The 144,179-nt window shown below is 40.7% G+C and overlaps 3 protein-coding genes across 5 annotated transcripts in view; 2 read left to right on the forward strand and 1 right to left on the reverse strand.

The window, feature by feature from the left end:
- The window catches only part of sbf1 (SET binding factor 1), a 131,243-nt gene extending 76,232 nt beyond the window's left edge, over nt 1–55,011 (forward strand). The window contains exons 13-42 of the mRNA XM_055160034.1: nt 554–682; nt 3,601–3,699; nt 3,845–4,043; nt 7,572–7,684; nt 9,792–9,941; nt 11,197–11,265; nt 11,373–11,528; nt 14,239–14,501; nt 14,606–14,778; nt 14,853–14,926; nt 20,754–20,946; nt 21,721–21,848; nt 23,746–23,921; nt 26,686–26,822; nt 28,384–28,591; nt 31,012–31,208; nt 31,466–31,603; nt 32,498–32,593; nt 34,868–34,942; nt 38,698–38,870; nt 40,326–40,502; nt 41,810–41,911; nt 42,014–42,199; nt 43,728–43,845; nt 45,294–45,424; nt 46,525–46,869; nt 48,186–48,385; nt 49,653–49,740; nt 49,862–49,993; nt 52,280–55,011. Of these exons, the coding sequence (XP_055016009.1) occupies nt 554–682; nt 3,601–3,699; nt 3,845–4,043; nt 7,572–7,684; nt 9,792–9,941; nt 11,197–11,265; nt 11,373–11,528; nt 14,239–14,501; nt 14,606–14,778; nt 14,853–14,926; nt 20,754–20,946; nt 21,721–21,848; nt 23,746–23,921; nt 26,686–26,822; nt 28,384–28,591; nt 31,012–31,208; nt 31,466–31,603; nt 32,498–32,593; nt 34,868–34,942; nt 38,698–38,870; nt 40,326–40,502; nt 41,810–41,911; nt 42,014–42,199; nt 43,728–43,845; nt 45,294–45,424; nt 46,525–46,869; nt 48,186–48,385; nt 49,653–49,740; nt 49,862–49,993; nt 52,280–52,378 (4,524 nt within the window). The 3' untranslated portion in view covers nt 52,379–55,011. The remainder of the gene's footprint in view (nt 1–553; nt 683–3,600; nt 3,700–3,844; nt 4,044–7,571; nt 7,685–9,791; nt 9,942–11,196; nt 11,266–11,372; nt 11,529–14,238; nt 14,502–14,605; nt 14,779–14,852; nt 14,927–20,753; nt 20,947–21,720; nt 21,849–23,745; nt 23,922–26,685; nt 26,823–28,383; nt 28,592–31,011; nt 31,209–31,465; nt 31,604–32,497; nt 32,594–34,867; nt 34,943–38,697; nt 38,871–40,325; nt 40,503–41,809; nt 41,912–42,013; nt 42,200–43,727; nt 43,846–45,293; nt 45,425–46,524; nt 46,870–48,185; nt 48,386–49,652; nt 49,741–49,861; nt 49,994–52,279) is intronic.
- Nucleotides 55,012–63,573: 8,562 nt separating this feature from the next.
- LOC110172368 (serine/threonine-protein phosphatase 6 regulatory subunit 2-like) lies at nt 63,574–121,361 on the reverse strand. Of its 3 annotated transcripts, none has more exons than XM_055159979.1 (23): nt 120,983–121,361; nt 111,458–111,621; nt 109,579–109,833; nt 104,595–104,781; nt 102,363–102,500; nt 101,237–101,302; nt 100,915–101,024; nt 99,592–99,705; nt 98,962–99,088; nt 96,668–96,820; nt 93,462–93,680; nt 92,452–92,516; nt 89,453–89,568; nt 87,696–87,781; nt 85,113–85,193; nt 82,421–82,518; nt 82,256–82,313; nt 80,366–80,493; nt 78,808–78,914; nt 75,158–75,293; nt 71,598–71,810; nt 69,548–69,628; nt 63,574–66,851 (listed from the first exon to the last, which is right to left on the reverse strand). In XM_055159979.1, exons 3-23 carry the CDS (start codon nt 109,803–109,805, stop codon nt 66,800–66,802), a joined length of 2,562 nt encoding a protein of 853 aa, XP_055015954.1. In that variant the 5' UTR covers nt 109,806–109,833; nt 111,458–111,621; nt 120,983–121,361; the 3' UTR covers nt 63,574–66,799. The 3 variants fall into 3 exon arrangements, with proteins under 3 accessions (XP_055015954.1, XP_055015955.1, XP_055015956.1); XM_055159980.1 differs by having other exon boundaries at nt 111,458–111,667; XM_055159981.1 differs by lacking the exons at nt 109,579–109,833; nt 111,458–111,621; nt 120,983–121,361 and adding an exon at nt 109,497–109,516.
- Nucleotides 121,362–131,734: 10,373 nt separating this feature from the next.
- The window catches only part of LOC110172370 (Cbl proto-oncogene-like 1, E3 ubiquitin protein ligase), a 14,986-nt gene continuing 2,541 nt past the window's right edge, over nt 131,735–144,179 (forward strand). Inside the window, exons 1-6 of the mRNA XM_055159983.1 lie at nt 131,735–131,783; nt 133,428–133,592; nt 136,569–136,669; nt 137,887–137,970; nt 138,042–138,115; nt 140,702–144,179. The exon at nt 140,702–144,179 is cut by the window's right edge and continues 2,541 nt beyond it. Coding sequence (XP_055015958.1) covers nt 131,771–131,783; nt 133,428–133,592; nt 136,569–136,669; nt 137,887–137,970; nt 138,042–138,115; nt 140,702–141,704 — 1,440 coding nt within the window. The 5' untranslated portion in view covers nt 131,735–131,770 and the 3' untranslated portion in view covers nt 141,705–144,179. The remainder of the gene's footprint in view (nt 131,784–133,427; nt 133,593–136,568; nt 136,670–137,886; nt 137,971–138,041; nt 138,116–140,701) is intronic.

Genomic DNA, 144,179 nt, shown 5'->3' on the forward strand with positions numbered 1-144,179 from the left:
AAACTGAACTTAAGAGCTTTTGGTTCGACTGGAACATTTGGTGCGCACCAACTACTGTCGGTGTGAAAGCTGCACTATGTAACGTTTTGGTTTGGGGTCAGTCACTTGCTTGTTTCTTTGGATATGTCACACGTCTACCTGGAATATTCCACAGTGTGACATTAAACGGCTCTAACTTACTTTTATTCAATCACAGGTGATTTTATAGCTCAAAAATACCTACAAAAACAGACGTTCTGACTGTGAGCGGGGTCGCCTCTCCACAGATCTGACCTGTAACTTGGTCTGGTTTGGTCTCTATGAAGATCGAAAGGTTTAATACCATAGATAAAAGCGTTTGACAGACCCTCCACTAGAAAAGTTACACAGTGCACCTTTATGTAATAATGTGACTTACCCTGCATTTGTCTCATCCTCAGTTTATGTTCAGGTCTCATGTGAAGCTCAGAACCTCCAGAATTCCCTCTGTGAGCTGCAGAGGCCGCACTAGCACTGACTCTGATATTGTGTGTTCCTCGTGTGATAAAGTGTTCTGTCCGTGTCTGATTTTCAGGCTGCGTTCTTGGGTAAAAGAGCTCTGTCTGAGGACGACTTCCTGATGAAGGTTCTGGATGGAATGGCCTTCGCCGGGTTTGTGTCTGAGCGAGGACCTCCCTACAGAACCACGGACCTGTTCGACGATGTGAGAAGAATTAATATACATGTGTTACTGTGTAAAGGGATGCACCGATACAGCTTTTTCAGTTCAGATACTATTTTCGATACTATGGCTTTACATATCTGTCTATTATCGATATGAACCGATACCACTGCAGAGACAGAAAACAACATTTATTTCTATAAAACTACAATGAAATAAGAAAAAACTGTTGCAAATGTGTTATATATATAAGTGTCTTTTATCTTTTAAAGGAACAGTTTGGAATTTTGGACATAGGGCCTCATTTCCTAGTGAGCCTGAATAATAAGAGAATAATTTTAGAAGTAAAACCAACCTTGCATTTGAAGGATTTATGTCTGAGCAGCAGTGATTTGTACTTCCTGATAGAAAACTCAGCAGCGGCGGACTGACCTTACCTAGCACAAGGGCGTCAAACTCAAATTCACAGAGGCCAAAATTAAAAACTGGGACTAAGTCATGGGCCAAACTAAATATTTATTGAAAAACTTCAGCAACATCTGCGTGTTTTTTCTTCTTTTGAGATATGTAATGTTAAATCTTTTCTTATTAAAATAAATGTTTCATAATAGTTTTGCTTAAACATTGAATCCAGAACAAGCAGAATATAAAATAATAACAACACTGTCAATAAATAATGTCTCTAATACATATGATCTTGCGGGCCAAATACAATTGTATCACGGGCCAAATTTGGCCCCCGGGCCTGAGTTTGACATGTCTGACCGAGCACCTGTCTTACTGGCAAAGTAAAAATCTGCTGCTGCTGAGAAAATAGTCCCTCAACATGTGTCGATTCACGTGATACAAAAGTTAGTTTTATTTCAAACATTATTCTATCAACACAGACGTTCACATGGACAGTCTGGTGTAATAATAGATTTGCTTCGGGTGTTTTGTGGAGTGAGTAAGACAGTTTTTAGTGGCAGGATAAACTATGACCATTGACATGCACTAGTCTAACACCAGTGACCTCTGCAAATACAAGGACTGGACGGAATATTTAAAAAAGTGTCTCCACACGTCTCCAACACTCTGGATCACGAGGAAATGAGGTCCTGTGTACAAAATTCTGGACTGTCCCTTTAAGTAACTACAGCGTAGGGCCCAACCAATATATCGGTTGGCCAATTGTTTAAATATGACGTAAAGAGGCAAAATAACAATAAATGTCGCCTAAACAAACCCAACTTAAAATCTAATACAGACAGACCTAAGTTTTATAATCAGCTGAAGATTTACAGTGAATTTTAATGTCACTAAATATATCGGCAGCTGCAAAGCCTGTTATATCGGTGTCATATCGGCTCCAAAAAAAAAAAATCCATATGTGCAGAGCTTTGCATAAGTGAAAATTCAAACATTGTGAGACTTTCTGGGCGAATTACAACTAGTAAAAAGTCTGATTTACAAAGACTACTATCTAATTTATATGCCAAATGAAGATATGACTGAATCGATATTTGGAAGACGATATCTAGTCCAGCAAGTTTTTCAATTTTGGTGCCGACATCAGATCCCAGTATCGGATTGGTGCATCCCTTGTGTTACATCATCTCTCATGTTGTGTGTGACCTGGAGCCTGACCTGGAGAACCGAGTCGTTAGAGTGTAGTGTCGATGTACAGCAAAGGTGGGACTTGCAAGTCGTGACTTGGACTCAAGTCGTGACTTGAGTCACTATTTTTAGGACTTGAGACTTGACTTGATAAAATAGACAAAGACTTGGGAGTCGACTTGGACTTGAGGCCTGTGACTTGAGAAGAATTTATGCTTCTTCTAAAAAAATATATGTTTTTAGAAAATACTTTTCTCTTTACTTTTGATAAATGTGGTGCTTAATTTTATAGGAACATGTCCCTCCACTTCTGTTACTTTGTACTTTGTACTTTGTAACTGAAGTACTGTGATGTGGTATCCTCAAATGTACTACAGTAATATACAGTACAACACAGGAATATACAGTACAACACAGTAATATACAGTACAACACAGTACAACACAGTAATATACAGTACAACACAGTAATATACAGTACAACACAGTAATACAGAGGGAACTACATGACAAATAACTGTTATTTAGCAGTTTTAAATCTGAATTCTTTCTATTCTAACGTAATGATTCACACTAAGATCTTGTCAAGACATTTAAAAAGAAAAAAATTACATTTCTACAGCTTTTCTATAAATACTCATATATAAATGTACCATGACTTTAGTTTAAAATTCATATAAATTGCAAAAATCTAAGCTATATTTGGTACTTTTTTGGTTTAAAGACTTGAAACGACTTGAAGCTCAAAGCAGACGACTTGGACTTGACTTGGACTTGAGCTCAAAGACTTGAGACTCGCAAAACAATGACTTGGTCCTACCTCTGATGTACTGTACAAGACATGAGGCATTTTCACTCAAAATAGTATCAAGTCCCTGGTCCTTATTCAGTAAGAGGGAGTCATGAACTGTACATCAGCTAATTGCGACGCTCTTATCTTGGAGTCAGTCTGCTTTCTCTAAATCAGATTTATCGGACTTAAAGCTGCGGCGCCGCGCTCCAGTTTCACTTCACTGTCAGAAAAAAACTGCGCAAGTTCCCGAAAATGAACTCATGTGGATATTAACTCTGTAATAATGATTTTGTGAGAGCTAGAGATGAGTTACACAGTTAAATACACACTTCCTCCCTCCGCAGTGTGAGAATAAGTTGCCCTAGTTTGCATGTTCTCCCTGTGCCTGTCCTCCCCTCCTCTAAAAACACAGACAGTAGGGACACATCCAGGGCCAGGACTCGACTGAAAAACAGATTCTTAATTTCCCTGAAGAGGAGATGAAAAATAGTGGGACTGTCCTGGCTAAATAAAGATCAATAAATCGGACAAAAATAGGACTTAAAATGATTTATTTATATTTGTTTGTGCAGCTCATGGCCAATCAGGTGGAGAGGATTCGACAGGCGGAGGGCGACCCCCACAGAACCATGAACCACATCAAGGAACTGGCAGAACATCTCTTTAAAAACGTAAGTCCGGTCTCATCGTGCTCTCCTACGCACTCTGAAACTTACCTGAAGAATTATAGCGTTGTATGAGCAGTTTTATTTTATTATTTTATTTTACCTTCTGTCTTCCTTATATGGTCTTCCTCTTCTTCCTCGTCCTCTGCAGGAGAACCCGTACCCCACCGTGTCAATGCACAAACTGCAGCGTCCGTCAGAAAACGCCCAGACTCCGCACTCCCCGTTCCCGCCGCTGGACGACGTGGCCGTTCAGCTCTTCGTGGACCACGCTGCTGCTAAACTCAAGACGGCGCCCCCTGTGGTGAAGGCCGAGGTCAAGGCCATGGTGCCCTCCGGACCTCCTCTGGGTGAGACACATGAACACACGACGACAAATGAAAGGGATTTCTGGATGCAGCCTCATTCATCATTCACCAGTTTCTTTTTGTGGAAACTGTCTGACCTCGCTGCATTAGAATTCGTTCACTCAACTGGTATATATATTAAGCTTTTTTTTCCCTAAATCAGTAGGAAGAAGAAGGACAATAACGTCTTTCCCCTTGATAAAATTCACCAAACATTCTCTTTGTTCCGGCTTTAAATTCTCGAGGATCTCAGGAATCGTTGCCAACACAGAATGTCTGTCTTCGTCTATGTCCATCTCGACACTTTGTTTACTGTTTTACTGTTGTGCTGAAACACAAAAGGGACACAGACAGACGCCGACGAGTTTAACGTCATGGTTTCAAAGCTCCTCGCTGACTGGCCGGTGTGCCGTCTACAACTTTCAGGGTTCTTGCAAACCGTCTAGTGTTTTCTGATTCCTGACCTAGTCGCTGGAGAGAAATGAAATTGGGCGGAGGCACGAGGTGGCGCCAGCCTGACTACCAGTGAGTGTCTCTATGTCAACTGGAAGCAACTACAAGCAGCAACACCCTCCAGTTATTTTAATAGATCCATGGTTCGCGGTAGTAAGCCTGACATAATCTAGGAAAAATGAGAAAATGTCCCAGTTTTCTTCATCTCCATGTCATTGTAGCGTTCCGTTATGTTCAGCAAATCAACAATCACAACCGTACCTCAGTTTTTATTATTTCTCCACTGACGCACAACTCCGAGTGCACTGGGTACATGGAAATAGAAGAGACGAGGACAATCCGTGTATCATTCGTTCATTCGTTTTTCAATATAAAACCAAAAATAAGAAAACGAAAAAACAACAGTTTTCTTTGTTATTTGTCTCCAAAACCAAAATGAAAAAACGGATAACGATTCGTTTTTTTCAGTTTACGTGACTTCCGTGACTGCGATGCTGAACTTTTGCACCGCATATGGACTGAACCGGGACTGATCCAGGTCCGAGACCAGAGCGGGACTGAGACCGGGACCAGAGCGGGACTGAGACCGGTACCAGACCGAGACCAGAGCGGGACTGAGACCGGGACCAGACCGAGACCAGAGCGGGACTGAGACCGGGACCAGACCGGGACCAGGGCGGACTACGAGCTTTGACTCCGAGCCTCCACGGGGTCCGAGCCTCAGCTTCGAGCTCCGGCCCTGCCGTGGGCTCTGAGCCTCCGGTCCGGTCTGGTCCCGGTCTGGTCCTGGTCTTGTCTCGGTCTAGGGCGTGACGTGACGTAGGTTTACGTGCGCAAATCGTAGTTGCAGGTGGGATTTATAAAGCAAAGATTGCGTGGTTTGGTGCGTGCGGTGGGTTTTCTAAATATGGAGTTTGCGTGGCGCACGCCTTGTCGTAGCTACAGGCGTACGCACGAACTTACGACAACTCCTGCGCAGTTTTTATAAATGAGGCCCCTGGTCCTCCGCACTCAAGAACCGCTGCTGGTTCCGAGGTGGTGCAAAGCATCCGACTGACGCATTCACACCAATGAAAATGAATCGAACTAAGAGCTTTTGGTTCAAATGGACCAGGTCCGGGACCAAACCGGGACCACAGCGCTACTGAGACCGGGACCGGGACCAGACCGGGACCAGAGCGGGCCTGAGACTGGTCCCGGTCTCTGGTCCCGGTCTCAGTCCCGCTCTGGTCTCGGTCTCAGTCCCGCTCTGGTCTCGGACCTGGATCCGTCCTGATTCAGTCCGTATGCGGTGCAAAAGTTCGGCATCGCAGTCACGGAAGTCACGTAAACGGGAAACGGCCGTTATCCGTTTTTTCCATTCTTCATTTAAACACAAAATCGAAAACTGAAAAAACGAATCGTTATCCGTTTTTTCATTTTGGTTTTGGAGACAAATAACGAAGAAAACTGTTGTTTTTTTCGTTTTCTTATTTTTGGTTTTATATTGAAAAACGAATGAACGAATGATACACAGATTGAGGACGACAAATTCAATTCTATTCTAGTCACTGGAGAGAAATGAAATTGAGCGGAGGCACTTGGTGGCACCAGCCTGACTAACAGTGTGCAGCCTGTGCTCTAAACCTGGATAAAGACGACACCTCTGTGAAGTCGCCCCATCAAACGCAAACCTACACAAAAACTATGTCAATCGTTCGTCCTTCGTTTGTGCTGCAAAAAGTTCCATTTGTGCTGCTTTAGTTTTGAAGATATTAACAATTCTTTTATCAGTCAAATTGGGGTCAGCAGCCTCCAGGAAGATTCAAAATGCTCTAAAACGGCCCAAAATGGTGTCAATCATTTGTTCTTCGTTTCTGAGATTACTGTTCTTAAAATATTAGCAGTTTTATTTTCAGCCGTTGATGTCATCCAGTAGCCAGGCTGGCCCCACCTAGTGCCTCCAGTTTCATTTCTCTCCAGTGACTAGGTTAGGAATCAGAATACCCGGAAGTTGTAGACTGCACACCAGCCAATCATCTGTGAGCTTTGAAGTCATGACGTCAAACTCACGCGTCTGTCTGGGTCTCTTTTGTGGAACAGAACAACAGTAAACAAAGCGTCGAGATGGACGTAGACGAAGACAGACATTCTGTGTTGTCAACGATTCACAAGATCGAGGATTTAAAGCTGGAACAAAGAGAATGTTTGGTGAATTTTATTAAGGGAAAAGACGTTATTGCAGGTTTGGTGCATTACATACATCACGACCAAACAGCAGCGACTGGTTAAATAAAAAAAGTACCCTCCTACAGTCGAGCGAACGAATCCTAATGCTGCGAGGTCACACAGTTTCCAGGAAGTGAAACCGGCTGGTGAATCAGGCTAGTCATCCAGCCCCTCAAAATGTTAAATAGCCTCAAAACAGGCAGAGAATTATAGAAAATGTTTGTATTTTGTTTGTCAAGTATATTTCTAAAATTTATATTTTTGTGGAAATTATATGACATCATTTCCACTCCGCTGACGACAGCGGCTTTAGCAAAACTCTACAAAACTAGTGAAGAGAAACGATCTCAGGCTGTGGAAAAGTCTGTATGAGTCTGTAGTAATTTGCTTTTGATTCAAATATTTTATATTGTAATAGATACTTTTCCAAAGCCTAAGATTCTTTATCATTTTATCGTTGGTTATCATTTTAGCACAAACTATAGACATAGTTTTTGTGTGTGTGTGTTTGATGGGGGCCAACTTCATGGAGGTAAAAAGGATACATACGGATTTGTCTCATTCTCAGTTTATGTTCAGGCCTCATGTGAAGCTCAGAACCTCCAGAATTCCCTCGCTGAGCTGCAGAGGCTGCACTAGCACTGACTCAGGACTGGTGCAGGTGCTGGGGTTTAGGGAGAGGCCGTTCAGAGAGAGAGGCATATTTTAGGTTTAAACACAACGTTGAACCAGCAACTCAAATAAGAGAGTCACGTGAGACTCATTCTGCTTCTGATCGGAGAATCGTCTGGAACCAAAACACCAAATTCTATCAAACATCATGGCCTCTTTTCTCGATAGTTAAAGTGAAAGTGTGTTTCTGTTTACCAGGCGACACGGTGGACCGGAACAGTCACGTGATGGCGAACAGCGCCCGCAGACTGGAGGTGGTCAGAAACTGCATCACCTACATCTTCGAGAACAAGATGCTGGAGGCCAAGAAGGTAAAAGTCCCACACACACAGAATAACCAACGCGTGAAACGACTATTATTTAAGTTTTTTTAATGAGAAGTGGTTTGTTTTTTTTTGTCCCAAGTCGTCGTAGATGATCATTTGACATTCTTATTTTTACTTGTGTCTTATTTCTGTCTTTTTCCGTACTGCTTTTCTTTTTTTGCCTGCCGTGCTGAGGGCTCTGACACACAGCCCTTGTACAGTCACTGGACATTTTTTCCATATTTTAGTCTAATATTGCTGTTGGGTTGTGTCTATAGCTGATGCTGAGAGCTTTGATAGACAGACCATAGTATAATCCCAACATTTGTTCCACATATTTCTCATCTCAACTCCACTTTATTTCTAGAGGACTTTAAAAACAACACAGTCGACCAAAGTGCTGGACACAAATTAGAAAGGACACAAAACAAACAGTGACAAATAAAGACAATAAAGAGTAAAGAAAATGGTCAACCGTCAGACTCAGAGTTAAAAGCCAATTTTAACTTAGTCTAAAATGTCTAATTTTACTGTTCTTTTATCTGTATTTGATCCTGAGAGCTCTGAAATGCAGATAGAATATAATACTGGACATTAATACCTTTTACATGTAGAGTTGGGTGGTAATACTTTATTACGATATCCCGCAGTATCAGAAAGTAGCAATGGTATCAGTTTTATTACCAAGAGTGAAAAAACGCATAGTACACTCAGATGGCCGATGTACAAAAGCTTATTTATTTTCAAAATAACATTTTGGCAAAAAAAAAAGCCTTCATCAGATATTTTTCTTGCTTTGGACCACAGAACAGTGCCACACTTTCTCGCTGTGGTATAATAAATAATAAATAAGCTTTTGGACATGGGCCATCTGAGTGTGCTATGCATTTTTTCACTCTTGTCTGGCTGCTCCTTGCATTTGCACCTATACAAGAATTTTGGTGTGTGTTTTCAGTTTCTTTGGATCAGTTTCATTACCGTCATAAAAAAAATCTGCAGCACATAAAGACCTAATATAATATTATAATTTATTGATACCTAAATTTGTTTGCTTGTGTGGTTGTATTTTCAGTTTAATCCGTCACGATTTAAAACTAATAGTGTCTAAAATGTTTCTTTTCACTGTGTGGGGAGACGACGTTCGATTAGTTTCGTTCCGTTGTCACGTGACGCTCATAAGGGACAAGATGGCAAGTCAGGCCGCGAGCGAGTGGGTCCCGAAAAATCAAAAAAAATACTAGTACTTCTGCAATTTAGTAGCATTTTGGCTTCAGGCCGAATGAAAAGGGAGGCAGGGAAATAAACCAACTGATCGTACCCATTGTGACCAGTGCATTTGCTATTTATTGTTCTTTTATTGTTAGTGTTTTTATTATTACTGTATTTTTCGGATTATAAGGCGCAATATCAATAACGTTGGATTCTCTCATCTATTTTCATACTTAAGATACATTAAACAAAAAAAACGGTCAACACTTGAGACTAGGGATGGGCATTCGATGAAATTTTCTTAATCGATCGTCGGAAGAATTAACGATCGATTATCGATTAATCATTAACGTTTTTATATTAAAATGATCATCATTATTATTACTATCTGCACTAATCTGCATAAATAAATTCAACTTTACGACATATAAACCGTAACGACTCTAGAGCCACATCAGCCCGTTTGACATTATAATGTGTTTAATTCAGTTTTGTTCAAATCTCACAGAAACAAAACTTAAAACCACATCACTAATTTACATAAACTAAGTGAAGATAAAACTCCAGCTCTTGTGTCGCTGATGTGGTTCAACTTGTGTTGGATTAAAAGACATGACTCAGGTGAATACAGGTCAGTGTGACCAGATATAGCCCAAAATGTGAAAACAGGAAAATACCGCCGTGTAATCCATTTATTTCAACAAAGTAACTGTAATCCAATTACCTCTCACTGAAACAGTAACTGTAACTGAATACAGTTACTCATAATTTGTACTCTGATTACATAACTCTGGTACATGTAATCTGTTCCTCCCCAACACTGTCTGTTGTTATAATATATGATGTCATAATGAGTGGACATGTGTAGCGTGTTAGTCTGATGTCAGTGTTGTGTTGTGTGCAGCTGATGCCTGCCGTGCTGCGAGCGCTCAAAGGCCGAGCTGCTCGTGTGTGTCTCACTCAGGAGTTAAACCAACACGTCCTTCAGAACAGAGCTGTTCTAGACGACCAGCAGTTTGATTACATCGTCCGCATGATGAACTGCACTCTACAGGTGAGCGCTGGGGTCACGATACTAACATCACAAACTCCAGGAATAACTTGGTCCTTGATACTTGATACTGATTCTGATACCGATACCACAATGATAATATAAAACCACTTTCTTTAGACAATAAAAGGTGATATTCAGTATTCAGTGGTAGAACTTTCTTTTTTATTCCCATGTGTCCTTATATCTGTGTAATCCCTCAGTGGTCCAGGTCTAAACCAGGTCTAAACCAGGTCTAAACCAGGTCTAAACCAGGTCTAAACCAGGTCTAAACCAGGTCTAAACCAGGACTAAACCAGGTCTAAACCAAGACTAAACCAGGTCTAAACCAGGACTAAACCAGGTCTAAACCAGGACTAAACCAGGACTAAACCAGGACTAAACCAGATCTAAACCAGGTCTAAACCAGGTGTAAACCAGGTCTAAACCAGATCTAAACCAGGTCTAAACCAGGTCTAAACCAGGTCTAAATCAGATCTAAACCAGGTCTAAACCAGGTCTAAACCAGGTCTAAACCAGGACTAAACCAGATCTAAACCAGGACTAAACCAGATCTAAACCAGGTGTAAACCAGGTGTAAACCAGGTCTATACCAGGTCTAAACCAGGTCTAAATCAGATCTAAACCAGGACTAAACCAGGTCTAAACCAAGACTAAACCAGATCTAAACCAGGACTAAACCAGGTCTAAACCAGGACTAAACCAGATCTAAACCAGGACTAAACCAGATCTAAACCAGGTGTAAACCAGGTGTAAACCAGGTCTAAACCAAGTCTAAACCAAGTCTAAACCAGGTCTAAACCAGGTCTAAATCAGATCTAAACCAGGACTAAACCAGGTCTAAACCAGGACTAAACCAGGTCTAAACCAGGTCTAAACCAGGACTAAACCAGGTCTAAACCAGGTCTAAACCAGGTCTAAACCAGGTCTAAACCAGATCTAAATCATGTCTACACCAGGTCTAAACCAGGTCAAACAACAAATGTAGTTTTAATGTTTCCCTAAATGTTTCCCTTCTCTCCAGAAAAACTTGTAAATGAAAATCCACTGCTCCCTTTGGTGAAATTCATCCACGAAGAAGCAGCAGAGTCTTTCTAACAAGGACACATTATATTTCTGTACTTTAAGTCTGAATCTTTGTCGCACCTAACAAGAAATACAGTGTTTTACTTTAATGTGACCAAAGCAAATAATCAAATCTAACGGCGCGACATTTGTTTTATTGTTGAAATGTCTAAATGTTTCTCTCTTTCTCCAGGACTGCTCTCACATGGACGAACACGGCATCGCTGCTGCTCTGCTCCCTCTGGTCACGGCCTTCTGCAGAGTACGTTCACTTCACTGGTTTCATATCAGCCTGACTCGGTCCCATATCAATTTGACTTAGTTCCAGACTAAATATATATCTGTGTGTGTTTGTTTTTCCTTTTACAGAAGCTGGGCGCAGGGATCACACAGTTCGCCTACAGCTGCGTCCAGGAGCACACGGTCTGGACCAACATGCAGTTCTGGGAGGCCATGTTCTACAGCGACGTTCAGAACCACATCCGGGCTCTGTACCTGGAGAGCGAAGAGGAGCAGGGCAACCACGTGAGAATAAATGTGTTTACCGTAATTTCCGGACTATCGAGCGCACCTGAATATAAGCCGCAGGTGTCCACGTCTTCAAGAACGTTTTCAAGTTTGGTCCGTCTGCTTTTATCGCCTCTGAACGTTTTTGTCGTCTTTTTGCGTTGAGTCAGATCGTCGCTGCCGTCGCCAAAATCTCACTGACGTCGAGCTCACGTGCAGCAGCTCTGTTTCCTTCTTCCACAGTCAAGTCTTTTGAACCATATCGCTTTTGTTTCTGGTTCTGATATTGTCATATTTTAGTTTTTGGTTCTTCCTGTGGATCAATCCTGCCCATCGCCTTCACCTTTCACTGTTTTTCAATTCTGTTTGGAAGAAAAACAGTTTGAACGGAGGTTTGAGTCACACACATCTGATTCCCTTTTGCATTTATGGAGTTCGCAAACTTCCGAAGCCCATTTCTCGTGTCGTTTTCCGCTGTTAGGATCCAACAACCACACAATTACGAATATTGTTATATTTCCCAAAACTGAAATATAACAATATCAGAACCAGAAACAAAAGTGATATGGTTCAAAAGACTTGAAAAGATCGACTTTGACAATAGACACATCCCACTGGGAAAACAAACATGGTGGTTTGATGCTCACTTTTTCAGAGTATTCTTCCCAGTATGCACTGTGCGATGGCGAAGTCCAAAATTCGGGATGCATGTGTATTGCCTTTAACTTAAAGGTTGTATAGAGGAATTTTTTAAGGGAAGAGAAATACAGCGACAGTCCTTGTGCGCATTCAGAATTACTGTTGAAGTTTCCTGTCTAGAAGTAATTCTAGACCAGCCATCGCTGGACGAGATCTCCAAGAATCACCTCAGTTTGGCTTTGCTCCTTTTCTCCTTCTCTTCTTCTTTCAGCGACCTCAAAAACAGACTTTCTTTTGCGGCGAACCGGTCGTGGATTCTCGTCCGCCGTCACGACAAACTTTGTGCGAAATGCGAGGAAGCGACAGTTAGAAAAAGCCTCTAAGAACCGCTGCGTAAACCACGTAATCCCCGCGCTGCGACGAGTCAGTTATACTAGGGAGTTTGATTGACAACCTAACAGCCGATAGAAAATGAGGGAGCCTCGTTTTCTATTGGCTGATGTTTATCTGGCCTCACTATGTCCACAGTTGATAGATTTTCGTTCTTTTTTTTTGGTCATCATAATTACAAAGCTGCTGCGTCTCTGTAATGGTATTTTAATCTTTCACTGACAGTTTGAAACAAAAAAAAATCCTCCATACAACCTTTAAAAGCTTCATCATCTGCATTTCTTCGTGTGTTTTCCATGAGGAGGGTGTGTGTATGAAGCACAAAATAACTGGCGCGTCACCTCGTCTTTCCCCCACGCTCTCCTGCAGAAAGAGTCTCTGTTCTGTCTGTATCATGTCAGTGTCTTGGAGGATTCCAGCAGATTTCAGACTCTCAGGGGGCGGGGACAGGTGTGTGGATCAGGTGTGAGTGGATGTGCGGCTACTGAAGTTTGAGACATTTCTTCTCGTCATTTATACACTCACCTGCATTTAACACACACGGGTCATTAAGACGAATCACACTAATAGCATCAGAACTTATTTCATCACACAGCGATAAACTGTTTTAGTGCGGACGACATCGCGAGCTAACACTGCCACTTCATGCGAACCACACAGACAGCGGAGCTTTCTGCACTCAGGCTGCGCACATCCACTATTAATATGCACTAATAATCCGTCCATATATTCACCGCATCGTTTTATAAGACACAGGGTTAAAAGTGTGAGAAAAAAATAGCAGTTTATTGTCCAGAAATTACGCTAATTATCCCAAAAGTAGTAGTTTATCTGGTCATTTTGCAGCACTACAAACAAAACCTAGACTACAACCCCGTGGATCATGACCAAAAGGGTTTAGGTGAAGTCAAAAGTTCTTATAATGCCTCAGCCCATTAAACAATGACAGAATTCCAAGTTGTTTTTTGTAGTAGTGAGAATAAATCTGTTATATAGTACCTAAACATTACTCAAAGTGGTGAGGGTCTGATTTTTTTGAGCCGAAATCCATGTCTGATATTTAGTTTAATGCCTCCACTAAAGCTAAACCAAAGGTTGGAGGATCGATTCCCGCTCTGAAGAGTTCTGTCGTTCTCTAGGCAACACACTTTGACACCTCCCTCGTCTAGTGTGAAGGTGGTGCCTGAGTGTTGCTGGTGGTCAGAGGAGCCGATGGCAGCCCCTCGCTTCAGTTAGTCTGCCCCCGAATGAACGAATAATGACTATAGTGTCGCACTTTGAGCACAGACTGTATATCCACCTGTAAATAGACACAGATACACTCTCGCCGGCGTGTCCCAAACAGGAAGAGAACATGGCCGCGCTTCTGGCTCCATCGACTCACAAACACAACTTAACACATCAAAATGACAAAAAGACAATTCTCCCCAATTACTGTGTGACATTTTTGCGGTAAATCTGTGAATCCATCCAACTCACTCTGCGCCAAATCAGCCCGAGTTTGTGTTTTGGAGTCCTGATTTGATTGGAGGTTCCATTGCACTTTCTCGAGGTGGAGGTCGGTTTTCCCCGAGTCCCGAGCGCAGTAGAATGCAGCGTTAGATGCGGGTTACAAATCTGTATCCTAATAATTTCCCTTTTGGATCAATAGAGTTTGTCTGAGTCTATCCCGTGTTTCCCTCGTGTGTGTCTGCGTCAGGAGCAGGAGGGCGAGGACGGCAGGCGGGAGCTGAGCGCGCTGGAGCTGGCGTCGGAGCAGAACCGTCTGTGGCCGACTCTGAGTAAAGAGCTTCAGACTGAGCGCGTGCAGAAGGAGGAGAGCACCGTGTTCAGTCAGGCCATCCACTACGCCAACCGCATGAGCTACCTCCTCCTGCCCCTGGACACCAGCAAGAACCGACTACTGCGGAGCTCCGGCCTCGGCGACGTGGAGAGCGTCAGCAACAGCTACGTCACAAACAGGTACAGACTCATGCTGTCAGATACGTCAATAACAAACACTTTCTTCACTAAACTGATACTAGAAAACGAAATGTCTTCTCTGACGGTAAATCTGTCCTGCTCAGTATCGCGGGCAGCATGGCGGAGAGCTACGACACGGAGAGCGGCTTTGAGGACGCAGAGAGCTCAGACGTGGCCAACTCTGTGGTCAGGTTCATCAACAGATTTGTGGACAAAGTCTGCAACGAGAGCGGAGTCACCAACGAGCACCTGAAGGCCCTGCACGCCATGATCCCAGGTTCTAACGGCTAGTTTACATTATTCTGTTTATTTTAGTTTAAAATCTTAACATTTGTGTTTGTGTCTCCTCAGACATTGTTCAGATGCACATAGAGACTCTGGACGCCGTGCACAGGGAGAGCAAGCGCCTGCCCCCCATCCAAAAGGTAAACAAGTCTGTCTTCTACCTCCCCGCAGAGCCAAGACTCCTGCGTGTCGTCCAGTTTCGCCCCAGACCTGACCCCAGACCTGACCCCAGACCTGACCCCAGAGCTGGTTTTACCCCCCGTATGGCCCCGTGGCTCAGACACCTGATAGACTCTGCCAGTTCAAACCCTGCCAGCTCGGGCCCTACCAGTTCAGATCCTACCAGCTCAGATCCTGGCAGCTCAGATCCTGGCAGCTCAGACCTTGGAGGTATGTGGGGCCCGAGCTCCAGAGCACGGTCCAGTTTGAGGTGGAGCCTGTGGTGCCTTCAGGCTGAAGGGTGCAGTGAGCGCACAGGGCCCTGAGGCTCAGTCTGTATTATATAATTATATATAATTGTTCTATTTCATCCCTCCTGACCACCAGAGGCGGAGCAGAACTATTACCTTCAGACTCTCTGGTGGTCAGCCAGGATTCATAGAACTGTGGTTACACTGGTAACTTCTGATTTATATAAGTAAAAGGATTTGGGAGGTTTTGTTCTGTACTTGGTGCAGATTCCCCTTTATCTTGAGGTTATTGATTATTATTTAATTAAATTGGCTGAAAAAGGAGGAAAACGGGAGCTAGTGCTTCTGCACTGCGGAGTGAAGCAGTTTGGCCTAAAGTAAAAACCAAGAGTCACCCTGAAGACAGAGTGAGACTGGTGAAGGTGAAGAGCTTTGAAAACATGGAGGATGTGGTGTAGTGGGACAGAACACAGCCCTGGACACTCTGAGCTGAGCTGAGCTTGTTCCTCGTTCAAAACACTTCCTCTCCACTTCCTGTTAGAGTCTACTTCCTGTCGGTCTACTTCCTGTCCTGGTGTCCTGTGTGTTTGAGTGCCGTGTGCAGCTGTTTCAGTGAAGTGTGCAGCTCATTTGTGTTTGGCTGAAATGTTACGTAATATCCTGAAATAACTCACAGGTAGTCATTCATTTTGTGTCAGGTGCTTATCCTTCAGGAAGTCAAACACTTCAGGAAGTGATGTCAAAAGAGAATAAAAGAGGATAAACAGGGAAGAGTAAAGAACACACCACTTTGTCACTTGGTGCTCTGATAGAACGTGTTCATGTGACCACAGCACATTCTAGAGTTTAAACTCAGCTGGAGGATGAATAAACAGAAAGTGATGTCATTCTTCAGCCCCAAAGATGTGAGGGAGTTTTAAAGAGGACTTTAAATCTTAACAATAATATGACGAGTTTGTGGAGCTGATCCCAACAAATAACGAGAAGGAGAAACATTTGTGGATCAGAAGTTTGGAGATTTCTTTCTTTAACAGTGAATCTCCCGTGGAGTTTTAGCAGCGCCTTCCCTCATAAACCAAATTCTAGAATGTAAATGCAACTTATGAATCCAATGTTCACGTGTCGATCCCCGGTTCATCGTCGTTTGTTGCTCCCGGTCAGTGCGTCCGTGTGTCGTTAAAAAATAATAAATCTACACTGTGGTCAGGGAGGAAACGCCGCTTTGGGCTGAGTTCTGATTGGCTGTGCACCCGCTTCCCCTGCATTTACTAACGAAGAGTTTGAGAGAAAAGGAGAATTTAAAGATTTTATGTCACTCAAAACTGACTCCTGTGAGCTTTAAGTCATGTTCTAATGTTGTCCCCTCCTCAAAAACAGAACTGGACTCGTGTTTTGTTTCATTCACACACGTTTGAGTAATTCTGTATTATTAGTCAAAGCTCAGAATGCTCTGTTCCACCTTGTGATGTCATGTAGTTGTATTTTTTCAAGTGAGCAGCTCCTTTTACTTTTAGTTCAGTGGAAACTTGTAACTCCAGGGCTGAAATGATTCAAAAGATTCTACTGACGCAAACACAGTTCACACTTTCACACTTCAAGAAGTTGCCGACACGTTATACGCTGGCTTCTTCACTTTTTATTCCGCCTTTAGACGAGTGTTTTTGGGAGGAAATCTGTGTGCATGCGGTGTATGTATGTGATGTAAGCACGTACACAACCTGAGCACATGTGACCAGAGTTTTGTGTCTTGGGCAGTGTAGACTGAAACATTACAGCGGAGTGTATTCAACTTTTACACTCTGGAAGATGGTTTCAGATTTTTGTGGTTTTAATTTTAATTCCCAAAAACGCTTTCACCGTCTAAACGAAAGGCACTTCCGATAAAATATTTTGACGTTTTTATTGTAGTGTTTTGATGTGTAAACAGATCCTTTGTTAAACCACTTCTTGTGCGAAGTTAATATGAAACACCCATTTAAATCTAGTCTGATTCATCAGCCGGTTTTACTTCGTTTCACAGCATTAGGATTCGTTCACTCGACAGTAGGCAGGTACTTTTTTTATTTAACCAATCGCTGCTGTTTGGTCATGACGTATGTAATGCGTCGCTAATGGGGATAACTAGAATATTAAGCTTTTCCTAAATCCTGTAGGAAGAAGGACAATAACGTCTTTCCCCTTGATCAAATTCACCAAACATTCTCTTTGTTCCGGCTTTATATCCTCGATCTCGGGAATCGTTGTCAACACTGAATGTCTGACTCTTGGCTGATTGTCTGGTGCCTGAACTTGCACTTCCAGGGTTCTTGTGTATTCTGAATCCTGATCTAGTCGCTGGAGAGAAATTGCACCAACCTGACTAATTTAAATCATCGAAACAGTGAAAATATTAAATGTGTCGCATAAACAGGTTTCCTTTCACTAAACAAGCAACAAAACTGTAGCTGTAACAAAATAATTTAGTAAAATAAACCAAAAAAATACTCTTGACGATATATCGATATAGCAGCCCGTGATATCGATACTGTATCGTCACATTAAACGATACGATACATCGATATTTCAACACACCCCTATTGACATGACATCACAAGGTGGAACAGTGTGTTTTTGTCTGAGAGAAGGACTCAGTTTAAATCTGCAAGGTTTGTGTGTTAAACATTTGTGAATGAAACAAAACACAACTCCATTAGAACATAGATCAGAAAATAGAGCAGTGTAAGGCCTTTAAATGCCGACTCCCTCCTCACATGATCTGAAAATCCGGTGTCCCAGTGTGGCCAAGATAATAAAGTTTAAATAATTGTATTACAGATTGAGCTGATTTGATTTTGTGCTGTTAAAAAGTCTCTTACAGTCAAATCAGTCCAGTGTTAGTCAACAGTTTTTCAGTCACTCTTCACTTTTAGTTGAAAATCAAACTCCTGAACAGGACCCTGAACGCTCCGACTGATCACAGGAAAATGAAAATGTGCTCTTTAAATCCAGTTTGTATTTTGTCTTGAGTTTCAGACCGTCTAAAAACTCGGGCTGTCAGGCTGTGTTTGTTAATGTAACATACATACAGTCTCCCACTGACATCACTTGTGCTTTGCTTTTTATTTGCTGTTTTTTTAAAGATGTGCTGTGTAACTTTTTGGTCGAGGGTCCATCACCTGTTTGTTTCTGGTCCATGCACCATTGGAAAACAGTTTATTATTTCATTTTTTTCTTTTTTCTGTCAAACAAAGAAACAGATTTCGACCTCTCTTTCCAATATTTAATTTAAAGTTTATTTCAAATAACACCAATCAGAAAACAGTCTCAGTGTCTATTTCAGGGCCTGTTTACACGAGAATGTTTGCGGGTAAAAACGACAAAATATTTTATGGGGAAGTGCCGTTTGTTTAGACCAGGGGTGTCCAAACTTTTTTCATCAAGGGCCACATATCTAAACACAAATGAAGCAGAGGACTGATTGAGGGCCATAATATACAATCAGTACAGTGAATAATTGAAATATGTGCATGTTTAACACGTTAGAATGAGCTTTATTATCTTTATTCATGCTAAAATCCTTAAAACCACACACTAAATATTAAATATTGGCTTTATCAAGGTAGATATTCAAAAACTTGCAGTTAAAAGTTATTTTTTAATTGACGCAAGGTAATTTGGGCCAATTCACCTGGAAGCCTGAGGGCCAAGAAAAATTTGTCTGAGGGCCGCATTTGGCCCACGGGACATAGTTTGGACATGTCTGGTTTAGACGGTGATGGCGTTTTTGGGGCTTAAAAACAAAAAAATCTGAAACCACCTCCAGAGTGTAAAAGTTGAACACACTCCGCCGTAGTGTTTCCATCTACACTGCCCAAGACGCAAAACTCTGGTCAGATCTGCTCAGGTCACGTACGCGTTTATGTCACATGAAACCTGGCATCACACACAATCAAACTCCACACACTTTTGCGTCACCGTATTCACGCAGATTTCCTCCTGAAAACACTCGTCTAAACGCAGAATAAAAAGTGAAGACGTGAAGCCACTTTTGCGTCTTCTGTTCAGACCCTCATCAGATAAACGTCGGCTGAATTTTGATATTTTATTCTCTCTGGTTTATTTGCCCCGGAAGTTCTGCTGCTAGAAGGACTTACCTGAAAAATCGTTGCAGTTTTGTGGACAAATATGTCTTTTATAGCGATTTGTTTACTTTCGTGTCTCAGAAAGTCACTGTTGAACTCCATGACGAGAAACAGGAAGCAGCGATAAACTCTCCTTTGTTCAGTTGAGACTAAATTCACACACGACGCCGAGCAGCAGAACTTCATATAAACCAGAGAGAACAAAATATCAACACGCACCAAGACTGTTTTTTAAAATAAACTTTAAATTAAATATTGTAAATAAAGGTCGAAATCTGTTTTTTTGTTTGACGCTAAAACAGAAAAATTAAATAACAAACTGTTTTCCCATTTTATTGTTTTTCGTTTTTAATTGAAATTCAAAAAAACAAATGGCGCACGGACCGTTTCTATGGAGACGTCATCGCTCTGCCTGGAATGTTCCACAGTGTGACATTAAACAGCTCTACGTTACATTTATTCAGTTACAGGTGATTTTAAAGCTCAAAAACACCTAGAAAAACAAACGTTCTGACTGTGAGTGGGGATCGCCTCGCCACAGATCTGACCTGTAATAGAGCTCTGCAATCCCACGGGACCTGACGCAAACCAGGACTAAAACCAGGACTAAAACCAGGACTAAAACAAGGACTAAAAACAGGACTAAAACAGGACTAAAAACAGGACTAAAACTAGGACTAAAACCAGGACTAAAACAGGACTTAAACCAGGTCTAAACCAGGACTAAAACCAGGACTAAAACCAGGACTAAAACAGGACTAAAACCAGGTCTAAACCAGGACTAAAAACAGGACTAAAAACAGGACTAAAAACAGGACTAAAACAGAACTAAAACAGGACTAAACCAGGACTAAAACCATGACTAAAACAGGACTAAAATAGGACTAAAACAGGATTTAGACAAGACTAAAACCAGGACTGAAACCTCGACTAAACCAGGACTAAAACAGGACTAAAAACAGGACTAAAACAGGATTTAGACAGGACCTAACCATGCCGCCGGACCGCCCACCGCGCCTCCTCCCATACGCAGCCCAGTTCCTTTCGCGTCTCCGTGTTTGACAGAGTTTAAGAAAGCAAACGTTCCCGTCCTGCGGGCGGGAGCGGGACAAAATATCGCATATGCAGGCGACTGGAGCGGGACTGAAATTTAGAATTCTTTGCGGGAGTGGGACTGCACAGTGGAAAATTCTGCCCTGCGCAGACCTCGAACCTGTAACTTGGTCTGGTTTAGTCTCCCTGAAGATCGAAAGGTTTAATGCCACACTGTGAAACATTCCAGACAAAGCAATAACATTTCCATGGAGAAAAGCGTTTGCCGGACGATCCACCCTCCACCAGAAATGTTCCACAGTGCAGCTTTAACTCATTTATTCAACAGTCGTTTGTGATGATTTGGATGTTTCAGGTTTTTTGTTTTTCGTTTGGTGTTTTAGCCGAAGTTGCTGCGTCCGACGCTGCTGCCCGGGGAGGAGCTGGTGATGGAGGGCATGAGGGTGCATCTGGTGCCCGACGGGCGAGAGGAGGCCACGGGGACGATGGGAGGACCTCCCCTGCTGCCGGCAGAGGGCGCAATCTTCCTCACCACGTACAGGCTGATCTTCAGAGGAACACCTACTGATCCTCTGGGTACGACACACCAGAGCTGGACCAGGACTGGGCCAGGACTGGACCAGGGAGAAAACCAGTACTGGACCAGAACTGGATCAGGGCTGGACCAGGACTGAACCAGGACTGGACCAGGACGAAAACCAGGGTGAAAACAGGGCTAAAACCAGGACTGGATCAGGGCTAAAACCAGGACTAAAACCAGGACTGGACCAGGGATAAAACAATAACTGAACCAGGACTGGACCAGGGCGAAAACCAAGATTGGACCATGGATAAATCCAGGACTGGATCAGGACTGGATCAGGGATAAACCAGGACTGAACCAGGGCGAAAACCAGGACTGGACCAGGGCTGGACCAGGGATAAAACCAGGACTGAACCAGGACTGAACCAGGACTGGACCAGGGCGAAAACCAAGATTGGACCATGGATAAAACCAGGACTGGACCAGGACTGAACCAAGACTAGACTAGGGTGAAAACCAGGAATGGACCAGGGCGAAAACGAGGGCTGGACCAGGGTTAAAACCAGGACTGGACCGGGGATAAAACAGGACTGAACTTGAACTGGACCAAGACTGAACCAGGGCTAAAACTAGGGCTGGACCAGAGCGAAAACCAGGACTGGACCAGGGATAAAACCAGGACTGAATCAGAACTGGACCAGGACTTGTTTTATATCTTATTCTTTGTTCTTGTATACAGTGGGGTGGTGGTGATGTTTAGTCCTGGTTTAGTCCTGGTTTAGTCCTGGTTTAGTCCTGGTTTAATCTGACTCTGTGTGTTTGTGCAGTGGGGGAGCAGGTGGTGACTCGTTCTTTCCCCGTCGCGTCGCTCACTAAAGAGAAGAGGATCTCTGTGTCTTTGCCCATGGACCAGTTTGTGCAGGAGGGACTGCAGCTGCGCTCCTGCACGTTTCAGGTAAACAAAATGTTAGATGTTTAGATGTTTTTGAGGGGAAATTCACACCTTTTCTGAATGCAATTAGAGGAAGGATTTTTATTTTTAAGGCTTCAACAAAATCAAATTTATGTTTGGAATATTTTAAAAACATAATTCACAATCAGTTCAATCTCAGCGCAGCCGCGGGGTCTTAAAAGTCTTAAAAAGGTCTTCATTTTCATGTTCCTAAATTAAGGCCTTAAAAAGTCTTAAATTATATTGTCCAAGTCTTATACTTTTCACAAAGATCTTAAATTTCATTTGCCTATTTTTTTGTAAATTCAATCAGGCTGCAGTGTGACGTTAAACGGGGGGAGGAAAAAAAACAACATGAAATCTCATAACATGAATGAACGTTTAATTTGGAGTTTGTGCAAGCAATACTTTATTTATCCTGTTAGAATGTTATAAATGATTTTTGACCATTTTACAAGTAATGCATACGACTATAAATGAGTTCTAAATGAGATTTTAGAATAAAAGTATTTTTTATTATTTAAAGCAGTGAGTAATGGTCATTATTAGAACTGGATCTGGTGTTTTTCACCCACATCATGGGTGTGATGTTGGTCTTAATTTTCATTTAAGTGGTCTTAAAACGGTCTTAAAAATGTCCTAAATTTGGAGTAGTCAAACTTACCCTGATTCATTCACTTCGTAGAAACCATCTGACCTTGCAGGATTAGAACTCATTCACTCGACAGTAGGCGAGTACTTTTTTTTTAACTTAAGATGTCGCTGCTATTTGACGTATGTAATGCTCCGCTAACAGGTTTAACTGGTATATTAAGCTTTGCCCAAATCCTGTAGGAAGAAGGACAATAACGTCTTTCCCCTTGATAAAATTCACCAAACATTCTCTTTGTTCCGGCTTTAAATCCTCGATCTCAGGAATCGTTGACAACACAGAATGTCTGGCTCTTCGCTGATTGGTTGTTCCCGAACTCACACTTTCGGGGTTTTTGTGAACCGTCTAGTGTTTTCTGATTCCTGATCTAGTCTCTGGAGAGAAATGAAATTGAGCAGAGGCACTAGGTGGCACCAGCCTGACTAAGTTAAACCTGGGGATACCCTGAAACTAGAAAAACTAATCGCCATGGAGATTAGCAAATTATTGGAGCATAAAAAGAAATGGAATTGGCACAAGTATTAGTGATATAGTATTTGTTATTGTTTATTTCTTGTATTCTTTATTTTAATAGAGTTTGAGCCATTTGTTGAGTTGCTTATGCCTTTTTAGTTTTTAATTTGTATTTTTTTATTATATTTTTTGTTATTATTATTATCATTATTTTTACTACTACTACTAATTCTATTTTTATGTATTAAGTATGAGTGTGTTCTGATGTGATGTGTGGGTGTTTGGTTCAGTGCGAAGTCTAACCTCCTTGGGTTTGTCAATAATAAATAAATTAACGGAAAAAAAAACATTATATCTGAGTTATATCTTGATAAAAGTTACACAGTCTATCTTTAAATCTACACAATACTGGGTTATCCTATGTGACCTGAACCAGCTGGCCTTGACCTTGAACTGTTTTCGCTCACCCTCTCTTCTCCTCTTCCTCTCTTCTCTCTCTCTTCCTCTCTTCTCCTCTTCCTCTCTCCTCTCTTCTCCTCTTCCTCTCTTCTCCTCTTCCTCTCTTCTCCTCTCTCTCTCTTCTCTCTCTTCTCTCTCTCCTCTCTCTTCTCTCTTCCTCTCCTCTCTTCTCTCTTCTCCTCTTCTCTCTCTCCTCTCCTCTCTCCTCTCCTCTTCCTCTCTCTCTCCTCTTCCTCTCCTCTCCTCTTCCTCTCTTCTCCTCTTCTCTCTCCTCTTCCTCTCTTCTCCTCTTCCTCTCTTCTCCTCTTCCTCTCTTCTCCTCTTCATCTCTTGTAGCTGCTGAAGATCGCGTTCGATGAGGAGGTGGCCTCGGACTTGGCTGAAGTGTTCAGGAAGCACATGCACAAGCTGCGTTACCCTCCTCACGTCCAGGGCACCTTCGCCTTCACCGTGGGTCAGAGCGGGAAGCTGGTGGTGGAGCACAAAGCCAAGGACAAGAACCAGTCCCTCAAGTAAGACTCACAAAAACAAAAGGAAAAAAAGGAAAACAGGAACCAAAACTCATCTGTTTAGAACCACTTTTAACGTCTAACCTGCTTTTTATGACAGATTTATTATATTTAGTCTCTTTACCTTGTTGTTGTCCTCCAAAGTAATTCAAAGTGATTTACAGACAGTGTTGGGAAGTTTACTTTTAAAATGTAATCCCCTACAGATTACAGATTACATACACCAAAATGTAGTTTGTAACATAATCCATTAAATTACTTAAAGAGTAATGTAATCTGAATTTGGATTACTTGATATTGTCATGTTTTTAGAACTACAGAATTAACAAACATCCTGAAAATTCATGTTTGTTTTCTTCAAATTAGACCTGGTTTAGTCCTGGTTTAGTCCTGGTTTAGACCTGGTTTAGTCCTGGTTTACCTGGGTTTAGTCCTGGGTTTAGTCCTGGTTTAGTCCTGTTTTAGTCTTAGTCCTGGTTTAGACCTGGTTTAGTCCTGGTTTAGACCTGGTTTAGTCCTGGTTTAGTCCTGTTTAGTCCTGTTTAGTCCTGTTTAGTCCTGGTTTTAGTTCTGGTTTAGTCCTGATTTTAGTCCTGGTTTAGTCCTGGTTTAGTCCTGGTTTAGACCTGGTTTTACTCCTGGTTTAGTCCTGGTTTTAGACCTGGTTTTACTCCTGGTTTAGTACTGGTTTTAGTACTGGTTTTAGTCCTGGTTTTAGTCCTGGTTTTAGTCCTGGTTTTAGTTCTGGTTTAGACCTGGTTTAGACCTGGTTTTAGTCCTGGTTTAGTCCTGGTTTTAGTCCTGGTTTAGACCTGGTTTTAGTCCTGGTTTTAGTCCTGGTTTTAGTCCTGGTTTAGTCCTGGTTTAGTCCTGGTTTAGACCTGGTTTAGACCAGGTTTAGTCCTGGTTTTAGTCCTGGTTTAGCCCAAAATGTGAAAACAGGAAAATACTTCTGTGTAATCCATTTATTTCAACAAAGTAACTGTAATCCAATTACCACTCACTGAAACAGTAACTGTAACTGAATACAATTACTCATAATTTGTACTCTGATTACTTAACTCCGGTACATGTAATCTGTTACTCCCCAACACTGTTTACAGAATAAGAAACACATTAAAAACACAATACAATCAAATCAAAACATAAACAATTGTCATAAAATTAAAAAGAGAGAGATTAAATTAAATTAAAGGCACATTTCGGCCTCATACATGTGAAACATCTGATTCAGGTCCTTTAATAGTCTAGTTCTAGTTATATTTTGAGAGTATTTTTGTGCTCTCCCGCCCACAGACGCCCGCAGACGCTCACACTCTTTCACACTCTTTCACACTCTTTCTTCTGTTTAATGGAGGAATGTGGTTTTGCATTATTCATCAGTGGAAACAGTGAGCGGGCTTCTGTTCTGTGTTAATCTGTCGCTCGCGGCAACACAAAACATGAGTGCATTATTCACGGTCACTCAAAAAGCACCAGCCCGCGCTCTGGTCAAATGTAACGCAAAATGAGGTTAAAATGGTTCAAATGATCTATAAGTGGGTTAAAATGGGTTAAAATGAGGTTCAAATAGGTTAAAATTTGGTTAAAATTAGGTTTAAATGGGTTAAAATTAGGTTTAAAATGATGTTCAAATATGTTTAAATAAGGTTCCAGTGGGTTAAAATTGGTTAAAGTTAGGTTCAATTGAGGTTTAAACGGGTTCAAATTAGGTTAAAATTGGTTAAAATTAAGTTAAAATGGGTTAAAATGATGTTCAAATGGGTTAAAATTAGGTTCAAATGGGTTCAAATTAGGTTCAAATGGGGTTCAAATGGATTAAAATTAAGTTAAAATTGGTTAAAATTAGGTTAAAACTAGGTTAAAATTGGTTAAAATTAGATTAAAATGGGGTTCAAATGGTTTAAAATTAGATTAAAATGAGGTTCAAATGGGTTAAAATTAGGTTCAAATGATGTTCAAATTGGTTAAAATGAGGTTCAAACGGGTTCAGATTAGGTTAAAATTGATTAAAATGAGGTTCAAATGGGTTTAAATTATGTCCAAATGGGTTAAAATTAGGTTAAAATTTAGTTTAAATTGGTTCAAATTATGTTGAAATGGGTTAAAATTTGTTAAAATTAGGTTCAAATGGGTTCAAATTAGGTTAAAATTGCTCAAAATTCGGTTCAGATGGGTTAAAATGTGGTTAAAGTTAGGTTAAAACTAGGTTAAAATTGTTTAAAATTAGGTAAAAATTTGTTTAAATGAGGTACAAATTGTTTAAAATTACGTTAAAATTAGTTAAAATTAGGTTAAAATTAGTTAAAATGATGTTCAGATTCGTTAAAATTAGGTTAAAATTGGTTCAAATGAGGTCAAAATTGTTTAAACTTAGGTTACAATTGGTCAAAATTAGGCTAAAATAGTTTAAAATAAAACATTCATATTTATTTGCCACTGCTTCTTCATCGTCTTAAATCTTGTTGACGCACCAGTGCAGCTTTTTCATTTCCCGTAGCGACGTTTATACTAAAAAATCTGTTCATTCTCAGTTGGTATTTTGCAGTGACGTAACGTTGGGGGGGGTTATACATGTTTGTCTATGTAGTGGCATGTTCAGCAGTTACCATGGAGACAGAGCGCACGCATTCACCGTCACGGTCAAAAGTTTTAAGATTCTCTGACAACGCAAGAAAAAATACAAAAAGGATTCAAGCCGTTATTTTTTGTTCATGTAAAATCCGTTAAAGACATTTTCTGTAATATTTTTGACGTGTGTTTGCAGAACTTTGTCCAAAAACCTGGTGAAAAGTGCCAAGCGGACGATCGGGCGACAGTACGTGACCAGGAAGAAGTACGCCCCTCCCACCTGGGAAAACCGCGGCAGCTTCCAGTCCGAGCTCGACGAGGACGAGATCTCAGGTAACGGGGGCGGCCAGCAGGGGGCGCAGGAACACAACACCAAATCTCTGACATTGACGTTAGAAAACAGACGAGCAAGAAATGTAATAAAAGGAGAAATTTAGTGTGGGACAGTTTGGGTTTTTCTCCAAGAGTTCTGATGGACGTGATCAACGGGTGGATGAAGTCACACAGACCTGTAGTGGCAAAAACTGTTGTTGTGTCCTTAAGCAAGACACTTCACCCACATTGCCCATAGTGTGAGAGTTGTGTGTGTGTTGGTGGCAGTTTGAGGGGCAGATTGGTCTGTCACGATATGGTGGGGAGGCTCACGATTAGAGATGTAACAGAATCTAAATCTCTCGGTTCGATATTTTCACGATTTACATCTCACCGTACGATATTTATTGCGATATTTTGTGGCTAATATGTTTCTTTTTCCTCTTAAAATGCCTTGACAAGACTTAATCCGAAGAACTAAGACTAAAAAGTGTTAGAACTGTTATTTCTGCTTGTCGTCTGCACTGAAATGGAGCAAAGGATCATGGTCTATGTAGTTTCCTTTGTTTTGTTTTTTTACCTATTGCTGCATCATAACTCTTCATTTAATCATAGACTTGTAATTCGATATATTGTGTGTGAACTTTGACGATACGATATCACGATATTTCAGTTATTGTTACATCCCTAGAAACTATGAACCGAAATTTTTTGTGTTCTTAATAAAGATTGAATTGAAATTGAATTGAAATGTTCTATTTAAATCCACTGCATTATTATTATTAATGACGATATCGCAGATTTGTAAATGCTGTAGGATTAGGACAGACATGTCAAACTCAGGCCCGGGGGACAAATTTGGCCGGTGAAATAATTATATTTGACCCACAAGATAATTTCAAACATGTATTAGAGCTGCCCACCGGCTACAGATAGAGTATACAGACATGATTTATTTAAAATGTGGTTATTTTCTGTTCTGCTTGTTCTGGATTCAAAGTTTTGGCAAATTATTAAATATTTATTTTAATAAGAAAAGGTTTAACATTACATATCTCGAAAGAAGAGAAAGATGATAGATGATGTTGAAATCTTTCAAGAAATATTTAGTTTGGCCCACGACTTTGTCACAGTTTTTAAATTTTGGCCTCTGTGAATTTGAATTTGACTCTCCTGGATTAGGGTGACAAGATTTTCAAAATAAAAAATTGGGACACCCCTGGTTTGTGGTGGTCGGTAATGATAAAATAGTGAAATGAGTGCGTAATTAAGGAAAATTGTTCTGCACTCGGCACTAATGAGTCAGTACAGTCACATTTTTTTTGTGTTTTGGTCATTTTTAAGCAGCTTTTCTTTATTTTACTTTAACGAATGACAATTTTTGCCTCTCTTTACTGTTGGCAGGGATCAAATTGGTCAAAAATAGGAACATTTGGGACATTTCTTGTATAAAACTGGGACAAATCACTGGTTTTGGATAAATCTGCTGCGACAGGGGACACAGGCTCACAACTGGGACTGTCCCGGGTCAAAACAGTTGCGTTAGTGATGTTTTAATCCCTCTCTCTGTGTCTCTCTTTAGTCTCCGAGGAGGTGGAGCCGACCGCCATGACCCTCTCCTCCACCATCCGCTCCTCGGACAGACAGACCATGAGCAACGCCGTGGAGCGGGCCTGCTGCAGAGACTACCAGAGGCTCGGACTGGGCACGCTCAGCAACAGCCTCACGCGCTCCAAAAACGAACCCTTCAGGATCAGCACGGTCAACCGCATGTACACCGTCTGCAGGAGGTCAGGCTCCGCGGCTGCACACAGAACACAGACACACACACAGATAAAACTTGTGTACGACGTGATAAACGGTCACATGGTCTGCAGTGATGCGTCGCTCTGTCAGACTCTTGTGGTGACGAAGGAGCTCCAAGTCTAAAGTCCAAATGCAAAACTCTCCACCCTGGTCCTGGTTTTGATTGATTAATTTATTTCGGTCCGACATTATTCCACAGACCGTCATATTTAACACACACAGACTGAAAAGGTGTCGGCTGAATCTTGAGCTCATTCTGCCTTTACCCTTTATTCCTTTGCCATAACATCGTCTTGAAACCAGTTCATCTTCATAAATACAGCGAGAGGAAACAAACAAATCAGTAACAGAACAACAAAGAACTACAGCACAAACTAAAGCCCCGTCCACACTAGTTCGTATTCGAGTTGTTTTCGTTGTGGGTGCAGTGTTCGTTCACATTAATCTGATTGAAAAAGGCTCCAGAGACGGAACGATCTGGTGCCTCCAGCTCCCACGAATTCATCCGAGTACAGATCTGATCCGGCACCGTGTGGACGCCTGAAAACACTGATACTCTGATGTAGGTCTGTGCGCCGCCAAGTAATTCACCGACAAAACACTAAGAGGCTAGACAATATGCAGTGTTGGGAAGTTTACTTTTAAAATGTAATCCCCTACAGATTACAGATTACATACACCAAAATGTAGTTTGTAACGTAATCCATTAAATTACTTAAAGTGAGTAACGTAATCTGAATACTTTGGATTACTTGGTATTGTCATGCTTTTTAAAACTACATGAATGTAACTACCACATCCTGAAAATTCTTGTTTGTTCAGTCTTTACTTAACCATGTTATAAATATTATTGATACAGAAATGTTTTCTATATGAGATCACAATTATGTCCACCTACTGTTGGGTGTCATGTTGTATTTGTTTAGTTCTAGTTTAGTCCTGGTTTAGTCCTGGTTTTAGTCCTGGTTTTAATTCTGGTTTTAGTCCTGGTTTAGTCCTGGTTTAGTCTTGGTTTAGTCCTGGTTTAGTCCTGGTTTTAGTCCTGGTTTAGTCCTGGTTTTAGACCTGGTTTAGACCTGGTTTAGCCCAAAATGTGAAAACAGGAAAATACCGCTGTGTAATCCATTTATTTCAACAAAGTAACTGTAATCCAATTACCACTCACTGAAACAGTAACTGTAACTGAATACAGTTACTCATAATTTGTACTCTGATTATGTAACTCCGGTACATGTAATCTGTTACTCCCCAACACTGAGTATATGTCCATTCATATAAACATGTGTCTGTGCGTACGACCTGCAGAGTGGAAGTTTGCTGTGTGCAGTTTTAGTTTTCCAGCCCTTTAACAGATTTACAAAATGTCATAAAATTTGTTCTGATTTTCTTTTTGATAAACGTGGTCGTACCGCTGAGTTCATATTGGCCATTTCAGATTTTAAACATATTCTGTAATGATTTTGACAAGAGATTGTGGTTTACTTTGAACATGATTTTCAAAGTATAAAGGTCGACTAAATCGTAAAATTTTCAGAGTTTGAAGGTTTATAAACAGGGTAGCTGCGGCATCTTAAAGGTCTTAAAAAGGTCTTAAATTTCAGGTTCCTAAATTAAGGCCTTAAAAAGTCTTGAGTCTTATTTTTTTCACTAAGGTCTTCAATTTCATTAGTCTATTTTTTTGTTTACTCAGCCGGGCTGCAGTGTGATGTTAAACGGAGGAAGGAAAAACACAACGTGAATCACCTAAGACCAATGAAAAAACAGTCGGTGCCTATTTAAATTTTGATATTTTCTTCTCTTTGGCTAATTTTCTCTGGAAGTTTTGCTGTTAGAAGAACTTACCTGAAAAATCTTTGAAGTTTTGTGGACAAACATGTCCTTTTCATTTATAGCGACACATTGACTTTCACATCTTAGAAAGTCACTGTTGAACTCCATGACAAGAAATAAATAAAGCAACGAAGTGATAAACTTTGTTCAGTTGATGCTGAATTCACACACGGCTCTGAGCAGCAGAACGTCCGGAGCAAATAAACCAGAGAAAATAAAATATCAAAATTAAAACAGGCACTGAGAGTTTTTTTGATTGGTGTTATTTGAAATAAACTTTAAATTAAATATTGGAAAAAGAAGTCGAAATCTGTTTTGTTGTTTGACACTAAAACTGAAAAATTAAATAATAAACTCTTTTCCCAATTTATTGTATTTTGTTCTTAATTGGAATTCAAAAGAACAAATGCACGGACCGTAAATGAGAAAAGAAGAAGAAAGAAAGAAAGAAAAGAAGTCTATTTTGCGTAACACGTCCCTTTAACTTCATTGCATCTGTATGAACCATTACATTTGTATCGCCGCAGTTCTTTTCGTTCGTTCTCATGAGTATCTTGACCGCGTGTGTCCTCAGTTACCCCGGGCTGCTGATCGTGCCTCAGTCCATCCCGGACCAGAGCCTCCAGAGGATCTCCAGATGTTACAGACAGTCCCGTTTCCCCGTGGTCTGCTGGAGGAACACTCGCACTAAAGCCGTGTTACTGCGCTCCGCCGGGCTCCACGCCAAAGGGGTCGTGGGCTTCTTCAAGTCGCCCAACGCTCCAGCCGCAGGTAACGGCAGCTCACACTCACACACGAGGAATTCAAATGAAACCAAAATAAAGATGTACAGGAGGGACGACAATTCTATTTGGGTCAGAAGGTCTTTCCAGAGTAGAAAATATTCCAAGCTCCTGCTCAAATTAAATGAGAATTGTCAGTTATGGTCACCTCCTGTTTACGTTTTCGCTGTTTCTGTAGTAAATGTGAAAGTTCTTCTCACATGTGACGGTCTCTGTGTGTGTGTGTGTGTGTGTGTGTGTGTACAGTCCCGTCTCAGGCCGACTCCACCAGTCTGGAGCAGGAGAAGTACCTCCAGGCCATCATCAGCTCCATGCCCTCGTACAGCGAGAACAACGGGAGAAATACGCTGAGCGGGTTCACCTCTGCACAAATGAACTCCTCAGGTACAAGAAAACGTCTGAGCCTCTCCTCTTCATCCTCTGATCCTTTCTTCTGAATCCTCTGACCCTCCCTTTTGTTCCTCTGCTCCTCTGACTCTCTCCTCTGCTTCATTTGATCTTCTCCTCTGTTCCTCTGTTCCATCTGACCTTCTCCTCTTCATCTTCTGACCTTCTCCTCTTCATCCTCTGACCCTCTCCTCTGCTTCATCTGATCCTCTCCTCTGTACCTCTGCTCCATCTGACCCACTCCTCTTCATCCTCTGAGCCTCTCCTCTGCTCCTCTTCATCCTCTGACCTTCTCCTCTACATCCTTTGTTCCTCTGCTCCATCTGATCCTCTCCTTTTCATCCTCTGACTCTCTCTTCTGAATATTTTGCTCCATCTGACCCTCTCCTCGGACTCCTCTTCATCCTTTGACCCTCTCCTCTACATCCTCTGCTCCATCCGGTCTTCTCCTGTGCTCCTCTGCTCATCTGCCCCTCTCCTCTTCATCCTCTGACCCTCTCCTCTGAATCCTCTGCTCCTCTGACCATCTCTTTTGTTCCTCTGCTCCTCTGACCCGCTCCTCTTCATCCTCTGACCCTCTCCTCTGCTCAATCTGACGCTCTCGTCTTCATCCTCTGTTCCTCTGACCCTCTCCTCTGCTCCTCTCCTCAATCTGACCCTCTCCTCTGCATCACCTGATCCTCTCCTCTGTTCTTCTGTTCCATCTGGCCTTCATCCTTTGACTCTCACCTCTGCTCCTCTTCATCCTCTGTCCCTCTCCTCTTCATCCTCTGCTCCTTCTGACCCTCCTTTGACCCTTACACTCTCTGTCGCTCCTCTTCTCTGTAGATTCTCTCTCTCGTCTCTCGGCTCCAGCTCAGATCTTTGTATAAACTCGTATTCCTGTTGCAGATTTGTCGGACAGATTACGGCCGGCGAAGCTCGGAGCTTTGTTCAAACAGGTGGCGGGAGGTAAAGAGGACGCCCCCGGAACCTTCAGTCGAGGAGGTGAGGGTCCATGGTCATGTGATTGGGGTCATGTGATCGGGGTCATGTGATGCAGCATGAGTGACCAGAGCATTGTGAAGTTACAGCATTTCACCACCAGGGCTACACGAGCGCTTGGAATGATTTTTATTTTATTTTTAGTTTGTAATTGAAATATATTTATTGTGGTACGGGTGGGTGATCTGTCAATAAAACATTTGCACATTTAAAGATGCACTATGTAACTTTTCTGGTGTGGAGTCTGTGGAGCTGTCGTTGCTTTACCTGTAACATTTCACAACATTTATTCAATTTTAAACCTTTTATTGCTAAAATTCTTTAAAAGCCCGGAGTGGACTGGCCTCTCCACAGATCTGACCCGACCTGCTTGTCTCCATGTAAAAAAAAAAAAAAAGAAAGTTAAATACAACACTGTGAAACTGTGACTTATTCCTGGTAAAGCAAAATCTTCTCCTTTAAAGGGACACACTTTTCTATTTCTGGATTTATGTTCTAATGTTGTTTCTTCATCACAAACAGACCTGGAGTTGTGTTTTGATTCATTCACACATGTGAAAAGAGAAATTAAATTTGTCAACTGGACAAATGTTTTTTTTAGGTTGAAGACGTTTCTCAGCTCATCCAAGCTGCTTCTTCAGTTCTGGTCAGACGCTGGTGGACACTTCCTTATATCTGTCCAAAGGGAGGAGCTAACTACACTGAAACTACTCTGAAACTAACACACACTTGTTTACAGTTTCTGTTTGTTAGCAAGTACCGTATTTTCCGGACTATTGAGCGCACCTGAATATAAGCCGCAGGTGTCATTTATGCACTCACCTGATTTAAAGCATACGGGTCATTAAGACGTATCCCCGCCACTAATGTTCATTTAACATCAGAACTTATTTTATCACACAGAGATAAACTGTTTTAGTGCTGATAACAACACGAGCAAACGCTGCACCTTCATGTTAACTCTAGATCCATGTGTAACTGCACAGACAGCGGCGTTTTCTTCACTCAGGCTGCGTGTATCCACTGTGTTTCCAAACCATAGACCGTTTATATGAATGGACAATGTGCCAAACAAATAATCCGTCCATATATTCGCTGCATCTTTGTTTAAGCCACAGGGTTCAAAGTGTGAGAACAAAGTAGTGGCTTATAGTCTGGAAATTACAGTAGGTCTGTTAGTTTCAGGGTTGTTAAGGAAGTGTCCACCAGCGTCTGACCAGAACTGAAGAAGCAGCTTGGATGAACTGAGAAACGTTTTTGATCTAAATAAACATTTGCCCGGGGAAGTGCTCCACTGTGTTTTTAAACTCCACACACCTTCACTAGAATCACTCCACTGAACAAAAGGAGCAGTTAAAAAACTACCACCTCATGACGTCACAAGGTGGAACGGAGCATTTTGAGCTTTGGAGATGTGGACAGACCAATAATTAGAACAGGATATCAATAAGAAGTTGCTGATATGACACATACCTCAATACATACGATACGATACATATTTCGATAAAGTGCCCTTTTGTTTCAATACAATATATTTCAAATCAATTCGATATGGTTCAATAAAAAATAAAGTCTAAATCACAGCTGTGATACTAAAAGTCTTTGTTAACCCACCTCTTGTGTAAAGTTCATATGAAACGCAAACATTTTAATCATCAAAGTGAAAATGTCAAATGTGTCACATAAACGAGTTTCCTTTTTCTAAACAAACAACAAAACTGTAGCTGTAACAAAATAATTTACTAAAATATACCAAAAAATACTCTTGGTGATATATCGATACAACAGCCCACAATATCAATACTGTATCATCACCTTAAACGATACGATATATTAATATTTTGATATTTTTACACACCCATACTAATAAAAAAGTGTTACTCAAACGTGTGTGAATGAAACAAAACACAACTCCAGGTCTGTTTTTGAGGCAGTAACAACATTCTAACTCGACTTAAAGCTCACAAGAGTCCATTTTGCGCAGTATAAGATCAGGGGGCAGACCCGGCACTAGAAAAGTTACATAATGAATCTTTAAATCAATGCAAAAAAAAATGTGTTTTGGAAATCACCGGTGTGTTTGACGTTGCATAGGGCTGGGTTATTTAACAAACCGACTTTTTTAGCCTCATTTGTCGTTGGTTCTAATAATATTTTCATACTTAGTCTTAATAATAATTGTAAATGTTGTAGTTAAAAACTGTGACCCAGCCCTTTGTGTGCGTGTGTCCTGCTCCGTCTGGTGCTGTGGTTAACGGTCTCTCTGTGTGACCTCAGCTCTGGGTCAAAGGGCGAAGGTCATCTCTCTGTCTCAGCCCAAAGTGTCGACAAAAGGCAAGAGCAGTCCGCGAGGTACAGTCCGACCCGCCCTCCTCCTGTCTTTAACCAATCAGACGCCTCTCTCCACAGTCAGCCCCCCCCCATCCTCTTCCTGTCTCTAACCAATCAGACGCCTCTCTCTACAGCGGCGTGCGGACTAATGGCCTGTTCCTGCTTCCTGCATGGACTGTCCGCTCTGTTTGTGTCCGTGGTTGATTCTTGTCTGTGGTAGTTTTAGATGTTGTGATGTTAAATGTTAAAGAGGGAGTATTGTGCTAAAACAAAAAAAAAACATTCTGGAGTTTTCTACCATGTCATAACGTTGTTCTTTCACCAAAAACATGCCTGAAGACGTTATTTTAGTGTAATTTAGAGTCTCTCCTGTGTCCTATTCAAACCCTCCTTACGTTTGGCTGTAAGATTCTGTACGAGGCTCCGCCCACAAGCCGACGTCACCTAAATCTTTCATGAATAAACAGAAGCATGTTACAAAACAATACACTACAACTTCACAAACCTGACACGATGAGCAGTAGTTCAGGGTGACCAGACGTACCCGGGACAGTCCAAGTTTTGTAGCCAGGCTGGCGCCACCTAGTGCCTCCGCTTAATTTAATTTCCCTCGATTGACTAGGTCAGGAATCAAAATACACTAGACCAAACATGTCCAAGCTATGTCCCCTTTCGGCTACAGTCGGCTTTTTCTTGGTCAATTGGGTCATTCGCGTGAATCTAAATGAAAATGAAATTCTTCTCCTTCGAGTTTAAATAGAAATAATAAATCCGAATTGAGGTTTACATGGAAAACACGTTAAATCATCTTTATTTAATTCCGCTCAATGTCTGGGGGTGGGGAACGTATTTATGTCGACCGGAAGAAAACACACACTTCAACTGCTCCCGGCTTTTCTGTCATCTCGGTTTGTCGTTAAGCTTGGAGATACGTTCATACAAACTGGGGAACAGCGTCCAAACCAGAGTCCTGAACCAGCGGGAGCAGCTCCGATTCAGGTCAGGGAGCGGTGTTAGGTGCGCTTTCCCCGGGAAGAGCCAAATGTGCGAGGACGGACCGCTCAGGACGACATATAACCAACTAAACGGGTTTCGCGCTTCTGTCTGGATGTTTTGCACCAGCTCAGTACCATCCGCACAGATCCCATAGGGACCGTTGGACTGAACCAGGACTAAACCAGGACTAAAACAGAACTGAACAGGACTAAACAGACTAAACCAGGACTAAACAGAGCTGAACCAGGACTGACTACTGAACCAGGACTAAACCAGGACTAAAACAGAACTGAACCAAGACTAAACCAGGACTAAACAAGACTAAACCAGAGCTGAACCAGGACTAAACTAGACTAAACCAGAGCTGAACCAGGACTAAACTAGGACTAAACCAGATCTAAACCAGGACCAAACCAGGACAAATCTTGGACTAGAACTTGGAAGCGCCTTGCAGACAGGCTGTCTCTTTTCACAATTTTATTTATACCAACATCCCAACCCGAGTGTGTCCCAGTTTAGAATTTTGAAAATCTGGTCACCCTACAATAGTTTCATTATCGGGATACATGCCGATTTTAATGTTACAGCGCTCTGAAGGGGGGGTGATTTAGCGCAGAGAGCAAAGAGAGGGGAAAACTCAGTGTCAAAAAATGAACCAAAAACTTTTTAAACATTTTCAATGTGGTGTTTTTGGTGAATTCAGCAAAACAATAAAAGGTACAACATGGTGATCTAAATCTGTGATGTTACAGTTCAAACCCCGTCGAAGTAAAATACTCCCTCTTTATCACAGTTTTTCAGAGCCCGTGTCTAGTGCATGGCTTTAGGTTTTAAATGTCGGTGATCTTTTCCAAACGGCCGCTTCTTCTACAGTCAGTGCTTCTGCTCTGTTACAACTGGAGTTTGTAACACAACAACTCGGCTGCTGTACCGTAAACGTTCTCATCTGTGACTGGACAAGAATTAGAGCATAACTGTTTTGTAGAATTATTTTTTACCAAGGAACTAGACCAGGACTAAATCAGGACTAGGCTGTGTTAAACTCAGGGTTTCCACGGTCATGGAAATCCTGGAAAAGTCATGGAATTTTAGTATCTCTTTCACGCAACTCCAGCGTTCTGTTAAGTTCTCATTATTCTATTAGGGTTCATTTCCAATGTCTGCACCTTTTGTTTAAAAGAGACGACAATAAATGACAGGATTTTGAATGTTAAAAAACTCAAATCCCAAACCATAAGGTGAGTGGAAAGAGTTAACATTTCATATTTAGCCCTAAAAGTCTGATCAATTCTACACATGGGTCTAGTCAAGTGGTAACGGAGGGAAACAGGGTCAGATTTTTGACATTCAAATGTCTCTTATTCAGAAACTAGAGGAACTATTGAAATAAGTAAAGTATCAGAATGTAGGAAAGAGTTACACTCCAACAGGGTCAAGTTAAACCTGTGATATTCTTTCAAGTTGTTGACAAAAAATTTAAAAACTCATGTCGGTAACGGAGGGAATGAAATATGCAGCACTTTTTGGTCAATAAATCCAAACAGTGATAACTCTTGGTTCTCACTTACATATCCTTAACAAACTGGTTTGAATATTTGCTTCATATAGTTTTCTACCATATGGTACAAGATTAGGTTGAAAAACCTCTTACTTTTTGACTCATGAGATTTTTTATTAAGAAAGTTCATGGTAACGGAGGGAAAAGTAACGGAGGGAAAATTGTACAAACAAGTAGAAGGTGCAGGATTTTACATCATTTGTCACTTTTTTCCTTCTGAATACTTTAATATTACTTCAAAATGAAAGGAAACTATTTCTATAAAATATGTCAGTCCTTCCAAGCAAATTTTTATCATTTTAAATACATTTTTTTAAAAAAAAAATCCATGTACCTTCATCAACAGTTCAAAGATGGAATAACACAAGATATGATGAAATACATCCATTTATTTACATGATTTTGGGGTCTTTGAAATTTGGGAAATAATTTTTGTTCCATGTTTCATACATGGTCTGTTTAAAACATATGGAACTTTAGAACCAAAAATGGTACAGAAAAAAGGTCAACAGTTTCATAAACTAGAGTACATATGTATCTGTTCAATACATTTTTATATCAGATGAATTAACTTGAATTTTTGGCCTTGTTTGTTTACTTCTGCTTGACCGGGTTCTATGGTAAGAATCAGGACTAAATAAGGACTAGAACAGAACCAAACCAAATAACTACATTAGAACTAAACCAGGATTAAACCCAGGAAGACTGCTGAAGGTAACACCACTTACCTTAGCAACACTGTCAATCAAACCTGCCTAAGAAAGCGTTTATATCTTACTTCAGAGACAAAATAATGAAATAAAAACACCAGGATCATGTAGAGCGGGTTAATACAAACATTTTCAGACTAAAATGAGGCGTTTGACAGCAGCAGTTATAGAGAGAGGTCTTTTTTTATTAAATAAACACAAGGTTGCGCATGTTTTAGTGAACTTCAATCTGTATTTGGTGCAGTCCAGTCCAGTCTCTGTCTCTGTCTCTGTCTCTGTCTCTGTCTCTGTCTCTGTCTCTGTCTCTGTCTCTGTCTCTGTCTCTGTCTCTGTCTCTGTCTCTGTCTCTGTCTGTCTCTGTCTCTGTCTCTGTCTCTGTCTCTGTCTCTGTCTCTGTCTCTGTGTCTCTGTCTCTGTCTCTGTCTCTGTCTCTGTCTCTGTCTCTGTCTCCGTCACATCTCCGTCTCTCCGTCAGTATCTGTGGCTTTAACCCTCGTCTCTGTGTCTTCCAGGTAAATGGGGCAGTATCCGGGGCAGTGGGCGACTCAGCGCGTATAACCCGGACGTGGGCACTCGTCTGGCGGGCAAAGAGTCTCCGCAGCCCAACGGAGCTCTGACCGAAGCGCTGTTCCTCCGCCAGCAGAGGGCGTTCCTCTACATCATCGGGGACAAGGCTCAGCTCAAGGTCTGTGCACTTCAGAATAATAATAATAAAAGTAATAATAACACACCGGACTTTTCACTACACGCTAAAGGCTTTTTTTTTTTACATTCATTCACTCCACACTTGATTGGCAATTGTGTTGTATTTCAAACTTTTATCAATAGAAAGTAAAAGATTCCAGACAAAAGTAAGGTAGAAGATAAAGATTAAAAGATTTAAAACCACAATGGTGATTAAAAAAACAAAAACATTAAAGCTATAGAAAAATATAAATCATTAACCCTTCCATCCTTTATATAACTGTGCAGAACTTTCCAAAAATAAGATAGAAACTAGAAAAGCTGAGAACTGTGGCTTCCTGATCATATTTCCGGCTTTATCCTACGTCACACACATGCTGCGAGATGATGTAGGGAAAACGAGTGTCCAGTAGGTTGCTTTACACCAAACACATGCGCTCCAACCATTTTGATCAGCCCAAACTTTGCCAAAGAGTGTAGAGAGTCAAAATGAATCCATGTGTCATTCATTCATTCGTTTTTCAAAATAAAACAAAAAATAAGAAAATGAAAAAACAACTGTTTTCTTCATTATTTGGCTCCAAAACCAAAATGAAAAAACAGATAATGATTAGTTTTTTCAGTTTATGTGACTTGAAAAGTCTAACTTTTTCCCTTTCCACACAGTAGATTTTTTAAAGCATATATATATACATACATATATATACATACATATATATATATACATACATACATACATACATACATACATATACATACATACATTACATACATACATATACATACATATACATACATATATATACATACATACATACATATATATATATATATATATATATATACATACATATATATATATATATATATATATATATATATATATATATATATATATATATACATATATATATATATATATATATATATATATATATATATATATATATATATACATATACATATATGTATATATATATGGTAAATGGTAAATGGTCACATTTTTCTATAGCGCTTTTCCACCTTCAAGGCACTCAAAGCGCTTTACAACAAGGAACCACTCACCCATTCACACACACATTCACACACCAGTGTACGCAGACACTGTGGGCAAGGTGGGTTAAGTGTCTTGCCCAAGGACACAACGGCAGCATTCATCTGTGGGAGCTGGAATCACACCAGCCAACCTGTGGGTCAGTGGATCTGACCACTCACACACACACACACACACACACACACACACACACACACACACACACACACACACACACACTAAAATCATTACTTTGCTTTTGTGGTTTCAATAATTATATTTTCTCATGTTCACTTTCTATCTCCTGTGTGTGTGTGTGTGTGTGTGTGTGTGTGTGTGTGTGTGTGTGTGTGTGTGTGTGTGTGTGTGTGTGTGTGTGTGTGTGTGTGTGTGTCTGTTTGTGTGTGTGTTTGTCGTCATCAGGGGGGTAAGCAGGACTCGTTCCAGCAGTGGGAGGTGGTGCCCATCGAGGTGTGTGACGTTCGACAGGTGAAGAACAGTTTTAAGAAGCTGATGAAGGCCTGTGTGCCGAGCTCCTCCTCCACAGACCCAAACATGAGCTTCCTGCGCAGCCTGGAGGACTCCGAGTGGATGAGTCTGGTACTGCACCTTTACTCACTCTGTCATAACTAGGACTGGGCTAAAATAACAAATATTAATCACATTAATGTTGTGAGTTCATGTGATTAATCATGATTAATCACATGTTATACGCAAAAACAATTAATGAATTCAAAAGTAGCATATAGTGACTTTTACTGGAAATGTAAACAAAAGTGCCACATCTGTTGTGCAAACAAAAAATATTATTATTTAACCAGGAAAAAGTCTCATTGAAATTAAAAATCTCTTTTTCCAGAGCGTCCTGGCCAAGAGGCCACAAAACTACAGTTACAAAACATATAAAAACATACATACAAAACATTCAGTATAACAGAACAATCAACACAAATTCAAAGACTGTTAAAACAATTACACCCTGAGGAGTCCAGATCTCTGTTTTTAAAATCTGTTCGAAAGATTTTAAGGAGACCAGCTCCTTTCTTTTCTTTTCATTTCTTTCTACGGGAGCAGGACACTAGTCTGTAAAGTCCATGTTTATTCTTCTTCCTTTGGAGAATCTCACTCAAAAAAGAATCAGTTTCATTTCAGTTTGTCAATTCCTAGAGTTTGACTTAATGAACTGAACTGAAAAGTAAAGTTCATGTGATCAGCAGCAGGAAAATAAAATGTTCAGTGTAAATCTCAACTGAAAAAATCAAATACAAAACTGAAATGTAATTCCACTGCCAGAGCTTTAATGTTTCCTGTTTAATATAAAAATGAAAATCTCAGTCAAAAACAGCAAAAAACAGAAACAAAACACACAACCAGGAAACACTTTAGTGCAGTTTGTCAGTTCCTAGAAGCTCTTGGTCCCTACACGCTGTTATGTGTGTGTGAAGCGACGGCTCGGACACGTTGTGTCTCTTGTGGTCGGCCCAAGGCTTGTTCCACTTGTTTCAGTGAATAATTTGCATCATCAGAGTGTGTTGCATTTCGGTGATAGTTCAGGCTCATGAAACTCCGGTGACAGTGTTACGCTGTGTCGACTGCACCGTCTGGAAGAACTTTAAAATGAAAATAGTCATGTAAAAGTTCTTTACCCTTCTCCATGTTTGTTTATCCCACTTTATTTCTCTCTGTTTTCTGTGACGCCGCAGCAGAAACACTCTAGACTCACTCACGATGGACTTTTTCAAAATAAAACCCAGTGAGCAACAGACGTTTACAGTAAAAGAAATAATAAAAACTGCTTTAAGGGGAAAAAAATAATTGTCAGCGATAACGAATTAAATAGTTAAAGCAAAAATAACGGCTCTAATCATAACTTCTCTCATAACCGTGGTGTCTGTGTCCGTGTGCAGCTGCACAGGGTCCTGCAGGTGTCTGTGCTGGTGGTGGAGCTTTTAGACGCTGGTTCCTCTGTGATGGTGAGCCTGGAGGACGGCTGGGACGTGACCACGCAGGTACAGACACACACACACACACACACACACACACACACACACACACACTGACACTGAACGCCCTCTCCCGGCCTCCGCTGCATTACCGCGTCTCTCCTGCAGGTGGTGTCGCTGGTGCAGCTGCTCTCGGACCCGTATTACCGCACTCTGGACGGGTTCCGGCTGCTGGTGGAGAAGGACTGGCTGTCGTTCGGACATCGCTTCAGTCACAGAGGAGCTCAGACTCTGGCGTCTCAGAGCAGCGGCTTCACTCCGGTGTTTCTGCAGTTCCTCGACTGTGTGCATCAGGTCAGAGCCACGAAGTCTTCACAGGACTTTTTCCATATTTATTTTTTTTTTTTTTTTTCATTTTTTAAGTGGTATGAAAAAGACAAATACAATATAATATGTTTGATGTTTGTTTGGTGCACACACATGAATATTTATTACAACCAATTGCAAGAAAAACAAAATGAAGCATCAAACAAAAATCTGGTCTTATAGTTTTGATAAATTCAGTTCACCGTTTCTATTTGTTCTTAAATTTGTCTTGTTGCAGTTTTACACTAAGAGTAATTCTCTCCATCTTAAAAATATCATAAGCATAAGTCTCACACTATTCATCCGGTGTTGGTATTTGTGAATTAAGCCATTTTCTGGTTATAATTTTACTCCAGCTGCACTCAAAATCTGGAACAGGTATTTAACTTTATTTTCTGGCTCCACCAGTATTTAGGAAGGAGTTTTACAGACAGAGAACAGTTTCTCTGATAAACACTCAGGAGTCCTCTCACTGATTTGGGCTTTTATTGAAGAGCTGATTATAAAACTGTAACATAAAAAAATAAATGCGTATTACAATTATTTTTCACGTTTAAATGAACATAGAATAAGAAAAGCCACATAAAACAATGTAGAGCAGCTTAATATGAGAAAATGTTTTTGTTTACATCCAGCTTTTCCACGTGTGCAGTGGCTTGTCAGTAAAAGTCAGTGGATCATCTCATCTCATTTGTGTTGACAGTTGTGTTGCTTTTGTCATGAGAAAACTCGTCTTATTTTGAAGTAGGTTTTGTATTTAATAGTTTTGACATGACTTCATCATCTTACTCTAAGTCACTGAATGTTGAGGTCAAAAAACGTTACTTTGAAGAGTTAAAATTCGCCGATAACTGTTGATGTTGATGTTGACTTGTTGATACAGACGCTTTTTGCCAAAATGCCTGCCACCCCGGACGTGACATCATTGTGTTTTCTTGTATATAATTCAATATATGCATAACAAGAGCTTAACATTAGCTGGATATTAGTGGAAATTCTTGTATTTTAATGTAAATTTCAACTGTAAAACAAATTAAAGTGCCCCACATGAGTCCACAGAGTGAGTTAACATCTTAAAACATTACAATAATTACAGACAGATATTTTCATGGGCCAAATGACAGTTTACAAGGTTTAACTTTCTGACAAGTGACTGAACTGTTGCAAAGTCTGGAACAATATGGCAGCTCTGAGTGGACAAAACAGATCAACTCATAACAGAAACATTTATTTTATTTATGTATTTATTTATTTATTTAATGAGACAGGGACAGTGCACAATTTACATGAACCTGAACAGGAGAGATGTTTTGTTCCAGGTTGTAGCACCAGAGCTCATTTCCACCTGTCGTCTTTGAGCAGGTTCATTGATTAATTGTGTTTAATCGACCTTGACTATCAGCTGTTCTGGTTATCAACATGTTTCTCCGCTGGGAGCAGAACACTTTATGTTAAATAAAAAAATGTATTTCCATTTTAAAGATTTTAAACCCTGTTGCCGTCCGTCCCTCCTCAGATCCACCTGCAGTTCCCCATGGAGTTTGAGTTCAGTCAGTATTACCTCAAGTTTCTGGCCTATCACTACGTCTCCAACCGCTTCAGGACGTTTCTGCTGGACTCAGACTACGAGCTGGGCGCACCTGTACCTGACCGCACCTGGCACCTGTAACCTGCACCTGTCATACGCACCTGTCATACACACCTGTCAAAAACACCTGTCATACACACCTGCTGTCATCGCACCTGTCACCTGCACCTGTCAACACCTGCACCTGTCATACACACCTGTCAACACCTGCACCTGTCAAACACACCTGTCAACGCACCTGCACCTGTCAAACACACCTGTGTCATCACCTGTCAAACGCACCTGTCATACACACCTGTCAAACACACCTGTCAAACACACCTGTCACCTGTCAAACGCACCTGCACCTGTCATACGCACCTGTCACACCTGTCAAACACCTGTCAACACCTGTCAACGCACCTGCACCTGTCACAAAACACCTGTCAACGCACCTGTCATACACACCTGTCATACACCTGTCAAACACCTGTCAAACGCACCTGTCATACACACCTGTCATACGCACCTGTCAAACGCACCTGTCACACCTGTCATACGCACCTGTCAAACGCACCTGTCAAACACACCTGCACCTGTCAAACGCACCTGTCATACGCACCTGTCATACACCTGTCAAACGCACCTGTCATAAACACCTGTCAAATGCACCTGTCATACACACCTGTCAAACACACCTGTCACATGACACACCTGTCAACACTGTCAAAACACACCTGTCAAATGTACAACGAAACACCTACACCTGTTCATACGTCACAAACCTGTACACCTGCATACACACTGTCAAACACACCTGTCAACAAGCCACGCACCTGTCAAAACACGCTGTCAAACTGCACACTCAAACACCTGTTGCACCTGTCAACAACACCTGTCCTGAAAAACACCACACTGTCATACATGCAACACCTGTCACACCTGTCATACCCTGTCCTGTCAACCTGCACCTGACCTGTCAAAACACCTGTCCACGCACCTGTCATACACCTGTCACACCTGTCAAACGCACCTGTCAACACACCTGTCAACACCTGTCAAAACACTGTCAACTCACCTGTCAAACACACTGTCTGTCAAAACACTGTCTGTACGCACCTGTTACATGCACACTGTCAAACCACACCTGTCATCACACACCTGTCACAGTCAAAACAAAGGATTAAGCTGGAATTTTGGTCTTAAAGTTTGTTTTATTGTAAGATTTAATAAACAAATTCCACTTTTTTCCCATTTTTGGTCAAGAAATGATTATTTGACAAAGGCAAATTTAAGAAAACGCCTTTATTTTGTTTAAATAATGTTTAAAGTGTCAGAAAATGTCATTAGTATTAGTTTTAGAACACTCTGCTTTCTGTACCTTTTCAATCTATTTTTCTACTATTGGTGTAAAACTATAATTTATTTTACATCAAGTCTTATCCCAGCAAATAAAAGTCTGTCCTGGTGAACGGTCAAGTCAGATGTTTGTGTTTTGTGCTGTGTTTTTCGCAGGAGTGTTGTACGAGGAGAAGGGAGACCGGCGGCCTCCTCAGGTCTGTAAGTCGGTGTGGGATTACATCGACCGACTCAACAAGAAAACTCCAGTCTTCTACAACTACATGTTCGCACCAGAGGACGACGAGGTGAAAACTGAAATATACTGAAATATACTGAAATATACTGAAACATACTGCTGCTGCAAGTGTCGATAGAGCGGAGGAGGAGAGGAGAGAAGCAGAGGAGAAGGTCAGAAGATCAGAGGAGACAGTCAGAGAAACAGGAACAGAGGAGAGGGTCAGAGGAGCAGAGGAGAGGAGAAGTTTAGAAGCACATAGGAGAGGTTTGAAGAGCAGAGGAGAAGGTCAGAGGAGGAGAGGCCAGAAAAACAGGAGCAGAGGAGAAGGTCAGAGGAGAGGAGAGGGTCAGGTGAGCAGAAGCAGAGGAGAGGAGGAGAAGATCAGAAGATCAGAGGAGAGGTTAGAAGATCAGAGGAGAAGTTAGAAGAGCAGAGGAGAAGTTAGAAGAGCAGAGGAGAAGTTCAGAGGAGGAAAGGAGCAGAGGAGAAGGTCAGAGCGTCAGAAGAGCAGAGGAGAGGAACAGAATATCAGAGGGGAAGGTCAGAGGAACAGAGGAGAAGAGGAACAGAGGAGATCAGAGGGTCAGAGGAGGGGGTGGGGGAACAGAGGAGATGGTCAGAAGATCATAGGAACAGAAGACAGGGTTAGAGGAACAGAGGAGAGGAGAAGATCAGAAGAACAGAGGAGAAGGTCAGAAGAACAGAGGAGAAGGTCAGAAGAACAGAGTAGAGGGGCAGAGGAGCAGAGGGTCAGAGGAGAGGGTCAGAAAAGCAGAGGAGAAGGTGAGAAGAGCAGAGGAGAAGGTCAGAGGAGCAGAGGAGAAGGTCAAAGATCAGGAGAGGAAGGTAAGAGGAGAGGAGAGGAGGAGAGGAGAGGGTCAGAAGATCAAAGGAGAAGGTCAGAGGAGAGGAGCAGAGGGTCACAGGAGGAGAGGAGATTGTCAGAGGAACAGAGGAGAGGTTAGAAGAGCAGAGGGTCAGAGGAGAAGAGGAGATGTTATTTCTCACTGAAGCTTTTTGTTCACAATGGACAATAAAACCAGTTCTGATTTATTTTTATGGTGTGGAAAGACCAAGCACAGCTTCATCTCCACGGAGACCAAAAGGTGTGAGAAAGGTTCCGTAGTGCGCCTTTAACTGTTGCTCTTGTATCTGTTCCTCGGTCAGGTTCTGCGTCCGTACACGTTCATCTCTAACCTGAAGGTGTGGGACTTCTACACGGAGGAGACTCTGTCCGAGGGGCCGCCGTACGACTGGGAGCTCCGCCCGCAGAGACCAGACAAAGTCCAGGACGAGAACCCGGACAAGACCGAGTCCGGACCCAAGTCCCTGCGGCGCGTGGTCTGGCCCTGCTACGACAGTCTGAGCAAAGTCCTGCCAGACTCCATCAGCAAACTGCTCCAGGACCTGCAGAGTCTGGAGACGGAGCTCGGAGTGAACCCCGAGAAGTGGAAGGACACGTGGGACAAACTGAAGGCGGCGCAGAGACAAGACGGAAAACTGGAGAGCAAGGTGAGGAAGGAGAGGAGGAGAGAGGGAAGAGGGAAGACTGGAGAGGAAAGTGAGGAAGGACGGAGGAGAAAAGAGAAGAAAGAGAAGAGGGAAAACTGGAGAGCAAGGTGAGGAAAGAGGGAGGAGAAAAGACTGGAGAGCAAGGTGAGGAAGGACGGAGAGGGGGAAGAGAGGAGGGAAGACTGGAGAGGAAAGTGAGGAAGGAAGGAGAGAGAGAAGAGAGAGAGAAGAGACTGAGGAAAGAAAAGAGAAGAAAGGAGGGACAACTGGAGAGCAAGGTGAGGAGAGAGAGAGGGAAGAGAGGAGGGAAGACTGGAGGGCAAGGTGAGGAGAGAGGGAGGAGGAAAGAGAGGAGGGAAGAGGAAGACCTTAGAGCAAGGTGAGGAGAGAGGAGGGAAGAATGGAGAGCAAGGAGAGAGGGGGAGGAGAGTAGAGGGAAGACTGGAGAGAAAGTTGAAGAGGGAGAAAGGAAAAAGAGGAGGGAAAACTGGAGAGCAAGGTGAGGAGAGAGAGAGGAGGAAAGAAAGAGAAAACAGGAGCAAGAGGCAGGATAATATAATGGATCTGTACACTGTATTTGACCCTCGTTGTGTCTTTTGACACTTCACCCACTTTGACTTTGTATAAACATCGTTGTGAGAGATGGAATGATTGGCAACCTCACTTGTGCCAGTCTGCCCCGGGGCGGCTGTGGCTACAGTTGTATTTTACCAAGTAGAGTGAATGAATAATGTAAAAAAAAATCTAGTAAACTTTTTTCATCAAGGGCCACATTTCTAAACACAAATGAAGCAGAGGGACGATCGAGGGCCGTAGACTGGTGCTCAGTGCAGTGAATAACTGAAATATGTGCAGGTTTAACACGTTAGAATGAACCATCATCTTTATTCAGGCTAAGATCATTAAAACCAAACACTAAATATTAAATATCGGCTTTATCAAGGTAGATTTTCAAAAAACTTGAAGTAAAAAGTTCATTTTTAATTGATGCAAGGTCATTTTAGGCCAGTTCACCTGGAAGCCTGAGGGCCAAGAAAAATTTGTCTGAGGGCCGCATTTGGCCCACGGACCATAGTTTGGACATGCCTGATCTAGATACAAGAGGCTAAAACTGAGAGATAATTATAAATCGTTTTCATGTGTTTATTAAAAGCAGTATAAGAAAATAAAAAGTACATACAATACTTTTGAATGTAAAGTGTCCAAGGATAGAATGAGTGGACATTTAACTTGCCCCAGGGCAGCTACGACCACAGAAGCGCAGATATTTCCCCTGATATTTGTGTGTCACGTGTCTGTTGTGTCTCTGTCCTCAGCCGTCCTTCTCCAGCTCTCTGCTCATGTCGTCCAACCTGGGCCACCAGAGGCGCTGTCAGACGGTTTACCTGCAGGACAGCCCCTCCTCCCTCACGCTGGGCTTAGACTGCGAAGCCTCCGCCACCTCCACCCCCACCCAAGGGCGACAGAGCACCAGCGCCCTCTACAGCCAGTTCCAGAGCAGCGAGAGCGAGAACAGGTGACCAGAAAACAAACAAACAAACTCAAAATCTGTGGAGAATAAAGACGAGCTGCTCTGATGAGGCGTCTGCTCTGTCCTGTTTGCTCACATCAAAACTACAAAGGAGTTTTAATTATTTACTTATTTTTTGAACTTTTATTACCACAAATCAGTTCACATCAGCAGTGTCCTGAGACCGGCCTTCACACAATTTACACTTCACACTTTTTTCCCTCTTCCCCCTTTCAAGAAGAAGAAAAGAAAAAAAAATAGTAAAAATGTATATATATAAAAAAAAGGGATGTTAGGGCATAAGTGTCTTATTTTAAAAAGTGAATATTAGGCCCCACCTCTTTTCAAAAGTCGGCACCTCGAGCTGTAGTCGAGCCGTTAAAATCTGTGTGTCATTCGCTCATTTGTTTTTCAATATAAAAACAAAAATAAGAAAATGAAAAAACAACTAGTTTCTTCATTATTTGGCTCCAAAACCAAAAAGGAAAAAAACTGTTTCAGTTTCAGTTTTCGATTTTGTGTTTAAATGAAAAATGGAAAAAACGGATAACGGCCGTGTCACTGAAGTGAAGCACATCTCCACTCACCACTCTTGGCTCCGTCTCCACATCCACACGTTCCTTTCAACGGACTGAACCACAAAACACCACGACCAAAAACCTCGTCCTTCTCCTTCTCAATCTCCTCCTTAAAACAAGTAAGTTGTTCATGTTCTGGCTCCGGTACGAGAGGAACTTTAAAATCTCCAGGTGCTCGATGCTGCGTCCATGTTTGGACAACTTCTGTAAACACAGAGACGCTCGCTGCGGTTGACGTCGTCGTGTCTCCAGTGTCACATGTGGGACACTTTTGGACCGTTTAATGTTCACACTGGAGTCACATACAAGTCACATTTAACTGGAAATGTAAATTACCTCATAAAAACATCGGATTTCACAAACAAAATTGGAATTGAGCGTTAAGCCCTGCAGTCTGAACGTAGCCTAAGACTACATTTCGTAATAAAAGTTTTCAGCGGGGTTCTAAAGAATTTTATTTTGACCTTCAAACTCCTTCCAAATTTGACTTTCCCTCCTCTGTGACAACCAGAACAAACACTCCTCCAGGTATCATCATCCAGAGTCACATTCATTTCCATTTCCCACTGTTGTTTTATATGATTTGTGTTACCAGACGGAAAACACGGTACTTCAAATAACTGACTGACTGTGATCAAGCCTCTCTCCGCCCAGCGCTACGACTTTTAATTTTACTACAATATTTTTCTTCTCAGGAGTTTTGAAGGAATCCTGTTTAAGAAAGGAGCTCTGCTGAAGCCGTGGAGACCGCGATGGTTCGTCCTGGACAAAACAAAACACCAGGTCAGACTCTAAAACGACTTCAGAATCACGTCATTTAAACGAGTGATGTCATATAAAGTCATATAAGAGTGATGGGACAGTGTACGTGTTTACTGTAGTACTTATACTGTGTGTGTTTCAGCTGCGTTACTACGAGGCGCGTCAGGATAAGGAGTGTAAAGGCGTGATCGATCTCGCCGAGGTGGAGACGGTTGTCGTGGCGACGCCGACGATGGGAGCGCCCAAAAACGTGGAGGAGAAAGCCTTTTTCGACGTGAGTGTCTGAGGGGGTCGTGGAAAGTGTCTCACTGTGTCTTTATTCATTCACTTCAAACTCTGTGGTGGTAAAGTACGACTGAAGCCACAGCTGCCCCGGGACAGACTGATGGAGTGAGGCTGAAATAGAAATATAAGTCACACCAGCCAAAAATGTGAAATGAAGAAGAAAAACTCATATATAAGTGGCACCTGAATATAAGTCAGAGAACAACAGACGTTTATCTCAGTGTGATTAAATAAGTTCTGATGTTAAATGAACATTAGTGAGTTTGATTCGTCTTAATGACCCGTGTGTGTAAATGACGAGAACAAACGTCTCAAACTTCAGTAGCCGCACATCCGCTCAGACCTGATCCACACACCTGTCCCCGCCCCCTGAGACTCTGAAATCTGCTGAAATCCTCCAAGACACTGACTCACAGGACTAGAGCGCCCTCTTGTGGCTGTCAGTGTTTCAGGAAACACCAAACCATGAAAAAAAGTGCGACTTATTATCTGAAAAATACAGTAATACATTTTAATGTTTAACTCTCCTCAGATCTAAATTCTACAGGTTTTTAAACTTTTTAGTAAAAATTAAGCAAGACTTTTAAATTTCCAGGGCTGGAATTTCTTTTAGTTTGCTTTTCTCTTACAGAAGTTTCAGAACTGAATTTGAGCTTTACACAAAACTGTGTGTGTAGATCAGGAGTCAAACTCAAACTGACAGAGGCCAAAATTAAAAACTGGGACTAAGTCATGAGCCAAATATTTATCGATAAATTTCAACAAGATCTGCATGTTTTCTCTTCTTTTGAGATTTGTAATGTTAAATTACATATTTATTACTTATAAAAATTATTATTATAATTATAAATTAATAAAAAATTATAATAACATTTTACATAAATAATGTCTCTATAGTCGATCTGTGTGCGGCGAACAGCTCTAATACTGATTTATATGATCTCACAGCCAAATATAATTATATCGTGGGCCAAATTTGACATGTCTGATTTAAAGTAAAACCTCAAAATCTAAATTCTGCAGAAATGGTGAGTGTCTATAACAACAGGCAGGTAAGGTCCACTTTGTCTCTGTAGGTAAATTTGTCCTCTTGGTTCAGTCAAGTGGTTAACGGAGGGAAACAGGGGCAGATTTTTGACATTCAAATGTCTCTTATTCAGAAACTAGAGGAACTATTGAAATAAGTAAAGTATCAGAATGTAGGAAAGAGTTACACTCCAACAGGGTCAAGTTAAACCTGTGATATTCTTTCAAGTTGTTGACAAAAAATTTAAAAACTCATGTCGGTAACGGAGGGAATGAAATATGCAGCACTTTTTTGGCAATAAATCCAAACAGTGATAACTCTTGGTTCTCACTTACATATCCTTAACAAACTGGTTTGAATATTTGCTTCATATAGTTTTCTACCATATGGTACAAGATTAGGTTGAAAAACCTCTTACTTTTTGACTCATGAGATTTTTTTATTAAGAAAGGTCATGGTAACGGAGGGAAAAGTAACGGAGGGAAAATTGTACAAACAAGTAGAAGGTGCAGGATTTTACATCATTTGTCACTTTTTTCTTCTGAAAACTTTAATATTACTTCAAAATGAAAGGAAACTATTTCTTTAAAATATGTCAGTCTTTCCAAGCAAATTTTTATCATTTTAAATACTTTTTTTTTTTTTTAAATCCTGTCCCTTCATCAACAGTTCAAAGATGGAATAACACAAGATATGATGAAATACATCCATTTATTTACATGATTTTCAGGTCTTTGAAATTTGGGAAATAATTTTTGTTCCATGTTTCATACATGGTCTGTTTAAAACATATGGAACTTTAGAACCAAAAATGGTACAGAAAAAAGGTCAACAGTTTGATAAACTAGAGTACATATGTATCTGTTCAATACATTTTTATATCAGATGCATGAACTTGAGTTTTTGGCCTTGTTGTTTACTTCTGCTGGACCGGGCCTCTCTGCATTTGACCCGTCCTTCAGTGTCTCTGGGTTAAACCTGTCAGGAGCAGTGGGACCATCTCCAGATCTTGGTCTAGTTTGGTGTCCAGACCAAGACCAGAACCAAGATCTGGAGATGGAGGATTTGACCTTTGTACTTGTTTTTTCTCCATTGAAATCCCTTTATTTTCTTCAATCTTTGGCTCCAGTTACCCTAATTCCACAATCTAGGACACATTTTAAAGAGCCCGTGTCTCTCTCGTCTTCATCATGTTTTAAAATAATCCGTACAGTTGATCTAATGTGTTTCTGATGTTGTGTTTTCCAGTTGAAGACGACGCGGCGCGTGTATAACTTCTGTGCACAGGACTCTTTCCTGGCGTCTCAGTGGATCGAGGCCATTCAGAACTGTCTCTCTGACGCGTGAAAAACAAAAGGACTTCACCCACGAAGCCGAAATACGAGACCGACAGACTCTGAGAAGCTTCGAGCCACGAGCGACGCCGCGACTCTTCAGTGTTTCAGACAAAAGACGAGGGAAAGTCGACAAAAAGAAACGTTTAATATGGACCACGCAGGGTTTGTCCAGATCCTCCAGCTGACACCGAGAAAACGAGGGAGGAATGACGGATAGACGCCGAAACGGAGGAGGACGAGGAGGAGGACGAGGACGAGGAGGAGGAGGAGAGATGTTGATGGACCAAACACGATGCCTCTGAACTGCCTGTGTGCGTTTTTGAAATGAGGAGGTGCGAAACCAGGACCAAGATCGAGCGCTGCGATTGGTTTAGAAAAGGTGAAAGTGTTTGGTTTGGAGGAGACGGGAGCAAAGGTCAAATGTGAATCAAAACCAGGACTAAACCGGGACTAAACCAGGACTAGATTACGTTCAGTTTGTTGTAAAGAAGACCTATTCTTGGACTAAACCAGGACTAAAGCAGGAGTAAACCAGAAGTGTGTCTCAAAGAAAATATCAGGCTTAATTTCGGATTAAATTGGGTCCAAACCAGGTCTAAACCAGGTCTAAACCAGGTCTAGATTTCTTTACAGTGCAAGTGTATCTCAAAGATGATGTCAGACTTTACCTTGGACTAAACCAGGTCTAAACCGAGGACTAAACCTGGACTAAAGCAGTGGAAGTGAGTCTGAAAGAAGTTAACAGACCTAACCTCAAACTAAACCAGGACTAAACCTGGACTAAACCAGAAGTGTGTCTCAAAGAAAACCTCAGACTTAACCAGGTCCAAACTAGGTCCAAACCAGGTCTAAACCAGGTCTAAACCAGGTGTAGATTTCTTTCAGTCCAAGTTTATCTCAAAGAAGATACTGGACCTTGGCCTAAACCAGGTCTAAAGTAGGTCCAAACTAGGTCCAAACCAGGTCTAAACTCGGTCCAAAACTGGACTAAATCAGTGCAAGTGAATCTGAAATAAGATACCAGACCTAAACCTCAAACTAAACCAGGACTAAACCTGGACTAAACCAGGATCTTCTCACTGCAAGACTCTTGAATAAACCCGGACTCCATCAGGACTCGGACTCCTGCAGATCTTGAGCCTTTTCATGGACCAAAAATAACTTTGAACAGTTTAAATTTTCTGTGTATTTTCATGTTTGACGTGAGGCTCCCGTCTGCTCCTCCAAACCTGTTTCACGTGGAGCTCAACAGCGCCCCCTGTGCCCAAACCTAACACCCCCTCGCTCACTTTCCCCACAGACTTTTACAAAGATTCACATTTCTAAAGTTTAAAACACTGACAGTTTCTCAAATACTGACAATTTATAACGTTTACATTGTAGATTTTTTAAAAGTCATCACTTTTATTCTGCTCAAATTACCTCAAAGCTGAAATATTTTTTTCGATTACAAATAATGACATTCAGACATAATTTTTAATCGCAATTAATTTAAAAATTACTTAAACCTTTTTACAGGCAAGTTTTCACAACAAAATTTACCACAAAAATGCAGAAGTTTTTCACTTTTAAACCTGATTTTGAAATTAAAATTCACAGAAATTTTGTATTTTTTTGCCATTTTTAATTTAATAAAAATTGCAGTATTATATATTATCAAGACGTTTATTACATCTTAAAGCTTCACTGCGTAACTTTTCTGGTGGAGGGTCTGCCGGCCGCTCGTCTCCATGGAGATGACTCATCCAGCTTTGCCTGAAATGTTCCACAGTGTGACCCCCGAACCCGCGTGTCCCGCATGTGTTTATGATCACGAACACGCACACGGGGGTCGCCTCTCCGCAGATCTGAACCGTAACCTGCTCGCCTGCTCGTCATAGCAACAGTCCTCCGTCAGAAAAGTTCCACAGTGCAGCTTTAATATGAATCTGGTCTCTGTTCTAATGTGGTTTCCTCGTCACAAACAGAACCGGAGTTGTGTTTTTTTTGTTTCGTTCTCACACGTTTAACTCACAAACCTGCAGATTCAGACCGAGAAAACACTCTGTTCCACCTCGTGATGTCATCTGGTGATACAGGGAGTAGGGTCGGGTATTAAGAAGTTGTCGATACGATACATGAGTGAAAAATCCCCAGGAAGAATCCACGGCAAAAAGGGAAATGATACAGTATCGATATCGTGGGCTGCTGTATCGATATATCGCCAAGAGGATTTGTAGGTTTATTTTACGAAATTATTTTGTGTAAGAGCTACAAATGTGTTGACACCTTCACCGTTTTGAGTTTTTCATCTTAACTTTGCACAAACTTTAATATTTTAAAAGTTTAATAAGACTTTTAGTATCAGAGCCATGATTTAGTCTTTGTTTTTTACTGAACCGTATCGAATCGTATTGAATGGAAAGCTCAGTGTATTGAAAAGTATCGTATCGTATCGTGGTCAGAGAAGTTTCCACCAGCGTCTGACCAGAACTGAAGAAGCAGCTTGGACGACCTGAGAAACGTTTCCAACCAAATAAATTTTTGTCCAGTCGAGAAATTGAATATTCCCTTTCCCATGATCCGATACAGACGTCGATACACAGGCCACGATACGATACCTTTCAATACACTGAGCTTTCGATTCAATATGATTCGATACTGTTCAGTAAAAAACAAAGACTAAATCGTGGCTCTGATTACTAAAAGTCTTTGTTAAACTTTTAAACCAGGAGAGTCAAACTCAGAGGCCAAAATTTAAAACTGGGTCAAAGTCGTGGGTCAAACTAAATATTTATTAAAAAGTTTCAACATCATCTGCATGTTTTCTCTTCTTTCGAGATCTGTAATGTTAAACCTTTTCTTACTAAAATAAATGTTTAATAATAGTTTTGCTTAAACATTGAATCCAGAACAAACAAAATACAAAATAACAAAATTTTAAATAAATAATGTTTCTATAGTCGATCTGTAGTTGGCAGCTCTAATACATTTATTTGTTCTATATGATTTCACGGCCAAATATAATTATATCACAGGCCAAATTTTGCCCTTGGGCCTGAGTTTGACACGTCTGATTTAAAATATTAAAGTTTGTGCAAATTTAAGATGAAAAACACCAATTTTACTCAAAACTGTGAAAATGTCGACACATTTGTAGCTTTTACACAAATTAATTTAGTCAAATATATGCGATATCGATAGAGCAGCCCACGATATCGATACTGTATCATTAAATTAAACGATCTGATATTTCGATATTTCAATATTTTTGCACAGCCCTAACAGGAAGTGCTCCACTGTGTTTTTAAACTCCACACACCTTCAACTAGAATCATTTGGATCATTTTAGAGCTGGAATTGACGATCTCGACTGAACTAAATTAAGGTAAAAGGAGCACTTCATGACATCACAGAGTGGAACAGAGCGTTTTGAGCTTTGGAGATGTAGACAGACTAAAAATAAAGCAGGAATTAACTCAAACATGAATGAAACAAAACACAAGTCCAGGTCTGTTTGTGACGAGGAAACAACATTATAAAGTTCATTCTGCGTAAGGTTGGACGTTTACTGAAAAGTCTGTGGGGAAAGTGAACGTTTTTTGTTGTGCTGTTGAGCCTCACGTCGTTCACACGTCGCCGTCGTCGTTCTGAACCAGCGCGAGCGTTTGTTGAATCGTGCGGTGGGAGAGGGAGGCGTCCTGTATGAAGGATCTACACTGTGAACTGAACAAACGGGAGTTTACACAGAGGAACATTCACCACTAAAGAACTGAAGGGAAACGCAAAGGGCCCCAGCCAGACTTTTACTTTTAGAGGTTTTTTAGAAGGACATTTGTATGTGGAAGAGCTCCAGAAGTACACAGGGTTTACTGTGCAGATTCACAATTCAGAATTTTAAATCTGGAATGTTGAGGGGATTTTCTGGAACCAAGATTTGTCAAGATTTGGGAGTAAAATAAAACAAACAGGACTAAACCAGGACTAGATTTCCTTTCAGTGTCACCTGTTCTGAACCAGGACTTAAAGCCTAAGCCAATTTCAAATTCATTTTATTAAGTCACTAGCCCTTCAGCCTAAACCAGATCTAAACCAGGTCTAAACCAGGTCTAAACCAGGTCTAAACCAGGTCTAAACCAGGTAAACCAGGTCTATTTTCTTTCAGTCCAAGTATGTGTTCATAGACGGCACCAGGTACTAAACCCAAGTTAGTTTTAAACCAAGTCTCTAACCTCCTCTGATTTACCATCTTGATCCAATAGACCTAACCAGGACTAAACCAGGACTAAACCAGGACTAAACCAGGACTAAACCAGGACTAAACCAGGTCTAAACCAGGACTAAACCAGGTCTAAACCAGGACTAAACCAGGTCTAAACCAGGTCTAAACCAGGACTAAACCAGGTCTAGTGTCCTGTCGGTGCAGTTGTAAGTTTCGTAGAAGACCGTAGAGACTAAACCAGTTCTGAACCAGGACTAAAAGAGGTCTAAGTCCATTTAAGTCTAATGCTTTTATTTACTGTGCATGTTCTGAAGAAGCAAAGCCATTAATTCTGACAAAACTGACTGAACCAGGTCTAAACCAGGTCTGATCCAGGTCTTAACCAGGGCTAAACCAGGTCCAGTTTTTTTTTAGTCCAAGTATGTGTTCATCAACAACAGCAGGAACTAAACCAGGACTAAACTTGGCTCAAGGAAGTTTTAAACCAAGTCTATAAACACCCCTTAATACTGACCTGACTGGGACTGAACCAGGACTCACCCAAGACCTAAACCAGGTCTAAACCAGGTCTAAACCAGGTCTAAACCAGGTCTAAACTTCTGCTCCCACCACATACAAAAGTCCTTCTTGAACCTGAGCTGTCACTTTGAGAGAAGAGGAACGTGGACAGGTGCATTGTGGGAGAGTTTTCAGTGTTTAATGTATTTTTTGCGACTAAAAACTGGACTTGAGCTGATTTATTTTTTTGTTTTTGTTTTTTAAAGCAGGGGAAAAATGTGTTACAGAGATTTACAACAGAAACGTTTGACTCACTCCAGAGGTTTTTGAATGTGACCCAAGCCACGCCTTCTCTAAAACTTCAAAATCTCTTCGTTTTTTTATTCAACCGAACCGTTTGAATCTGTCCGGAGCCGGAATATTCACGTTTGCAGTCGGGTTTTTATCATTTTTAAAAGTTTTATACGACGCAAAACGGAAAAGTCGTGTTCTAATGTTGTTTACTCGTCACAAACAAATCTGGAGTTGTGTTTTGTTTCATTCACACGTTTGAGTAAGTCTTTATTTTTCGTCGTCTACGTCTCCGAAGCTCTAAACGCTCCACTTTGTGACGTCATGTGGTGATACAGGAAGTGCTCCACTGCGTTTTTAAGCTCCACACACCTTCACTAGAATCATCTGGAGAATTTCAGAGCTGGAATCGGCGATAGACTCCAGGAAAACGTTCGGAAACACGAGATGGCGACTTCGGGCGGGTTCTGTTCAAGACAAGGTTTTAAAAACTGTCGCTCGGGCTTAATGGCGCGTGATTCTGGATTCGCCTTCAGCCCGGCGAGGTTCTTCCAGTGGCTCTGGGATGACGGAGCATGTGATCTCTGTGACCAATCAGAGCGAGAGGAGCCAGAGCGATTATAAAGAGTTTTTTTTTTTTTAAGACAACTGAGGGATTTTGAGTTGAGGAAAAGTTTATGATGTAAAAATAGGTAAAAATCGCAACAAAATCCGACATTTTTGAAAGTTGTAGGTCCCTATCAGGCAAACACGAGCAGTTTGTGATTACTTTTCCACTCTTTTTCCACTGAAGTACTGTAAGATTAGCCTGATTCATCAGACATTTGACCTCACAGCATTAGGATTCGTTCACTCGACAGTAGGCGGGTACTTTTTTTATTTAACTAATCGCTGCTGTTTGGTCGTGACGTATGTAATGTGTCGCTAACGGGATTAACTGGTATATTAAGCTTTTCTCAAATCCTGTAGGAAGAAGGACAATAACGTCTTTCCCCTTGATAAAATTCACCAAACATTCTCTTTGTTTTGGTTTTAAATCCTCGATCTCGTGAATCGTTGTCAACACAGAATGTCTGTCTCTTCACTGATTGGCTGGTGCCTGAACTCGAACTTCTGGGGTTCTTGCAAACCGTCTAGTGTTTTCTGATTCCTGATCTAGTCGCTGGAGAGAAATGAAATTAAGCAGAGGCACTAGGTGGCGCCACTCAGACTAGTCTGAGTGTCACTGTGTCAACTGGAGACATCTACAAGCAGCAACATCTCCAGTTATTTTAATAGATCCATGGTTCGAGGTAGTCAGGCTGGCGCCACCTAGTGCCTCCGCTCAATTCATTTTTCTCCAGCGACTAGATCAGGAATCAGAAAACACTAGACGGTTTGCAAGAACCCCAGAAGTTCGAGTTCAGGCACCAGCCAATCAGTGAAGAGACAAACATTCTGTGTTGACAACAATTCCTGAGATCGAGGATTTAAAACCAGAACAAAGAGAATGTTTGGTGAATTTTATCAAGGGGAAAGACGTTATTGTCCTTCTTCCTACGGGATTTGGAGCATTACATACATCACGACCAAACAACAGTGACTGGTTAAATAATAAAATTCCCTGCCTACCGTCAAGTGAACAAACCCTTGTGCTGCGAGGTCAGACGGTTTCTACGAAGTGAAACCGGCTCATGAATCATTGTAGGTTCGCGGTAGTAAGTCTTGACAAAATGTAGGAAAAATGAGAAAACGTCGCAGTTTTCTTCATCTCCATGCTGTCGTAGCTTTCCGTTATGTTCGGCTCATCGACAATTCCAACCGTACCTCAGTTTTCTTCATTTCCACACTGACGCACGACTCCGACGCGATTAGAAAAGACGAGGACCACGAATTCCAGATGATTCCGAAAAGCACAAACGTCTGAAGTCTTCATTTACTTCGTCGGGTTCGATCGGAGTTCCAGAGTCGGGAACTACACCGGAAGTCGTCATCGCAAGTTTCCAAACGTCTGTTCACTTTAAAACTACCACTTCATGACATCACAAGTTGGACCAGATCATTTAGAGCTTTGGGGATGTAAACAGATGAAGAATAAAGAGTTACTCAAACGTGTGAATGAAACAAAACTCAACTCCAGGTCTGTTTTTTGACGAGGAAACGGCGTCAAAACCCGACTTAAACCTCTCACGAGTCAGTTCTGCGTCATATCGAACCTTTAAACAAACGGATCTCGCCCCCAAACGTCTAAACTCCAGCTCCGACACGTTTCATCTCCGACCCAAACCACTCGCTTTCACTGCTCCTGCGACAGTTGTAAAATAGTTTTACGGTTTTTCAATTTTTGTAATTTAGTTTTGTTATTAACCTTTATTGTACATACCCCACAGATTTGTATTGTAGTAGTAATTTATTTAACTGTCTCAAAAAAGTTTCCCTTAAGCACCACTTTTATTTTTTGAAAACGTAGTCATTCGATGTGCCATTTTCTGTTTTATTTTCTGTATTAATGTGACTAATAATTTTTTAAAACCTGTAAATTTTTTGTAAAAGCGCTGGTCCTTACTTATTGTAGCAAACATTTCTGAAAAGTGGGTCGGTTTTGAATTAGTTTTGATTTTTTTTTTTTTTTTTTTTCCTCTTTTGTTCGCTGCAGTCCCCAAATTTTCATTCACAATTCAAATTTTTGTTTACAATTTTTCAAAGTGTGGCTGTAGTGGTGATATTTTTAAAGATTTGAGAAAGTTTTGGTATTATTTTATTTAGTGATTCAAGAAAATGCAACAATAGATTTTTAAATGTATATATAAAAATATGAATAATTATTAAAAATTTAAATTCTGGAACATTTTAATAAATTGGTAAAATTCCCCAAATGCTGTAGAAATTCAACACTTCAGAATTTGATTTTAAACAATAAAAAATAAATAAAAATCTTGCATATTTTAATGGTTGTGAGTACAATTTTGGAAGACTTTGAAAATTTATTTTAAAATTTCCAAACTAATTACCCTATTTTTTATTAGAAAATATTAAAAAGTGCTTAATAAAATTTTATTTATTTAGTTTTTTTTCCATTTAGGTGAAAATTTTAAATCTTACCTAATTTTGTGGGGGGGAAAAAAGAGAAAATTGTTATGGGTTAATTGTTGGAACTTTTAGAAAATTTTAACAATTTTTCAAATAAATTACATTCATACAATTTTAATTCTTTGTCAATCTTGGAAGCTTTTAACTGTTTTATTGAAAAAAATATATAAAAATCATATTGCAACATTTTTCATTTACATGAAAAATATGATGGGTTCAGAAAACTTGAGAATTTTAACTACAACTTATCAGACATTAAAAATTACTAAGAGTTTTAAGAATTTTAAACCAAATTCATAATCATTTGCTAAAAAAAAAAGTACTTTAATTTTTTTTTTTTTTTTTAAGAAATAGAAACTTATATTGGATTTTTTTCCCACTGGGTGAAATTTTAAACTTCTTTCTTAAACTACTTTCAAAATTTCAACAACTGCTAAAATATTTTCTTCAAATTTAAACCAAAACCTTCTAAAGTCTTAAATTGTCGCCCCTGGAGTCGTAGCCGCCCTCCCGCCGCCTCTCGCTCTTCGGCTGCAGTTGAACCAGTTTCATGTTTTTGGTCATTTCTGTTTCTCGTCTCAGTTACATTAACCACGTCACCGTCAGTTTATTTATTGTTTTGTTTTTTTAGAAATGACTTTTTCTGAGCCGGTTTCTGTCAGTCATGTTCAGATAGTTTTTAGCCTCCAATAAAAAAAAAGGGTTAAAACATATTTTGAGTTTGGCTCTTTTTTTTTTTTTTAACTAAAACTTCTTAAAAAAAAAGTTTTGTTTATTTTTTTTAGGCTTTATTTAATTGTTGAAGAGAATCTGTTTCCAATGTGGAGATTGTTGCATAAAATTATAAGATTCAAGAGTTTTAGAGAACTTTAGACATTTTTTAAATTATAATTAAAAAATTATAAAATGAAAAAACAATTTTCTTCATTATTTGTCTCCAAAACCAAAATAAAAAACGGATGACAATTAATTTTTTCAGTTTTTGATTTAGAGTTTAAATGAAAAAGGGAAAAAAACAGATAACAGACGTTTACGGACTTAAACTGCGATGCCGGACTTTAGGGCGAGGAGGTGCGCCCACGTAGACTGATTACGACTGAGACCAGGACCAGAACTGATCCCAGAACTGATCCGAGGACTAAAACAGGACTGAACCAGATCCCGGTCACAGTCCCAATCAGGTCCTGGTCTGGTCCCAGTCCCAATCTCAATCCTGGTCTCAATCCTGATTCAGTCCTGGTTCAGTCCTGCATCGCAGTTTAAGTCATGTTAACGTTATCTGTTTTTTTCCATTTAAACACAAAATTGAAAACTGAAAAAACAAATTATGTTTTATCATTTTGGTTTTGGAGACAAATAATGAAGAAAATAGTTGTATAGTTGTCTAATTTTTAAATTTTTTTGTTTTCATCTTGGTTTTATTTTGAAAAACGAATGAAGGAATGACACACATTTATTTGCTTTGGTCACGGTCCATCTCTCTGAAATCCATGAAGTGCCAAGATCGTTTTTAAATTTAATCTGAACAAAGTTTTTATCCGTTTTTACCCAATGTTCCCTCATTTTCTGACCCCGAGCTGTAATTTGAGGCTCGAGTGCTCAGATCATTTCTATATTTTAGTTTTGAACAATTTATAAAATCAAAAAAGACTATTATTGATTATTATCATTTTCAAACCCAAAAACTCAAATGAAAATCTGTTACAAACATGTTGTCTAAGCAGCTCTTCAGTTCAAAATAAGTCTTCTGTGTACCGTGTATGAAGTGTTTTATTGTTTTATTCTTGATGATCAGGAAGTGTGTTGTTTACGGTGACGTCAAAACTCTGCTCTGGTCTGTGAAAGTTGTGAAACGTGCTTAAAGGGCCCATCTCTAACAATGATCATGCAAAATCCACTTTTCAGATCTTTCTACCCTCTCAGTGATGTGTGGGTCTTGTATTTGTCACCCAAGTGGTTTTTAGATTGATTTGTCATTTTTTTAACAAATTGCTGTGTATTTATGAACTAAAGCTGCTATGACAATGACGCGGCAGATTCATCTATGACGCACCCGCCCCCCTCCACCCACTCACACACCGTCCAGGTCTCCTGTTCTGCGTTATTTATCTTTATTTTTCGCTTCAGACACACTTTTTGTAACCATGTCCTCATGGAGAAAGTGCGTATTTGGCTGCAATGGCAAGTCCAAATTATTTGTCAGGCCGACAGAAGAAGCAAGGCGTGATAAGTGTATTTCTGGGAACACAGACAAAAAGGTCCCCAAGAATATTTTTGTTTGCGAGCAACACTTCACCGAAGACGCTTTCAGAACTACAGGTATTTTAAAACTGGATTTACAACGAAGCAGAAGCGACACTTTGGAAAAGGATGCTGTTCCCACGATACCAGGGTCCAGCGATGACGATCCTAGATCTGTAAGTTTACTGCGAGTAAACCGCTGAAGAGAAGTAAAAGCAAACTGCAGCGTTTATTTTTGAAGATCACATATGCACTTGCATGTCATATATACATGTCATGTCCCTTGTTCTACCTGTTTTAGTTTGACAAACATTAGTCCTATGATATCACACTGATACTAACAACAGACTTAGGGCTTCATTTTATTCTAGTGAGTCGTCTTCAAAGCTTCTGCACGAAAACAAAATGTCGATTACACCTCAATCATTATGACCTCTGATGTTTAGTGTCGCCTGTACAGATTCTGACCACCTCATTTGATCGAACATTATTACAGGATTCAAGTTTGCCCAATTATTTCTTCTGTCTCCCCCTCCCTCCCTGAGATGGAGGAGGAAGGGCGGCTCACTCGTCGCCTACATCACATTTGGAGGGCGGAGCCTGTGCTTTCTCAGGACGAGCGGGGGGAGGAGCGATAGTCGGACTTTCATAGTTCCTGGTCTGTGACTGACTCCGAGAAATCAGGAAGATTTCAGAACTATTGTGTCATGGATGTTCCAAAACCCAAAGAGTGATTTTGTAGAGATGGACCCTTCAGAAACTCATCGTGGTGAAGACTTAGGACACTCTGAAAGCAGAAGATCAGTTTTACACATTTTAAAACTGTAAAAATCAGGTATGTCACGTTTAAATAAAATAAATTACCCCCCAAATATTTCCAAACAAAAGACACTGAGACACCATCGTTCATTATTTGGTATTAATGTGGTCAACCAGACACTTTTTAATTTGCAATATTTTTTTTTTTTGAAACAATGATCACAACCTGATCGCTGCCGTTTTGATTCGTTAAGTACAAGAACTCCGTCGCCCAGGCAACAACCGCCGCGCTTCCTGTAAAAACCCTTCCGCTTCCTGCCTTATTTTGCGCCTGTTCAAAATAAGAGTTTTTAAAATAAAAGAGGAAAATAAAAACAAAACAAAAAAAAAAAAAAAAAAGGTCTGACTGAAAACCACTGTTGCCCTGCGCTGAGTTTTAAGTGCTTGGTGGAGAGAAGAGACAAGAGAAGACCAAAAAATAAAAAATAAAAACTGAAATTAAAAGTTGTGTAATAATGTTGTTATATAGGTAGATAAGTTTGGTTTTGATTTAAAAATAAAATTGGGAAATAGCCATAAAAGATACAATCAGGAGGTCTCAGCTCTCACTATCTCTACATCTAAACATGCACTAAACTAAAAAGTCATTTGCTTTTTTTTTTTTTTTTAAATTCTAATTTAAAGATTCACCGTGTAACTTTTCCGTCGGAGGGCACTGAACGCCTCTCGTTACTCGTCGAGCTCTGCGGAGAGGCGAGTCCGCTCACACACACAGAGAGAGAGAATGTGTGATTTATTTATTTTTAAGGCATTTTACAAAATAACAAAATAACCGAGTAAAGGCAAAAGAAACGAGTTTAACGGCGAACTCACAGACCGCGTAACGAAGCGGACGGACGGAGCGAGACGGCGACCGCGGTGGCCGGATATACAGTCAAACGAAGCTCACCCAGGGCAGAAGTTACAGGAGAATCCGTGTGTCGTTTGTTCAGTCGTTTTTCAAAATAAAAGCAAAAATAAGAAAATGAAAAAACAGATAATTATTCGTTTTTTTTCAGTTTTTGATTTTGTGTTTAAATGAAAAATGGGAAAAAAAAAAACACGGATAAAGGATGTTTCCCGTTTACGTGACTTAAACTGTGACGCCGGACTGAACCAGGACTGAACCAGGACTGAACCAGGACTGAACCAGGACTGAACCAGATCCGGGACCAGACCGGAATCAAACCAGGACTCAGACCGGAACTGAGACCGGGTCCAGACAGGGACTGAGACCGGGACCAAACCAGGACCAGACCAGGACTGAGGCCAGGAACAGGGCCAGGACTGAGACCAGGACCAGACCAGGACTGAGGCCAGGACTGAAAACAATTTAGTCCTGGTTCAGTCCTGGTTCAGTCCTGGTTCAGTCCTGGCGTCACAGTTTAAGTCACGTAAACGGGAAACTTCCTTTATCTGTTTTTTTTCCATTTTTCATTTAAACACAAAATCAAAAAACTGAAAAAAAATGAATCATTATCTGTTTTTTATTTTGGTTTTGGAGACAAATAATGAAGAAAACTGTTGCTTTTTCTTATTTTTGGTTTTATTTTGAAAAACAAATGAACGAATGACGAATGACACAGATTTAGGAACCGATTTGGAGCCGAGTTACAGATTTGAAATTCAAGTATCACAGCGACTGAAGAACCAATCAGGAGCGAGACTGTTGAAGGTAACGCCCCTTAGTTCCTTCCGCCCTCTTATTAATAGTGGTGTGCAAAAATATTAAAATACTGATATATCGTATCGTTTAATGTGATGATACAGTATCGATATATCGCCAAGAGTATTTTTAAGTATATTTGACTAAATTATTTTGTGCAAGAGCTACAGTTGTGTTGACATTTTCATCGATTTGAGCAAAATTGGTGTTTTTATCTTAACTTTGTACAAACTTAGTGGTTTAACAAAGACTTTTAGCATCAGAGCCACGATGTAGTCTTTGTTTTTCACTGAACCGCATTGAATCGAAAGCTCACTAACAAAAAACATCGTAATCGTTTCGCAGCCTGTGTATCGAGGTTTGTATCGTATCGACAACTTCTTAATGATACCAGCTCTACTTATAAACGCTGTCAATCAAATCTGCTCGACCTCGCGGAAAGAAGTCGCCTGATTGGTTTGTTATTAACGTTCAGATCTTGATTTACGGACAAAATATCGAAAAGAAAACAACCCAGGATCACGTAGAGCGGGTTAAAACGAACATTTTAATCCCAAAACGGACCGGCTACAGCGAGAGGAGCCGCGGTTTTTCAATAAAACGTGAACTGGAGCCAGAGCCGATGGAGCCGGAATCGCGCCCGGGCTCGTTTCCCGTTCGGAACTCGACGTTTACCGTGTCCGGCGCCGCGTCCGTCCGTATCAACAGTCTGCGGCCGCACCGGCAGAGCGGTATCCACGGAAACGACCCTCCATCTCCTAGAAAAGTTCCACAGCGCGTCTTTAAACCAGCCTTGATTAGTTTGAGAGAGGAAAAAAAAAAAACAAAAAAAAAAAACTAAATTTAATCTTTTAAATAAAATGGCTGATCGTCATTATTGCACATTGAGCAGTTAATACTATTTTTGTTTTTTCCTCACGATAAAAATAAAAACGCCCCCATCTTCCTCCCCAGAAAGCACTTGACGGAAATTTCAAAATAAAACAGCATGGATGAATTCATGAGGACTTTTTTTTTTTCCAAAATAAAACATGGATAATGGTATTAAAACGGTAGACAGCCCAGCAGATATGAATTGTGCTAGAAATTCAACAAGTGCATACATTATTTTAACTACAGAAGAAGTTTCTCAAATCTAACCTGTGCTCTTCCATCGATTTGTAAAACTGTTATTACATATTTTTAAATTTTTTTTCCTTGGACGATAAAAAAATAGTAAATGTTGCCACCATCTTGGATTCTGTCGCGTCGTTTTTGCTACATCGAAAAAAACGCACCAAAAGTTTTTTAAAATGTGCAACGTCTCGAGAAAAAAGAAGAAGTCTGTGGAAAAAGAGAGGTCCTCCGTTTTGTCTCGCCGGTTTGAGAAGAAGCAGGAGAAGGAGAAGAGATGTCCGCCATTTTGTGATTTTTTGTGATTTTTTTTCAGCGTAAAAGTCGCATCCCCCGTCGCTCGGAGACGCCGGGGACGGACTTCGGCAGTGCCCGGTTCCATGTGGTGGTGGTGGGGGGGGGAGGATTTGTCGAATTTTTAAGCAGAAATTTGAGGTGATTTTTTGATGATTTGTGTTTAACTTTGTGGAGGATGGATTCTGGAGGTCGAGGAGCAGCCCAAGTTTTAGTTTTTTGTTGTTTTTTTTTCTTTTTGGACGATATTTGTTTTTGGATCAAACCGGACCGTTGACGGAGACCTCCACCGGGACAGCTGCAGGCTCCTCTCTGAACAAACACACACAAAGAGGGAAATGAGATAGAAAAACTTAACTCCCTTTGCCAATTTCTTAATACATGCATCACTAATTTCGAACTTCCGATCATTGCACAATCCACACTGGGAAGGATCCTCAGAAAAAGTGAGCATCAAACCTCCATGTTTGTTTTCCCAGTGGGATGTGTCTGTTGTCAAAGTCGATCTTTTCAAGTCTTTTGAACCATATCACTTTTGTTTCTGGTTCTGATATTGTCATATTTTAGTTTTGGGATTCGGACATCGTAATTGTGTGGTTGTTGGATCCTAACAGCGGAAAACGACTCGAGGAATGGGCTTCGGAAGTTTGTAAACTCCATAAATGCAAAAGAGAATCAGATCTGTGTGACTGCAAACTAGGGATGGGCATTCGATTAAATTTTCTTAATCGATCGGCGGGAGAAATAATGATCGATTTTTATATTAAAATGATCAACATTATTATTACTATCTGCACTAATCTGCATAAATAAATTCAACTTTACGACAAATAAACCGTAACGACTCTAGAGCCACATCAGCTGTTTGACATTATAATGTGTTTAATTCAGTTTTGTTCAAATCTCACAGAAACAAAACTTAAAACCACATCACTAATTTACATAAACTAAGTGAAGATAAAACTCCAGCTCTTGTGTCGCTGATGTGGTTCAACTTGTGTTGTCAGATTAAAAAGACATGACTCAGGTGAATACAGGTCAGTGTGACCAGATTTGTGTTTGTCAAAACCAGGACAGCGTACGGGGGGAGGGGGGCGGGGCCTCGTCATCCACATTGAGCGACTCTCACCTGGAAAAACTTTTTCCCACTGGACACAGAAACATATGTGCTGCTTTATACACTGTGCACATGGACTCACACTTGTCCCGAACACAACAGAAAGTGTGGAATTTCTTGTACAAATCATCGTTAAATCCACATTTGTGCTTCGGTTCGTTACAGACTGACCCACTGTTTGTGTCTCGCTCCTTCTGATGCAGAGACACATGTACACACCTGTTTGGTCACGACACACACACAAACATACATTCGGTTTGTTGATTAAAATGAACGTAATCGATGAAATTCTTAATGATCAATTATCGATTAATCGACTAATCATGCCCATCCCTACTGCAAACCTCCGTTCAAACTGTTTCTCTTCCCAATGGAATTGAAAAATAGTGAAAGGTGAAGGTGATGGGCAGGATTGATCCACAGGAAGAACCAAAAAGGAAACATTTGTCTGACTAAGAAATCATCCTGAGTTTACAGAGAACATTTTGTATGTGGAGCGACAACAAAACAAAATCCCGTTTGTTAATGTAGAGGAGCAGAAGACAAACAGACTGAGCTGCACTTTCTTGTTCTTGTGGTTTTACAGCAACATCACGTCTTGGTCTCTTTGCAGTGGAAGGTGTTTCTTGGTGAACAGTTGGAGCCTTTCACTTTGGCGTTGACTTTTTAAATTCGTAACTGAGGTTGAGTGAGGGATCGAGATGTTGCTCCACAAAATGTTCTCTGTAAACTCGGGATGATTTCTTAGTCAGACAAATGTTTCCTTTTTGGTTCTTCCTGTGGATCAATCCTGCCCATCACCTTCACCTTTCACTATTTTTCAATTCCATTGGGAAGAGAAACAGTTTGAACAGAGGTTTGAGTCACACACATCTGATTCACTTTTGCATTTATGGAGTTCGCAAACTTCCGAAGCCCGTTTCTCGAGTCGTTTTCCGCTGTTAGGATCCAACAACCACACAATTACGATGTCTGAATCCCAAAACTAAAATATGACAATATCAGACCCAGAAACAATGCTCTTTAATGTTTTTTTTTTAATCGATTTTGGAAACCTCGGCTTTGATTTATCACCATTTATTCCTTGGTTTCAGTTTCTTGTTTATAGTTGCCATTTTGTGGACTTCTGACCAATGAAAAAATGATAAAAACAGGTTCAGAGTTTTTCAAATCGAGAGCAGTTTGAGCGCCATTGGGAAGTCATTTTCAGTCTGGAGGATGTGACCAGAGAAGCTAGAATTTTGACCAAATGAGGAAAAAAATCTGTCCCGGGCCCTCCACCTGACTCCACCTGACTCCACCTGACTCCACCTGACTCCACCTGACTCCACCTGACTCCACCTGACTCCACCTGACCCACCTGACACCACCTGACTGACACCACTGACACCACCTGACTCCCTGACTCTGACTCCACTCCCTGACATGACTCCACCTGACTCCAGACTCCACCTGACTCCACCTGACTCCACCTGACTCCACTGACCACCTGACCACCTGACCCACCTGACACCACCTGACTCCACCTGACTCCACCTGACTCACCTGACTCCACCTGACTCCACCTGACTCCACCTGACTCCACCTGACTCCACTGACTCCACCTGACTCCACCTGACCTGACCTGACTCCACCTGACTCCACTGACTCCTGACTCCACCTGACTCCACCTGACTCCACCTGACTCCACCTGACTCCACCTGACTCCACCTGACTCCACCTGACTCCACCTGACTCCACCTGACTCCACCTGACTCCACCTGACTCCACCTGACTCCACCTGACTCCACCTGACTCACCTGACTCCATTCTGACTCCATTCTGACTCCATTCTGACTCCATTCTGACTCCATTCTGACTCCAATTTTATTTTGACAGGTTTGTTACTCACTTCCTGCCGGCCTGTGCCTCTGATTTGGCGGGCGTCTCCTCAGATAAAGACAGTTTCTCCAGCGAGTCGGAGATCTCCTCACTGCAAAAACACGATTGAGTTATTGACACGTAAAGCAGATTTAATAAAACACTGTTAACACTTTATTTTAGGATACACTTAAAAACTTTCTGAGCTGCTAATTTTCATATTAAACATTTTTAATTAATGACTTCTTCTGCTGATAATTAAATTCCTATTCCTAACTCAAGAGAAAGCTGTATTTATTTATTAAGAGTTCAGTTCAGTTCAGTTTTATATTTTCTATAAAGGTCCTATATTATGCAAAATTGACTCCTGTGAGGTTTAACTCTTTCCCCCACGAAAACGACATTTGACGAGCTCCTTGTTTCCTTAATGACGTTTTTTAAAACCTCCGCTGTTTCACTAAAGACGTGATTTGACGACCATTAAATCAGGAAATGTTTTGGACGATTTTTTCCGAAGTTAATCGAAGTAGTGACGATTGTAACTTCCGGGGAAAAAAAACACAAAACAAAACACGAGCGACGGAAAGACTGCGGTGCACAGAAGGGGTGTGCAAAAATATCAGAATATCGATATATCGTATCGTTTAATGTAATGATACAGTATCGATATAGTGGGCTACTGTATCGATATTTCACCATGAGTATTTTAGAGTAAATTATTTTGTTACAGAGCTACAGTTTTGTTGCTTGTGGAGTGAAAGGAAACTCATTTATACGACACATTTGATATTTTTACTGTTTTGATGATTAAAATGTTTGTGTTTCATATGAATTTTGCACAAGAAGTGGTTTAACAAAGACTTTTAGTATCACAGCCATGATTTAGCTTTTATTTTTTATTGAACTGTATCGAATCAATTTGAAATATATCATATCGAATCGAAAGTGCACTGTATCCAGATATGTATCGTATCGTGGCCTGTGTATCGAGGTATGTATCATATCGGCAACTTCTTAATGATACCCAGTCCTAGTGCACAGTTTTAGAAATAATGAGGAGCGGACGTATTTTATGGATAAGTTTAGAGAAAGTGACTTTTATGGATTTCAAAGTGATGATGAAGGTGATTATAAAGTGGAAAACAGCGACAGCGACGGACTTACAGAGAGTGAAACTTATGAAGGTGAGAATGCGGCTGATGTGTCTGTGTGGAGTCCTGCGATGTCCCAACAAACTATCCGGGCTTTATACTTTATTATGAACCAAAACTGCCCCAAAATCTGGATGTTGCTCAGGCCAGTCCTTAAAAATATTTCAGTCTTTTTTCCCCAAGATGAGATTTATGAGAGAATCACTACAGAAACAAACGCTTATGTGGAGCTCTGCACACGAGAAAGTCGCCAAGATGACAAATACTGGACACCGACTGACGGGGAAGAGTTTTATTATTATATTATTATATTATAATAAACTAAATAAGTTGAATAAGTTAAATGGAAAAAACAAATTAGGTGCACACAGGTGAACAACAGGTAAAAACAGGTGAACACTTGGCTCTACTGTATCTGGTGATATGAAATCTGTTTAAATACTTTGACAAATATATTTTAAATTAAATATAGCACTCAGAACATGCAGATATCAGATGCTAAATGTAGTTTTTCAATTTTGCACCTGACCAGGTAAACTCTCATTTTCAGTGAGCTGTTATAAACCTGTAAATGAGTCGAATCACATTTAAACATCCAGAAATGAAGAGTTCAGAGTCTAAAGTTTCCAGAGATACAAATATGTCTGTGTTTCAATTAAGTTGATGAGTGTGAAAATCATTTATAATCACTCGTGGAAGTCTGTTTATTTTATGCAGTTATGTTAGCCCTAGTAACATATGTGTGGGTTGTTCCTAGTCGGCGTCCAAGGGGGAAAGAGTTAAGACATGTTATAATGTTGTTACCTCCTCAAAAACAAACCTGGATGTGCAGAAATTATTTATTTTAATAGGAAAGTGTAAAAGTCTATTTAAAAGCGTGATAAACACAAACCTCACGCGTCCTTAAGCGCAGCGGCTTGTCCCTCTCACCTGCTCTGTGTTGTGCCGTCCTGTGGGCTGGTCTGGGCGTTGCTTTGGACAGGGGGGTTCTCCTGTGACTTTGACCCGGCGGGGGAGCTCTGTTCTGGGGCAGAGGCGGGCGCCGGGGTCCCCTGTTCCTCCGGAGCTCCAGAGGAAGGCTGCTCTGGTTTGGCTTCAGTCTGAGCGCCGACCGGAGAGCTGCACCGCGGCTCCCTGTCGACACTGGAGAGAAGAGAGGACAGAGGAGAGAACACAGGGTTTATTTACACACTGTGGCGTCAGTGATCTCTGTACATTTAATTATACCGTATTTTCCGGGTTATTAGATGCGCTCTTAAGCCTCTAAACGCATCAAAAAAGGACCGCGCGAGCCACAATCCAGAGCGCCCCATACATGAATCCACTCAGGTGTTTCCCAGCACGACTTCAGTAAACTACAAAGCTGCACGCAAACACACGGAGCAGACAGCGACCGCACAGCGAAACACACCCACAGACACACTCATCACTCCACGCCGACGAGGAACGGAACGGAGGAACGAAACGAAAAAGCGAGTGCAATGTGCCGCTTCTAGACACGACTGAACAACTGAGTCACTGCGAACACGCCGACAATCCGTTGGTCTCAGACAGCACCTCCCTACACGCCACAACTGAACAAAGCCCAGAGTCACCGTGAACACCACAAACAAACAAAACCACTCACCCATCACACTGTTGTGTTTACTTTAAAGTCCCACGTGGTTTATTTGTGAAAAAAAGTTCGAAAATAGACCATTTAATGACAGTGCGCCTTATAATCCAGAGCGTCTAATAGTGTGGAAAATATGGTACTTTAATTAAATACAGTAAACCAGTGAACATTCAAACAAACAGTGGGCTTTCCGAGTACCATCAGGCCTAAACTGGTGCCTAATTAGGTGGAAATTGGACAACGTCATTCCTGCAGCACCAACAAGAAACTACTCAAAAAAGGAACCTAAAACTGGGAAAAAAAAAAAAATAAATTCTGAATCAAATACCAACAAAAAGACTTCATGTACCACAGTTTAAGAAACACTGATTTCATTTCAAAAGGTCAGCTAATCGGTTTGGGTTTTAACGGTTTTAATGGAGAAGCCTACAGCCAATCCTCTGTCAGTAAAAACATCGAGACTGTCTTAGTAAAATAAAAATACACGCACAAAATATGAAGCATCACTGTTTTTATAAATCTACAGTACAGGTCAAAAGTTTTAGAACACCCTCATTTTTCCGGTTATTTATTGCAAGTTCAAGTCGTGCAAGTCCAATGAAGAGTTAGAAATGGTACAAAGGTAAAAACTGAACAGACAGAGGTTAAAAAAAAAAAAGATAAAAGACACAAAACACAAGTCCAAGCTCTGACAAAACGACCTCAGGAAAAAAGAACAAGTTGGTAAAACTTGAAAACCTGGAGTGTCCAGCAGCAGCAGCAGCGTCCAGACTTAAACCCCTTAAATCGAGCTGCTTTGGGACGAACTGGACAGAAGAGTGAAGCGACCGACAAGTGCCACACGTTTATGGAAACTTCTGCAACAGCCTTGGGAAGAACTTTCTGAACAATATTTGATTTCTGATTACTCTGACGAATCGAAACTTTAGAATACATTTGGGTCGACAGTAAACGGTAAAAATCTGGAAAAAGTGCGGTGTTCTAAAACGTTTGACCGGTAGTTTACCTCTGTTCCATCTGATTAAAGCAAATTTAGGTTTAAGCCAAATTGAAACACTCTGGCCTTTATGGACCCTCGGCCACAGTTTGAGGGACGAGGACACAGACGTTGGGGGCTGCACTGAAAAACCCCGTGAGGTCCCAGTGCAGCTTTATTACCGAAAGCGGCGACTGAACTGAAAAGTAACTAGACTCGAATCCAAGACCGAGTATAACGGCACTAGTTGTGTTTGTAGTATTTTTTTGGTAACACTTTATAATAACTACAGCTTATTTAGCCTTAATAAAGCATGAACAAAGACTTAATTAATAATGATTCACTCTTAGTAACTACTTAATTACTACCTGAATTAGCACTTAACTTGTACTTAATTCGGCTGTGCTATAAAAAGTTACTCATAAGTATTTCTTACTTAATTACTCATGAACTAACCATTTGTGTGTGCATTTGTAAACGTATATTTAAGTACAAATTTGAGCGTTTGATTATTAATGATTAGTAAGTCATGAGAGAATGATTTACTAGTAATGCATTATTGTTTCTCTGGAATTTGACCAACCTTAACAAATGTTTAATAAAACATAATTCGTCTTCACTTTAGAAAAGCTCTCAGAAAGACTTAACTAACAGATAACAGCTGCCTGAATGATCATTGTATTATTAGTAAATCATTCTCTCATGGCTTACTAATGATTAATAAATGCTCATATGTGTCACTTAAATATGCATTTGTAAACATGCAAATGGTTAGTTCATGAGTAATTAAGAAGTATTGAGTAACTATTTACAGCACAGGTGAATTAAGTGCAAGTTAAGTGCTAATTCAGGTAGTAATTAAGTAGTTACTGAAGGGGCGTTCACACCAAAGCGTCAAAAAACGTCTTGACGCCTCTATTTGGACGCGTTTGCATTTGAGTTTAGACGCCCCCGATGCACGTCTTTGACGCCGTGGACAAACGGGACAAAAATACTTGACGCGCGTCCGTTGCCCTGGAAACAAGAGCCCGGTCCTGGTCTTTTCCCGAAACAATATCAGACCAGACTGAGAGAGTGTTTTTATGACATAAAACATCAGCGGAGGAGATCGGGTCGACGACTGGGGCGTGTTTATATTTATACTCCACTAATGACACTGGATCAGTCCCGGTCTAGTCCAGGTCTTGTCCTGGTCTAATACTGGTCTAGTCCTGGTCTAATCACGGTCTAGCCCCGGTCTAGTCTCAGTCTACTCCCGGTCTAGTCCTTGTTTAGTCCCGGTCTAGTCCTTGTTTAGTCCCGGTCCGGTCCTGGTCTAGTCCTCGCGATCGCTCGGTGATTGTGGTGTATATATTTACTCTCCGCTCATGTTTGTGGTTCTCGTTCTGGTTCTCGGGTTTTTCTTCCTGATAATAACGTCGCTGCGTCACTGGATACTCGTCCCTGATTGGTTGACGCGGCGCGTCTGACGCGAAAAGTTCAGCATTTTCAACTTCTTGACGCTGACGCTTTGGACGCGCGTCTTGGCCGCTGACACCAAAACGCTCAAGACGCGCCGCGTCGACGCCAGATTCGCGCCGCGCTGACGCCGAAAATGCGCCGCAAAAACGCAGGACGCTCTAGTCACACGTCCACATCGACTTTACATTGAAAGTGGACGCTCTGACGCCTTGGTGTGAACGGCCCTTAAGAGTGAATCATTATTAATTAAGTCTTTGTTCGTGCTTTATTAAGGCTAAATAAGGTGTAGTTATTATAAAGTGTTACCATTTTTTTTTTACCAGTACGTAGGGTAGGCTTCCTTTAAAATTGAAAGAGCTGTTTATTTTTTTCATAATAAGAAAAAAAATAAATAATCTAATACATTGAATGAAGTGTAGGTTTGTTAAGTGTCAGTACCCAGAAAAAGGCTGGAACTCTGTGAAGTTGGCCCAGCCCGAGTCCTGGCTCTTGTCCCCAGGAGAGTCCCACTGCACTGGGCTCTGCGCCGCCGCCGGACCCCCAGAGTCTCCGAACGTGGCCGTCCAACCGGGACCTGAGCCGAGAGAGAGAAGAAAGAAGGAAGGAAGGAACGGGGTTAAAGAGAAGGGGGTGGGGGTTGAGAGTGAGAAGGGAAAGAGGGGGAGGGAATGAATGAATGAAAGAAAGACAGAGAGAAAAAAAAGAGAGAAAGTTGTGGGTTACACTCCTGACCTAGTGGAGTGTGGACGCCCCCTAGTGTTGACACGATACTACAATTTTAAACTATCTTGATACTAAGGAACAAACTCGATACTCGATACTGATTCTGATCCCACGATGAGAATAAAAACACTTTCTTTAGACAACAGAAAGTGATTTTCCACATTAAAGGGTAGAACTTTTTTTTCTGTTCCTATGTGGTTTTATATCTGTGTGACCCCTCAAACCAGGTCTAAACCAGGTCTAAACCAGGACTAAACCAGGACTAAACCAGGACTAAACCAGGTCTAAACCAGGTCTAAACCAGGACTAAACTACGTCTAAACCAGGACTAAACCAGGACTAAACCAAACCAGGTCTAAACCAGGTAAACCAGGTCCAAACAGGTCTAAACCAGGTCTAAACCAGGTCTAAACCAGGTCTAAACCAGGTCCAAACCAGGTAAACCAGGTCTAAACCAGGACTAAACTACGTCTAAACCAGGACTAAACCAGGACTAAACCAGGTCTAAACCAGGACTAAAACCAGGACTAAACCAGGACTAAACACGTCTAAACCAGGTCTAAACCAGGTCCAAACAGGAAATCCAGGACTAAACTAGGTCCAAACCAGGACTAAATTAGGTCTAAATCAGGACTAAATTAGGTCTAATCAGGACTAAACCAGGACTAATCCAGGACTAAACTAGGTCCAAACCAGGACTAAATTAGGTCTAAATCAGGACTAATCCAGGACTAAACTAGGTCTAAATCAGGACTAAATCAGGTCTAAACCAGGACTAAACCAGGTCCAAACCAGGACTAAATTAGGTCTAAATCAGGACTAAACCAGGACTAATCCAGGACTAAACTAGGTCTAAACCAGGACTAAATCAGGTCTAAACCAGGACTAAACCAGGACTAAACTAGGTCTAAATCAGGACTAATCCAGGACTAAACTAGGTCTAAATCAGGACTAAATCAGGTCTAAACCAGGACTAAACCAGGTCCAAACCAGGACTAAACCAGGACTAAACCAGGTCTAAACCAGGTCTAAACTAGGTCTAAATCAGGACTAAACCAGGACTAAACCAGGTCCAAACCAGGTAAACCAGGTAACTAGGTCTAAACCAGGACTAAACCAGGTCTAAACCAGGTCTAAACCAGGACTAAACCAGGACTAATCCAGGACTAAACCAGGACTAAACCAGGACTAAACTAGGTCTAAATCAGGACTAAACCAGGACTAATCCAGGACTAAACTAGGTCTAAATCAGGACTAAATCAGGTCTAAACCAGGACTAACCAGGTCCAAAACAGGTCCAAACCAGGTCCAAACTAGGTCTAAAACCAGGACTAACCAGGTCTAAACCAGGTCTAAACCAGGACTAAACCAGGACTAATCCAGGACTAAACCAGGTCTAAACTAGGTCTAAATCAGGACTAAACCAGGACTAATCCAGGACTAAACTAGGTCTAAATCAGGACTAAATCAGGTCTAAACCAGGACTAAACCAGGTCCAAACCAGGACTAAACCAGGACTAAACCAGGACTAAACCAGGTCTAAACCAGGTCTAAATCAGGTCTAAACCAGGTCTAAACCAGGTCCAAACCAGGTCCAAACCAGGTCCAAACCAGGTCCAAACCAGGTCTAAACCAGGTCCATGGGCGTATATTATCCAGATGGTTCTAAACACATTCAGGAAAGGTTCTGCTCCGTCCTGTCACTGGGACTCTGCGAAAAATGAGGATCTAGTTTCGATACTAGTTTTGGCTTTAAGTATCGATTAATATCAGATGTTCAATACTTTCTCAAAGCCTGATGCCCTCCCGTTGTTACTGAGAGTTTTTTATCCCGTCTCCTCGTGAAAAGGCGACTGAATGAAGAGACCTCGTCCTCTGTAATCTTGTTGTTTGTTTTGTTTCTATGGCAGGCTGCTGTTGTGAGAGATGACGTGAGCCGAGGTCTGGGTCGGGACATGTTTTCAGAGCAGAATAATCCGCGCACGGACCAGACAAAAGAACCAGAGGCGTTACAGGAAGGTGGAGCTCGTCTTTTTCCACGCCACATTCAACCATTTACATCTCTCCTTCCCTGGGCCATGTATTTATAAATTCAGGTTAGATAAAATTAAGATAGAAATTTACGTCAGTGAGTTCATTTCCAAAATTAGCTGAAAATAAACCTAAAATAGTGCTCTTTATGCCCCAACTTGTGACTTTATAACCAAAAAAATAAACTACATAATCTTGGATGTGTTCATTGCCCCGAGAAAATGTAGAAATCAGAATTGCACCTCCACAAACCTAACGTCCCTCTGCTCGTTCCCAAGGAAATCCAGGGAAATGTTGATTCTTTGGTTCTAATCTTCCAGAATATGTCATAAAAAAAAATTAAAATCAGTGCCTCATTCGTTCATTCGTTTTTCAAAATAAAAACAAAAATAAGAAAATGAAAAAATGACTTTTCTTTATTATTTGTCTTCAAAACCAAAATGAAAAAACAGATAATGATTCGTTTTTTCATTTTTTTATTTTGTGTTTAAATGAAAAATGGAAAAAAACAGATAACGACCGTTTTCCATTTACGTGACTTAAACTGCGATGCCGGACTGAACCAGGACTAAAACAGGTCCAGGACTGAGACCAGGACTGAGACCAGGACTGAGACCAGGACTGAGACCAGGACTCCAGGACTCAGACCAGGACTCAGACCAGGACTCAGACCAGGACTCAGACCAGACCAGGACTCAGACCAGGACTCAGACCAGGACTGAGTCTGGGACCAGACCGGGATCAGGACCAGGACCAGGACCAGGACTGAGACCGGGACCAGACCAGAACTGAAACCAGGACTGAGACCGGGATTGAGACCAGAACTGAGACCGGAAACAGGACCAGGACTGAGACGGGGACCAAACCAGGACTGAAAATGGTTTAGTTCCTGTTTTAGTCCTGATTCGGTTCTGGTTCAGTCCAGGTCCAGTCCAGGTCCAGGTCCAGTCCTGTTTTTCATTACAGTCCGGCATTACAGTTTAAGTCACAGAAACGGGAAATGGCTGTTATCTGTTTTTTTCATTTTGGTTTTTGGAGACAAATAATGAAGAAAATAGTAGTTTTTTTCGTTTTCTTATTTTTGGTTTTATTTTGAAAAAACAAATGAACCAATGAGGTACTGATTATAAAATTATCTCCATGAGTTTGGTTTCACTTCCCATTTCCACAGAATCCTGTGTTTTGGAGGCTTTTTTGCTTCTTCCTGCACCTACGTTTTTATCTCGTGTGCCCTTTTTACTGTCATACACTGTACAAATGCAAAATAAATGAATAAATACAATTTAAAAAGTTGTGTCTTTGTGAGTTTTGTGTTTCTCGGTGGTGTTTCAGACCTGTCTCTGTGGACTCGTTTTCTTCGTCCGACTCGGATCCTTCGGCGTCTCGACCGTTTTCCAAGCTGCTCCTGGATCCTCCCTCGGACGACTGAGACACGCCGAACCTGAACCAGGAGCAAAACCAGGGACAAAAAATGAAATGACAGACTTCACACTATTTATTTTAACACAATTTGAACAGAAACAACTGATTCACGCTCACACAGAGGCCGTACTGTCCCAAATCCCACCCATATCTGATAAAACTCTCTGTCATTGTGACCAAAAACCCACGTGTCTGTATCGATCATCTATTGGTGTTTTTCAGATTGTAAAACGTGATGAAGACCAACTCCCAGATGGGGGCATGAGACAGTTTTTCCTACTGGTTACTGTATTTTCTGCATTACAGGGCACTTAAAAGCCTTTAATTTCATCAAAAAATGAGTGTGCGCCTTATAATCTAGAGCACTTTATATATGAATTTATTGGGGCATCTTAGTACGACTTTAGTAAACTACAAAGCCGCTCCACTTGCAGCGTTATGGCTCCCGTAGTCAGGAGCATCAGGAGTAAAACAGACTGTGATTCCTTTAAATATCAAAATGCACCTGTCAAGAGACACGCTCACAATGCCCACTTTAAACTCAAGACTGTTATAAAGTGAAAGTGTGAGCTGCATGGGAGCAGTGGATGAGAGAAGGAGAACACACATTCACCAAGACAGAGAGACAGCGCCGAGCGACTTACGCCACGATCTGCCGACGGATCGTGGACGCCCGGGCTCAGGATCAGGATCAACTGTGGTCCGAGCTTTCACCAAGACCAGAATCATCACTGAACTGAACTCCAGGGAACAGTAACCACACTGACTCGGATCATGACGAGAGGGATGTGGACGTGTGGACACAGGAATCACCCAACTGCTTGAACCATTATGAATTATTGTGAATACGACAACAATTTAGCATCTCAAACTGAATTTTTTTTCCACGTTACAATTGAACAAAGTTGAGAGTTATTGTGAACGCTTTAAATAAAGTTTGACTGAATTATCTAACTGTTGTGTTTTGTTTAATGCTCCTTATAGTCCGGTGCGGTTTATATGTGAAAAAAGTTCAAAAATAAACCATTCAATGACAGTGCGACTTATAATCCAGAGCCCCTATAGTGCAGAAAATATGGTAGATTGAACTTTCCTATGAAAAATCAAATAAGAAAATTCACAAATGTTGAACCTGATCATTTCTGTTGGTGACTAGACCCTAGAACTCCATATACCGCAACAGAAATCTGCATTTTAATCTATTTTAACTGCCCCCCCCCATCTGTATTAAATATTATTGGCCTGTAGAATGTTGTGATGTCGTCTGAATCCAGCAAGAGTAAGGCCTTCAAACACAAAACTCATTTTATTCCACAGACACAACTTTAAGACTTTAATCTGAGCTTTGTTTACCACAATCTGACCATAAAGAACCGATTTAGCTGGAACTACAACATGTGAGCTGTGAACATTCAAGCCAAACCCCCAGAATGATATTTAAAAGTCTAAAGTGTCTCTGTGACACTGCACCTTGTCCTGGATTTCGCTTGAGTTGCATAGTTGATCTCCTTCTCCTCCCAGATGTCCTCGTCTTCGTCCGCGTCGTCGAACTGTCTGATCCGCTCTTTACAGGCGGCTTCGAAAGCAGCTGCGTTGGCCTACGGCGAGCAGGGGTCAAAGGTCAGTCACGATACTACAGCCAGCGGGGGTCAAAGGTCAGTCACGATACTACAGCCAGCGGGGGTCAAAGGTCAGTCACGATACTACAGCCAGCAGGGGTCAAAGGTCAGTCACGATACTACAGCCAGCAGGGGTCAAAGGTCAGTCACGATACTACAGCCAGCAGGGGTCAAAGGTCAGTCACGATACTACAGTCAGCAGGGGTCAAAGGTCAGTCATGACACTACAGCGAGCAGGGGTCAAAGGTCAGTCATGACACTACAGCGAGCAGGGGTCAAAGGTCAGTCACGATACTACAGCCAGCAGGGGTCAAAGGTCAGTCATGACACTACAGCGAGCAGGGGTCAAAGGTCAGTCACGATACTACAGCCAGCAGGGGTCAGGGGTCAAAGTCGGGGTGGGCGATATCTCAGTATTTAAAATATATCGATATTTTTTTTAACCACGAAATGGATTCTGACATATGTTTATATTTGATTCTGATTTCGCTGTAATCTGCTGCAGTGTAGAACTTGTACAATAGTGTTTGGAAACATTGGTTTGATCTGCAGTGGATTGTGGGAAACCTCACAGCTCCTTTATGCTGGTGAGGAACATGGATCCATTAAAATAAGGAACCTCCAGATCTTCCTCTGCTAAAGGAGCTCAAGATGAGCTTGAGTTGAGTTGTTTTATTTTTGAATGAAAAGAAAGCAATATGTATTACCAGATTTTTCAGACTATAAGTCGCACTTTTTTTTCATGGTTTGGGTGTTTCCTGCGACTTATATATTCAAATTTTCAGACTTACAGCCGCGAGAGCCTCTAGACTTGTGTATCAGTTTTCTGCGCATGTCTCCGGCAGAACAAGCCTCTGTGCTGCTGCAGGTAGTGAAATATGCAGCAGAAAACGGTAATCGAGCAGCAGAAAGAAAGTTTAGACTGAGCGAGAAACTTGTGAGGGACTGGAGGAAAGCGAGGATGGAGAACACAACTTCACGGTAACCGGGCAAGTGCACCGTGCAACTTTCCTGAAGTCACTGGATGACAAAGCATAGACTCCCGTGACAACCGAAGTTGCGCGGAGTTGTTCAGAAGTGACACCGAAAATAAAGAATTGAATGGATTTATTGATTTGGAGTGAGATGGAGAGTTTGTTAAACTTGTTCTGTTCTGTTGTTTATGTTATAGTTTATCTGAAGAACTGTTCATATGTGACGTTAACAGTCTGTTGTTCTCTCTTCTATTGTTTTTACTACAACTTGACTTTACACAGGAAATGTTGGTTCCTGGTCTCTGATTTTATAAAATAAATTTCCCCCAAAAAGTGCAACTTATATGTTTTTTTCTTGTTCATTATGCATTTTTTGGCTGGTGCGACTTATACATTGTATTTTTCACGACTTATAGTCCGAAAAATACGTTTTTTTTTTCCTTTATTTTACAGTTAAATTCTTATTTTTGTATACAGGGATTTTTTTTTTTTTTTTTATGTCGCAAGAGCTGTTTGTTCCTACATAAACTGCCTCTTTGCACTTATAAAAAAAGTAAAAAAAAGTAAGACCTTGTGGAATTCGTCAGATTTGTTTTTGCAGGAGTTTTGGAGGGTTATTTTTTCAGAGATATATATCATCTATCGAGATACAGCAAATCATATCGAGATATATTTTTCGCTCCATATCGCCCAGCCCTAGGTCAAAGGTCAAAGGTCAGTCTGGACACTCGGGTCACGTTCACACGGATCTGTCCAGTTTAACTCACACTGTTGTCGTCCGCATCGAGGTTAAAGTTGATTTCGGCGATTCGGTCAAAAGTGGCACTGGGAAAAAAAAAAAAAGCATTACGGGCATTACGTCACGCGGAGATACAAGCTGGATAAAGAGATGTTCCGCAGTGGGGCATTCGTGTAAATAAAAGTGAATTTACTTGATGTTTTCGTCGTGCTCGCTGAACTCCTCGTCGTTGAACCCAAACTGATCGACGAAGTTGGCCGTCATCTGTTGGATCTGATAATCTGAGAAGGCCTGGAATAAAAACAAAAACAAACACATGCACACATTTGAAGAAAAACCAAAAACCAAAACCTTGTGTTTACTTTAGTTGAATCGATATTTACATAAATCAGACACGTGCTTTTTAACCACAAACTGTATAAAGTCAAATGAAGCTCACTGACGCCGGCGGTTACAGGGCGAATTTGGAGACAGGTTGTTTTTTTTTTTAATAACGGACAAAACAGTTCTATGACTTGCTCGACTTGTACACGGCTAAGTTCACGTACAAAAGTCAAACATCATGAAATTCCTCTTTGTTTGCAGGCAATGTTCACTCAGAGAGAAAGTAAATATAATCTACAGGCCACATGCAAGAACAGAGGGACACCGTTTATCAAACAAACCATTCAAATTACGAAACGGCGGCTGCAACGAGCTAAAACAAACCACTTCTCTTTTTTCAATTCATAATAACTTCACAGAACAGTAATGTCAATTAACGTGCTGGAGTTGGAGATAAAGGGAAGAACAATAAACTTCAGCTTCTGCCTAAACCTGCTCAGTGACCGACACTGTTCTGCAAGTCACTTTAAAACTGTAATGTGTTATTTATTTATGACTTGTTACAGTGTCGTTTCAAAGTAATTTGTTAAATTATAATATTACTGTGTTTAAAATGTAAAATATTACACGACTATTGCAGAACTTTAAGTTACTCTCAACAACATAACTGAAGATGCTGAACTTTTGTGCCGTATATGGACTGAACCAGGACTGAACCAGGACTAAACCAGGACTAAAGCAAAACTGAACCAGGACTAAACTAGGACTAAACCAGAACTGAACCAGGACTAAACTAGGACTAAATCAGAACTGAACCAGAACTGAACCAGAACTAAATCAACTGAACCAGGACTAAACCAGGACTAAACCAGGTCTAAACCAGGACTACAGCAGAACTGAGCCAGGTCTAAACCAGGACAAGTCTTGGACTAGGACTTGGACTCTAGTTCTGCCCCTGAGAGAACCCTGAGCCCGTGGAGCAGTGGGTCCAAAAAGCATGATCAGGCATCTGCTGCTCTTCGCCCCGTGGAGCGTGGAGTTCTGCGACTGTTCTTTCGCCCGCGGTCACCCGACGGTCTACACAGGTGCACGTCTAGGCCCGTCTCAACATTCGGAAACGTAACGATGCCGTTTCACTGCTGCTGATATTGATATGATTTTAGCGAATTAGTTTGAAGAAAAACAAAAAACCCACCACTTCAATCCAGGTTAAAAATGCATTGTGACGCGCGATACTCACATTTGTACCGAGTAAAATATTACAGTTTTTTTTCCCTGTAACGCCACATTACTGCGTTACAGCAAAAAGCAACACATGACAGTAATTCATTACTTTTATAACGTGTTACTCCCAACACTGGTGACTTAGTGTTTGATTTATCTGCTCTACAGACTGAATGTGAAGAAAATATCAGAGCTTAAATTGTCACGAGTGCAAAGAACTTGTTTATTTCCTCGTTAGATTAGAGCTGAGCCACTGCACTGATACGTTATCGTCTCTGCTTTATCAGGCTCAAGAGAAACTGCGTCTCATTTGCCCCGTGTGTGGTTAAAGAGGCTATGACAGGTGAGACAGGTGAGACAGGTGAAACTCATTTGACTAAAACACAGTTAAGATTATTAAATTTAAGCCTTTATTAAACATTTTAACTCACAGTTGAGCCATTTTTATTTATTTTGTTGAAATAATAATAAAAAAAAGTTTGTGTACATTGTGCCAAACTTTAGGACAGAATTGATGCCATCTGAAACACAGGGTAAACACTGTTTTTTTTCACTGACAAAATTTTAAAAGTTTTCTATGACTTTTTCATGACCTAAAGTGAGTTTTCCATGACTTTACAGCACCTACATGTGTGGAATTGACTAGAATAGACTTTTAGGGCTAAATATGAAATGTAAACTCTTTCCACTCTCCTTATGGTTTGGGATTATAGTTTTTTAACATTCAAAATCCTGTCAGTGCATTTATTGTTGTTTCTTTTAAACAGAAGATGCAGACGTTCGAAAGTAATCAGTCTAATGAGAACTGAACAGAACGCTGTAGTTGTGTGAAAGAGATATTAAAATTTCATGACTTTTCCAGGATTTCCATGACAGTGGAAACTCTTGATGTAATTTTAAATATATTTTTCAGCTTTTCTTCACAAATTGCTCTTTCATTAGCATAAAACTATAAATTTATACTTATAATAGTTATTATCCAACCAAATTAAGTAGAAATTAGAGAATCATCAAAACCTCTGAACTTTAAAAATGCACTGTGTAACTGTTTGGTTGGGGGCCCTTCAGCTGTTTGTTTCCATGGATACATCATTGCTCTGCCTGGAATGTTCCACAATGTGACATTAAACAGCTCTTCCTTACATTTATTCAATTACAGGTGATTTTTATAACTCAAAAAAAACTAGAAAAACAGGCGTTCTGACTGTGAGCAGGCTCGCCTCTCCACAGATCTGACCTGTAACTTGGTCTCTATGAAGACAAAAAGGTTTAATGCCATATTGTGAAACATTACAGAATGCAGCTTTAAGTGTATTTAAAGTGTGTGTGTTTTGTACCTGCTGCAGTGAGAGGTCGTTGGGGAAGGGGCTCTCGATGTCGTCATCCTCACTGGACGAGTGCATGTTGTGAGTGCTCACCTGGAAAAACACATTTCACTCGATTATTTCACAAGTTTAAACTTAAGTAGCGGCTGCTGGGACACAACAAGAATGTACATTTAATATATTTCATATATTTAATACGACACTGTCTCCTAATCTGTTATAATGTCGTTTAATCATCACTAACAGAAATGGAGTTGTGTTTTGTTTAACACAGAAACCTGCATATTCAGGCCGAGTTCTTCTTTCAAACAGAAAACACTCTGTTCCACCTTGTGATGTCATGCATTGATACAGGAAGTGCTCAAATAATAATAATAAAGCATCATATTGTTTGTATAGTGCTTTTTGAACACTCAAAGACGCTTTACAGAGCATTATTCATTCTCTCCCACATCCGGCGGTGGTAAACTACTATTGTAGCCACAGCTGCCCTGGAGCCGACTGACAGAAGCACGGCTGCCAATCTGCGCCATTGGCTCCTCCGACCACCACCAACACTCACACACACACCACTTTCATACTGGGCAATGTGGGTGAAGTGTCTTGCCTAAAGACACAACAACAGGTTTTATGACTGGCACCTCCAGCGTCTCCATCCAAGTCCTGACCAGATCCAGCCTCTGAGCTTCTGAGATCTGACAGGATCAGACTTTGACAAACTGATGTGGCCACAAGGCCTTCACCAGAATCATCTGATAACTGCAGACTGGAGATCTGGAATTGCGATTCTCTACTGGACTAAAGGTAAAAGGAGATGTAAAACTTGAAAACTACCACTTCATAACATCACAAGGTGGAACAGAACATTTGAAGCTTTGGAGATGTAGACAGACTCAAAATAAAGGGTTATTCAAACATGTGTGAAAGAAACAAAACCCAACTCCAGGTCTGTTTTTGATTAGGTAAAAACATGGTAACATATTTAAAGCTCACAACAGTCACTTTTGTGTAACATTGGACCTTTAAAGTTTCAAAATATTATTAACTCGGATTGTAACGGCCCCTGAGAGTGAAGTATTCACCCCACAGTGTGATCTGAAGGTAAGGAGGCTGTTAGAGATGCAGTGGTGATGATAAATTAAAAAGTTTGTACAAAGTCTGTGTTATCTATTTCCATAGTTTAAACTGTCTGGGCGACTGGGACGACTCTCACTGAACACACTCATAATCCATGATCGAGGTGTTCTAACAAATCTGACTAGTTGAAGTGTCACAACAGAGGAACATGATGAAAACTCAAACTTAAGTTAAACTGAGGTGAGAGAAAAGCACAGACGTCTTACCTGACCACAAACGCACAAAGCACTTCCTTCTGCATTATGTTCACAAATCGTTTGTAAAAACTGTTTGTATTTCTGATAAAATAAACTGAATCATTTAGATGATATCAGCCCTGGAATTTCCATTCTTTCCTGAACTAAAGATAAAAGATGGTTACAACGACAAAAGTTTTTTGGACAAAAGTTTTTGAAGAACTCCAGAACTGGAGAAGCAGCCTGGATGAGCTGCAAAACATCTTCAATCAAAAACTTTTGTCCAGTGACAGAATTAAATTTCTCCTTTTCTTTGGATCCTACCTGGACGACTGAGGGATCACAAAGATGTAAAAAGTAGATGTTGACCTGAAAATAACCACTACGTGACATCACAAGGTCTAAAAGAGCATTTTGAGCTTTGGAGATGTAGACAGACTAATAACAATTTAAAAAAAAAAAAAAGGTTACTGTATTTTCCGGGCTATTAGTCGCTCTGGATTATAAGTCGCACTGTCATTAAATGGTCTATTTTCGAACTTTTTTCACAAATAAACCGCGTGGGACTTTAAAGGAAACACAACAGTTGGATGGGTGAGTGGTTTTGTTTGTTTGTGGCGTTCACAGTGACTCTGGGCTTTGTTCAGTTGTGGCGTGTAGGGAGGTGCTGTCTGGGACCAACGGATCGGTCGCGATGACTCAATTGTTCAGTTGTGGCTCAGATTGCCACATTGCGCTCACTTTTTCGCTTCGTTCGTCCGTTCCGTTCCTCGTCGGCGTGGAGTGATGAGTGTGTCTGTGGGTGTTTTTCGCTGTGCGGTCGCTGTCTGCTCCGTGTGTGTTTGTGTGTTCTGTGGGTGGTGCGGCTTTGTAGTTTACTAAAGTCGTACTGGGACACCTGAGTGCATTTGTGTATGAGGCGCTCTGGATTGTGGGGCGCGCGGTCGTTTTTTTAATGCGGTTAGAGGCTTAAGAGCGCGGTTAATGACCCGGAAAATACGGTACTAAAACATGAGTGAATGAAACAAAATAACTCCAAGTGTGTTTTTGACCTTTTGACCTTTGTGTGAATAATCGACACACAGGAGTTTTGCTTTTGTTTTTATTCAACTGTCTGTAACTCAGCTAACTCTGAATCTAGTTGCGGCGAGTGAGGCGCCTGGCTTCTCGTACGCGGACTGCAGACTCTGAGAGGAGCAAACACAAAACTACGCTTAAACACAAAGCTTCACGTAAAAACTAAACTTAAACTTGAACTTTAAAATCTGAGTCAGACTCTCACCAGCTCCACCGTGTTTCTTCTGTTTGTTTCTCTGAGCGTCTCGTCCACAAAACTCTCCCAGCGCCCCCTGCAGTCCTCGGGCAGCTCTGCAACACAAGTTTGAAATATTATTAAAAGCCACATGCAGCTCTCAGTCCCGCCCGCTCCAAACTCAATCAACATTGCACAAGTGAAAATGTTTTTCTCTAGTTTAAAAGCACGAGCGACGCTAACTTACGATGTTGTAACTAATATCCATAACATGATTGTTTAAAGTAAAAAAACAACCTTTAAAACACACTGAAACACTTAAATCAGGCGTCTCCAACCAGTAGCTCTCCACAACCTTTGCTCGCCAAGGGATTTCTGAATTACACGTATTGCCCTGAATAACTCAAATTTGACTTAAAATTAAATTCCTATTATTATTGTGAAGCTCTCATTTTGATGCCTGACTTTGTGCACTCATGAATAAATAAAGGATCATGTTTTATGTTTTATGTAACTGTATCCCATCTAACTCTTGAAATTGCTCTTTCCCGAGACCGTTAAAATGAGTTGCTCTCTGGAATTTTCATTTTGTAAAAGTAGCTCACCCGGGGAAAAAGTTTGGAGACCTCTGACTTAAATTCTGTAAAATGTTTCAATAACTCAGATTAAAAACAGATTAAAAAATGTCTGGTGGTCATTAGTTTCCATGTAGCTGATTAACCCAGTAAAAGCTTTTAAACTTTGACTTTTAAAAGATAAAATAAATGGAATGTTTACTTCTGGAACCAAATGGAAGGTGGTCACTAGTAATGGGCATTCGATGAAATTTTATGAATCGATCGTCGGGAGAATTAACGATCGATTTTCGATTAATCATCAACGTTTTTATATAAGAAGTATCATCATTATTATTATTATTACTAATCTGCATAAATAAACTCGACTTTACAACATATAAACATAACCACTCTAGAGCCACATCAGCCCGTTTGACATTATAATGTGTTTAATGCAGCTTCTCGCAAGTCTCACAGAAACTAAACTTAAAACCACATGACTAAGCAGAGGAAAAAAGAAAACACGCTCTTGTGCGCTGATGTGGTTCAGCTTCTGTCAGACTAAAGGACATGACTCAGTTGAATATGAGTGTTCTTTCTGTGACAGAGGGGTGTTGATGATGATGATGGTGAATCTGTTCTGTGTGTGTCACGTTGGAGATGGTTCATATTTTCAAAGCTCGTACATGTGCAGGTTTAGTGCAGCTCTTTATGTTGCAGTAACCGGGACACTGCATAAACATGCACCACGACGAAACCGGGACACAGATGTGCTGTAAACACACTCACTGAGTGCTGTAGTGATCTCCAAGGAGGTGCCAGAGCCCAAACGTGGGAATGAGGCTGCAACTCCAGTGTTTGTGCTGTCAGCCGCAGCTTTGCATCTTCGGTTTGTCGATTAGAAATGAACGTAATCAACAAAATTCTTAATGATGAATTATCGATTAGGATCATACCCATCCCTAGTGGTCACTGTTGAGCTTCATTATTTTGCAATGTTCAGGTCCATATAAACTTCTTGGACAATTCGACTTCACAATTTTATGTTACATAGTTTTATACAAAACACCAGCAGAAACTTCACCAGAAGCAAGACATTTATTTTTGCACCTAGAGCTGACGGCACTCCCTTACTTGCACCAAAAATACACCAATATCACCCATACCGATATTGGATACCGGTATTTGCACAAACCACAGAGTCGTCCTCTCTCCCCTCACAGCCGTTACCTTTGATCAGGTCTGAGATCTGGGCCTGGACTGGTCCCCTCTCCACGTTTTGGACCACCATGTTGGCGATTCTGGTCAGGTGGCCCATGTTCCCTCTGCGCGTGCCGCCTTCGCTCCTGAAACACACACCGTCCGGTCAGAGTTCTGCACGGGTCCGTTTTGGGAGACCTGCAGCCGCCCGCACTCGCGCAGCTCAGCACCGCACCTGCCAGTAAACCTGTGATTTTATCAAAGTTAAACCCACATCCACCCGGACCCGTTAACATTCCACCTGTTACCCGCCCGTGCCCGTGATAAATCACAGACAAATTAAAAGCATTCTAACTGAAATATGAATTGAAAAGTTACGACTTCAAGAATTACAATCACGAAATTAAATTAAACGGTTTCACTTTCTTCAGTACGAACACGAATTCACAGACGCGACTCGACTGTCAAAACTTCACAGGCTTTATTTACTGAGCAGAAGAAACACTGATCGAGATGCCGGACTGAACCAGGACTAAACCAGGACTGATTCCAGGACAGAACCAGGAGGACTTAGTTGGGGAACCAAAGTCTCAAAAATGGGTTGAACCTGACATCGTCTGCCATACTTTTCATTTGTTTTTTTTTTGTTAACTGTGACCCTGAGGACCAATAATTGGAGGGTCTGCTCTTCCGGAAATATCGCAAAAAAAAAAAATTGTGGCCATTTTACTGTATGTAACCTTCATTTTTTGACAAAAAAATTTGAAAAATGAAAAATTTCCTGAAATCCTCAGTGGGTTGTTTAAGCTGTCAATGAATACATTCCAGATGCAAAGAACACATGTGGTGACAACATTCAGTGAAAAAATAATTCTTAAAACACATTTCTACATGATTTTGGCTCAAATTTAATGCAAAAAAATAAGGCGTTTTTTCACTTTTTTCCAATATTTTCATCTTTCATCTTCAGCTTACCAACCCACTGAGGATTTCAGGAAATTTTTCATTTTTCAAATTTTTTTATAAAAAATAAAGGTTACATACACTAAAATGGCCACCAATTTTTTTTCGCGATATTTCCAGAAGAGCAGACCCTCCAATTATTGGTCCTTAGGGTCACAATTAACAAAAAAAACACAAATGAAAAGTATGTCAGACGATGTCAGGTTCAACCCATTTGATTGAGCTTTTGAGACTTTGGCTCCCTGACTAACTAAACCAGGACTGAACTAGGACTGAACTAGGACTAAAACAGGACTAAACCAGGACTAAACCAGAACTGAACCAGGACTCACTGCAGGGACTGGCTCGGTGGTGCGCCCACGTAGACTGTCGGGTGACCGCGGGTGAAAGGACCGGAGCAGATCTGAGCGCGCACGGAGGCAAGTGCTGCCTACACCCGATCGTGCGTTCTCCCTCGCTCTGGGTTCTCTCTCTCGCCGAAGTCCAAGATTAGTCCTGGTTTAGTCCTGATTTAGTCCTGACCCACCTGTGTGTAATCACTACCTGCCCGCAGAGCCGCCCGTAAAATTCCAGAACGTTAAAACTCGCCCGTTTCAGCAACCGTTCGCCCGTACCCGTCGAGACTCTGTGTCCGGTACGGGTCATCCTTATGTCACGGGACTGGAGCTAGCATAGAGCATAATTGCTAAAAGAAAACGACTTCCACTACACAATTGTAACACAGACATATTTGGTATCTCTGGAAACCTGACTCTGAACTATTCATTTATGGATGTTTAAATGTGATTCAACTCCATTTATAGATTTATAACAGCTCACTGAAAATGAGAGTTTACCTGGTCAGGTGCAAACTCGAAAACAAAAAACTACATTCAGCATTTGATATCGCATGTTCTGAGTACTATATTCATAAAAAAATAAAAAATATATTTATTTAAACAGATTTCATATCACCAGATCAGTAAAGCCAAGTGTGCACCTGTTTTTACCTGTTGTACACCTGTGTGCACCCCAATTAATTTTTTTCCATTTAACTTATTCAACTCATTTAGCTTATTTCAACTAATTTAGCTTATTATAATATGATAATATAATAATAAAACTCTTCCCCGTCAGTGTGTGTCCAGTATTTGTCATCTTGTCTATTTTTCTCGTGTGCAGAGCTCCACATAAGCGTTTTTTCTGTAGCGATTCTGTTACATCACATCTTGGAAAAAAAGACTGAAATATTTTAAAGGACTGGCCTGGGCAACATCCAGATTTCAGGGTAATTTTGGTTCATAATCGAGTATAAAGCTCGATAGTTTGTTTGGACATCGCAGGACTCCACACAGACGCATCAGCGCATTCTCATCTTCTCCCCGAATGTCCGTCGCTATCGCGTTTTCCACTTTATAATCAACTTCAACATCATCACTTTGAAATCTATAAAAGTCACTTTCTCTAAACTTATCCATAAAATACGTCCGCTCCTTATTATTTTCTAAAACTGTGCGCCGCTGCGCCGCGATCTTTCCATTGCACGTGTTTCGTGTTGTGTTTTTTCCGGAAGCTACCATCGTCACTATTTCGATTAACTTCGGAAAAAATCGGCGAAAACATATCCTTGAATCCTATTGGTCAGTCTACTGTCGGTTGTAGTGGCCCCCACCGATCACAGTCTCTGTTTAAATGTGAAAAACCAAGCCGTTTCTAAAGGTCGTCATCTCGTCTTTAGTGAAACAGCGGAGGAGTCAAAAGTCGTCATTAAGGTTCAGGGGGGTCGTCAAATGTCGTCTTCATGGGGGAAAGAGTTAAAGGGATTTTAATCTTACATTCATTCAATTACAGTTGGTTTTATTTCTTTTCTGTCACACTAACAGCATGCCAAGAGCGCACCAGCAACATTTTATAATTAGAAGCAGACAAAACACGGAGGTCTCATTTTGACTCCAAGACCTGCTTTTACAAAATATCTGTACTGTATTTGCACTTTGTTTATTTCTTTCACTTTTACTTTTCCTCTTTCACGGAGAAACGGTCGTGTGATCCCGGTTTAAACGCGTCCACATTAAAGGGGCTCTTACTGTATTCTGTCGTTCTCCTCCCACGCGTCCAGGATCCTCTGAACCAGCCGACAATTCTGGAACAACTGCAACAGAAAACACAGAAAACACATCGGTAAACGTTTCATTACAACTGAACGGGACTGACCGAGGTCTAAAGGAGCAGGACTAAACCGGTCCCAAACCAGGTCTGGACTAGAGCTAAACCAAGACTAAACTGCAGACTCAAGAAGGAATGAAACAGTGCTCCAGGACTAAACAAACCCAGACAAAAAACAGGACTAAACCAGGACTGAACCAGGACTAAACCGGGTCTAAGAAGTCATGAATAAACCAGGACTAAACCAGGACTAAATCACAATTAAACCAGGACTAAATCACAATTAAACCAGGACTAAACTGGGTCTAAACCAGGTCTAAACCAGGTCTAAACCAGGACTAAACCAGGACTAAGAAGGCAGGACTAAACCCAGGACTAAACCCAGGACTGAACCGGGTCTAAGAAGTCATGACTAAAACAGGACTACACCAGGACTGAACCAGGACTGAACCAGGACTAAACCAGGACTCGAACTAGGACTCGAACTAGGACTCGAACTAGGACTCGAACCAGGACTAAACCCAGGACTAAACTGGATCTAAGAAGTCATGACTAAAGCAAGACTAAAGCAGGACTAAACCAAAACTGAACCAGGACTAAACCGAGACTAAACCGGGTTTAAGAAGTCATGACTAAACCAGGACTAAACCCAGAACTAAGCCCAGGAGTGAGCCCAGGAGTGAGCCCAGGAGTGAGTCCAGGAGTGAGTCCAGGAGTGAGCCCAGGACTGAGCCGGGTCTAAGAAGTCAAGAATGAACCCAGGAGTGAACCCAGGACTAAACCGGGTGTAAGAAGTCATGACTCACCCCGGACTCACTCCCGGACTCACTCCCGGACTCACTCCCGGACTCACTCCCGGACTCACTCCCGGACTCACTCCCGGACTCACTCCCGGACTCACTCCCGGACTCACTCGAGGACTTTTACTCACATGGGCTACCAGAGAGTTGTGATCCGAGGCTGGGGTTTCTCTGGCGGGCTCCTCCTGCGCTGGGGCCTCGATGGGCTCGGGACTCGGCACTGCCCCCTGGTGGTTGGGCTGGAGGTTCGATCGCTCCTCGGGGGAAGAGGGCTGGTTCAAGATGGCCGCCACGCACAGCTCCACTTGGAAGTGCAAAAAGTTATTCCAGGTGAAAGTGAAGAACAGATCCTGAAAACACAAACAAAGGCCAAGTTTTAACGCTGGAGAACGAGCGATTTTAACACTAACAGACACGAGGGCGGTTTAATTAACACACAAACTCTGCATTATCTACACCGAGGTCTTCTCTCTAACAGAAAACACACTGTTACACCTTGTGACGTCATCTGGTAATACAGAAACTGCTTCACACACGAATCATTTTGATAATTTCAGCCCTGGAATTTCCAGTTTCTACTGAACTTAAGGTAAAAGGAGCTGTTCACTTGAAAACTACCACTTCATGACATCATTTTGAGCTTTTGAGACGTACACAGATTAATAATAAAAGGATTACTCCGAGGTAACAGCGTTAAAACATGACTTAAAACTCAAAACTCTGTGTGACTCTGTGTGATATGACAGATTGTCTTTCAGTGAATATTTTATTTCTGTCCTTTGTGTAAAAGTTAAAGTGTCAGAGAGTTTAAAGCTGACGTGTTTCTGAACTTTGATCGACGACTCTTAAAACCAAACATTACATCAGCCTCACCCAGCTCGAGTTTAGAAACGGACCGGGCAAAAACCAGGGCTGATGACAGTTATATTTAATCTGTCACTCGGCTTAAGCACATGTGATGAAAGGATCAGTAAATCTGTTTATTTTTGTTAAATAAATAGTGATAAAGCCGAACATTACACAGGTATGAAAACAGGTGATGAGTGAAAAAGGTGAGAAGGGCGCGAGAGGCGACGTGACCTCACGAGTGTGCTGGGGGGAGGGGAGATCCTGAAACCGAGACAAGACCAAGAACTCTGAGGGTCCAGACTGAGACCAAGACCAAATTGAGACTATCTTTGTCATTTTCTACATGTATTTGTATTTTTTTTAGTTATTTTGCCACATATGTATATCAAGGTTTTTATAAATCTATCACTATTTGATCTGATTAATGTTCATTTAGGTATAAAATAAGTCAAGCAAACTGTTCTGAAACACTCTGTGCCCACTTTTCGGACCCTCACCCACACTTTGAGAACCTCTTCTTTAATCCCACTTCCATTTTTTTCTGGTTTTGTTTTGTTTTGTTTATTCCCAATTGGAGTTACTTTCTCTTAATGGCCTCTGCACATTTACCAAACCAAATGCACATCATGGCTAACAGATTTATTTGGCATTTTATTAGGCAAACTTCGGCTCACATTAGGGATAGGCATTCGATGACATTTTCTTAATCGATCGTCGGAAGAATTAACGATCGATTATCGATTAATCATTAAAGTTTTTATATTAAAATGATCATCATTATTATTACTATCTGCACTACTAATCTGCATAAATAAATTCAACTTTACGACATATAAACGGTAACAAATCTAGAGCCACATCAGCCCGTTTGACATTATAATGTGTTTAATTCAGTTTTGTTCAACTCTCACAGAAACGAAACTTAAAACCACATCGCTAATTTGCATAAACCAAGCGAAGATAAAACTCCAGCTCTTGTGTCGCTGATGTGGTTAAATTTCTGTTGGATTAAAAGACATGACTCAGGTGAATACAGGTTAGTGTGACCAGATTTGAGTTTGTCAAAACCAGGACAGCGTACGGGGGGAGGGGGGTGGGGACTCGTCATCCACATTGAGCGACTCTCACCTGGAAAAACTTTTTCCCACTGGACACAGAAACATATGTGCTGCTTTATACACTGTGCACATGGACTCACACTTGTCCCGACCGCAACAGAAAGTGTGGAATTTCTTGTACAAATCATCATTAAATACACATTTGTGCTTCGGTACGTTACAGACTGACCCACTGTTTGTGTCTCGCTCCTTCTGATGCAGAGACACATGTACACACCTGTTTGGTCACGACACACAAACATACATTCGGTTTGTCGATTAAAATTAACGTAATCGATGAAATTCTTAATGATCAATTATCGATTAATCGACTAATCATGCCCATCCCTAGGTCACATATCACAGAACGCCTGCTGTGCCGACACTGCAGCATATATATCAGTTTTTACTTTGCATTTCGTCTTGAATCAGCGCGACCTGTGTACATTTTAGGCAGGGAGAAGAGAGCGTGAAAAGATGAAGAGCGGCGCGCTGACGTGAGGCAGATGGACAGGGAGGATGTTTTAAAAAGTTTAACCTGCCCTGTGGTACACAGTGGTACACGAGTGGACATGATGTTGCGGACAAGACTGCAGAGACACGCCCCGCGCTCCCGCACACTGGTACAAGTTTATTGTCGACAACAGCGGCTGTAATGAAATATCACACATGACGAGCGTCAGACCTCAATTCTGAGACAAGACCGAGTCCAAATGTGCTCGAGCCTAAGTCCCCCCCCCCCACCCCAAAACTTTTCTCATCGAATCTACACGACTCACGAAGGTCACCTGTTCTGGCTTCAAAATGGTGAATTTCGTTGAAAGGTGAGGGATTTTTATGCCTGACTACAGTTTGGTTTTGGAAAAATTTTAAAGGTCCTATATTAGACTACACAAAAATGTACTTTTGTGAGATTTATGTCATGTTATAATGCTGTTTCTTCCTCAAAAAACAGACCTGGAGATGTGTTTTGCTTCATTCACACATGTTTGATTAACACTTTTGTCTACACCTCCGAAGCTCAAAACACACTGTTCCACCTTGTGATGTCACGTGGGGGTAATTTTGAAGTTAACGTCAACCCTTTACCTTTAGTTCTGTAGAGATTGACAATTCGAGGGCTGAAATTCTCTGTTATAGGAAAGAACTCAGCCTAAATACGCAGGATCTGTGTGTTAAACATGTGCGAATGAAACAAAACAACACCGATTCAAAAGTGTCATTATTTAGTTGAAATTTGTTAATCACTATGGCAACAGTCCCGATGTTTTCCCATCTAAACCCAGTGTGTGTGTGTGTGTGTGTGTGTGTGTGTGTGTGTGTGTGTGTGTGTGTGTGTGTGTGTGTGTGTGTGTGTGTGTGTGTGTGTGTGTGTGTGTGTGTGTGTGTACCAGTAGTAGGTCGATGGTGTTGAGGCGGCACAGCTCTTTACACACAGACGGGCTGTTGGTCTGGAGCAGAGACGCCACGAGTCGCGCCACGTGGAGCCGGGCGTTCCCCAGGGGGCGCTCTAGGACCCCCACCGTCGTCAATATTGCACTTTTCTGCGGGAGAAGAAGAAGAAGAGGAACGGCGTGAAATACGGAAAACACAGAAATACATGGGTAAACTTTTCAGTATAGACTCCAGCTGAACAGGACTCACCAAGGTCTAAAAAAAAAATGGGACTAAAGCAGCCCAAACCCAGGTCTTAACTAGAACTAAACTGAGACTAAACTGCAGACTCAATAAGGAATGTAACAGTGCCCCCAATTTCAAATAACCTTCACATCCAGGACTAAACAAACCCAGGCAAAAACCCAGGACCTATCCCAAGACCTATTCCAGGACTAATCCCAAGACCTATCCCAAGACCTATTCCAGGACTAATCCCAAGACCTATCCCAAGACCTATTCCAGGACTAATCCCAAAACCTATCCCAAGACCTATTCCAGGACTAATCCCAAGACCTATCCAAAGACCTATTCCAGGACTAATCCGAAAACCTATCCAAAGACCTATCCAAAGACCTATCCCAGGACCCAAAACGAATCCCAAAACTAATCCCAGGACTAATTTGGGACTAAACAGAGTTGAAGAAGTCATGACTAAACCAGGGCTAAACCTGGATTCAAACCAGGACTTTTATGGGCTTGTTAAAGTGACAATAAACCAGAGACTGTATAAAGAAGTGGACTAAGAGAGTGTTACGTCAGCAATAGCGTTAGACTCCAGTCAAATGAAGCTCAGCGAGGCCGGTAGCTGTAGAGCAAATTTCTAGCCCAAATTCCATATTTGAAATCCTGACCACAAGAATCAAGAGCCAATCAGGAGCAACACTGTCAATAAAATCTTTTGTGAATGACAGCGGGAACAAAACAGTTGAATAAAAAAACATTTAATTAAATTTAAAAATCAGGTAAAGCAGGTAATACGAACATTTTAAGAGCAAAATGAAAAGTGTGACAGCAGCAGTTACAGAGAGAAGGGCCAACAACCAAATTTCAAATAGAGCTTTATCATTTTGTATTTAGAATTAAACTATAAACATAATTAGATCACCGTTTTACATTTAGTTCTTTGTAAACCGCCATGTTGGTCTAAAATAATTGTAAGTGGTCTATTGTCTTCCTGTTCAAGACTGCAGAACCCCACCTCTTCATACTTGAAACTCATCTCAGCAAACAGCGGATCTATGTGTTTTTACTGCTGAAAATGGCTTTAAAAAACTAAAAGATTAAAAAAAAAAAAATTATGTGAATCCCTCGGAGTGTGTTTTTTTTTAAAGGGCCCATCTCATGCAAAATCAACTTTTCAGTTTTCTACCTTCTAAGAGTGATGTGTGGGCCTTGTATTTGTCGCCCAAGTGGTTTTTAGATTGATTTGACATTTTTTTAACAAATTGCAGCGTATTTCTGCCACCCTCCCATGTGACAACGAACTAAAGCTGCTACAACGATGACCCGGCAGATACACCTATGACGAGTTTGACGTAGCAGAAAGCGCTCCACTGCCTTTAAGTTTATCTCCTAGTGTTTATTAAAACTTTACCAATCAGTAATGTTCAGTTGATGTGGACGTGGTGCTTGAGCTTCGTGCTCCTCAAAGTCCTCGTCTGATTCTGGGTCCAACACATGCGGCTGAACGCGCTGTATCTCCATGATGAATAAAAGTTTATTCCTGCCACTATCAGGGTCACGTCTGTCTCCCCCTCCCTCCCTGAGATGGCGGAGGAAGGGCGGCTCACTCAGAGCCTACGTCACGTTTGGAGGGCGGAGCCTGTGCTTTCTCAGGACGGGCGGGGGGAGGAGCATTAATCGGACTTTCATAGTTCCTGGTCTGTGACGCCTCCAAGAAATCGGTAAGATTTCAGAACTATTGTGTAATGGATGTTCCAAAACCCAAATTGTGCTCGTTTATGTGCAGAAGATACAAAGTGAAAAATTTCGCATGAGATGGGCCCTTTAAAACAAAGCTCAGATTAAAGTCTTGAGTAACAGAGCTTCAGACAGAGCAGAGCATACAGTTAGCTCTAAGTGTCACAGTGTGGCATTTTTAGCAATGTTTATTTACGTAGCACGTTTAAAAACAGACAGTACCGACCCAAAGTGCTTAACAATACAGATGAAAACTAAATATGAGAAAACAAAAGTAAAAAGGCGAGTAAAACACACAAGTAAACGAGGAGATGCGGCCGGCGAGTACCTGAGGGGGCTCGAGGAGGATCTGCTGGAAGTCTTTTAAATGGGGCTCGATGGCGTTTAAAATACTGGAGCTGACAGTGTAAGACCGTTCATAACCCTGAGAATAAAGATCCATCAGCCCGTCCAACCTACAAACAAACACACACACACGAAACGAGACGAGAGACAGAGGTTAGACAGACCACAGGCACAACAGGAAAGCTGCACTATGGCACTTTTCTGGAGACGGAGATTGTCTTGGAGATGAGGGCCAAAGTCGACTACGTAAATTCTCGTTGGACTAAAAACATGTCCTGCTGAGAACTAAAAAGGGGGTGAGGTAAAAGTTCTAAAAAGTACTATGTGTCTCTGTTTATTTTCCACTAACTCACTCACTTCTTTTTGCCGTTTTCCCATAAAAATCCTTATAACTTAAATAAAATAATTTGCTGACTAATGCAAGACTCCATTGTTTTAATAGTATTTTAGAGCAATAAAAAAAACCTGCAATTGAATAAATGCAGAAGAGTCATACTGTGTCATACTGTGCAACATTCCACACAAAGTGATAATAACATCACCACAGAGACACCAGAAAAGTGACATAGTGCGTCTTTAAATGTAAAATAAGTCGATGTCTTTGGTGACTCACCCTGACCTCCTGGTCTCCAGTAGAGTAAGTAGCACTTGAGTTCCATTCACGATGGAGGCCTCGCTCCTCTCTCCCTCGAACATGTTTTTGAGCAGCTCAGAGACACTCTCCTGCCTGAAACACACAGCAGAACATCACATCACAGTCGACACGCTTACATGATGTTTTTCAATTCCGAATGAACTGTTCTGAATAAAATAGTTCAGAATTAAAGTATTCTCCTTCGAGTTTACATGGAAATAATAATTCTGAATTTAAGTTTACGTGGAAAACACCTTAAATTATCTTTATTTAATTCTGCTTCAGCTGCTACTGACTTTTCTGTCATCATGGTTTGTTGTTACATCAAGGACACAAACACAATCCAAACTTTAATTAAGCAGCTTTACATCTGTCGGCTGAGGAAAAGGAAGGAAGAAGACAAACTGAGTCAACAGCTGCTCTACCTCAGCCCACTCCCACATCCCGCTCGCAAATCCAAAGAGACGTGGATGAAAGCCCGAAGTCAGGACTGGTGGAGCCAAATCGTCCGGATCGTGTCAGAAGGGGGACACAACGAGCATGCACTGAACGACCGGGATTATTTTTAAGAAGAATAAACGTTTACATGATCAAGGAAGAAATGAATTCTGTTTTGAAATTAGAATAAACCACCCACTTACTTCGGAATTTAGTCCAAATAATCATTTTCATTAGGAATTAAGTGTTTACATGGTCTTTTTAAAGTGGAATTATTTTGCATAATATTTTTTTATTCAGAATTATATTATTTATATTCAGAATTGAAGCTCTCATGCAAACGTGACAACTGAGATATTTCAGTTGAATTAAAGTTAAACATTACAAACACGGCTGGGTTTCTGTATCGGTTTACATAAAACCATCATCATAAAATTATAAAACCCTAAACAATATGCATAAAAGGTGGTGTAAGTCTCGTATCTGAGTCCATCAGAGCAGAGCCGTGTTCTGCTGCTGAGTGGCTCTGTTTATGTTTTGAAAATAACTCATCTGAGAATTGCTGACAACAGAGTGGAGAGGACACGGAGGTCACAATGACAGAAATGTCTCGTGTCGACAAGTGGTGAAGCGTCTAAAATCAAGATTCTGTCAGAGCATTAACATCTGACTAGGGTTAAACTCCAGGGTTAGTAGGATTTAATACATGAGGCAGGGACATTCAGATCTCACATTACCCAAACAACTGTACAATTTAAATAAATAAAAATGTGATTCAGGCATAATTGTGTTTGATCTTGCTGTCCAGCTCTGGAGCACGTTTACGTTTACTGAGTAAATCCTGTAAATCAGTGTTGTACTCACGACTCCAGCACTGCCAATAGTGGGTCCTCTGAGTTCTCCTGCATCTGATTGGCCTGGTCTCGACTAAGGCGGATTATGTCACACAGAGTTTGGGATGCGTTTGATTGTCTCTGGAAAACAGAAATACAAAGTCAAAACTGCACAAAAGAGTGGTTATTCTTTATTTGCATTCTTCATCCTCTGCTACTCTGACCCTCTGCTCCTTTAACCCTCTCCTCTGAATCCTCTGCTCCATCTCCCTGCTCTCATTGAACTGTGCACCTTCTCCATTCATATGCATATGTCATATGTTATATCATCATTAACAGTGTAAACCTCTCACCTCCTCATCGTTCCCAGTGTGGATCAGCTCCGTGAGTCTTTGCACCAACTTCTCCTCATTCAACCACTGAAAACACAAAAGCATCATTTATTAGCACTTACCGTGTTATATTAAAGATGGACTGTGTAACTTTGCTGGTGGAGGGCCTGCCGCTCGCTCGCCTCCATAGAATGTCGTTTGCTTTGGAATGTTACAGTCTGCATTAAACTTATCTATCTCCATGGAGACAAAAATGCAGTGCCAGCAAGTTACAGGTCCAATCTAAAGGGCTGTTCAGAAACCAGCGTCAAAAACGTACTAGACACCTCTATTCGGACGCCTTTGAATTTGAGTTTAGACGCACCCAGCGTGCGTCTTGGACGCTGTGGACAAATGGGAGAAAAATACTTAATGCGCGTCCACGGGATCTGTTGCCAAGTGCCATTTCCTGGTCTTTTCCCGAAATGATGACAGAGAGAGAGACTTTAGTGTATTTATTACATAAAACCATCAGTGGAGGTGATCAGCTCAACGGCTGCGGCGTGAATATATTTATACTCTGCTAATGACACGCTGACGACACTCGTAGTCTGGGTTCAGTCCTGGTTCAGTCCTGGCAATCAGCGCATATATATTTACAATCCGCTTATGACACGGAGTAGATTTCTTGCTCTGGTGTTTGTGGCTCTTGGGTCTTTCTCTTTCTTCTCCTTCTTCCAGGTAATGATGCTGCTATGTCACTGGATAGTCGTCCCTGATTGGTCAACACTAAAAGTTCAGTATTTTCAACTTCTGATGCTGACGCCCTGGACGTGCGTCCAGAGCATTAATGCCTGAACGCTCAAGATGGGCCTTGTCAACACTAGATTCGCACCGCGCTGACGCAGAAGACGCGTTGTAAAAACACAGGACGCCTTAGACGCGCGTCCCCATAGACTTTGCATGAAAACTGAACGCCCTGACACTTTGGAAAAATTTAAAATAACTCCTAACTCTGTCCAGACCAAAGTATTTTTTTGAGAAATAATATCACCTGTAATTGAATAAATGCAAAAAGGATAAGTTTAATGCCATATTGTGGGACAAAACAAAACTATGCAATTTCTATGAAGGTGAGCAGAAAGATCAGAGGTCAGAGGTCACTCACATGCAGGACGTCGTGCCTCAGCGCCGCCGGCTCCACGCAGCTGATGAGACGCAGCAGCAGGTCCATCATGGCCGACGCATCGATGTGTTTGAGCACCAGACCGATGAAGCTCTCCTTCTTCTTCAGGAACGTGATCACCTGAGACAGACATGGCAAAACGTAAGACAAAGCGCGAAACAAAACGTGAGACAAAACGTGAGACAAAACGTGAGACAAAACGTGAGACAAAACGTGAGACAAAACGCGAGACAAAACGTGAGGCAAAACGTGAGGCAAAACGTGAGGCAAACAACAGAACATCGGTCATAACGTTAGAAACCCACCCCTGTTTATCACCGAGCTGGAGTTATTTTATCGTGGAGTTTGTCTTTAAAAGTGTGTGGTGTAACTTTTCTGGTTGAGTGTCCGTCAAAAGCTTCTTATTGCAGATGTTACTGTTTTGTCTGGAATGTTTCACGGTAGGGCATTAAAACTTCCTATCAAAGTCCAGATTCCGGCCAAAGGGTGAGCCTTTTCAGTCCGAGCGCCTCGGCTTTGAAACAACCTGCCTGAGGAGATGAGGCTCACACCAGTATCATCTTTTAAATCACTTTTTAAGATAAAACCAGTTAAAGGAAGGCCAACTGATTAAAAAAATTACTCTTGATTTTATTCCTTATTTATTTTTAGTGTATTTATTTTTATTTATTATAATCAGTGTTGAGAAGGTTACTTTTAAAATGTATTCCCCTACAGATTACAGATTACATACCCAAAATGATGTTTCTAGCATAATCCATTAAATTACTTAAAGTGAGTAACATAATCTGAATACTTTGGATTACTTGATATTGTCGTGCTTTTTAAAACTGCATGACTGTAGCAACCACATCCTGAAAATTTTTAAGTTCTCTTCAAATTCTCTGTTGAGCCCAAGTCTCCATGAACAGACTTTTGTTTGCTGTAGAGAAACAAAGACCAGGATCTTAACATAAGTCAGATGTTTTGTCTGCTTAAAGACAATAAAAAGTCCAGTCTTTCCTTAACCAGATTAAAAATATTATTGATAGAGAAATTATTTTTATATGAGATCACTGCTGCCTGAAATTATTTAGTCTTGGTGGTTTTAGTCCCAGTTTTAATCCCGGTTTTAGTCCCGGTTTAGACCCAGCTTTAAGTCCAGGCTTTAAGTCCTGGTTTTAGTCCAAACTGAGAAAACAGGAACATACCGCCATGTAATGCATTTATTTCAACAAAGTAACTGTAATCCAATTACCACTCATGGAAAAAGTAACTGTAACTGTACTCTGATTACGTAACTCTGGTACGTGTAATCTGTTACTCCCCAACACTGTTTATAATTACTTGAATTGTTTGCATCATTGTCCGTTTGCCTTCTGTTTGCTATTTTTTATGCTTTTTGTATTTTTTTTCTTTGCTATTTGCACAGCACTTTGTAAACCTTATTATAAAAGTGCTTTATAAAAGAAAAAAATATCATTATCGTTATATCTTCATGGAGACCAAACCAGACCAGACCAAGTTACAGGTCAGATCTGTGGAGAGGAGACCCTCTCACAGTCAGAATATTTGTTTTTCTAGGTATTCATGTAAAGTAGAGCTGTTTAATGTCACACTGTGGAACATTGTCATATCCGTAGAAACAAGCAGGTGACTCATAATCAAAAAAGTTCCGCAGTGCACCTTTAAGAGTGGGTTGACACAAGCGCGGAGATCCCCTGAGGTGTGAGTCATTCAATTACACAAACGCTTTGATCATTATTTTATTGCCTCGGTGATGCGTTTAAATTATTTAAATCAATTAAAACGGAGTGAAACTGAAGCGAGCGGAGCCATCGCTGCGCGTGTTCCCACGGAGCTGTGAAGACGTGTGAACCAAAACACACCAGAGAGAGAGAGTCTGGTGTGTGTTTTCGGTTCACACCTGCTCGGTCTGGTGTGTGTTTTCGGTTCACACCTGCTCGGTTTAGTGTTTTTCGGTTCACACCTGCTCGGTCTGGTGTGTGTTTTTAGTTCGTACCTGCTCGGTCTGGTGTGTGTTTTTAGTTTGTACCTCCTCGGTCTGGTGTGTGTTTTTTAGTTCGTACCTGCTCGGTCTGGTGTGTGTTTTTTAGTTCGTACCTCGGTCTCGGTCTGGTGTGTGTTTTTTAGTTCGTACCTGCTCGGTCTGGTCTGTGTGTGTTTTTAGTTCGTACCTCCTCGGTCTGGTGTGTGTGTTTTTTTAGTTCGTACCTGCTCGGTCTTGCGGGCGATGAGGTTCCCGATGGTTTTGCTGAAGAAGCTGGCGAGGAGCGGGTTCAGGGGTGGCTCTTGCTCCAGGAAGCGGTAGAGCATCTCCAGGAGCGACTCGTCTCCGCCCAGTTTGTCGTTCAGGATGGACACGTCTGAAGTCAGCAGCTCACACGCGATGTTCGGAAACCTGAGAGAAAACACAAAAACACATTTAAACGGTTCACTGTGTACAGTATTTTCCGTATGGATTGTGGGTGTGCGTGGTTGTTTTTTTTGGATGGGGTTGGAGGCTTAAGAGCGCGTCTAATAGCCCGAAAAATACGTAAATTTTTTGGTTGGGGGTCTGTCACCCGCTTGTTTCTATGGAGATGTCATTTCTCTGCCTGGAATGTTCCGCAGTGTGACATAAAACAGCTCTAGCTTACATTTATTCAATTACAGGTGGTTTTATAGCTCAAAAATACCTAGAAAAACAGACACTTTAAATTTAGATTTGATTTTTCTCTTTGTTATTATATTTTATTGTGATGTGTGAGCTACTGTGTCCAAATTATTTCCCTTATGGATGAATAAAGTTTGTCTAAGTCTCCAAGTCTAATTCTGGTTGTGAGCGGGGTCGCCTCTGCACAGATCTGACCTGTAACTTGCTCTGGTTGAAAATATAAAGGTTTAATGCCACACTGTGAAACATTCCAGCCAAAGCAATGACATGTCCATGGAGAAAAGCGTTTGAGGAGCCTCCAGCACCTTTAAAATACAATTAAATATTAATTTATGAAATTAACTGAATTATAGAACGAAGCTTTGGCCCTTTCACACAAACAGGTTGTGGCTAGTTTTGTTTCTCTCTTAAAAACGACACACAAGATTATTTCCAGTTTATTGACCGTGTGAAATGTGTCTGAAATCCACCAGACGGGACAGGTGGGTGTTTTACTTTAATTGGAAATTAAACGATTTAATGCGGCAGAAACACTGGTATTTTTATTCTATCAGCCTGTATATTGCCCCGTGTCGTTCTATGTGAATTCATTTGTATAATTGTATGTTCTGCTCTTTTATTAGACTTTAATCTGTGCTTTATTTGAACACAATCTGACCAGGTGAAATTATTTAAGATGTTAAACAAATACTTCACACATAACCTTACAGTCACAAACTAGACAGCATTAGCCGACAGTTTTTCAGTTCGTCGTTCTCACCTCTTTTTCTTTCTTTCTTTCTAAACGGGACCATGAATGCTCTTATTGATCACTCCTCCTAAAAATGTGCTGCTTAAATACATTTTGTGTTTCTAAACCTGCTCCTCTCCTCCAGCTCTGTGCATGGTTAGATCAATAGTTGTGGTTCTATAGATTAGGGCTGTGCAAAAATATCAAAATATCAATATATCGTATTGTTTAATTTGATGATACAGTATCGATATCGCAGATTGATGTATCGATATATCACGTATATATAACGCATATAAATATGGAGTATTTTTTGGTATATTTTACTTTACAAATAATTGAGTAATATTAAAAGTCAAAGTTTTGTTGTTTGTTTAGAGGAGTGTCAAACTCATTTTGGTCCGGGGGTCGTATCCAACCGACTTTGATCCCAAAGGAGCCGGATCAGAAAACTCATGTCATATAAACCCCAAAAATAACAATAAGTTTAAATACTTGTGCAGAGAAACACAAATCTATTACAGAAATCTTTTTTTATTGATGAATTCTGTCTTTTACAAAATATTATAATATTATGAACAACCTGAAACTTGAAGAAAAATACAATTTCAACACAGTGTTTTAACATTAACTTGTAGGTAAATAGGAATAAGTACATTTTTGTTGTAAAATCCTGCTCTTGGCTCCACTTTTCTCATGTTGGACATTTTTCTGATGAGGGTGTCACGGTCAACAGTCAAAACGATCGTCCTTTAAGAGCGTTTGGAAAGAGACAAGTCTTCATTTGTGCTGCTCTGGTGGGAGGGGCCACGTACAGAGACGCTGGAGACGCTGCTGTGATAAACACCACAGAAAATTAACAAGATTTTAATCGAAAATAGAATTAATATATTTCAGTAGAAAATCAACAGAGGGCCAGATTAAAGGTCTTGAAGGGCCGAATCTGGCCCCTGGGCCGTATGTTTGACACTGATGGTTTAGAGCAACAGGTGTCAAACATAAGGCCCGGGGGCCGGATGCGGCCCTCCAAGACCTTTAATCTGGCCCTCTGCTGATTTTCTACTAAAATATTTTAATTATAGTTTCTATTAAAATATTGGTAATTTTCTGCGGTGCTTAGCATAGTGGCTCCTCCCACCAGAGCAGCACAAATGAAGACTTGCCTTTTTCCAAACGCTCTTAAAGGACGATTGTTTTTACCTCATCAGCAAAATGTCAAAAATGAGAAAAGTGGAGCCAAGTGCAGGATTTTCCAAGAAAAACTGACTTATTCCTATTTGCATACAAGTTAATGTTTAAACATTGTGTTGAAATTGCATTTTTCCTAAAGTTTCAGGTTGTTCATAATATTATAATGTTTTGTAAAAGAAAGAGTTCATCAATTAAAAAAGATTTCTGTAATAGATTTGTGTTTCTCTGCACAAATATTTGAATTTATTGTTATTTTTGGGGTATATATGACATGAGTTTTCTGATCCGGCCCCTTTGGGATCAAAGTAGGTTGGATACGGCCCCCGAACCAAAATGAGTTTGACACCCCTGGTTTAGAGAAAGGAAACTTATTTATGCGACACATTTGACATTTTTACAGTTTTGATGATTAAAATGTTTGTGTTTCATATGAACTTTGCCAAGTGGTTTAACAAACACTTTTAATATCACAGCCATGATTTAGCCATTATTTTTTATTAAACTGTACTGAATCAATTTGAAATATATTGTATTGAATCGAAAATGCACTGTATCGAGGTCTGTATCCTATCGGCAACTTCTTAATGATCCCCAGCCCTACTATAGATAGTTGTACATTAGAGAGCATCATTTGCCCGACTTTTTGAAAATTTTTTGGAAATCAATCTGTACCTAGTATCAAATTTTTACACCTGCCAAAATAAACTTCCCTGAGAAATTTCATTAAATTCTCTTGATGTTTACTGGGTCCACCAAGCCTCTGAGGTTTTGTACCTTAAATCTGAGCTGAAAAAATTGTTTTTCTTTAATAACATTCTTATCCTTTCTGGAAACTTACAAAACCCTGAGCCGCACCTGTCATTGTGACGCTCTGGTGACGTCACACTCACTCACTCAGTTTATGATTACTACAGAAAGAACAAACTTTATGTCTCTCATTTCTTCTTTGGCCTTTGTGGATTTTGGATAATTTTGAAAAAACACTCAAAATCTTGACAAAATTGACATCTCTTAGAAAATTATGAAGATAGAGATTATAAAACTGGTACCAAAAGATGCGGAACAGCAACATTTATATTCAACTTTCACTGACACCATGGCCCTAAATGGATTATTTTTAAAGTTATTTGAGAAAAACTGATTTTTCTGCCGGAGCTTTATGGACACCGTTAGGATGGAACTTAAGAGTCTTGGTGGACCCAGTAGATTTTATTCAACTGATCTAATATTCCACAGATTTTCTTTTAATTGATATTGTCACATTTTAAAATTGGGTACAAGTTGAATTTTTGACATTGGGGCAAATGACTGAAGGCTGTATCAGGTGGTGGTTTGAATATTGTTTAATGAAGTTATACATTGAGTTGAACATTGTGTTTAATGTTTAAAGGTAATACTCTGAGTGTCCTAAATAATGGGAAACAGATGTATGCTTTTAGGGACATTCCTTTGCAGATAACCCAGGCTGGCGTTACCTAAACAGACTTGGTGGTGATTTACAATGGTTTGGTAGGGATTGTCACTTCCTCCAAAGAAGAAAGAAAGAACGATGCTTCAAGGACGATTCAAGGCGTGAACCTGCTCAACATATTATTCTGCATATTCATACTGTTGTTTTATATCTCTGGGTTGAGGGAAACGTTCAGATCGCCTGATGTAAGTCCTGTGTAGCTGTAGGCCGTCAGGGACAACGATCTGACCCAGAGCTCTGTATCAGAATTGTATTGGACAGGGAATACATTTTTGTGATTTTAATTGATTGAGTCTAGTCATTTTTGATAGAACACGCTTAACATGATGCACCCCACTGCACATGTATATTGTTCTTCTGCATAGACTCACTTCAACCTGCTCCTCTCCTCCAGCTCTGTGTATGTTTGTATAGATCACAGGTGTCAAACATACGGCCCAGGAGCCAGATCCGGCCCTCCAAGACCTTTAATCTGGCCCTCAGCTGATTTTCTACTAAAATATTTTAATTATATTTTCTATTAAAATATTGGTAATTTTCTGTGGTGTTTATCACAGCAGCGTCTCTGCACGTGGCCCCTCCCACCAGAGCAGCACAAATGAAGACTTGTCTCTTTCCAAACGCTCTTAAAGGACGATCGTTTTGACTGTTGACCGTGACACCCTCATCAGAAAAATGTCAAAAATGAGAAAAGTGGAGCAGAGTGCAGGATTTTACAAGAAAAATTTACTTATTCCTATTTACATGCAAGTTATTTTTAAAACATTGTGTTGAAATTGCATTTTTCTTCAAGTTTCAGGTTGTTCATAATATTATAATATTTTGTAAAAGACAGAGTTCATCAATTAAAAAATATTTCTGTAATAGATTTGTGTTTCTCTGCACAAATATTTGAACTTATTGTTATTTTTGGGGTTTATATGACATAAGTTTTCTGATCCGGCCCCTTTGGGATAAAAGTAGGTTGGATACGACCCCCGGACCAAAATGAGTTTGACACCCCTGGTATAGATACTTGTGGTTGTATAGACAGTTGTACATGTATATTGCTCTTCTGTATCAACTCACTTGAACCTGCTCCTCTCCTCCAGCTCTGTGTATGTTTGTATAGACAGTTGTACATGTACACTCTTCTTCTGTATCGACTCACTTGAACCTGCTCCTCTCCTCCAGCTCCTCTGAGGGCTCCGTGGTGATCAGCTCCACCAGCTCCTTCATGCACTGGTCCTGGGACAGAAACAGCAGCAGGTGTCTGTTCTGGGCCTTACACTCCTGCAGGATGTCGTCCTCCTCCATCAGCTCCCTCAGGGTCACGTCCTCTCGCTTCAGGAGCTGCTCGATGTGGGACGTGGTGTGGAGGTCGAACTTCCAAAACATGGCTGCCACTGGGAGGGGGGGCACGGCCCTGGGGAGCAGCACGACAGACTAAGTTCATAAACGTTTAATTTGCTTTCTCTGATTTGTTCACATGGCACTTTTACTAGACATAACATAATAATAATAATAATATGACAATATAGAATTTGAATGTAAGCATTATCATACACCCAATACAATTAAGAATAACATCACAACAATTCACACAATAAAATTTATGACACTTATGTTCTATACTAATGTTATAGAAATATACATTAAAGGGACAGTTCGGAATTTTGGACATAGTACGTCATTTCCTCATGATCCAGAGTGTTGGAGACGTGTGGAGACACTTTTTTTTAAATATTCCATCCAGTCCTTGTGAATGTCTGTGTCGACAGAATAATTTTAGAAGTAAAACTAACCTTGTATCGCCTGAATCGTTACGTGTTGAGGGACTATTTTCTCATATATCAGTCCGCCGAAGTACAACTCACTGCGGTTTCTCACACATAAATCCTTCAAATGGTTTAACTTCTAAAATTATTCTATGGACACAGACATTCACATGGACAGTCTGGTGTAATAATAGATGTTCTTCAGGTGTTTTGTGGAGTGGATAAAACTGTTTTTAGTGGCAGGAGAACTATGACCATTGACATGCACTAGTCTAACACCAGTGACCTCTGCAACATACAAGGACTGGATGGAATATTTAAAAAAGTGTCTCCACACGTCTCCAACACTCTGGATCACGAGGAAATGAGGTCCAATGTCCAAAATTTGCAAACTGTCGCTTTAAGGTACAGTATATAAGTTTCTGGAGGTGGTACGTCATCCGCATGATTCCATGAAAATATGAAGTTTAAAACACAGGATTTTGCCAGACTGCGCAAAAGTGACAGCATTTCACTGGAGACAAACAGGACGAGGCCGAGTAAGAGTCAGGTTTGTGGAGATGCGAGCCCAGATGCATTTTTTATGTTTTGTGTGTTACATTTTTCCACATTTTTCAGATCACAAAATGTAGAAAAGGCATTAAAACATTTCTATAATAAAACAGCTCCTGGTTTTTGACAGAAACAATGAATGAGCTGCACAATATATCACAATGGGATGGAAATCAAGTTTTTTTTATTTTTTTAATAGAAAATCTAGTAGTTTATACCTCTACAAAGACTCATGGGATCAGTTTATCGGCCGTCCTGTTGTTCACGTGAAACCTGAACAGAATTCTGCTTATTTATTTTTATTAATTCGTGTAGCCTTAAGGCCTTGTCAAACTTCCAAAACAGAATACAAAAATACAAGCCGCTCTATTTACTCGCTGTATCTTGTATCTTGAATCTTTTCTTCATGGAGATGTTATTGCTTCGTCTGGAATGTTCCACAGTATGGCATTAAACCTTCCTATCTTCATGGAGACCAAACTGGACCAAGTTACAGGTCAGATCTGTGGAGAGGCGACGCTGCTCACAGTCAGAATGTCTGTTTTTCTAGGTGTTTTTGAGCTCTAAAACCACCTGTAATTGAATAAATGTAAAGTAGACCTATTTAATGTCACACTGTGGAACATTCCAGGCAGAGCGGTGACATCTCCATAGAAACAAGCAGATGATGGACCACCAACCAAAAAGCTCCGTAGTGCACCTTTAAACTCGTGGCCGTACCAGTGTAAGAAGAGTGGCTCTCGTTACTCAGACGGCCCGTGCGGGCGGCTGGGCATCTGTGGTAGAGACGTGTGCAGAGGGCGGCGCGGGCTGGCATTTATCAGCATGAGTCTGCTCTGAGCTGGGCCTCTTCAGGAGACGAGCCTCTGCAGCGCCAACATAACCTGGGGCACACAGAGGGCACACAGAGGTCACGCAGGGGTCAAACAACTGGAAATAGAAACAGATCAGGGAGAAGTGAATAGACATGGGACAATATTGAAATGCGGTGTCCTGATTATCATGAACAAAATAACTGCAATAACAATTATATCACGATTAGGCTTGTGCAAAAATACTGAAATATCAAAATATCGTATAGTTTAATGTGATGATACAGTATCCATATCGTGGGCTGCTGTATCGATATATCACTAAGAGTGTTTGGTATATTTTACTCAATTATTTTGTTACAGCTACAGGTTTTTTTTTTGCTTGTTCAGAGGAAGGAAACTCGTTTATGCGACACATTTGACATTTTCACTGTGATGAGGATTAAAATGTTTGTGTTTCATATTAACGTTGCACAAGAAGTGGTTTAACAAACACTTTCACACTACGTTTACCCTGAAACGAATCACCATATCGGAAACTATTTGCATCCAGACACGTCGTTTCTGTGTCTGCAATTCTTCCCTGTCCACACAGCTTTGAGTATATTTGTTTACGTTTTACAGAAACAAAACTTGAAACCACATGACTCAATTGCATAAACTGAGCGCTCAAAAAACAGCCCTTTCCTTGTGCTCTGATGTGGTTCATCTTCTGTCGGACTAAAGGAAAAGACTCAGTTGAATATGAGTGTTCTCTCTGTGACAGAGGGGTGTTCTGCTGATGGTGAGTCTGTTCTATATTTGTCGCGTTGGAGATGGTTCATGTGAAACTTTTCAGAGATTATACGTCGCCTATACGCATAGATCGTACAGCGTGTGGCTTCTTAGCTTACCTAACAAAGTCATACTAATACATTTTGGTAAAACAGTAATACCATATACCCCGGTAAAATCCTGAGAAGGTTTAACAGTATCAGAATTTGGATACCGTTAAACCCTATTTGACATTTTCACTGTTTTGATGATGTAAATGTTTCATATTAACGTAAGTGGTTTTAACTGTTAGTATCACAGCCATTTAGCTTTTATTTTTTATTGAACCATATCAAATCAATTTGAAATATAATGTACTGAATCGTATGCTCAGTGTATCGAGGTATGTATCGTATCGAGAACTTCTTAATGATACCCAGTCCTAATCACAAAGTGGAACAATGTTTTTTGTGTTTGAGAGAAGAACTCAGGCTAAATGTGCAGGGTTTATGAGTTAAACACGTGTGAATGAAACAAAACACAACTCGGCTCTTTTAAATGACATTTTGGTTTGGATGGTGAATCTCGGAGTTCTGCGATGGATCAATGTAAAAGACGGAGCTCTGTCCGTGTCCCACAACAATACGAGCGGGGTGGAGGGTGCGAGGCGGGGGGGGTTAGAGGGGGAGGTGAGAGGGAGAAATGCGATCGTCTGTAACCTTGGCATGAAACGCACATCAACTGACTGCAGCTCAGATTTCTGTTTACTCCAACTGTGCCACAGCACCCAAAGGAGCGGAGAACTACGGCACGTGAGCACCCAGAGGAGACAGTCCAGCTACTGCAGACAACAAACTACAGCACCCAACAGCACCCAGAGGAGAGCCTTCAAACTACAGCACCCAGAGGAGACCGTCCAGCTACTGCAGACAACAAACTACAGCACCCAACAGCACCCAGAGGAGAGCCTTCAAACTACAGCACCCAGAGGAGACCGTCCAGCTACTGCAGACAACAAACTACAGCACCCAACAGCACCCAGAGGAGACGGCTCAAACTACAGCACCCAGAGGAGACGGCTCAAACTACAGTACCCAGAGGAGAGCGCTCAAACTACAGCACCCAGAGGAGACGGCTCAAACTACAGCACCCAGAGGAGACGGCTCAAACTACAGCACCCAGAGGAGACGGCTCAAACTACAGCACCCAGAGGAGACGGCTCAAACTACAGCACCCAGAGGAGACGGCTCAAACTACAGCACCCAGAGGAGAGCGCTCAAACTACAGCACCCAGAGGAGAGCGCTCAAACTACAGCACCCAGAGGAGAGCGCTCAAACTACAGCACCCACAGGAGACTGGTCAAACTACAGCATCCAACAGCACCCAGATTAGAACGCTCAAACTACAGCATCCAACAGCACCCAGAGGAGAACGTTAAAACTACAGCACCCAGAGGAGAACGTTAAAACTACAGCACCCAGAGGAGAACGCTCAAACTACACAAACCCAAACAAGCCTTCCACAACCACAGCACACATAAGACACCACCCAAACTACAGCAAACTACAGCACCCAAAGGAGACCAGCCTGACTACATCACCCAAACGAGCAGAGGAGAACTAAAACATGTGAGCACCCAAAGGAGACTCCCTGAACTACACCAACCCAAAACAAGCCAACTACAACCACAACCACAACACCTAAGACAACTACACAAACTACAGCACCCAAAGGAGACTACACAAACTACAGCACCCAAAGGAGACTACACAAACTACAGCACCCAGTCAGCCCAAACAAGCGTATAAAAACTACAGCACCCCCCTGAACATGACCCTTTGACCTGAAGAGTTGGACTAGTGGTCTTTCCGTGGTACTGCAGCTCGTTTTAGCGCAGACACAGACCCACATCTTTTTCTAATCTTTAAAGCGGCTGTAAAATCCCTCAGAGTCGTCCGGGTAGAATCCGTAGAATACGACTCGAGCTACGATCCTATTTCAAATCGATTCGATACGGTTCGGTGAAAAACACAGACCAGTATCATGGCTCTGAGACTGAGTCCACCAAGACCGTGCAAAGTTAAAATGAAAACTGTACTGAACTGAAAACAAATAAACAACAGTGAAAATGTCAACACAACTGTAGCTCTTACACAAAATAATTAAATAAAACAGATCTAAATATACTCTTGACGATATATCGATAAAGCAACCCACGATACTGATGCTGTATCACAAGGGTGGGCAAACTTTCTGAAATTTGATGGCAAGAGCAGATGGATGAAGTTTTTTGGTAATCCACCTCATTAGAGAAAAAAAATTACAAAGCATCACAACAAAATATCTGTCTTCAAGTCCCACGGTATTTACTATTTACTGAAATGACTGTTAAAATTATTATTATAATAATTATTATTCAAGTTCAGCGGGCCAGATTAAAAAGCATAAAGGGCCGCGTATGGTCCTTGGGCCATAGTTTGCTCACCCCTGCTGTGTCATCAAATTAAACGAGAGGATGTAATCGATATTTCAATATTTTTGCACAGCCCTAGTCAGAATTGATCATGAGTTTTTAGTGTTTCCTTTAGATTTCATTCAGACGGTGGTGGCAAAAATACTTTTTTTTTTTTTTAAATACATACCATTATAAAAAAAAAAAAATTCCTACATAGTGCACCTTTAAACTCTTTTTTTTGTTGGGAGTCCGTCACCTGTTTGTTTCTTTGGATTTGTCACTGTTCTGCTTCGAATGGCAAAAATATTTAACTTTTTTTTTCATGCATATTATTAATAATATATATATATTTTTCATACATAATATTAATAATTAATAATAATTAATAATAATTAATTTTCATACACAGTGCACCTTTAAACAAAATTTTCTTTGGATTTGTCACTGTTCTGCTTCAAATGTTCCACAGTATGATATTAAACAAATCTACTTTACATTTATTCTATTTCAGCTCAAAAATACTTAAAAAACCAGACATTCTAACTGAGCGGGGGTTGCCTCAGAAAAGTTTCCACAGAAACATTCCAGACAAACAAGTTACACAGTGCACCTTTAAAATGTCACTTATTTTCTGTATTTCATATTTAAGCATTCGTCTTTTTCAACAGTTTGTTTTCATGTTATGTTTAGCTCAAAGTCAGATTTCGTCATGTCACTGTTTAGATGTTTAGTCCGTTTTCTTTTTTTTAGGCTCTTCTATTAATGGAAAACTCCTCGACTGATCACGTTTCTGCCGTCGCACGGTCGCTGTCACTGGGCGAGTACTGAGGAAGTACCGCGCGAGAAAAGTACTTTTTTTTTTGGCACCGTGCGCCAGTGAAAACAATGCAACGCCACCTTTGGATGCGGTACTTCCTTCTGGGCTTGTCACAATAATTACTACATCAACTCGTCGTTCAATAAACAGCTGCAACAATAGACGCTGCGGCTCGGTATTTATCGGGCGATTTTTGTTATTTTTGTTGCAACACGACGAGATCTGAGCCGCGGAGGGTTGAATCAGTAACTTTTATGACTTGTTACTTGTTCATTCTGCTTTTTATTTGTTGCAGCGTGTGTTTTTTTACTGTATACTTAGATAACAATACCGTATATTTAAAGATTTTACTGTGATTATCCGGCTTTGTCATCGTATCATAAGGTGTAGAGGAGTTTCGGAATTAATTATCATGATTTTTCTCTGTAGCATTAAATGTTGTTTTCGTGACTGGCCCGCTTTCATTGACGAGAAATTCCGCTGGAGATAGGACGCTGCTTTTCTGGACGTACAAGAAATAAATAAAAAAAATACTGAAATAAGGGAGGTGTATGTACTTAGGAAATCTACCACAAAATTAAAACAAAGTCACAGTTTAATTTGCCCTGCGCAGTCCTGTAATACTGGTGATTTTGTCGCACCTTCGTTGTTGAAATCCGTTGAAATTCAGGCTGTGTATCATTAAAAAGTTGCCAATACGACACATAGCTCGATACACAGGCCGCGATACGATATGTTTTTCGATACAGCGCACTTTTGATTCAATATAAACAGTAATAGAGGGAAGTAAACAAATGGAATAGTAGAACAAAACACCATTTGAACAAAACCTCGATACGATTAGGGCTGGGCAAAAATAAAAAATATTAATCACTTTAATCGCATGAGTTCGAGTGCGATTAATCGGACTAATCGCACGTTATACGCAAAACCAATTAATGAATTAAAAAGTAGTGTATAGCTGCACTTTTATTGGAAATGTAAATGAAAGAGCCATACATTTGTTGTGCAAACAGCATTTCTTTCACAGGGGATTCTGAAGGCTCAAGACAAAAATACTGAATGAATTTTTGTACTACTAGGATATATATTTTTTTCAATATTTTTTATTCAGGGAGTAATAAACACGACACTAGTAATAATTTCTAGATCACTGTTATAAACTTGGACTGATATTTATTGGGAAACAAAGGGTTAATATAATGAAATGGAAATGGACCAATCACAGTTTTTCTTCCAGTGGTATCTGGGTAAATCAGTGACTCCCCCTGCAGCGCTGAACTAAAACACCTGCAGAGACTTCGGTGGCTTAAACGAATTTTGAGATTGACAGTTGTCTGAGCCAATCATATTTCATTGAGTTATGGGCGGGATCATATCACAAAATCTTCCGGGCCTTCGCGAATACCCTGTAATAGCGTAATGTAAGCGAGACCGCAGCGACGAAAACCGCACTGGACGCCTCGATTTGGACGGAGAAGAATGAGAAAGACCCTCACTCATCTCTGTAAAGAAAAGACGTCAAACTTAAAGAAACGCTCGCTTTGAACTTTTTCAAAATAAAAGCCAGTGAGCAACAGATGTTTACAATAAAAATAATAATAATAATAAATACTGCGTTAACAGCGTTAAAATAATTGTCGGCAATAATGAATTAATTAGTTAACTCAAAATAAACATGTTAACGTGCCCGGCCTTAGATACGATATATTTTAAAATCAATTTGATACGGTTCAGTGAATCGAAAAACATAACAATTTAGCACAACACATCTAAAAATGCTCTTGGAGACATATCGATACAGCAGCCCACGATATCGATACCGTATCATCAAATTAATCAACACAATATATCCATATTTCAATATTTATGCACAGCCCAAGTTGAAATCAGGATAATCAACATGCATGATGCCGTCAACATATTACAACATTAACAAAATATTGTGACTCAAACTATTGTGATATTCAGATTAATAATTAGGGGTGTAACGATATCCAAGTCTCACGATACGATATCGTCACCGTATGAATCTCACGGTACGATATTTATTGTGATATCATGGGAAAGCTCACGATCTGGTGGGGAGGCTCAAAATTAGGAATATAACAAAATCCAAATCTCTCGGTATGATATTTTCACGACATAAATCGCACGGTACGACAGTTATTGGCAATATTTTGTGGAGGCAAACAAAACGGTTAATATGCTTCTTTTTGCTCTTAAAATGTCTTGACAAGACTTAATCCAAAGAACTAAGACTTAAAAGTGTTAGAACTGTTATTTCTTCTTGTCGTCTGCACTGAAATGGAGCAAAGGATCATGGTCTATGTAGTTCTCTGTCTTTTTTTAAACTGTTGTTGCATCATAACTCTTCATTTAAGCAAAGAGACTTGTAATTCGATATATTGTGATGCTCCATGATATTGTTGTGAGAACAAGATTAACAAAATATTCCAACTCAAACTACTGTGATATTTAGATTAATAAAGCAACACCGTGTAACTTTCTGGAGGTGACACATCTCCTGCATAATTCAAAGGAAAGTTAAAACCACACTCTGGGACATTCTAGAGAACTTTCACGCAGGTTTGTGGAGACGCGAGTCCTCTCACGGTAACGACGCGTGTTTTTTTTCTGTGTCTATCAGTGCAATAAACACATCCAGGATTTTCTTGGCTGAAAAGTTACACAGTGGAGCTTTAGCCTTTGCCCATAAAACCTAATAATAGTACAAAGAAAGCCCTGGATACACATCAATAGTGTGAACTTGGACAGTGAAGTGTAGAGAGGAGAGAGATTTCTGGCCATAACTCGTCACGTGGATTATATTTTAGGGTTTTTAACTTCTTTGTACTGTTGGTAATTTAAATTTTTATATTTTCCTCCAATTACACAGGCCTATTTAAGACAACTTTTACAATTTAATCTCTTGTAGCCAGCCTGAACTTTTTATTTGAAGTTTATTTTTGATTCCATGTGTGACCAGAATTTCAAAATAAATAAAAAAAACTTGGGACATCCCAGTTTTTTTGGTGGTTGGTAATAATAAAACTGTGAAACAAGTGCGTAATTAAGGAATATTGTTACGCTGAGACCATTCATAAGTCAGTATAGTCACATTTTCTTTGCATTTTGGTCATTTTTAAGCAGCTTTTCTGTATTTTATTGAAACAACCGATAGTTTGTGTCTCTCTTTACTGTTCGCAGGTATGAAATTGGTCAAAAATAGCGACACCTGGGACATTTCTTGTATAAATCTGGTGGGACAGGAGACACAGGGCTCAAAACTGTGACTGTCCCGGCGAAAATATGGACGTCTGGTCACCATAAGTGTAAAGCAGAGAGAGATTCCTGGCCATAACTCTTCAAATTAATTACACTTTAAGGTCTTTAACTTGTTTGTGCTGTTGGTAGTTTTCAAATTTTATATTTTCCTCCTCCAAATACACAGGCCTATTTGAGACAACTTTTACATTCTAATCTCTTGTAGCCAGCCTGAACTTTTTATTCCAAGTTTATTTCTGATTTATTCTATGCTGGGGTGACTAGAATTTCAAAATAAAAAATATAAAAAAACTAGAGACCATTCATAAGTCAGTATAGTCACATTTTCTTTGCGTTTTGGTCATTTTTAAGCAGCTTTTCTGCATTTTATTGAAACAAACTACAGTTTATGTCTCTCTTTAGTGTTCGCAGGTATGAAATTGGTCAAAAATAGTAACACCTGCAACATTTCTTTAATAAATCTGGGACAAATCAGTGGTTTTGTGTAAATCTGGTGGGACAGGGGACACAGGACTCAAAACTGGGACTGTCCCGGCGAAGATATGGACGTCTGGTCACCATAAGTGTAAAGCAGAGAGATTCGATTTCTGGCCATAACTCGTCACATTAATTATACTTTATGGTCTTTAACTTGTTTATACTGTTGATAATTTACAGTTTTAAATTTCCCTCAGATTACACAGGCCTATTTGAGACAACTTTTACAATTTAATCTCTTGTAGCCAGCCTCATCTTTTTATTCCAAGTTTATTTCTGATTCCGTGTATGCTGGGGTGACCAGAATTTCAAAATAAAATTAAATTTAAAAAACTTGAGACCATTCATAAGTCAGTATAGTCACATTTTCTTTGCGTTTTGGTCATTTTTAAGCAGCTTTTCTGCATTTTATTGAAACAAACGATAGTTTATGTCTCTCTTTAGTGTTCACAGGTATGAAATTGGTCAAAAATGGTGACACCTGCGACATTTCCTGTATAAATCTGGGACAAATCAGTGGTTTTGTATAAATCTGGTGGGACAGGAGACACAGGGCTCAAAACTGTGACTGTCCTGGCGAAAATATGGACGTCTGGTGACCATAAGTGTAAAGCAGAGAGAGATTTCTACTCATAACTCGTCACATGAATTATACTTTAGGGTCTTTAACTTGTTTATACTGTTGATAGTTTCCAGTTTTAAATTTCCCTCGAATTACACAGGCCTATTTGAGACAACTTTTACAATTTAATCTCTTATAGCTGGTCTAATCTTTTTATTCCAAGTTTATTTTTGATTCCATGTATGCCAGGGCAACCAGAATTTCAAAATAAAATAAAATAAAACAACTAGAGACCATTCATAAGTCAGTATACTCACATTTTCTTTGCGTTTTGGTCATTTTTAAGCAGCTTTTCTGCATTTTATTGAAACAAACGATAGTTTATGTCTCTCTTTAGTGTTTACAGGTATGAAATTGGTCAAAAATAGAAACACCTGGTACATTTCCTGTATAAATCTGGGACAAATCAGTGGTTTTGTATAAATCTGCTGGGACAGGGGACACAGGGCTCAAAACTGGGACTGTCCCGGCGTAAATATGGACGTCTGGTCACCATAAGTGTAGAATAGATTAGATTTCTGGCCATAACTCATCACATTAATTACACTTTAGGGTCTTTAACTTGTTTATACTGTTGATAGTTTCCAGTTTTATATTTCCCTCGAATTACACAGGCCTATTTGAACAACCTTTACCATCTAATCTCTTGCAGACAGCCTGATCTTTAAGTCCATGTTTATTTTTTTCACTCCATGTATGCAGTTGTTGATGGTAATTGCATGGATTCGCGGGGCTTTAGCAGTGGCACGGGTTTATCCACCGCACGAGCGATCGAGTTATGCCCCAATTGCACACTTTAAACTCTTTAATTGGTGCGAGGAGAGCTTAAGTTTGCACAGTTCCCCTTTCCTCCAGATTAGCTCGATGCTAATATCCCAGCAGTTTTAACGAGCAGCGACGTGGTTTAGCGAACTTGCCCAGCTCTCCCAACTTGTGTGCAACTTTGCCGAGGTCTTTTCGCACTTTAATTCACTCGAACACGTGTTAAAACTCGCCAAGACGCACGGGCGCTGGACTCACCTTTGTGTCGGAGCCCTCTCGTCGTCCCTTCGGTCGTTTTCGTGAGTTTTCCGCAGAGTTTTTCCGTCCGGCAGCGAGCTAATAAGTCACTAGCTCTGGTGCTAACTGCTAACGTGCTAAGTGTTTTGTTTTGAATGTCTGCGGCTCCACAAAAACAACCAAATCACCGGGTCCGGACGCGCGCGGGAGGCCGACGGGGGAGGCCGGGACGAGGGCTTCGGACCGTCCGGGGAGGGGGGATTCGTGGTCACGCGTAAACTCGGTGCGGCGCAGGGGGGCTACGTTAGCATCAGCATGCGAAGAGGCAGCGAAACTCAGTCATATTTTTCAGATCAAAATGGCGACATGGTTGGAGCATATCTGTGCGGCCGGGAGCGCGCACTGCACAGTCCTGCGGGGGCGCGCGCGGACTTCAGGTGTACTTCGAGAGTTCACGGGAAAGTACTTCAGAGTTCAGAGAAAAGTATTATGTAAAACTCGTTGGTGTTGTCCTTCGTAACCTGCTGATTTATACAAAACTAGTGATTTTTATAGTGTTTTATACAAGAAATGCCCCAAATTTGATCTAAACTAAGACTAGACTAGGACTAAATCAGGACTAAAACATCAAGAGGAGCATAAATTGCCAAAACAGTGTTTGCGAATGACCATGAAGCAAAAAAACAGAAGTCACTGATTATGATTGACACAGGAATGCACAATTTTACACGCTCTTTTCACAACTTTATTTATACCAAACATCCAAACCCAGGTGTATCCCACTTTTGAATTTAGAAAATCAGATTACTCTAACTTCAGAGTTCAGAGAAAAGTATTATGTAAACTCGTTGGTATTGTCCTTCATAACCTGCTGATTTATACAAAACTAGTGATTTGTCCCAGTTTTATACAAGAAATGTCCCTATTTTTGGTCAATTTGATCTAAACTAAGACTAAACTAGGACTACATCAGCACTAAAACATCTCCGCCAACAGTACAGAGGAGCATAAATTATCAAAACAGAGTTTGCAAAAGACCATAAAGCAAAAAAAAAAAAATATATATATATATATAATATATATATATATATAATATATATATATATATATATATAATATATATATATATATACCAAACATCCAAACCAGGTGTATCCCAGTTTTGACTTTAGAAAATCTGGTCACTCTAATTTCAGAGTTCAGAGTAAAGTATTATATAAAACTCATTATTGTCCTTCATAACCTGCTGATTTATACAAAACTAATGATTTTTATAGAGTTTTATACAAGAAATTCCTCAAATTTGATCTAAACTAAGACTACATCAGGTCTAAACCAGGACTAAATCACAATTCTTGACTAAACTGATCCCCGCCAACAGTAAAGAGGAGCATAAATTGTCAAAACGGTGCTTACAAAAGACCATAAAGCAAAAAAAAAAAAGTCCCTCAGACTATGATGCTCTTTTCATAATTTTATTTATACAAAACATCCAAACCCAGGTGTATTCCAGTTTTGACTTTAGAAAATCTGGCCACTCTAACTTCAGAGTTCAGAGTAAAGTATTATATAAAACTCATTATTGTCCTTCATAACCTGCTGATTTATACAAAACTAATGACTTGTCCCAGTTTTATACAAGAAATGTCCCAAAATGTCCCTATTTTTGGCCAATTTGATTCAAACTAAGACTAAACTAGGACTAAATCAGGACTAAAACATCTCCGCCAACAGTAAAGAGGAGCATAAATAGTAAAAACAGTGTTTGCAAAAGACCATAAAGCAAAAAATGCAGTGACAGAAGACCCTCAGATTATGAGGGTCTTCACAGTTTGAATGTTTTGAAGTTAAAGGAGCTGGTCTCCTTAGACTCTTTTAAACAGATTTTAAAAAACAAGGATCTGGACTCCTCAGGGTGTAATTGTTTTAAATATCTTTGAATTTGTGTTGATTGTTCTGTTATACTGAATGTTTTGTATGTATGTTTTTTATGTTTTCAAACTGTAGTTTTGTGACCTCTTGGCCATGACGTCTTTTTCCTGGTTAAATAAAGGTTAAATACATTTTATTTATACCAAACATCCAAACCCAGGTGTTTCCCAGTTTTGAACTTTAGAAAATCAGATTACTCTAACTTCAGAGTTCAGAGAAAAGTATTATATAAAACTTGTTGATATTGTCCTTCATAACCTGCTGATTTATACAAAACTAATGACTTGTCCCAGTTGTATACAAGAAATGTCCCAAAATGTCCCTATTTTTGGCCAATTTGATCTAAATCAGGACTAAACTAAGACTAAAGTAGGACTACATCAGAACTAAAACATCTCCGTCAACAGTAAAGAGGAGCATAAATTGTCAAAACAGTGTTTGCAAATGACCATAAAGCAAAAAAACAGAAGTCACTGATTATGATTGACAACAGGAATGCACAATGTTACATGCTCTTTTCACAACTTTATTTATGCCAAACATCCAACCCAGGTGTATCCCAGCTCTGAATTGTGAAAATCTGGTCACTCTAAGAGTAAAGTATATAAACTTGTTGTTATTCTCTTTCATAACCTGCAGATTTATACAAAACTAGTAATTTGTCCCAGTTTTATACAAGAAATGTCCCAAATGTCCCTATTTTTGGCCAATTTGGTCTAAACTAAGACTAAACTAGGACTAAATCAGAACTAAAACACCTCTGCCAAGAAAAGAGGAGCATAAATTGTCAAAACAGTGTTTGCGAATGACCATGAAGCAAAAAAACAGAAGTCACTGATTATGATTGACACAGGAATGCACAATGTTACACACTCAACTTTATTTATGCCAAATATCCAAAACCAGGTGTATCCCAGTTTTGAATTTAGAAAATCAGATTACTCTAACTTCAGAGTTCAGAGTAAAGTATTATATAAAACTCGTTGGTATTGTCCTTCATAACCTGCTGATTTATACAAAACTAGTGATTTTTTTCCTAGTTTTGTACAAGAAATGACCCAAATTTGATCTAAACTAAAACTAAACTAGGACTACATCAGGTCTAAACCAGGACTAAATCAGGACTATCACAATTCTTGATTAATCTGATCCCCACCAACAGTAAAGAGGAGCATAAATTGTCAAAACAGTGTTTGTGAATGACCATAAAGCAAAAAAATGCAGCGACAGAAGACTTTTAGATTATGAGGGTCTTCACAATTTTATTTATACAAAAATCTCAACCCAAGTGTGTCCCAGTTTTGAATTGAGAAAATCTAGTCACTCTAACTTCAGAGTAAAGTATTATATAAAACTTGTTGTTATTGGCCTTCATAACCTGCTGATTTATACAAAACTAGTAATTTGTCCCAGTTTTATACAAGAAATGTCCCAAATGTCCCTATTTTTGGCCAATTTGGTCTACACTAAGACTAAACTAGGACTAAATCAGAACTAAAACACCTCTGCCAAGAAAAGAGGAGCATAAATTGTCAAAACAGTGTTTGCAAATGACCATGAAGCAAAAAAACAGAAGTCACTGATTATGATTGACACAGGAATGCACAATGTTACACGCTCAACTTTATTTATGCCAAATATCCAAAACCAGGTGTATCCCAGCTCTGAATTTTGAAAATCTGGTCACTCTAAGAGTAAAGTATTATATAAACTTGTTGTTATTGTCCTTCATAACCTGCTAATTTAAACAAAACTAGTGATTTATCCCATTTTTATACATGAAATGCCCGAAATGTCCCTATTTTTGGCCAATTTGATCTAAACTAAGACTAAACTAGGACTACATCTGGACTAAAACATCTCCGCCAACAGTAAAGAGGAGCATAAATTGTCAAAACTGACAAAAAAACTGACTGATCGAGGGCCATAGACTGGTGCTCAGTACAGTGAATAATTAAAATATGTGCATGTTTAACACGTTAGAATGAACCGTCAGTCTTTATTCATGCTAAGATCCTTAAAACTATATTAAATATTAAATATGAGCTTTATCAAGGTAGATTTTCAAAAAACGTGCAGTAAAATGTTCATTTTTAATTCATGCAAGGTCATTTGGGCCAATTCACCTGGAAGCTTGAGGGCCAAGAAAAATTTGTCTGAGGGCCACATTTGGCCCATGCGCCATAGTTTGGACATGGCTGGTCTATACGATAAATGAACAGAACAGACTTATCATCATTAGCAGCTCTTCTGTCACAAAAAGAACACACATAATCCACTGAGTCGTGTCCTTTAGTCCGACAGAAACTGATTGGCATCAGCGGCACAAGGAGCAGCTGTTTTTATCAGCGCTAACAGTTTATGCAAATGAGTCATGTGGTTTTAAGTTTTGTTTGTATAAAACATAAACAAATGTGATCAGAGCTGAATGATATGATCAAACCTGCTGATGTGGCTCTACAGTGTTTATGGTTTATATGTTGTAAAGTTGATTTTATTTATTCAAAAGATTTTAATGAAGAATCTGTTGGGTTTGATCTGTGCAGTGGATTGTGGGAGATCTCACAGCTTCTCACCGCTGGTTAAACCTCCCAGGCTTCCGACGCTAAAGGAGCTCATGGCTTCTATTTTTCCTGGTTTATTAATTTAAATTAAGTCAATTTTCTCACTTGTGCATTTGTGAGATTATATCAAGAAACCGGGATACTCCATTTGATCATGTAAACAGTGATATGAGTGTCCCGGTTTCTCAGCGCTCATGTAAACACAGTAACCTGAATACTGACAGAACCAGGATACTGATGTGCATGTACACGCACTCATTGTCACAACATCAAACATACAAGAAATGAATAAAAAGGAGCAGAAAGAAGAGTTATCTTATGTTCTCTGCTGCTTTTTCCCCTTTCAAGACAAAAAAACCCAAAACACACAAATAGTTTCTTTAAAACATTTCAAATCAGTACATTTCAGTTCAGGCACAATTATTAATCAACTGCAAACCATCATAAAACTCTTTTAGCAGTGTTTGCTTGTGCGTGCATTGCGTCACCATGGAAACTCCTAAACATGTCATTGCAAAGTCTCGGTACAATAAAGTTCGAACGGATCTTAGTGACTCTGTAAAAACCACACTCATGCTTCTGTTTCTCTCAGTGGTTTGAGATGCAGCAGATACGTGCGTCGCTCTGCCTTCTTTCAGTTTGCCTTTCCGCGTTCTCTCTCTCTCTCTCTCTCTCTCTCTCCAACAACTTTCTGATGATGAAACATAGAAACCTGAAACGTCCGTGAATAAATTATCTTATGCTTTCCATGAAGAATTTGTGCCTTGAGCCTGCCCCCGGTCCATACAGTGACATTTGTGGAATTGAGAATTTTACGATCTGCTTAGAGAACACAGTCTTATTTTGAAACTGCAGCTACTGTGGACTTTTCAACTTAAGTCTAATAAGAATTTGGCAGATGCTGTTTGCACCCTGGGTGTAAATATCTAACATTGTTACTCACACACAGGGCAAACAGCCATTGTTTCAATTTACACCCAGGTTATTTATCTTGGCACATAGAAGGGCACCCAGGTGTTTCTAGACAAAAATGCTATTTACACCCAGGTTATTTATAAAAACAAAAACAAAAACTCACTGACAGTAATATTTGATGTTTTTTTTTACTCAAAATGATGCGGAATCATCGATCAATCATTCACAGTCTGCGCCTAATGGTTTAGTCCCGGTTAAATCTTGTTTTAGTCCTGATTTTAGTCCTAGTTTAAAAGTGGTTTAACTTCTGGTGTAGTCCTGGTCTTAGTCCTGGTCTTAGTCCTGGTCTTAGTCCTGGTCTTAGTTCTGGTTTTAGTTCTGGTTTAGAGGCGCACGGGAAGAGGCCCGGTCCATGCGCTGTACGGGAGCAGGAAGAGCTGCATTCGGTCTATGGATCCACGTAGCCTATGCGAGAAGGGGTAACGCCAAGGTGAGGGGCCTCTATTGGAGCATGGGGCCCTACTCCATGTACGTACTGGGTGAACTGGTACTGACACTGTATCATGCAGTGTGACAGCCTGGGGCCATGTGAAAAAATCCAGGATAACCAACGGGTTTGGAAAGGCTGGACTGCTGCGTGATGAAGAGCACAGCACACGAGAGAGGGACAATCTGCCTGGAGACGAAAGTGACACGGGAACTGACGTAAATGAGTGAAATGACTGTTGGAAAAAGAACCTGCACACGTACGACCTGCACATGTTTGATCTCTGTAAAGTTTAACATGAACCATCTCCAGAACAGACTCACCACTGTCCGACAGAAGCTCCGCATCAGGCACAGAGCGAACTGTTTTTTCCGGTGGGTATTTTACAAAGATTAGTCTTGTGGCGTTAGGTTTGTTTTTGTGCGTAAAGCTGCAATAAATACATTATCATCTCAAATGGGCTGATGTCGTTCTGTAGTACTTATGGTGCTTACGAGGGCCAAATGTTTACATTTGAACCACTTTGAAATCACTTTTTACCATTATCTTACTCGAGGCTGTACTTGAATTGCTGAATAGACAGATCAACTAGTATAACCTCTAGCTATACATCGCACAAGCTAAATAAACTGTCCATGATGCTGTGTTGCTTCAACTTAATTACCCAAACAGTAATGGTCAAACAGGCATTGTAAATATATTTTGTAGCAACACTGACTTACTTTTTACCTTACTTTACCCTACCCTTTAAATTGTATTTCTGTGGATTCTCAAATCCAGCTTCCCGCACTTTTCACAGGAAACGACGTAAGTAAACGCATCACTGTTCCCTTTTTTTCTTGAGATGGGTGTAAATAGAAGAATAGTGTCCACTGAACTATTAACACCCAGGGTGCAAATAGACACTCCGTAAAAAAAAAATAAATAAAAAAAAAAATCACTGTCAGTACAAACATAAAGGCACCAGCCCAGTGAAAATCAGTAATATCTAATGTTTTTTTTTTACTCAAAATGATGCGGAATCATCGATCAATCAATTGCAGTCTCCGCCTAATGGTTTAATAAACTGTCCATGATGCTGTGACGCTTTCAACTTAATTACCCAAATAGTAATGGTCGAACAGGCATTGCAAATATATTTTGTAGCAACATTGACTTACCTTTTACCTTACCTTAACTTTGTTTTGAATTTTATTTCTTTGGATTCTCAAATCCATCTTCCTGCACTTTTCACAGAAAACGACGTAAGCAGACGCGTCACCATTCCCTTTTTTCTTGAGATGGGTGTAAATAGAAGAATCATGTCTATTGAATTATTAACACTCAGGGTGCAAATAGACGCTCAGTAAGAATTTTTAAACTTCAAACCAGTACGGACGATCAGTTTTTCATGTTTATGTTTACTGTTGATAAAACCAACCAGATAAACCAGTCCCGAGTAGTCAGGTGTCATACCAGGGAGACAAAAACACTTTTCACTTTCATAATGTCAACTTAAAAGACCCCTATTATGCTATTTTATGATGTTATAATTAGTGCTGTCATGCGATTAAAAAAATTTAGAGATTAATTAATTATGATCTGTAATTAATTAATCTAATTAATCTCATTTTAATCTCACCTAAAAATTGCTGAGAAAAGCCTTCAATTTGAGGTATTTTCATTTAAATTCATTATTACATTATTGTGGCAGATCAAAAGACTGATATAGATTTTAAAAAGTGACTTTATAAAGTCATTTATTGTTTAACAAATCTCTCCAATTTGGCTGTTGAGCCCAAGTCTCCATGAATAAGAAACTGTTTGTTGTAAAGTAGCAAAGACGAGGAAATCTGAACATAATAACTTTTGTCGACTTAAAGACAATAAAAAGTCCAGTCTTTCCTGAACCATATTAAAAATATTATTGATAGAGAAATGCTTTATATATGAGATCACTGGTTTTAGTCCTGGTTTAGACCTGGTTTAGACCTACTTTTAGTCCTAGTTTAGTCCTGGAATGGATTAATCCTGGTTTTAGTCCTGGTGTTAGTTCTGGTTTAGTCCTGGTTTAGACCTGGTTTAGTCCTGGTGTTAGTCCTGGTGTTAGTCCTGGTTTAGACCTGGTTTAGTCCTGGTGTTAGTCCTGGTGTTAGTCCTGGTTTAGTCCTGGTTTAGACCTGGTTTAGACCTGGTTTAGACCTGGTTTAGTCCTGGTTTAGACCTGGTTTAGACCTGGTTTAGACCTGGTTTAGTCCTGGTTTATACCTGGTTTTAGTTCTGGTTTTAGTTCTGGTTTAGTCCTGGTTTAGACCTGGTTTTAGTTCTGGTTTTAGTTCTGGTTTAGTCCTGGTTTAGTCCTGGTTTAGACCTGGTTTAGTCCTGGTTTTAGTCTTGGTGTTAGTTCTGGTTTAGAGGCGCACAGGAGGAAGTGCGGTTTACGCAGCGTACGCGAGAAAACACGATCCACACGCGGCTCACGGGAGCACGTCGGTGTCCACGCAGTAACTACGGAAGGAAACGTGGTCCGCACGCGTTCTCAGGTTAATGACGATGATGAATGTGTGTGTGTGTTGTGTGTGTGTTTGTGTTTGTGTGTGTGTGTGTGTGTTTGTGTGCGTGTCCCCTCATGTGGCAGGTCACTATAGGACAGTAGTGCAGACATCATGAGCCTATGCAGGTTGTTTTCAGGCGATATTATATTTGTTATTTTCTTTTATATTTCACGTCGGGAGAATAATTTCCAAGACACGAATGTGTTTTTACCTGTGCACTGCTGCCTCTGTTCTACTGGCTCTTCCACCTCGTCCATTGTGCCTGACGCCGCCAACGTTAACATGACGTTTACTTACGCTGTTACTACTGCGCGCGTTTTGTGTGGGTTTCCGGCAATGAGTGGAATTACCGAAATAAAAAAATGTATAAATGTGTTTTGTGTGTGTGTGTGTTGTTGTCCCAACAACACATAAAAACAGGTTTTATAATAAAGAAACTCACATACAGAAACACTAAAGTTAGAGATAAAAAATGAGATTAACGCGATTAAAAAACATAACGCGCTAAATATGACTGTAATTAATTAATCGCAATTAACGCGATAATTTGACACCCCTAGTTATAATGTTGTTACGTTCTCAAAAACCTAACCTTGTGATGTCATGTGGTAATACAGGAAGCGCTCTATTGTGTTTTTAAACCCGTACACATACAACTTCAATAGAATCATTTGGATACTTACCAATCTCTGCAGCTGGGTCCAGTCAAGTGGTAACGGAGGGAAACAGGGGCAGATTTTTGACATTCAAATGTCTCTTATTCAGAAACTAGAGGGACTATTGAAATAAGTAAAGTATCAGAATGTAGGAAAGAGTTACACTCCAACAGGGTAAAGTTAAACCTGTGATATTCTTTCAAGTTGTTGACAAAAAATTTAAAAACTCATGTCGGTAACGGAGGGAATGAAATATGCAGCACTTTTTGGTCAATAAATCCAAACAGTGATAACTCTTGGTTCTCACTTACATATCCTTAACAAACTGGTTTGAATATTTGCTTCATATAGTTTTCTACCATATGGTACAAGATTAGGTTGAAAAACCTCTTACTTTTTGACTCATGAGATTTTTTATTAAGAAAGGTCATGGTAACGGAGGGAAAAGTAACGGAGGGAAAATTGTGCAAACAATTTTACATAATTTGTCAACTTTTTTCTTCTGAATACTTTAATATTACTTCAAAATGAAAGGAAACTATTTCTATAAAATATGTCAGTCCTTCCAAGCAAATTTTTATCATTTTAAATACTTTTTTTTTTTTAAATCATGTACCTTCATCAACAGTTCAAAGATGGAATAACACAAGATATGATGAAATACATCCATTTATTTACATGATTTGCAGGTCTTTGAAATTTGGGAAATAATTTTTGTTCCATGTTTCATACATGGTCTGTTTAAAACGTATGGAACTTTAGAACCAAAAATGGTACAGAATAAAGGTGAACCGTTTCATAAACTAGAGTACATATGTATCTGTTCAATACATTTTTATATCAGATGAATTAACTTGAATTTTTGGCCTTGATGTTTACTTCTGCTGGACCGGGCCATTGTTAAAGGGACAGTTCGGATTTTGGACATAGGGCCTCATTTCCTCGTGAGCCAGAGTGTTGGAGACGTGTGGAGACACTTTTTAAAAATATTCCATCCAGTCCTTTTTTTTTTATTTATTTTTTTTTATTTTAAAAACAACAACAACAACAAAAAAAAAACAACAACTATAATATCAGACCATAAGGTGAGTGGAAACGGTTAACATTTCATATTTACTACTACTTGAACACATGGAGGTGGCGTAAAGTAATGGAAAATTCACTTTAGGTCATGAAAAAATCATGGAAAAGTTTTGGGATTTTGTTAGTGAAAAAGAGTGGAAATCCTGAATAAAAAAAAAAAAATAAATAAATAAATAAATTAATTAATAATAATAATAATAATAATAATAATAATAATAATAATAATAATACATAAAAACTTCAAAACTGCGCTTTTTATTAAATTTAGTTCATTTTAGTTCATTTTGGGTGTTTGTATTATTCTGAAAAGTAGAGATGTAATCAATCGAAATATCGTGATATCGTATCGTCAAAGTTCTCACAATAATATCATGGACCATCACAATCACAATCTATCGAATTACAAGTCTCTTTGATTAAATGAAGAGTTTGGAATTTTGTCAGTGAGAAAGAGTGGAAATCCTGAATAAAAAAATATAAAATATATAATAATAATAATAAAAAAAAAAAAAAAAAAAAAATAATAATAATAATAATAATAAAAATAGAAAAACTTCAAAACTGCGCTTCCTCCGCACATGCGCAGTTCAGTTTCCGGTGAGTCCCAGAATGCTGCGCGCGCACTCGGCTCACGGATCATGGACCAAAGCGGTAAGACGCGCACAGGCCGCCGTCCAAATAACTCTCTTTTTAACCCACATTTCACCGGAATAAGTTAAGCATTTATCCGAACTAACCATCGCGACTCACCCGGGCGTCACATCACCGCGCCGAATGCTTTTGTTTGTTTCCCAGAGCGCTACGGAGCTACTTAGCACGCGCCGAGTTAGCATCACGCAGCGCTAACCTCGAGCGCTTTGAATTAAAAACACAAACTTGGCACGAATCTGTCTCTTTCTGCAGGGATCGTTTCAGCTGTGCGCGGGTTTACGATATAAACTGAGACATCTGTGGTTTATCTGTACTAGTGTATTTAGTAAACAAGTTGACGTATCCCGATGTGATGTTACAGAGCTCAGCTTTTGCACAGTCCGAGTGCGACTCAGTTATTATCAAAACATTCACAGGACTAAACCAGGACTAGATTAGGTCTAAACCAAGACTAAACCAGGACTATACTAAACCAAGACTAAACCAGGACTAAACTAAGACTAAACCAGGACTATATTAGGACTAAACTAAACCGGGACTAAACCGGGACTCTATTGGGTCTAAACCGGGACTCTATTGGGTCTAAACCAGGACTCTATTGGGTCTAAACCAGGACTCTATTGGGTCTAAACCAGGATTATATTGGGTCTAAACCAGGACTATATCAGGTCTAAACCAGGACAAAACTAAGACTAAACCAGGACTATATAAATCAGGACTATATTCGATCTAAATCAAGACTAAACTAAGACAAAACCAGGACTATATTGTGTCTAAACCAGGACTATATTGGTGTCTAAACCAGGACTATATTGGGTCTAAACCAGGACTATATTGGGTCTAAACCAGGACTATATTAGGTCTAAACCAAGACTAACCCAGGACTATACTAAAGACAAAACCAGGACTATATTAGGTCTAAACCAGGACTAAATCAGGATTATATTAGGTCTAAACCATGACTAAACTAAGACTAAAGCAGGACTGTATTAGGTCTAAACCAGGACTAAACTAAGACTAAACCAGGACTATATTAGGTCTAAACCAGGACTATATTAGGTCTAAACCTATAACCTTAACCTAAATTATTATATCCCTAATCATGAGCCTCCCCATCGTATCGTGAACTTTCCTACGACAATAAATATCGTACCGTGAGGTTCATACCGTGACTATATCATACTTGGGTACTCTTACACTTCTTCTGAAAAGCATCATTCAAATATGCGTCTTCACTGTGAGCGAGCTTGCATCCTCACAAACCTGACTCTTATTTCTCGTCCTTGTCTCCATGGAAATGTTGTTTCTGTGGCTCTAATCTTCATATCTTCCATGGAGAAGTCTGATTGCTATTTCCATGGTGGTGAAGTCTGGTGAAATCTCCAGAAAGATACGCGTCTCTGTGGTGTCAGTTTAAAGAAAAATACTGGTAGTTGGACAGTGTTACATTTAATTTATTGTTTTTAGGGATTGTGAAGTTTATTTGGTTACTCAGTATTGGTTCTTAAGGTCGAGAAGTTAGAGCTGGCATTCATAATCTCATTGCTTCTTATTTAAAGTTGCTCCATCTGCTCCGGGGAGGCCAATAACTTTCAAATATAAAAAATAAACCCTGTGTTGTTTTTTTGTTGTTGTTTTTTTCAGACAATGATCTCCAGGGCAGTGATGGCTCTGGGAGTTTGGGGGGGCCTGATGTCCGCAGACGGATCCCGATTAAACTCATCTCGAAGCCGCCGCTGAGAAGCAAACCTCCCCCCAGAGCTCCGAGGCCTGGAGGACGCGTGTGCAAGAGCGAAACAGGAGAGGAGGGTGAGTGTAAAAAAATATATAAAACCTGTGATGTGAGACCATAGACTGTAAAGTCCCTGGGTCTCCAACCTTTTTTCCACTATCTTTCCAAAACAAAAATGCCAGAGAGCTACTAATTTTTTTAATAGGCTCAAGAAATTGAGTAATTATAAGAACCGCAGCCTTAGATAGGAACATTTAGAGCCTATAAAACATAAACCATTATCCATTTATTAGAGCAGAAATAAAGTTAGGCATGAAAATTATACATTTACAATTTTAACTAGTGATGGGCGAATATCTGGGTTTCACGTGACGTCACAGGGCTACGTTTGTCAGCACGCAAAATCAGATGGAGGGCAGGAAGTGAACTGACTGGAGGAAAATGCCGATGTGTTGTGTAGTTTACGGCTGTGCCAATCGTTCTAACCGAGAGAAGGAAAAGCGATTTTTTTTTTTTTAGAGTATCGAATATAGTCGTCCACAAAGGTGAGAAATGGGAAAAGCCGACAGAACAACGCCGTAAAAAGTGGATTACAAACCTGTTTGCGGTCGGGAGGAGCAGAATTCGCTAATGCTCATGTCTGCAGTGAACACTTCGTCAAAGGTTTGTTACGAAGCTAAATTGTTTTTTGTGGTTTATCTAAACATAAACGAATCATTAACGACTAACGGCGAATGACGTTTGTTGACATTAAATAGTTCAGATAGAGGTCACTGCCGATACACTGCAGTTTTTCCCATAACGTCTATACACATAAAATAAGAGAAACACTCACCCCGGCGAAGACCAAATGATGATCATCATTTAGACATTTTGCACCAAGGTTGAGGACCCATCCACCTTCAAAAAAAGTTCTATGCCTCCAAACTTTTGTACTTTGCCTTCATCTATTGTCTGGTGTAGAACGATGTCTGAAGAGCTAAATAGTTCGTGATCTCCTCTGCCTCGATTGTCGGCAAATCTTTTACTTCGGTTGAAAATTCTCTCATTTTCAATAAGATCGGGGTCACTCCCAATATATTTGTCGACTAACTGCTCGTACTTTTGCCTTGCTCTTGGCTCTAAATCCTTACAATAAGAACTCTTCTCCATATCTGTGTTCTCCAGAGCCGTGTTTGTTTGTCGTGTTTGTCTTCACTTCCTGCCCTCCACCTGAAATTCGCGCATCATCGTGATCACGTGACTGAAACCCTCCTATGGAGCCTCGTAAAGCGTTGACACCTCAGTTGCAATATTGTCTCAAATAGTTCGACGTGTCTGAGGTGTTGGAGAAACACTGACCTCTAGTGGACAAATTTAACAATAAGACAATACTTGTGTGCAGAGCCTAACAACAACAATAATAATGATGATTTAAAATAATATGTAAAGAGCAACATAAATAACATGCTGTAAATAAGAAAATAGGTGCAGTGTTGGGAAGGTTACTTTAAAAATGTATTCCCCTACAGATTACATACCCCAAAATGTAGTTTGTAACATAATCCATTAAATTACTTAAAGTGAGTAATGTCATCTGAATACTTTGGATTACTTGATTTGATGTAGAGAAGCAAAGACGAGGAAATTTTTACATAAGATGTTTTGTCTGATAAAAGAAAATAAAAAGCCCAAACTTTACTGAACCAAATTAAAAATATTATTGATTAAAGAGGAGGAGACATGTCCACACAGTATGATTTAGTCTTGTTAAATCCTGTTTTAGTCCTGTTTTAGTCCTAGTTTAGTCCTGGTTTAGACCTGGTTTTAGTCCTGGTTTAGACCTGGTTTTAGTCCTGGTTTAGATCTGGTTTTAGACCTGGTTTAGTCCTGGTTTTGTCCTGGTTTAGACCTGGTTTGGATCTAGTCTGACCTGGTTTTAGACCTGGTTTAGACCTGGTTTGGATCTAGTTTGACCTGGTTTTAGACCTGGTTTAGTCCTGGTTTTAGTCCTGGTTTAGTCCTGGTTTAGACCTGGTTTGGATCTAGTTTGACCTGGTTTTAGACCTGGTTAAGTGTCTGGAAATGAGTGGAATTACGAAAAAAAAAAAAAAAAAAGGGATATAGCCCAAAATGTAAAAACAGGAAAATACCGCAGTGTAATCCATTTATTTCAACAAAGTAACTGTAATCCAATTACCACTCACTGAAACAGTAACTGTAACCGAATACAGTTACTCATAATTTGTGCTCTGATTACATAACTCTGGTACATGTAATCTGTTACTCCCCAACACTGAATAGTTTACCTTGTTAGGTGGAATTAGATCAAAGTGATCCCAAACCATGGATCACTTTTTTCCACTTGTAGATGCCATTGAAAATGAAACAAATGCCAAAAGTCGACAAAATCACCACTAACGTCACACAATACTCCTCACTACCCAACATTTTTAAGAAATATTGGTGCATCTTTTACACTGTAGCAGTTTAGCGCTCGTCAAACCACGGAAGTGCGCCGAACACTCTGAAGCATCTGAACCAATCGCAGAGCGGAACATTTGCAGAGCGAACATTTGCAGAGCGGAACATTTGCAGAGCGGAACATTCGCCGAGCCAATGAAACACTTCGATACACTGAAGCGACTGACACGCAGAGCGAAGCAGTCGGGGGATGGACCGACACTTCCACACTTGGTCACGTGAGCGGCTGCTGCGAGACGAGCTCCGAGGCAGTGCTCCGACTCATTTGCCCGTCAATAGTTTTAACAGTCGTTCTATTTATTAAATTTAAGTTGCATTCAAAGCTTTAAAAACAAACAATAAAATCTTAAAATCAACTCTAAAACGAACTGGAAGACAACGCAATGATGCTAAAATTGGGGTCATGTGCTCACGTTTTTTGGGTTCAGTTAAAAGTCGCACAGCAGAATTTTGGACCAACTGTTAGTGAGAAATCTGTCTGTGAGTGAGTTTGTGTGATTTAACTGGATTGAAAGACACAGCAGTCCGCAATGGTGAGAGTGTGTGTTTGTGTTTGAATGTAATTGTGTTTTTTTATTTGTATTTTTCAGATAACTTTGGATTCAAACAGGAGGAGAGGTTTGACTGTGGGTCTAAAGACGTCTATGGAAATCAGAGGAGGTTCCCACAGCCGCTGTTCTGGGACTTTAAGGTCAGTTTGGTTTGAAATAGTGTCATGAGAATAAAATGGAAGAAATAGACTCAATCCGTGTATCATTCGTTCATTTGTTTTTCAATATAAAACCAAAAATAAGAAAACGAAAAACAACAGTTTTCTTCATTATTTGTCTCGAAAATCAAAATGAAAAAACAAATCATTATCTGTTTTTTAATTTTGGTTTTCAATTTTGTGTTTAAATGAAAAATGGAAAAAACGTATTCCCGTTTACGTGACTTAAACTGTGACGCCGAACTGAACCAGGTCCGGGACCAGACCGGGACCAGGACTGAGACTGGGACTGGGACCAGGACTGAAACCAGGAACATTACCAAGACTGAGACCGGAACCAGACCAGGACTGAGACTGAGATCGAGTTTGGTCCTCGTTTGGTCCTCGTTTGGATCTGGTTCAGTCTTGTTTTAGTCCTGGTTCAGTCCTGGTTCAGTTCGACGTCACAGTTTAAGTCACGTAAACGTTATCTGTTTTTTTCCATTTTTCATTTAAACACAAAATCAAAAAGTGAAAAAAGAAATCGTTATCTGTTTTTTTTTCATTTTGGTTTTGGAGACAAATAATGAAGAAAACTGTTGTGTGTTTTTTTCTTATTTATAATTTTATTTTGAAAAACAAATGAACGGGAGGAGCTCGGAGTAGAGCCGCTGCTCCTCCACGTCGAGAGGAGCCAGTTGAGGCTCGGGCATCTGTTCTGGATGCCTCCTGACGCCTCCCTCGGGAGGTGTTCCAGGCATGTCCCACCGGGAGGAGGCCCCGGGGAAGACCCAGGACACACTGGAGGGACTATGTCTCTGGGCTGGCCTGGGAACGCCTCGGGGTTCCCCCGAAGGAGCTGGAGGACGTGTCTGGGGTGAAGGAAGTCTGGGAGTCCCTGCTTAGACTGCTGCCCCCGCGACCCGGCCCTGGATAAGCGGAAGAAAATGGATGGAACAAATGAACAAATGACACACAGATTAGATCTCAATACTGATTACTCTTTTTCAGACAATAGAATGTGATTTTCCACATTAAATCATAGAACTTTCTTTTCTATTCCCACATGGTTTTATATTTGTGTGATCCCTCAGTGCTCCGTGGGCGTCTACACTCGTCTATTTACTCTTATACTTGTTCTGATACAGCTCATAATTTTAATCAGTGTAATTATTCCATTTTCAAATTGTAAGTTTTATTTTATTTTTTTTCTCTCGTAGTTGAACCTGCTCGGAGAAAAGGACAAGTTGCCAATCCACTTCTGTGACAAATGCGGGCTGCCCATTCAGCTCTATGGACGGATGGTGAGTGTTTTCTGTCATTTTTGTTTAATATTTTTAAATGTAAGTCTCATATTTGGACCTGTCTCTCGTAGATCCCCTGTAAACATGTTTTCTGCTACGAGTGCGCCCTGCTCCACGAGAAGAAAGGAGACAAAATGTGCCCAGGGTAAGAGTCAACTCTGGATCGGCCAGTGGTGGATAAAGTTTTCAGTTTTGTTAAATAAAAGAACAGATACAGGGGCAAAAAATCTCACATTAAAAATAAATCTACTCAAGTAAAACCATAGAAGTACCTGTTTCAGTTTATAATTTAAGAGTAAAAAGTAAAAGGAATTTGGCATATATATTTTTGAACAATTAAAGCGTCAACTGTAGTGATTTTGATCAATAATTTAGCTGATTTTAAGTGATTCAGTTGATTTCTTAATTTTTCTAGCTGTTTTTCTATATTTGGTTTGCTCAAAGTTGGAACTTTAACTCAAATTAAATGAGCTAAAACATAAGTCTGAGCCATTTCAGTAGCTGTGAAATCATCACAAAACTTTTTACTTTCAGTCCGGATCTGAAATGTTATAGAGAAGAAAGTACAGATATCTGCTCTCAAATATAATGAAGTAAAAGTAAAAAGTATCCACTATAAAGTGTACATAAGTAAAGTTCAGATATCTAAAAATTGTACTTAAGTTTTTACTTTTGTAATTCATTTCCTTCCACCACTGGTATAGGCATTTTTTGTTCATTTTCTTAGTTACATTCGTCTGTACTCGTGCTCATTCAGTGTAGTTCATTAGTTCAGCAGAGTTTTCACAGCCCTGTGGAAACTGTTTCCAAGACCCCAGTGACCCTGACCCACTTCTGATGCATTGTATTAAATTCGTTATTGTTATTGTGATAATTTAAAGGTTCTATATTACACAAAATTGACTCGTGTGAGCTTTTAGTCATTGTTGCCTCCTCACAAACAGACACACATCTGCAATATTTTTTTGTCTTGCTCCCGCCTGCAAATCCCTCAAGATGGGGACATTTGCTTTCTTTCTCATGAAAGGTCTTTTCATTGACTCTTCGGAGCTCTATCAAACACGAGAAGCGGAAAGGATTTATCTAAAATGTGCTGGAGATTAGACCACATCCATAAGTTTAGGCTGCTTAAAATGTTTTTATCCATCCATTTTCTTCCACTTATCCGGGGTCGGGTCGCGGACGCAGCAGTCTAAGCAGGGACTCCCAGACTTCCTTCACCCCAGACACTTGCTCCAGCTCCTCTGGGCTGGCCCTCCAGTCTGTCCTGGGTCTTCCTTGGGGCTTCCTCCTGGTGGGACATGCCCAGAATATCCCCCCAGGGAGACGTTCAGGAGGCATCAGAACAGATGCCCTCCCCTCAGCTGCTCCTCTCGAAGCAGAGGCTCTACTCCGAGCTCCTCCCATGTGACTGAGCTCCTCACCCGATCTGTAAGGGAGCGCCCAGTCACCCTGCGAAGGAAACTCATTTTGGCTGCTTATATCTGTGATCTTGTCCTTTCGGTCATTTACTCAGAGCTCATGACCAGAGGCGAGGGAAGGAACGAAGATTGATGGCAAATCTAGAGCTTTGCTTTTCGACTCAACTCCTCTTCACCACAACGGTCCGATACAGCGACACTGCCGTCAATGATGCATGACAGGCAAACATTAATCATTTGTATATTTTACTTTACACACATATTTAGTTTGCAGGACTGCGGTTTATCATCCCACCCGCCCGCTCCTGCATTTTAAAGTCCCTCTCCCACTCGTGCCCGCAGTGAGCTTTTAAAATGTGTCCTGCGCTGCTCTGTTTTGCGTTGGGTCTCACAGGTCTCTGCAGGGCTCCACTCTAAAGCTCAAAATGCTCTGTTCCACCTTGTGATGTCATGGAGCATTAGCAATTTTATGGCTGGAATTATCCAAATGATTATAGTAAAGGTGTGTGGAGTCTAAAAACACAGTGGAGCACTTCTTGTATTATCACAGTTTGGGAAAAGAACTCGGCTTAAATGTGCAGGGTTTGTGTGTTAAACGTGTGAATGAAACAAAAAAAACAAACACAACTTCAGGTCTGTTTGTGATGAGGAAACATTAAAACTTAGGCTACGTTCAGACTGCAGGGCTTAACACTCAATTCTGAGCGTGCTCTGTGTTTATGGAAGTTGTCCAAACATGGACGCAGCATCGAGCACCTGGAGATTTTAAAGTTCCTCTCGTACCGGAGCCAGAACATGAACAACTTACTTGTTTTAAGGAGGAGATTGAGAAGGAGAAGGACGAGGTTTTTGGTCGTGGGGTTTTGTGGGACAGTCTGTTGAAAGGAACGTGTGGATGTGGAGACGGAGCCAAGAGTGGTGAGTGGAGATGTGCTTCACTTTAGTGACACGGAGTTCATTAACAATTTTTGCTGACTTCAGTGCAGAATAGTGATGTTTGTGTCTTGTTGATAACGTGTAGGTGGATGAATGCACTTTGACCGTTCAGACTGAAGTCACATGTCAAAAGATCAGATATGTATCGGTTTCAGGAGCACATATCCAAGTGTCCTGGGTCACATTTGAAAAAAATCAGATCTGTGTCGTTCAGACTGTGATTAAAAGATCAGATACATGAACATGGGGGCCAAAAAATCGGATTTGGGTCACTTCAGGCTGCAGTCTGAACGCAGCCTTAGATCAGATCAGCGTAATATGGAGAGTTTAAAGACTCTCCCTGGTGTAATTCTGTAACTCTCTCTCTCCTTCAGCCTGACGATGTTCAGCTGCTCAGACCCGGTGCAGAGGATCGAGCAGTGTCAGCGCGGCTCCCTGTGGATGTGCTCCGTGGTGCCTGGCTGTAAACGTACGTACCTCTCCGAGCGCGACCTCCAGGCCCACGTCAACCACCGCCACCTCCGCGCCGCCAAATCCTCCTCCTCCTCCAACCGGGGCAACCAGGACCCCATGCACCTGCCCCCGCCCGCCTCCGACCACCCGGACAGGTACCGCGTCCCGCCTCCTCACCTCCAGAAGAACCACCACATGCCCAACCTCCCGCACGGCCCTCACGACCCTTACAGCCAGCCGCCGCCCAACGCCCACGATCAGCCGCCGCCCAACTCCGGCCTGGGTCCCGAGACGTTCCGGATCGCGACCGTGACGACCCGGAAGCACAGCAATCTGATCACGGTGCCCATACAGGATGATTCCGGCGCGGGGAGGGATAGCATGCCCCCGGGTCCGGCTCAACCTCCGCACCACCACCCGGGAGACTACCCCACGCCGCCCGTCGTGTCCCACCCCCACCACCTCATGCCCCAGCAGCACTTCGGACCACCCCCGCCCCCGCCGCCGCCCATAAACCACCCGATGCAGCACCCGCAAGGCACCGGCACGCCCCACATGGTGTACAACCAAGCGCCCCCGCCCATGTCCAACGCCCCGCCGCCGATCACGCCTCCGCCCGGGCACATCCTGGGCCAAATGCCGCCCTACATGAACCACCCGCCGCCCCAGCACACGGGGCCGCCGCCGCCGGTGAACGCGCCGCCCCCTCACCACTACAACCCAAACTCCATGCAGCAGTTTTCCGAGGACCAGGGGACCCTCAGCCCGCCCTTTACCCAGCCGGGGGGGCTCAGTCCGGGGATGTGGCCAGCTCCCAGGGGCCCGCCTCCGCCGCCGCGTATGCAGGGACCGCCGCCGCCGCAGGGGCAGATGCCGGGGCCCCACCACCCAGACCAGGGCAGATACAGACCCTATTATCAGTAGAAAGAGTTCCATGTTGTTTTAGTTGTAACAAGCAGGAGCAGAGTGCATTTTGGTAAGGCACTTCCAGTTGTCAAAAATAGTCAACAGATTTTCTTTTTTTTTGGGGGGTGAAATAGTCATATCGTGACTCAGAAATTTGTAGCTTAAAGGTGCTGTACCTGATTTTTACGGTCTTAAAAATGTGAAAAACAGGACTAGTTCATTTTAAACTGTTCTTCCTCACTTACCTTACACGTTCAGAGCGTCCTAACTATTCACCACGATGAGTTTATAAGCGCTCACAACTTTCAGAGACCATGGTAATGCTTACAGCTAGTATGCTAATGGTGCACTTCCTTGTTATCAGACAATAAAATGCTTTATAATTAACTGCAGACAATACACAGTGGATTTATTTTGACCTCAACAGCTGCTTATACAATATATGAGACACATTAAGCTCAAATACACACGGAAGAATCTCGTACAAGTCTTTTAATGTTTAAAAACAGACACACACCCTCTCCTCCTATTGGTCAGCCTTAGTCATGCTGTGGTTGAGTGACAGCTGGATTTAGCCAATCGCAGTGAAGCAGCAAGTGTTTTTGTAACTTTAAGATCAGTGGCTCCATTCACGTTTACGTCACAAACCAGGAAGACTTTTGGAAACTAATGTGTCTGACTCACAGCGAGGACTTGTTCACAAAAATACACTTGAATAAACCATTGTTGAACCAAATACAACCAAAGTATTAAATAAAATTATTAAGTCTCTGTAACAAAATTGCCCTTAAAAGTTATTTTAGTCATTGACTTACATTGGAATATTGTGTCTCGTCTCTCTGTGGCTGCTGCTGTGAGCCTCGGCATTTTGGTCATGTAAATGTCGTACACTGGACCCTATTTCGTTCTGTCGTAAAGTAATCGAGCTCGTTAAAAGTTATCGTACGATTAATTGATTTGTTGATTATCGTTACAGGCCTATATACAGTCTATATTATACCTGCAGATGTATAATCTCTGAAAAGTTTCACATGAACCATCTCCAACGCGACAAACGCAGAACAGACTCACCATCAGCAGAAAATCCCTCTGAGCCATGCGGTTTTAAGTTTAATGTCTGTAAAGCTTAAACAAAAATGCTCATAGCTGTGTGGATAGGGAAGGCTTTCGGACACAGAAATAACGTGTCTGGACTAGGGATGGGCATTCGATGAAATTTTCTTAATCGATCGACGGAAGAATTAACGATCCAATTATCGATTAATCATTAACGTTTTTATATTAAAATGATCATCATTATTATTACTATCTGCACTAATCTGCATAAATAAATTCAACTTTACGACAGACAAACCGGAACGACTCTAGAGCCACATCAGCCCGTTTGACATTATAATGTGTTTAATTCAGTTTTGTGCAACTCTCACAGAAACAAAACTTAAAATCACATCACTAATTTGCATAAACTAAGCGAAGATTAAAAAAACAGCTCTTGTGTCGCTGATGTGGTTCAACTTGTGTTGGATTAAAGGACATGACTCAGGTGAATACAGGTTAGTGTGACCAGATTTGTGTTTGTCAAAACCAGGACAGCGTACGGGGGGAGGGGGGCGGGGCCTCGTCATCGACATTGAGCGACTCTCACCTGGTAAAACTTTTTCCCACTGGACACAGAAACATATGTGCTGCTTTATACACTGTGCACATGGACTCACACTTGTCCCAAACGCAACAGAAAGTGTGGAATTTCTTGTACAAATCATCGTTAAATCCACATTTGTGCTTCGGTACGTTGCAGGCGGACTGACTTTTTCTGTTTGTGTTTCTGTTTCTGTTTGTGTCTCCATCTGAGGTCAGAGAGACACATGTACAGACCTGTTTGGTCACACTACACACAGCAACCTACATTCAGTTTGTCGTAATCGATGAAATTCTTAATGATCAATTATCGATTAATCGACTAATCATGCCCATCCCTAGTCTGGACACAAATCATTTCTGATACAGTGAGTCGTTTCAGTTTAAACATAACTTACGAAAAATGAGAAAGTGTCCCAGTTTTCTCAATCTCCATGTCATTGTAGTGTTCCGTTATGTTCGGCTGATCGACAATTCCAACCATACCTAAGTTTTCATCAGTTTTTATCATTTCCCCACATCTCCGAGCGCGCTGGGTAGAGACGAGGGCGCCAAATTCCAGATGATTCCAAACAGCACAAACGTCTGCAGTTTTCCTTTTACCGCTGATCACATTTACTTCAGTGGGTTTGATCACAGTCGGTCGGGAACTACACCGGAAGTCGTCATCGCGTGTTTCCAATAGTCTTCCTGTGACGTAAGCCTGAACAGAGTCTGTATGAAGTCCAAACGATTCATGGTCAAATCAAAAGTCTGATCTACGCTTTAAGAACTAGTTATATTTTTTGGCATTAACCCGTTTTTTCCCAATATACAAAGAAGCCTTAACCAACTGTCTGTTCTTTTCATGTGATT

This window comes from Boleophthalmus pectinirostris, unplaced genomic scaffold (genome assembly GCF_026225935.1).
Source record: "Boleophthalmus pectinirostris isolate CB_2022bp ecotype Guang Dong unplaced genomic scaffold, ASM2622593v1 HiC_scaffold_2826, whole genome shotgun sequence".
Classification (NCBI taxonomy): domain Eukaryota; kingdom Metazoa; phylum Chordata; class Actinopteri; order Gobiiformes; family Gobiidae; genus Boleophthalmus; species Boleophthalmus pectinirostris.

Excerpts from the sequence above, each read along its gene's own strand:
- LOC110172368 (XM_055159979.1), bottom strand. The coding sequence starts at position 109,805 with ATGTTTTGGAAGTTCGACCTCCACACCACGTCCCACATCGAGCAGCTC. Across the intron at positions 102,501-104,594 it reads TCGCCCGCAAGACCGAGCAG|GTGATCACGTTCCTGAAGAA; the intron begins GTACGAACTAAA and ends TGTCTGTCTCAG. Across the intron at positions 78,915-80,365 it reads CAAGCGAAATCCAGGACAAG|GTTCGGCGTGTCTCAGTCGT; the intron begins GTGCAGTGTCAC and ends CTCCTGGTTCAG.